The sequence below is a fragment of the Sceloporus occidentalis genome, unplaced genomic scaffold, assembly GCF_023333645.1.
Source record: "Sceloporus occidentalis isolate IW3139 unplaced genomic scaffold, rSceOcc1.0.p SCAF_6, whole genome shotgun sequence".
Lineage (NCBI taxonomy): Eukaryota > Metazoa > Chordata > Lepidosauria > Squamata > Phrynosomatidae > Sceloporus > Sceloporus occidentalis.
The window spans coordinates 34,892,043-35,036,221 of NW_028316986.1; the positions used below are offsets into that span (position 1 = coordinate 34,892,043).

The window sequence follows — 144,179 nt, forward strand, 5'->3', positions numbered from 1 at the left end:
ACTTTTTCTCCTTACAATTTCTTTCTCCCTACAAATCTTGGTGTCCACCTAGGCTGCATCTGCACTGCTGAAATAATGCAGTTTGACACACTTTAACTGCCATGGCTCAATGCAATGGAATCATGGGATTTCTAGCTTCTTCTGGTGTCAGAGCTAGAAGGCTAAATACCTCACAAAACTATAAACCCAGAATTCCATAGTACTCAGCTATGGCAAATAAGATGGTGTCAGGCTACATTATTTCTCCAGACCTAATCATGCTACCCCATCCCTCCGGTTTCTTAGCAGCCATTTTTACTACAATCCTGACACCCGAGTTTGCTATCGAGAACTGAAATTCTCAGTTGGAGTCTCATACAGGGGGAAAGCAACTGGGTAGCATTTTTGTAGAGCAAAAATATCTGGTGACGGAAAGCTTAAGCATCACTTATTTTCTTCATCCCTCAAAATTTTCCAATTCCAAGGAAACTAACTTTCTCATTTTAAAAAAAAGTGTCTCTTTTACAGGCACCTAGCTTTCATGTACACCTTGCCTCATATACAGTCCTGACTTAATTATTCATTGGGTGCCAGGACAAAATGGCTGCTACTAAAAATACCCTTCCTTCTGTTGAATTCTGCTTCAGCCAATGAAAATACACCCCCTGCTGGCTTTCGTCACTGATCTTAAAGAGAATACTCAGTTTATTACATCAGAAATGTGTTTAATTTTAAACACACAAATAAAACGCTATGTGATCTGGAAAACTGAATACAGTTCACTAACCATATATTGTTGCATGACTGATGATTGGCACCAGTCACTTGCCTTGCCCTGGTAATAAATCCCCAATATCCACTTTTGAAAACATACTGAAGATCAACTCAGGGCACATCTACACTAGAGAAATAATGCACTTTGACACCACTTTATGTGCTGTAGCTGCAGACTATGAAATCCTGAAATTTGTAGATGTCTTTAGCCTTCTCTGAAAAAGTGTCACAAAACTACCCAGGATTCTGTAGCATGGGGCCATGGCAGTTAAAGTAGTACCAAACTGCATTATTTATTTCTAAAGTGTAGACACACCCTTAGTAGTAAAGTAGGACTTCTTCCTCCTCCATGGACATGGTTAGTGGTTGATAACAACCTGATCAGAAAATGAAACAAATAAAAATAGATTGGAATCCTGGAATTTATAGTCTAGAGAGGGTGACACAGCATATTCTGCCAGATAGCTCTAGTGCCTCAAATCCCAGAGTTCAAAACGATGCAACCATGGCAGTTAAGTGCTATAATTGTGTAGGCAAGATACGGTATGGATTTACACTTAGGTCTTCCTGGTGACCTTTGTATAGTCAACCAACTGGCCACAATGTGGCCACTCTTCTTATGTTCTCAAGCCTTTAATCTCCACATTCCCAAATGTGGACTTTATTGGCCAGGACCCTGTTTGTCCACCATATTCACATAATGGTCCATTGTGATCATGGTTGTACCCAAGTGATAAGTAAGGTAGATTGCTCTCTAATTATGCTAGTGACAAATGGGATCCATCAGTTTTATGCCCAGTGTTCCTTCCTTCCGACTGCTGTGCTGTCCCTGTTTAAGCCAGTGTTATTACACTGGTAGAATTGCATAACAGGGCTGTGATTATTGTCTCCCTGATGGGCCACCAGTTAGGAGAGGTGGGGAGTGTTTGGCTTAGTAAAATGAAAGGGGAGTGCTGAAAGTGTGGGTTGCAACTTCTTAAGGATCAGGAGGGAATCACTAGAAATTGGGGCTCCTACCACATTACAAAATGAATGCAATTTGACACCACCAACTATCATGGCTCCATCCTATGGAATCTTGAGATTTGCAGTTTGTTGTAGCACCAAAGCTCTATGACAGAGAAGACTAAATAACCCACAAAGCCACAGATCCCAGACTTCCAAAGCATTGAGTCATGGCAGTTAAAGTATTGTCAAACTGCATTCATTCTGCAGTGTAGCTGTAGTCAGGGAGTGTCTATTCTACAACTCCCCCCTCCCCCCGTGGCTACATAGTTGATTCAGTGGGACTACAGAACCACATTGGATTGAATGTTAAGAATTTTCTGTGCTGTAAATTGCATTAGCTAGGTTCACATAAATTTTGTCCACCATTGTCATTGTATGAAAATTACTGTATACAGTGGAGCCTTGTTATACGCTGGGGTTTGGTTCCAAGATCCCCCGTGTATAACAAAATCCATGTATGCTCAAGTCCCATTAAATATAATGACATAGCAAAATGATGTCCCTAATAAAAAATGGAAAATCAAGGTAAATTTATACTTTTTGGAACATTTTCAAACCGTGTATGCTGGAATCTGTGTATAAAAAATCAGTGTATAAGAAGGTCCGACTGTATAATATTGACTATATTTCAAACCTGACTATGGGACAGAGACAGCTTTGGTCACCTTGATGGATATCTCCATAGGGAACGGGACAGGGGTGATATTTCAATGTTGGTCCTGCTAGACCTTTCAACGCCTTTTAATACCATCATCCATAGTATCCTTCTAAGCCGCCTTTCTGGGATGGGACTTGGGGGCACTGTTATACAGTGGTTCTGGTCTTTCTTGGAGTCTTGTCCAAGGCCACCCTGTGGGTTTCCATAGCCCAAGAGGGTATTTCAACCATGGTTTCCAGAGTCCAGCACTGAAACCACTATACCATACTGATCATTTAAAACAAGATTAAATGAAAAGCATATTTTATGAAAGTTAAAAAAAGGATTATTGTTTTTCAAAACATTGTTAAAAGCACAGTTAAAACATAATCTGGACAAAAAACAGAATAAAAACCGTGTGCAAAATCATATATCTTTAAAAAGCAGGAAATACTTAACTAGACAGCAACTATACCAGAAAGGAATGTTAACATAGATCACCCCAAAATCTTTTATTAAGAAAACCTACTTCAAACTTCTCTACTTTCTGTGTCCTTCTGGTTCTCCATCTGTGGACTATTGTATTGAGTCACCTCCTCACAGCTGTTCCCACATTCAGTGCTCCCTTTCAGTATAATTGAAAATCAAACTCAATGAGGCATTACCATAAGTGCAATTAGTTAGTCCCAACTGGAGTGTACCCATAGAATCAACTTCTGAATGGCAAGTAAACACATAGGTAAATCCCATGGATTTAGTGGGTCTACTCTAGTTGGGGCTCACAATAGTATTTAGGATATTAACTGTGTCAAAGCACTTTTTAAAAAAAATAGCAGCAAGAAAGAAGTTGTGCAGTATCAGAAACACAGGACTGAAGAATTTAATCCTTTCTCCCCCTGCTTAAAATGCCCCCTCTACTGGAGACTTCCCTTCTGACACAAATAGCAACTGTGGGGAGGAATTCATAGGGAGCATAACAGGAAAGAAGGATAAAATCCCCTTCCCTATAAGTCCCCCCATGTAATTTATGTTAGAGAACACCTTTATAAGACTGTACTTAATGCCACATGCACTCATTCCAGAAGGACATCACAAAGACTTATACAAGCACAGAAGAGGTCTAAATTATTCAAAGGTACTAGACCCCATCTGATCTTGGAAGCCTTGGTTATTACCTGGATGGGAGACTGCCAATGAATACCAGGTTCTGTATGCTATATTTCAGAGGAAGGAATGGCAAAACCACCTCTGAGTATTCCTTGTCTAAGAAAACTTTATGAAACGCATGGGGTCACAATATATCAACAGGCAATACCCCTGGACACCACTTCTTTGGCCCCTGGAACCTCCCATGTGTCCTCCATTGCAGGGGGTTGGACTGGATGGCCCTTGTGGTTTCTTCCAACTCTATGATGCTATGATTCTATGCTTCTACTCCAAAGCCTCTATTGCATTTTCTTTGCCCTTAGCATGATATTTGGACATATTTACCTGACAACCACACAGGCATTTAGGAATTTAGGGGACACAGGCCATGGGGAGAAAGGGAAAAAGAAATTGGTACCTGCCCTTCCATGACATTGTCCATCCCTAGTGCAGAAGATTAAATTGGTCTCTTTTTAAAAGATGTGAATCAATACTACCCATGGGGAAAAAAATGTCTTAGGAGTGAGGAATACATGGAACAGTGCATTGTATTTTGTGTGGCTTTGGAGTCCTTGTTTCTTTCATTTTGACATTTACCACCCTCTTTTAATTTTTTTTTGTTGAATATGCCTGCTTACCTATTTTTTTTCCCATCAAGTGCTGCAATTGGTTGCCTTTAAACTTATTTCTTTAAATGCAATGTGCTTTAGTATATTTTTCAAACAGATTCCTATCCTTGCCCTCCCAGGTTGCCAAAGTGAAAGAAAAGCACTTCCACTGTGACCATGCAAGGGTGAAATGAGAACAGTTGCCAAGTCGTGCTGAGAGCATGGAGGAACCGAATGGCCCATCTACTCATTCATTCTTTTCCCACGAAGAGTCTGAACCTTTAGGAAAAGAACTTGGATTGTTAAGGAACTATTAATTGGTGGACAGTTAATTATTGACAGATTTGAAGAACTTTATCTTTCAATCAAAAGCTGGCCCCTGACCAAACAGTAAGCAATTTAAAGCCAGAAAAGTCAATCTATACACGTGTCCTTTCAGTCTGTGTTGTACCTTTTTTAATACTTTGGATAACTGGCTCACACAATTACTGTCAATTTGCAGTTTCCAGCATATCCTTCTTGGTTTGAAGCAAACACAGAGGCAAACCTTCTGTTCTCATATAGGCCGTATCGGCTGTCTGACTAGCATTTGTGTGTAACCAGGCTCTACTGCCGGCAGTGAAAGGGGAAAAAATGACCAAGAAGGGAAATGAAAGCAAACAGTAAATTCTCTCCAAAGGAGTCTCTGATCTCCTGGCAAACTCCAGGCCAAGTCAAGGTGGCTACCCTGCTTAACCCCACTTGGCATTGAGCAGGAATTACCAAGGGGGGATCCATCTGGAGCTGGCTGAGATAAGAGGTGTCCAGTGTTAATAAACAGGCTTCCTCTACACCTCAGCAGGGCCTTCCTTTTCTAAACAGTCTTCCCTTTAATGTTGTAAAATGTTTTTTTCCATTTATTCAACTATTACGCCTTTGGTGGTAGAAGAGGGAGAATGGAGAAGAAGGAGGGGGAACATACAGGCAGAGGGAGGGCATGAAGGGGGGGAAAAGAGCTGTCTATATTTTCAAATAAGTTACTCACCTGCTTTTTTAAAAAAAATGAAGATCTCCTCCATGGCCTGTGTCTTTCTTCCTCAAACATATTCCAAGGGTCACCACTGCACCCTCTGAAGAACAAGAAAGAGTTCTGGTAAACATTATGGACTCCCTACTAGCATTAATTGGGGAAAGGAACATTTTTTAATCAAAGCATGGAAGTGATATATTAAAAATAACAGAGCTAAGGAGTAATTAGTCACTTTGGGGTATAACTAGAATGTGCCATGGTTACATTTCTGAAGTACTATGACAAGACCAAAGTTAGTCTTTGTTGTAATGAGTACTTGTCATTGATGTAGTGAGTAATTAATTGATGCAATGAATAACAGCTTGTAGTTTCATTTGAAAAGTTACTTTGAAAATGCACCTTTGGAAGCATTTTGGGGGGGGCATTGAAGTTTTATGCCATTCTCTTACCAAACCTATTCCCCCCCCCTCAAATTTTTTTTTACAAAGAAGCCTTAAAAACCACTGCAAATAATGCAGCAAGTTACTTTTTTTCAACATTGCAATGAAGAATAGCCACCAATTGCTCCTCAAACTCTGTGATGAGTAACAGGAACAAATTACTTGTAAAAAGTAGTTTTTCAAGCTCTGTTTATAACTCATCAATGCCACATAGAAAGGGATGCAGCATCCAGTATCATTCAGTTAATGAATGATTGAGATGCCCTTGAAGGTTAAATTTGCCCAAACAAAAGGTCAAGGGACATCTTCAAAACAAAATATTGATTAAAGCAAGTTAAATGTTTTGACTTGAAGGAGACACGAAGGATTTAAAAAACAAAACAAAAATGAAGTTGCCCAGATAAGAAAGGGACGGGAAAGATTGGGGGGTGGGCATCCACCCCAGACACAAAGGAAATAGTAGAAAACATATCTGAATCAGCTAGTCATCTACTAACAAGCTGTAAAGATTTCCAATGACAAGTTGTCACATTAGTTTAGTGAAACTGAAGCAGCACTTATCCCTTTTCCTGTGCTTAATCTCTCCCTGCGGTCCACAGAAACATGCTACTGCGTTTAATAGGATTAGGAGAGTTCACTTTCCCTTCTCGTGAGCTCTTCCCTCTCTCCCGCCCCCTTTTCTTTGGTGATTCTATTTGAACCAAGGCAAAAGTCTTGAATTAATCTGCTTCCTCTCAAGATATCCCTCTTCTAACCCACCTTTCTCAAGACGAATGCATCCAACCAGGAGGTTCTTGGAGGAACTTGTGAAAGACAACATGGAGGAAAACAAAAATACATTGAGCCCTAAAGATGGTGATGATGATGATGATGATGATGATGATATTTTATTTTTTTTTACCCACTTCTCCTCAAGGCAGGGTACAACATGTTAAAATACAAACACAATTTTATAAAAACACATAAAACCAACAGTTAAAACACAGTACTATAAAATCATTAAAATGCACTCATATAATACATTTAAAATATACCAATTAAAAAGTCATGATTTAAAATTGACTGCGTAGGCCTACTGGAAGAGATATGTTTTAATGCTGTTTTAAATGCCATCAGTCTTTTCAGCTGTCATTATCTCTTCCGGCAGGTCATTCCACAGTCTGGGGGCAACAGATGAAAAAGTCCCCTTAGAAACTGTTGCCAGTTGGAGTAAACATTTCCCATAGGACCTGAATGAATAAGGTGGATTGGTAACCTGGACCTAAGCCATGTACATCTTTAAAGATAGTAACCTTACTTTGCTCAGAAACTAATTGGCAGCATGTAATGATGAACTAGTTATATGAGGCAAACAACTTGAGTATCTATTCTTGTGATTTCTGTCAGAATTTCAGCTAACGATTTGTAAGTGACTCATCATTCACTTTTGATTTGACCATTATACCATTACATACATTTTAATTCATCTTCAAATTACCTAACTGTCAGTATTTTGGAGATATTGAAGAAGGGGAATGGAATGGGACCTGACTATGGTTTGGAACAAGGACTGCTTACTTCTATATGAAATGTTGTATGTGTACTTTCAAGTCACCTACCAATTTATGATGACCCCATGTATTTTATACGTTTTTCTTAGGCAAGGAATACTCAGATGCCACTTTGCCTATAGCTTCCTGTGAAATATAGCCTACAGAAAGTAGTATTCATAGGCACTGGCAGTCTCCCATCCAAGAGCTAACCAGAGCTGACCCTGCTTAGCTTTCAAAATGAGACAGGATTTCTCGATTTCTTACCTCTGTATGAATTGTCATTGAATGGTTTCTTTTAGGGGCTTTTCTGTATGTTGGATGACCAAGACAGTATTGGTTAGAAAGAACTGGAGGTGGAACAAATATTCAATTTTAAAAAAAATGGTTGAAAAACAGGTTGATCAAATGTCAGGAAATCCAAGAAGAAGAAGAATCATGGATGGGTGGGAGTCTTTGCAGTTTGAGGCTGATTCTGTGTGGAAAACACCTGGGGATTGTAACAAAGAAAATGCTTTTTTCCATGTAGGAAACTTGTTTTCTGTACAAAAAAAAATGTACGTATTTATTTTTTTCATAGAATAGGTCCTAAACTATTAATAGTCTTTGAAAACCACAGCTTTTGACAACTTTCTTGCAGGAAGGAGAAAAAAAACGTACAATACTTTGTTCTTGCCTATGAAAAGGAAATTTACAAAGAATTACACCACTAGTGAGACTATAGGACATGGATTTTTCTTTGGTGGTACCCCAGTTGTGAAACCTTCTACTTAAAGAGCTTATATGGACTCTTGCTTTTCCTACTTTAAGGTGGGCTGTTAATCCCCTTTCCAAAGAAACTGTAAGTGAATTTAAACATATTAGTGACACTTCTTGTCTTTGAAGATGGTTTCCTTTCATTTTTATGTTTCCTAATTGTTTTAATATTTAAAATTATGTCAGGGGTGGTCTTCTAAGTTGAAGTATGACTCAAAAATAGAGAAGTAAAGGAACAATTTAATAAACAAAAGACAACATTCACTTTTAAAATAAAATGCTATATTTAAGTGACTGAACTGAATGAGGTAGTTGGCCACTTAGTTTTTCATGCTGTCTATCTCTCTGTACCCATCAGAACATAATAAATAGTAATGAAATGAACTCCAAGCTGACTACTATTGGTTGGGGAACTAAACAGGAATGTCACTTTGCTATAGATCCACTGGTGAATTTGGTTAAGAAGGATCTATGGTCATCAATGTGCATTAGCAAAAAATATTAATAATTTGGCTGATGATATAGCAATAGCATCATACAAGTCTTCCATACAACTCCTTGTGTGCTTAATATTCTTTGAACAAGTATCTGAACTTAAAATTAATAGAAGCAGATTTAAGATTTTAAGAAGTTTCTTGTATATGATGGCAGATGAAAGAGACCTTTTGACAAAATGAACAGGTATTCCACTAAGTCCATCTCACTACAATATTTGAGTATTCATATCCCTAGCCAACTATCTAAACTGAGTCAATTTAGATGTGAAGAAGGCTTTCATGGCTGGCATCCATAGTTTTTTGTGGGTTTTTCGGACTATGTGGCCATGTTCTAGCAGAGTTTCTTCCTGATGTTTCGCCAGCAACTGTGGCTGGCATCTTCAGAGATGCCAGCCACAGTTGCTGGAGAAACGTCAGGAAGAAACTCTGCTAGAACATGGCCACATAGTCCGAAAAACCCACAAAAAACTATGAGTTTATAAGCCAGTGATCAGTCTTATTAGACAAAAGGTTTTGTAATGGTCTATAATAAGATCATATTGGCTAGTACTCTGTTAAAATGTTAGTTCCTCAAAAACCGTATACACCTTACATACATTGCCTGAAGGTAATTTTATACACAATATTCTTTCAAAATTTACCTTTAACATGTAAAGTATACCAATACAACCCAACATTAGATTGTTTTATCTTTTGTTGGAGGGAGTTTGCTCTCTCCAGGTTAGGATTTCCTTGGTCATTTGATAAGTGTCCCTCAGTTACTCAGAAATTTGAAAATCACAGAATCAGAGTTGGAAGGGACCACAAGGGCCATCCAGTCCAACCCCCTGCCATGCAGGAACCCTCCATGAAAGTATCCCCGACCGATGGCCATCCAGCCTCTGTTTAAAGACCTCCAAGGAAGGAGGCTCCACCACACTCCATTGTCTAACAGCTCTTACTGTTAGGAAGTTCCTTTTAATGTTTAGATGGAATTTCTTTTCCTGTAGCTTGGATCCATTGCTGTAGGTCCTATTCTCTGGAGCAGCAGAAAACAAGCAGGTATTATTAGCATATTAGCAGGCATTACAGAGCATGAAGTCTCGTTGCACTAAGGACAAATAAGTAGGATAGCACAGCCTCTCTGGCCTGTATAAAGCTTTAGAGGAAGGATGATATGCCCTCCAATCTTTCACAGATGAAATCCAGGACACATGTGGCCAAGCACCATCAGAGTGTGCTCAAAACAACAAAAGTTGTTAATGAGGAAGAACACAAAAGCTAGGTGATGCTGCAGCAGTTTGCTTTTGTCTAAACGTAAGAGGAAGGGCTAGATTCTGCACCTTGCTCTCCATTTCCCCCACTGAGTTAACTGATTGCAAACTCCTTTTGCAGTTTGAACTCAGTTTGCAGCAATGGAAATAAGTTGAAGACAACTTGAAGACAAAATGAGAGAAGGAAAAAGAAATGGGAACTCTAAAAGCAGCTGAAAAAATGGGGCAACAGAAAAGTGATCAGGATTCTTCCTGCCAGGACAGTTGGAGGTTTTGGGATGACAAGACTGTGCCTAATTGCATTACCCAAAAAACAATTAGCATTTCTTCCTATTCTTTGTTGTTTTGTTGGTTTGGTATTCTACCATTCCTCAAGTGAATTCCAAGTAGCATATGTGACTCTTCTCCTCCACACTTAATCCTCTCAACAACACTGTCAAGTATGTTAGCCAGGGAAAGAATGGCAAGCACAAGGTGACCAGATATGTCTCATGGCTTACTGAAGACTTGAATATGGATGGCCCAAATTTAGTGCTCCCAGGTGAAAACAACAGAGGGTACCTTCACATTCACATTCAGCCTCCAGCTGTTGAACTTCCCTCTTCCACACAACTTATAAAGATACACACATACCCGATTCCTAGTATAACACCCTAACTGGTACAGCACACTGTTTTTCCTTTGTACAGTTGTAAACAGATTGTAAACTTTTAAGTGGTCTTGCACTGAATACACACCTTTTTCCCCACCTCTGGCAGTTCATTTCACTCCAGCTCCTTGTTAACTGACACCAACCATGACAAATGAAACAGAAGTTTTATTCCTGTGTTCCCCTTTTGTCAGCTCCCTCTCCTTCCTCAGATGAAAAACAAGGCCAAAGGCAGGCGTATTCAATACAAGAGGCTTTCTAAGTGGAAGCCAAGTCTTTAATTATACCTCACCAACCTACTGTGATGGCCCTGTCCAGGCTTCCTCTGCTCTGATGTAGCAAGTATGGGAGAAGGCAGAGCTGGGGTGAGGTCACTCCCAGTCAATTGCAAAAGCACTGCTATTCAAAGCTTCGGCAAAGTGTCCTTGAAAGGCAGGGCAGGTGATCAGGGAAAATAGCCATGCAAGGAAGGAATTCAAGTGTCTCTCAGGCACCCCGTGTGATCCATGTGCTTCAGCTTCCATATACACTCCGGCATACTCACAACTTAGCCCATATAGCACTCCAAGTAATAAGAGGTGGGAAATATGTCACCTATGAGCACAGAATAGGTGTTTAAAAGGTGAAACTTTTTTCACCAGGTAATCTCTTTCCTTCAATTGCAGCACAAAGGCCTTTAACAGTACAACATTCTGTTTCTGGGCCTCAAAATCACATTGGAACGTTTGTATTAATGATAATGAATGACATGAGCCTGTGTGACATAATTATTCATTATATCATAATGATAGAGCATTTCCCACCTGTTTAACATGAGCATTAGGGAACAATGAATCTATGATTTAAAGGGGGAGCTTAGATTCCTCTGGCTTTGCCAAAATCACCTTCCCATTTCTATAGCCAAAACCTGAATCCAGTTCCACAAGCTTCAGATTTTTTGACTCTGAAGGAGCCTATTTTTCAGAAGTCCTCTGCATCTAAGCAGGCCATCAATTATGCTGTATGCCTGGTGGCAATTTTGTCCTTTTTTAGAACTACTTTATTTAGCAGCTATTTTAGCAAATGCCTTGGTCTCATGTCAAATGCCCCCTACAAGTGAACAGTTCAGAGCACTGGTAAGAATAATTTATCTATCTTCTGGCAGCCACATGTATGGGAAGGGATGGAACAGTGCAGGGAGAAAAGGGATGGAAGAAAGAGAGAAATGGAGACAGCCCACCCATTTTTGCCTTTGCCCTTTGCTGCTACCAGATTTGGCACCACCCACCATTGACATGTGATCCTTGATCTATATAATTCATTGAAGAAATTTGGCATCTCTAGTTATTATAGTATAGTCTAAATTGATTCACTGTTTTGGAAAGAGAGGGGGCATGATTTTCTGGAACCATTTCCATTTGCCTTCATGCGCAGTTTCAGAATTGAGACTGCTATGAAAAGAACCTTAGCAATTCTTGGGGAATAATATCCATGTAAAGCAGCATTGTATAAATGTACATTCAAGTCACCTGTTGACTTATGACAACCCCATGCATTTCAGAGGAGGTTTTCTTGGGTAAGGAATACTCAGATGTGGTGTTACCAGTTCCTTCCAAGTATTAACCTGGATTAATCCTACTTAGCTTCCAAAACCAGATGGGATCTGGTGCCTTTAGGGTATTTAAGCTAGCAACATTATACAATACTAAATCCCTTAAAAAAGCAGTGTCTGCTTTATGCAAAATTATTAAGGAATCAATCTATCTCCTTTGAGAGCTGCTTATGCTGGGGACCCAAGTGTCAGTGGGCAATGAATCTGCTCTGGATTTTAATTTGAACTTGAAATGATCTATCAACAAAGCTGACCCCATACTCCCAAACACGGAAATAGCTTCAGCACCTCAGGTGACTCCTTTGGACTAAAACCTAGAGCAGTTTCATCATCCTGCTGGCAATGAAGCCACCAATTTCCCTAGCTTGAGAAGAATTTCATCTACTCAAAAGGCCCTATCTAAACTGAGTATTCACCATTATAAATTTTTGGGGCCTCCACTGAAAATTGTAAGTTACAGGCACATTCACCTGAAAAAAAAGATCTTCATTCAGGTATGTATTCTTCAGACTAGTTGCCCTGAATTAATTTATTAATGCCAGTGGAACTACTCTGGAATGGGGCAATTTGATAATTGCATCCATATTCCATTCTGAATAAGCAATATAAGCCAGTTGAAGCATTTCACTAGGGCCTTTCTAAAATGTTATTAAAAAGAACTGGAACAGTCAGCAGTCCAAAGATGGTCTCCTGTATAGCTTGTTGCTTTGTGGCTGAATATTTTACAAAGATATTTTGAATCTGTTATTCAGTGAGTCTTGCTGTTGTGTTTCTATAAATGTTGTCTTTCTATAACATGTCATGAAGACCAAATGGTAGGGAAATTCTTTGACAGATAACTGTATAATTACTGTATCTGCACCTATTTTGAAGAATTAATGAGGGATTCAATGTGTCATATCCTTACTTTAATTAATGGATATAGTTGAATTAATTCCTATTTTTAGAAGGCAGTTTATCAATTGATTTATATATGTGAATTACTGCAGGGTGGGGGGAAGGCCCTGTTAAGCTGCTATGTAAAAGGGTTAACTAAACATGGAAGGTGTGTACTAGCCCCATTATCTTCTAGTATCACTTTGCTGATATAAAAAGTGGAGAGTCTGAGCTAAAAAGCCTCCTGTAAGCATGGAAATTCTCCATGATTTTCCAGGGCTCTGGTTGCTGTGGAGAACCTCCATAAACAGAAGAGGCTCTCCTCTTCCATCATCTCTTTTCACATGAACAAAGTAATGGCAGAGGGGACATGGGCCATGGCTGACCTGCTTCCCTCTGTTTAGATCACTCATTTTAAGACATTTAGCTAGGTACCGAGATATATAGTACATCTAACCACCAATCTTTGCTAAAAGAAATTTGAAGAATTGCTTAATGGGAAGAACATCTTGCACAGCAGAATGTCAGTAAGCTATTTGCCTTCAGTGGCTTCTACATAAAAAGGCCAATGGTTTTAGTCTGAGTTTTAGCTGGAATGGTAGAGAGTGAGCTATCCAAGGTGCTGAATCTACTTTGGTGGGGGAAAGCTTTAAGCATGAGAGCCAGTGTAGTGTAGTGGTTTGAGTGTTGGCCTACAACTTGAGTGTTGGACCAGGTTTCAATTCCCAGCTCAGCCATGAAATCCAGGTCACATTTTCTCAGCCCCAGGGGAAGGCAATGGTAAACCTCTTCTGAACAGATCTTGCCAAGAAAACACAGTGATAGGGTTACCATAAATTGGAAATAACTTCAAGGCACACACCACCACTACCAGAATTAAGCATCTTCAGAATTAAAGCAATTTGACACCACTTTAACAGCCATGACTTATCCTATAGAATCCTGGCATTTGTAGATATTCAGAGCTTTGCTGTCTCACCAAACTACAAATCCCAGGACTCTGTAGGATAGCACGATTTCAGTTAAAGTGGTACCAAACTGCTGTAATTCTGCAGTGTGGCTATACCCTTGGAGAATGTTTTTGAAGTCTGGATTAAAAAGCAAAGCAGATTGACTGTCCTATTGGCATCAGAGTCACCAGGTGCCACTATTCGCCTCTATCAAAATTTAATAGTTGGTGGAGACAGAATAGTTGGTGGGGATAGGGGGGAAACATGGAGTACCAGTCAGTATTCATAGGCATTAAAGAGCTTCCTGCTGGAGATTAAACTTTTTCTAAATAACATAACATGGGGGCTGTCCTTCAGAATGCTTTCTAGATCTACCTTGACACAAGAAACAAGGCAGTCCCCTTCTCCTTTAAATCTGATAGCAAATCAGGCCCCTCTTCCATCATTAGAAAACCAGAGTCCCTAGGCAAAAGAGAGAAGAAATTAAATTCAAACCACATGCTACATTCATAGAATCACAGAGTGATGGCAAGGACCATTCAGTCCAGCTTCTTACCATGCATGAATGAAGCACTCCCATAAGATGATCATCCAACGTCTGCTTAAAACTTCCAATGGAGTCTATTCCACTCTCAGACAGCTCTTAGAGCCAAGAGGTTCTTCCTAATGTTTAGGTGGAACATCTTTTCTTGTAATTTCAACTGATTCAAGCTTGGGTCTCTGAAGCAGCTGAAAACACGCTTGCTCCATCTTCTACATGACATCCCTTCAGCTATTTAGATATGGTTATCATACCACCTCTCACATTCCTCCTAAACACAGCCAGTTTCCTGGGCCGCCTCACTGTGCTACTTATGTTATTCATATGGTACAAATAACTCTATAAATACCTCCATGCAGACAACATTATTCTTGAATTAAGCAGTAAAGGGGAGGAATGAAAAGGAATGGGGGAAGTTGAATGATGTCTCAGATGTACCTTATGGTCATGTTCCTTGTTACATATTCTTATAAAGTGGATTGATGGAAGTTATCCTAAATTTACTTTATAATGACTAAAGTAAAAGATCTGGAGTCTAAAACCTGGTTCCTTTTCCTCTTCCTTGCCATACCTGTCATACAAGTTAAACTTTCATGATACAGGAAACAACCAGGAAATAGAACAGAATAGTACATTTTATGGGAAGGTTGATCTTGGAAATGTAAAGGAACTCTCCTGAGTTCCACTCAAGACTGAACTGTTTTTCCAAAGGTAGTAACACTTCACTTAAGGAGGACAAGCACGAGGAAGCCTCCAACAATATCAGCCCTGTTATGGCAAAGCATAACACACAACCAAATGGCCTTTCTGACAACTTGATTATTAAATTCTTCACAGCACTATTCCACAATTGATAGTCTTCTTTCTAAAGGGTAAAGCAGCTATTGGGATAAAGAGAGAATATCTGGGAGGAAGTAGTCACTAAGGCAGGACATCTCTGCTATGTTTCTTGTTTTATATTGGGCCTAAGAAATCCCTGTGAAATTCATGGGGTCACCATAAGTCAACAGGTGACTTGAACACACATACACACAACACTTCCAATGGTTCTAGTAAAACCTTTTGTGCCATTTGAACTAGCAGCAATCCACTAGATGGCTTAGTTTCATAACATCCTTATGTAGTTTGTATTTTAGAATTATCATCCTTCTGCTCAAAATTCCTCCTTCTGGAAGGGCTATTAGAAAGAACTCAATTGCTAGGAACTACCTTCATTTCCAAAATTCCTGTTCCAAAGGACAGGAACTTCCCATGGTGAGTGTTTTTATGCATGACTCTCCCATGATGGTTAACATCCATGTGTGAATGTAGTCAATATAGGCGAAGAAGTGGAAAAGAGACATTTCAAAAATATATGTGCATTTTAAAGAATGTAGATTTTCCAGAGGAGGAAATTAATACATAAAGTAGTTTCACAATAAAGTAGGAAAATATTCTTTAAATCAGAACCATTCTCATCTGTCTCACAAAGGTCATCCCCAGCTCATAGTGACCCGATGGGTGAAACATCTCCAAGCCTCTCTATCCTCTATCCTCCACTGCTCTGCTTAAGTCTTGTAGTTTCATACCTGTGGTCTCCCTAATTGAGTCTATCCATCTGGCATGCTATCTCCCTCTCTTTCTACTGTCCTCCACCTTTCCAAGCATTATTGTCTTTTCTAATGAGCTTTGCCTTCTCGTGATGTGGTCAAAGTACGACAGCCTCAGTTTGATCATCTTGGCTTCCAGGGAAATTCCAGGCTTTATCTGCTCAAGAACACACTTCTTTGTCTTCTTGGTGTACATGGTATCCTCAGCACTCTTCTCTAGCACCACATCTCAAAATAATTGATTTTCATTTTATTTGCTTTCTTCAATGTCCAGCTCTCTCATCTGTACATGGTAATGGGGAACACAATGGCTTGGACAATTCTACCTTTAATGTTCAGTTGTATATCTTTACACTTTAGCATCTTGTCTATTTCACAGCTGTCCTTCCCATTCCGAGTCTTCTGATTTCTTGACTGCAGTCTCTGTTCTGATCAATGTTTGATCCAAGTTATGGGATGTGGGCTAGACAAGGCAACTGTTACATGGATTTGTAATTGGTTGACCAACCGAACGCAAAGGGTGCTCAACAACGGCTCCTTTTCATCCTGGAGAGAAGTGACCAGTGGGGTCCCACAAGGCTCTGTCCTTGGGCCAGTTCTATTCAACATCTTTATCAATGACTTGGAGGACAAAATTGGGGGAATACTTATCAAATTTGCAGATGACACCAAAATAGGAGGAGTAGCTAATACTCCAGAGGACAGGATCAAGATTCAAAATGACCTGAACAGACTAGAAAACTGGGCCAAAGCTAACAAAATGAAATTCAACACGGAGAAATGTAAGGTACTGCACTTAGGGCGGAAAAATGAAAAGCACAGATATAGGATGGGGGACACCTGGCTGAATGAAACTACGTGTGAAAGGGATCTAGGAGTCCAAGTAGACCACAAGTTGAACATGAGTCAACAGTGTGATGTGGCAGCTAACAAGGCCAATGCGATTTTAGGCTGCATCAATAGAAGTATAGTGTCTAGATCAAGGGAAGTAATAGTGCCACTCTATTCTGCTTTGTTCAGGCCCTACCTTGAATACTGTGTCCAGTTCTGGGCACCACAATTCAAAAAGGACATTGAGAAACTGGAGCGTGTCCAAAGGAGAGCGACTAAAATGGTGAAAGGTCTGGAAACCATGCCCTATGAGGAATGACTTAGGGAGCTGGTGATGTTTAGCCTGGAGAAGAGAAGGCTAAGAGGTGATATGATAGCCCTGTTTAAATATTTGAAGGGATGTCATATTGAGGAGGGAGCAAATTGTTTTCTGCTGCTCCAGAGAACAGGACCCGGAGGAATGGATGCAAGCTGCAGAAAAAGAGATTCCACCTCAACATTAGGAGGAACTTCCTGACAGTAAGGGCTGTTTGACAGTGGAACACACTCCTTGGAGAGTGGTGGAATCTCCTTCTTTGGAGGTCTTTAAACAGAGGCTGGATGGCCATCTGTCAGGGATGCTTTGATTGAGATTTCCTGCATGGCAGGGGGTTTGACTGGATGGCCCTTGTGGTCTCTTCCAACTCTACGATTCTATGATTCTATGATTCTATCTTTTTAACTATTTTGATTTCTTCATTGTCTAGGTTCAGTTTGTGCAGTTCCTCTGTGGTCATTATTTTTGTCTTCTTTATGTTCAGGATTAAGCTTTAGCACTTTCTTCTTTTACCTGCCTCAGTAATTGTTCTAAATCTGAGATGTTTGCTGCTAGTAATATAGTGTTATTTGTGTATCTTAGATTGTTGATGTTCCTTCCTCCTACCTTCACACCTCCTTCTTCTGAGTTTAAATCTGCTCTTCTTACGATAGTCTCAGTGTACATGTTGAACAAATGAGGTGACAGAATGCAGCTGAGCCTGACCACTTTATCAACTGGGAACCATTGTGTTTCTCCACATTCTGTTTTAACAGTACCCTCTTGTCCTGAGTACAGATTTCTCCTCAGGACTATCAGATATTTTAGACTCCCATGTCTTTAAGTGCCATCCATAGTTGTTTGTGATCAATGAAGTTAAACATTTTGCTATAGGCTATAAAGCAAATACTGAGTTTCTTCTGGAATTCCTTGGTCTGCTCCATTAACTATCTATGTTTGCAACATGGTCCCTAGTGCTTCTTTCCTTTCCTAAATCTGACTCAGATTTCTGGGATTTTTCTATCCATATATTGTTGGAGTCTGTACTACAGAAGTTTGAGCATGACTTCGCTTGCATGAGAAATTAATGCTATGGTCCTATTGTTGCTGTAGTCTTTTGTGTCTCCCTCTTTGTAGATGTGCATGTATATTGATCATTTCCAGTTTGTTGGCCACCATTTTGTTTTCCATATTTGCTGGCATATTTTAATTAGCACTTGGGTTTATTCTGTCCCATTGCTTTTTGTAATATTCATCCAGATTCATTATATAGGATACCAAATAATATTTTCCACTGCACCTTATGTCAGTGCTAGAAATGTATAAATAAAGAATCCTTGGGAAATGACCATCTAGAATTCTCTTTATTTAGTACTTACTTACAGTCAGCCCTCCATATCCACAGATTCTTTATCAACAGATTCAAAAATCCACATCTTGAAAATATTCCAAAGATGTATGAATTTCAAAAGCTAAAGCTTGGTTTTGCTGTTTTATATAAGAGACTCCTTTTTATCATCCCATTGTATATAATGGTATTTCAGCATCCACGGATTTTGGTACCCATGGGGGTCCTGGAACCAAACCCCAGTGGATACCAAGGACCCACTGTATTTGATTTATATCTCACCTCACTTTCAAAACTGGTTCGCAGCAAAATTAAAAAGTTACAAATCAAAACATAAGAAGTTAAGATACTAAAACTTGATGAAGCAAGTCATAATATTAAAACTGATGCTAACTCATTTGAAAGCATATCAATAAAATGTACAGAGCTCCCTCCCAAACATCCTTTCCACCCCAGCCTGGCTGTTGTTAAAAGTCTGCTTGAATGGAACAATTTCTGTCTGCCAGCAGAAGGACAAAGTAGTTAGCCTAGCCTCCTTTGGCAAGGGCTTCTACATTCAGGGAGCAACCACCAAGAAAGCCCACTCCTGCATAATCACCAACCATTCCTATGAGCAGGGCAGGGCTGGGAAAAGGTCCTCCACCTACTTTGCAAGTCATGTTTGGTTTGTCAAAAAGCTCATATCACAAGGTAGTTGTTCTTCATATTCAGTCCCCGATACTGTGTATTAAAAGTATAGGGTTGGTGTAATGGGAATGACCTCTAGCAGAGACCATGGACAAAAAATACTAAGCTTGATGGACAAGTAGTGTGACCTAATCTAAGGTCCCTATGTTCCTCCACAATGTCCATAGAGAAGGCATCTCATTCAATAGGTTGTGGCGGAGTGCTTGCTGATACTCCAGTAAATGATCTAAATAATCAGAAAGTGAGGAAAAGAGATGCATCTAGACAACAAACCCTGATGACACTTCAGATGTACATCAGAACCTCCTGGTGTTTTATTCTGTGGTTTTGTTGTTGTTGTTCTTTTAGTTTTAGAGGCCGAGATCTCCACTAAACAGAAAAGAAAAGGCTGCTTATCAGTCATCAAGAAACAAAAGTTGTTTTCAAGTACAAATAACAACTGGTTGATTTATGTTATACCTGCACAACACAAATTATATTGATGCTACTAGTTTCAACACTGGTTTCACTATGTTCACACTGAAACTAGAAAAACTAGTTTCAGCAGCCATTCTCTCTATACCCCTGGAGATCCCTGCATACCATTGTCCTTTAAGAAGCATTAGAGTTCTAGCAGGCCTAATACAGAGCTTGAGAAAGTTACTTTGGAGGCTACAACTCCCACAATTCCCTTGGCCTTCTTGCCTTGGGATGCTGGGAATGGCATTCCCTTCCCAAGCTCTAAGCAGGTAAGATAACGCTTTCCCTTCCCGTCCAGCTACAATACTTCAGGGGATATATTGTGATGGCAAAATTGGATTACAACAATTGGTTTAAGTTTATAATACAGATATACTGAAATATCAATAGAGCTTACTGTCCTTCATATTCAGAAAGATTACGAGTTTGGGTTTGTTTTTTTTCATTCCCTTAGGCATCTTTCAAAGTTACTACACAGGTTTCCTCTTAGGAAGTCATTTTGATCCTTCCTCATTACAGGTGATAATGAGATACAGGAAATAATTCCAAAAGTGAAATCAAGCAGGGCTTTATTATTCTAATCTCAAAGCTTTCTGGATCTCAGTTCTTAGGGGTTTTAAAATATTATTATTAACTTCAAGGTTGCAACATACTTCCTCCTGTCAGTCAGGTGGAATAATGCATCAGACTTGCATAAGGTTCAACTAATTCAGCACATTACTTTGCACTGTGCAAATCCAAGTACACTTGTGATTCAGGAATGTTGTCTTCATTTTCTTTTCAAATCTAAGATTGCATCCCAGATCTCAGTTAATATTATTAGCCTTAGTATTCATTCATGGAATATCCCTTTCTGCATGTGTGTGTGTGTGTGTGTGTGTATATATGTATAGTAATTTTCATTTATCCATAGACAAACATTTTCTTAGCAGCACAAATAGAAATCACTGAGCATCCTGAATGCCATACAAACACTTGGCGGCCCACTGTCCCTTTCGGGAAGCATTTGTGGGTTTGGTTATTTTTTTATTATTAAAAAAAAGAATTTATATATAAAAAAAGAAAGCAATGAAGCTGATGAAACAGGGAGCAGAAGGGAGAGCGATAAGAACGGGCCAAGTGCAGAACTCTTCGGAATACATGGTGTCCTTCTGGGATTCACTCTTTCTCGGCTTGAGTGAAATGACTAGATTCTCTCTAAGCAACATCATCTCTCCATGTGGTTGCCACCATCTGTTAATGTCTTGATTTTTGGAAAGTTTGGTTGCCTGAGGCAAAGCCAGTACTGGCTATATCTCTGGTACCAGTCAATTGCAAGTTGCTGTTCCATTGCAATTTTCAAAAAACAAAATAAAACATTCTTCTCCTCCCATCTTGCAAAGAGCAGCAGGCACAGGCACAAGCTCTGGGTTCGAGTGTCTCTTCAAACATAGGTGCTATGTATAGCCAAGAGCAGCAGGCACAAGATATGGGTGCACACAAACACAAGCCCTGTCTTCTTCTCCTCCTCACCCAGCATGGCTTCTGTTCTGCGCCTTTAAAGTTCAAAAGCTGTGAGGCAGGCAGAAATTCAACACTCGCCCTGGATTCAGATTCAAAGGGAAACATTTCCTGGCACTTCTGGGGGGAAAAATGGCACCTGGTGAATTTTGAGTCATCATCCCCTGCCATGAGGGTGGGAAGCAGTCACTTGGACATGGCTGAGGGCAAAGGGCTCTTACTTGTCCCTCTGTAAAAGGGGGATGGCCCTTCTCCATCTGTAAAATGGAAACACCAGTAGACTGAGCTCCAATACACACTGCAGAAATAATCCACTGCCTTGGCTGGGTGCCAGGGAAACCTAGAGATTGTAGTTTATTGTGGCACCCGAAGTCTCTCTCTGGCCCAGAAGGCTAAATGTCTCATAAAAGTAGAGTTCCCAGACTTCCCTAGCATTGAGCCAGGGGCAGTTAAAGTGGTCTCAAACTGGATTATTTCTGCAGTGTGTTTGAATCCTGTTGATTTGATTCATCACTTCCTGGCACAAGGGTGGGATACCACTTAGGGCAAATAACTTTGTCCCTCTGTAAAAAGGGGAGATCTCTTCTCCATCTGTAAAAAGGGAACACCAGTAGAGTTAAGTTTGCACCTGGTGAATTTTGAGTCATCGTCCCCTGCCATGAGGGTGGGAAGCAGTCACTTGGACATGACTGAAGGCAAAGGGCTCTCTGCAAAGTGGGGATATCCCTTCTCCATTTGTAAAATGGGAAAGCCCAGTAGACTAAAGTTTGTGTGGTTGCATGCCCTTCGAGACGATCATGGGGTTTCCTTGGCAAGTTTATTCAGAGGGGGTTTGCCCTTGCCATCCCCTGAGGCTGAGAGAATGTGACCTGCCCAAAGTCATCCGGTGGGTTTCATAGCCGAGCCAGAAATCAAACCCTAGTTTCGTTTGCCCCTGATGAATTGTGATTCCTCACTTTGATTGATGGAGCCAGTGATTCTTTACCCTCCGTCTGTCCAATGGGGATATAGCCCTTCTCCATCCCTAAAAGTGGGATCATATGAACAGAAGACGCTTGAGAGGATGAGGCACGTCAGGGATCTCAGGCTGCATCCCCACTGCGGAACCAATCCACTTTGACACCGCTTTAACCGCCCTGGCTCCAGGCGATGGCATTTTGGGGACTGCCGTTTCGCGAGACGTTTAGCCTCCTCGGTCTGGTGCCACAGCAAACTACAAATCCCAGCATCCCCTATGGCCGCTCAAGCGGCGCCAATTGTTTCTGCAGTGCAGAGGCAGCCTTGGAGCTGGAGGTCACTGTGAGAAGGGAAACGCTCCCAAAAACGCCGTTATAAAGGAACTGAGCTGCCAAATACATTGCAGAAATAATCCAGTTTGAGACCGCTTTAACTGCTCTGGCTCGATGCTAGGGAATTCTGGGAACTGAACTTTTGTGAGACATTTTGCCTTCTCTGTCAGAGCCACCATAAACTACAGTCTCCAGGATTCCCTAGCACTGAGCCAGGGGAGTTAAAGCGGTCTCAAACTGGATTATTTCTGCAGTGTGGCTTGACCTTAATTACTATAAAAGCAGGGGGTGGTACTCTTTTACACCGCGAACCCGATGAAAAAGAGGACCTGGGGGGGGGGATGCAACAGAGGTGGGTCTGTTGAGAAGTAGCAGAGAACTCCTTGTCCCTTTCTAGAATGTTGAGATCGTATTCATGGTGTCAGTCTGGACAAGCAAGATGCCAAGGGATCTTGATGGCTCCTTGGGAGCATGCATCTGAGGAAATAGCAGGGCTCAAGTCTACGGAAGCCCCTGCTCCCAAGAGTGGGCTTTCTTTCTTTCCCTTAGTCTCCATGGTGCCACCTTGGCATACTGGGCATAGTAATATGCGGGTCGTCTATTGCAGTTTGATCCAGTGGGACATCATACAACTTGTTCTCAACTCCGATGAACTTTTTTCTTTTGGCGCGGACTTCGAGTCCCATTCGTCAGAATGGGGAAGCTCTAGGGTTTTTCCCCGTTTCGTTGCCAATTCAACCAATGCCACAGGCTTCCGATGGGTCAGAGAGAGAGAGAGAACGGTGGTGGTGGGTTCCCTGTGGGCATCCTTTTTCCCTCTCGTCCAGGGATGGAGTTGAGGGACGCTGGGGAGGTGCTCCTCCGACGTTTGGTTGGTTTTGTTTTAAGAGGGGAGGAAGAAAGGAAACATGACAGGCTTTGAGCCTTCACACCGGGCTCCGTTTTGGACACAAAAAGGCCATCAAGCAGCCACGGGAGTCGGCCCTGACTTTGATTCTTCTGTCGCTTTTACCAATAGGGTGCTTTTCCAAAAAGATAAAAGACGAGGGGTGGGGGGGACACACACAGAAAAGACACACACACACACACACACACACACCAGGAACCCGAAGCTTTTCACAAGTTATAAAGTCGGGCCAGGCAGACACCATTGGGCCAAAGAATCTGGAAGGGGCATTCAAGGAAGGCAGCCAAGGTAAGGGATTTGTAAAGGGGAGAAAGAAAGAACAAGGAAGAAAGGGGACTGGAAAGAAAAAAAGTGATGGCAGGAAAGGTAAGGGGTGTGGAAAAAGAAAAGATAGCAGCAAGGACAAGGGATCTGGAAAAAAAGAAAGGTAATGGCACGAAAGGTAATGGGGTTTTGAAAAGAGAAAAGATAGCAGCAAAGATAAGGGATTTGTCAAAAGGAAAGAGGGTGGCAGGAAAAGGAAAGGGTTTTGAAAGAAGAAAAGTCGTGGGAGGAAAGGTAAGGAAGGGGTTTGGAAAAAGAAAAGATGGCAGCAAAGGTGAGGGATTTGGAAATAGAGAAAAGTGGTGGCAGGAAAGGTAATGGGGTTTTGAAAGAAGGAATGATGGCAGCCAAGGTAAGGGATTTGGGGAGGGAAAAGAAAGAAAGGTGATGGCAGGAAAGGTAAAGGATTTGGAAAAGAAAAAAGATAAGCAGCAAAGGTAATGGGGCGGCGGGAGAAGGGAAGGGTCTGGAAAGAGGAAAAGTGGTGGCAGGAAAGGTGAAGGATTTGGGAAAAGAAAAGATGGAAGCAAAGGTGAGGGATTTGGGGGGGGGGGGAGAAAAGCTTTGAAAAATGAGAAAGTGGTGGCAACCAAGGTAAGGGATCCGGCAAAAAGAAAGGCGTTGGCAGCCAAGGCAGGGGGTTTTGCAAAAGAAAAAGCGTTGGCAACAAGGGCAAGGGGTTTTGAAAAAAAGAAAGAGAGAGGTGGTGAAACAGTGGGAAAGGAAAACAAAAAGGGGGAAAAGCAGAAGTTGCCCTGAGAAGGTACCAAGTTCAGAGGCTGTTTGTTTATTTTAAAATGGCAGCCTCCAAAAGGGGGGAGGGGGAGGCTAAACTTTGGTTCCTTCTTTGACACTAAAAGATAAGGAGAGGGACTGGGAGGGAGTTGTGGGCGGCGGCAGTGGCTCCCAGTGGGAAGCGCGGATGGCTCCCACTTTCCCCCACAAACGGAGATCTCCTCGCCTCCTGACTCTTCTGCCTCACCTCACAGATTAGAAGAAACAGATGGGAGAGTCGCATCAGATATTCAGGGAGGGTTTTTTTCCCTCCCGGGAGAAAGAAAACGGCGAAAGAAAAGAGAGAGGGGGAGAGGGAGAAAGACGCAAACCCTCCCTTCCCTGGCTGAAATCCATGAATCCCAATTTCGCGGAGTGAGTCTGAGAAATAGGGATGAACGGCCGCATATTCTTTCATCCCAAAGAATGGAAGCCCAGCCCCAAAGTCAGGAAGAAAGAAAGGGTCCGGGAGGGGAACATTTTTTCCTCTTTTCTCCCCCATTTTTCCACCTCACCGCCCCTAATTTCTCCTCCCCTCTGAAGTAACTGGAAAGTCTCCATAATGGTAGAAAAGGGGAGCCGGATTAGCCCCCCTCAACAAGTCTCCCTTTTCCCTCAAGACTGTTCCTCCCACGAAAAGTAACCCAAAGAGGGTTTCCCCCCCTCCTTTCCAGGGCTAGACAGAGCTGTGTCCACACTGGAGAAATAACCCGGTTTGGCACCGCTTTAACAGCCCTGGCTCAAGGCTATGGAATTCTGGGAGTTGGAGTTTGTTGTGGGCCCAGAGCGGTCGCCATTCCTTATCAGGGGCGGGCATTTTGTGGGGACAGCTGTTGTTTTAAGGTTGCCCCGAGAGTCTACTTTTTGACAAGGTGGCTTGTGAGGGGATTATTATTACAATTATTATTATTATTATTATTATTAAATTTTATATATTTTATTTTGGAAGGGGATAGTAAATTTAGGTCCCCCCCCCCCTCAGAGGCACCTTTTTGCCCCTTCTTAATAAAGCTGAGGGGAAAACGGCGCCGAAAACGGCGGGGAGCGGCACACTGTGCAGTCGTCGCTATGCAAAACTAGCAGCCCCTATGCAAAACTCAGCCTTTCCCTTGTACAACACACACTCACTCACACACACACACACACACAACAAGTGTTCATGTGAACGTTTGGACGTTTTGTTTGGAAAAGTAACTTCCAGGTTCCAGGTGGCTTGAAATGGCCACGGAGTTGTGAAGCCGCCGTGAGTCTCCTCCACTCACTCGGGCAAGACAAACAGCAACTACCTGTCGGCATCTTTGGCTTGTTTGTTTTCCATGAGGCCATGTGTAAATGGCACAAACCAGTTGGGTGTTTGTTGTTTTTATTTTAAGAGATGTATTTAAAACATATTTTACACACAGTTTGAAAGGAGGGGAGAAACCTTGCTGGAATTTGCGCGCGCAAAGGACAGAGGCGTCGACTGTCTTTACTTTTTCTCAACCTTTTCTTTTTTTGCTCTGATTTGCTCCTGGTCCAGAAAGTGGCTCTGGCGCTTTCCTTACTGTGCCTGACCCCCACTAAAATGCTCTTCTTTTCTGTTTTTAAACCCTATCTCTCATATACACACAACCAAACAAACACACTTTTAATCTCCTTTCCTACGAAGGAGAGGAACTGAAGAAGGAACGGCGCGCTGAGGAATTTTGGCGCGTCCTGAATAAACAAACAAACAAATATGAGTTAGGAGTTTAAAACAAAATAGAATCACTTTCTTCTGAGCTGATTACACTCCAGAGGATATGAGAAGGAGATACTGATTATGCCAGACGTAAAATCTACTTTAAAGCAGGATTGAAGGGTCTTTGTGGGGATGATTTGTGGAAAGCGGGCTGCTCTGAACTTGGAGGGAACATGTCTCTTTGTAAAAAGTCTTGTCTTAGGGACTGTGTAAGAAGCAGAAGAGAGTATATGCATATAGATACGCAAGAGGAGATTGATTCCCTTTGGACTCTGCTGTCTTTTGGGCTCTCTTCCTTACTGTATTTAGTTGGGTTTCTCTTAGAAGAGGCGGTGATGGAGAAAAGGAAGAGGCCGAGGGGAGCCGTCCCTGAACTTCTTCCATTTCGGACGAGGCCACTTTTGTAGCTGAAGGGCTAAGAAGTTGCACAAAGTGAACTAAGACATAATTTCTCTTTAAGTCACTCGCATAGGTTCCAGTCGGGTCTCCTAGCACTGGAGTTAATAGGGTCTAGGGTTACAGAAAGTAATGCATGGCTGCATCCACACTGGAGAAAGAACCCGGTTTGGCACCGCTTTAAACTCTTTTCTGGCTCAAGGCTATTGAATTCTGGGAGCTGGAGTTTGTTGTGGGGCCCAGAGCGGAGCTTGTGGATTAGCCCGACGACCCCCGAGGGATCAGATGCTTGGAAACTTTCTTTGTAACAATTTTGGAGACCTCTTTGGTCACGGCCACAAAATCAGCTTGATCTCTTCCCCGGTCCTTTAAGAAAGCGCTCCTCCGTCGTCCGCGGAATCCTAGAATCGTCGAGTTGGAAGGGAGACCCCAACCCCCTTCTGCCGTGCAGGAACTCTCCATCCAAGCATCCCCGTTGAGAGATGGCCAATCCAGCCTCTGTTTAAAGGCCTCCAAGTACTTCGAGGGAAGATGCGTTCAGAGACATGTTACTTTTCCGCCCTCCTAATCTCCCGTTTCTAATCTTGGGATGGCCAAGTAGAGTCTGAGAAGGGGATGGAGGGGAGTTAGCACGGGATAAGCGAAGCCAAGATGCCCTGCTTTCATTCAGGCTCCCTCGCCTGCAAATGGGCACCAAACGGGTCTCCGTCTAACGGAGAATCAGGGGCATTGGAAAAGTCAGTCTGGATCGCAGCGCATCTCTCTCTCTCTCTCTCTCTCTCTTACAGACACACACAGACTTCCATTACCTTTCTGTAACCCTAGGCCCTATTGACTCAAGTGCTAGGAGACCCTACTGGGACCTCGGGCGGACTTTCTCCATCTTTGGCATCCGCGATGCGTGAGGTCTCCCAAGATAAGAGCCACTCACCCACACCCGGCAAGTCGGGACAGAGGTGGCTGTGTGTGAGAGGGAGAGTGTGTGTTTGTGAGAGTGTGTGACCTCCCCCAAACTGAGTGCTCGAGTCTCCTTCCCCTGAGCGAAGAGGGGTGGGGAGGAAGGGAGCTGGGAAAGAGGGGGAGAGATCCCAAACCACCCCCTTCCCTTCTTCTTCTTCTTCTTCTTCTTCCTCCTCCTCCTCCTCCTCCTCCTCTCCCCCACCCTCTCTTGTCTTTCCTCTCTCTCTCTCTCTCTCTCTCTCTCTCTCTTTTCCTCCCAAGTTCTCCGCTGCCTGTCCCCCGTTTCCATCCGAAGGAGCCTCCCGATTGGGCGCTGAGCCTGGCGGACGTCACTCAGAGCGTGACGTCTAGTCTTCCTGTTTCCTTCAGCTGTGTCTTAAAGTAAATCTTGTGCTGGTGCGGAGCCCTCAGCTGAGCGTCGCGCTGCTCGGCTGCCTGCGAGGAAGGAAGGAAGGGAGAAAGAAAGGAAGAAAGAAAGAAGAGACCATTCCCGCCGGGGAAGGGAGAAGGAGAAGAGCGGCGCAGGAGAGCTGGGGCTTCCCTCCTCTGCTCTGTTCTCTTTCTCTCTCTCTCTCTCCTGCACACTCCTTCTCTCCCTCTGCCTCTTTCCCTCTCTCTTTCTCTCTCTCTCTCTGGCACGCTGACTTTCACCCTCCTTTGGCTAATTACTGGCTGTGTGCATCTGCGGGAGCGGTTGTGTTGGGCGAGCGTCTGCGCTCCCTCTTTCTCTCTCTCTCTCTCTGTTTCTCTTTCTTTCTCTCTCTCTCTTTCTATCTATTCAGAAGGGGAGGGGGCAGAGAGAGAGAGAGAGAGAGGGAGAGGGGGGCTCAGTTCCGTCGCCTTTGCCACAGAGTAAGTATCGCTCTCTTTTGCGCCTCTCTCCTTTTTCTTCTTTCTTTCTTTTCTTTTGTGTGTGTGGAGTGTTCTTTTAACCCTGAGATTCTTTGAAAATGCTGGATCAAGTTATTGTCAGGGAGGGGGGTTGCGCTTTTGATTCTTCTTTTATTCCCGACAAAGATTGTATTCTGGTTGATGCTGTTCGCCTTCCTCCCCCCCCCCCCCGCTTTCTAATAAGTTAGAAATAGCACTGTTTAGAGTCAAGAGAGAGTTGGGGGTTTTGGGGGGGAGGGGGGTTAAGAAAAAAAGTTGGGTGTTTTGGGGGTTTTTTTAAAAGAAATTTGGTTTTTAATACTCTTCGGCTTGAAGGGGACCATGGCAATAGTTTGTCCGGTTGGAAAGGACAAGATTGGCGTTGGGGATGTCTGGGGGATCCCTCCTCCCCCTCTCTTTCTTTCTTCTCCCTTCGTCTGCCTTTCTTCAGTTCCTCCTTCCCAGTCTCTTCTTTGCCGATCTTTTGTACTGTTCTTCTTCTTTTAAAAGAGATCTTGGATGCATGTCTTTCCCCTTTCTTCCCTTGCGCTCCCCGCAACCCTTTCCCTTTCCAAGCCCTGGACTCCTCTCTCTTCTTTGTCTCCTTCATTAACCGCTGCCTTCCCCCCCCCCCTCTCTTTTTTGTCTCCTTCGATTTGCTTATCATTTGCATGCCCCTGACTTCTTCTTCTTCCTCTTCCTCTCTCTTTCTTTCTCTCTGTCTCTCAATACAAGGAAAGAGAAGAACTACAACGCAAGAGTCAGAGAAATGGGCCGAGCGCTGGAAGGATGGAAGGGGTTTTGGAGGGAGTTTTGGGGGTTCAGGGTTCGCCTTACTCGCTTTTCCTTGGAAGCGAGTTGTTCCGGGAATCAGGGAAGCGTTCAGGTCCTAGTGGCTGCATCCCCACTGGAGAATTAACCCGCTTTGGCAGCGCTTTAACTCTTTCCTGGCTCAAGGCTATGGAATTCTGGGAGTTGGAGTTTGTTGTGGGCCCGGAGCGGAGCAGAGCTCCGCTCTGGGACCCACAACAAATTCCAACTCCCAGAATTCCATAGCAAAGAGTCAGACAAAGAGATAAAGCGCTGCCAAGGCGGGTCATTTCTCCCGTGTGGATGCAGCCAAGTAGTTTTGTGTGTGTGTGTGTGTGTGTGCGTGCGTGCGTGCGTGCAGGGATGACCCCTCAATTTTCTCCTTGCCACGAAGAGAAGGCTCTATCCGTAGCACTTGATCCACTTGGGCTCCGTCCACAGGGCGGCAATAGCCCGGTCGGATCCCGCTTTCATTGCCGGGGCTCAAGGGCTATGGAAGCGGTGTCCAATCCGGGGTTATTGCCGCCGTGCGGATGCAGCTTTGGCCCCAACTCAAGATGGGCAGAAGTGTCAAGGGCTTCTTCCTCGCCAGCTCTGCGCGGCTCTCCATAATGATCGACCCCAAAGTTGGGAGGAGGAGAGAGCCTCTGCGAACAGGCGACCTTCCATTCCCAAAAGTGTCAGGTGGGGAAGGGTGGGCTGCGAAGGGTGCTGGGAGAAAAGGCGAAGGGAGGGAGAGTGTGTAGCCAGTTGCAGAAGCAGCGACGGAGCAGCCGCTTGGGCTGTAAGGCAGTGGGGCCATGCCTCTTCTAAGAAAAGCGCCGGGGAGGGAAGCCAGGGCCCTCCTCGCCTGTGTCCCTCTGCCTTTCTTTGCCTCGGCTCTGGGCCTGGGACGAGGGAGGCTGGAGCTGGCGGTGGTGGCGACTGCGCATGGGCAGCAGGGGCCAGACAGGTGTGTGTTGTGTCAAGAGAGACAGGTGCAGGGTTCTCTCGCGGAAAAGGGCTGTTTATGCTTTTATGGCGCTTTGTTCGGAGAGATGGCTGGGCTAAAGGCTGGGCACGGGGGAAACCGAGGGCAATGCTGGAAGCTGGAGGCTTTTCTGCAAGCGATGGAGAGCAAGGTCAGGAGGACTGCTGCTGGAGCAAGTTGGCTTTCAGAGCAAGTTTCAGAGGGAAAGAAAGTTCAGATGCTGGCATACATATGCCTTTATCTGTGTGTGAGTGTGAGTGTGTTAAATAAACAGACAGGCCTCTTCTCTTGTCACCTTGGTCACTTCGTGGCTTTATAAAGTTGTTGTTGTTTGTTGTTGTTATTATTACCCCCCCCCCCCTTTTCAGGATCTAGGGACTCAAGGCAGCAAGCCAAAATTTCAAAACAGTCCGCACTTAAAAACAGTGCAAGCGATAACTCAATAAATATGCATATAGTGATGATAAGAGAAGGGTGTAAGGAAGGTAGAGCTGAGGAGCTGAAAGGAAGAGGGTCAGAGAATGAGAGAAGGATGGGTGAAAGATCAGAGACCTGGTTGGTCCTTGGAATGCAATGAGAGCTGGAAGCTTTACAAGAGAAGATACAGATTTTAAAGAAAGTGTAATAAAGAAGGATCGATAGACTTCTCCGGTCAAGATAAACAAATATGTATGATTATATTATATATACAGTGGACCCTTGTTATATGCTGGGGTTTGGTTCTAAGATCTCCCGTGTATAACAAAATCTGTGGATGTTCAAGTCCCATTAAATATAATGACATAGCAAAATGGTGTCCCTTATTAAAAAAAAATGGAAAATCAAGGTTTGATATTTGAAATTTATACTTTTTTTTGGAACATTTTCAAACCGTGGATGCTTGAATCCATGTATAAAAAAATCTGTGTATAAGAAGGGCTGTCTCTGTGTGTGTGTGTGTGTGTATGAAATGGTTGATTGCTAATACGTATTGGGATAATTGTATTCTAATTAAACCAATAACTTTTCAATAAAAAAATAAAAACAGTACACACAATAACTCAATAAATATGTGCAATAACTATGGTACATTCATTTTAATTTGAATGGACCTTGTAACACTGTGATGTGCTGACTATGAAACAGGTTTTTTGTCAGTGTAGTTTAGATGCTTTGTTTGTTACAGAGCCACCTGTGACTATAAATGTTTTCAAAGGTGGTAGTCATTTTTGTAAGATGGCAATTCAGTGGCCGTGACCTGTATGTGGTTGTCACAAATAAGACAGCACTGTACAAGCATTACAGGGTAGATACCACATTGATACCATGTGTTCATAAACCATTATGTATATATTTGAGGCATGCTGACCTGAAAATAAGTCCCACTTGGGACCTGCTCTCAAGATAGTATACAAAGGTGCATCTTTACAAGTGGCTACTCAGAAGAAAGCCCTGCCATTTTCAGTGGGACTTTTTCTGAGGAAAGCATGTACAGCTTTCAAGGTGAGGTCTTATTTGCAAATCTAAAAGTATACAGGGCTCATATGATTGAAATGCACGCTTTGAAATTGGCACCTCATGACTAAAGGTGGCTTACATAAAAATATGTGTGTATATGACATTGCCACCCAAAGCTGCAAAGGGATGCGCATTTATCAGAGAGGAAGTGTCACTGAGTTCCATGGGGGTGACTTTGGGTAAATATTAGTTGGATTGGGCCTTGTGTCTTGGAATCCGTGTTCCACCCATTTTGATCTTCATTAAAAGCAGATTTATGTATAGTGTGATTTGAGAACACTGGCTTGGCAGGTTTAAGGTACAGAGAGAATATGTGACAGGTGCCCAATAATAGAAAGAAAAAATGTGAACAAGCTAGGATGAAGTCCCCATATCTGTCTTTCATTAACCGACCCACCTACTTTCTCTTCAGAAAGCCTTCAAAGTTGCAGGTTTGTAGTCTCCATTTGAATATGCATGTGTGAGGGATGGATGGCTGTGTGCATACGTATGAGAACTTGTCATTTGTGAAGTTTAATGTCATCTAGTAGGTTAATGGAGGGTATGTATAACACAAAGGTTGAACTATCAGATTAAAAATAGAGAATGATGTTTAGTGCTTGCCTCCTTTGCACTCACTAGCCTGGTGAGTTTTAAAATTCATCTTGTTGCATTTAAATGGATTAGCATGTAGCCACATGCTTATTTTTTAGCATCTTTGCTTTGCGTTTGTCTTACAAAATCTACAGCCAAGTTATTTCACGGGTTACATCCTTCAAGGCCTCTTCCATCACATATTTTGCTTACTTTTTCCAGTGCTCACTTCTAACAGATAAAAAGTCCCTAGTTAGAACTCCAAAGCATTTGAGACCTAATATTTAAAGGATTTGAACACCCTTTAAGGATTCAAAAACAACATGTAATTCATATCTCTTGAAACACTTCATTAATCTGTGACTTACTGATTTCTAAATTAAAAGGTGGCCTCTTTTTTTAACCACTAGATTTTGCTTAAATCAGCTAAAAAATAAATGGGCAACTTTCATATTGCCAGTCTTAGATACTGGTTATTTCTGTTGCACTTTTTGACTTTTTGAAGATGGTTACCTTAACTGTGTTCCATTACAAGCTGCTAGGGCGATTTCTTAGAGGATCTTCTTAGGGGCCATTTGATTCCATATTCTCATTGGAGGTTCCATACCTTTTGTGGCAGTGAAAGAACTAAGAAAGTCTGGGATGAACTTACCTGTGAAATGACTTAATTTTGCAAGTATTGGATTTTGCTAGTATGCCACCACTCATGACAGCAAGTGTGGATAGGACACTAGGAGACAAGGGTTTGAATCCCTGCTCAGCCATGGAAACCCCCTGGGTGATCTTGAGCAAGTCACACTCTCTCAGCCTCAGAGGAAGGAAAGGGCAAACCCCCACTGAACAAATTCTGTCAAGAAAACCCAGTGACCTTAGGGGTCACCATAAGTTGGAAACAGCTTGAAGGAACCCTACTACAACAAGCCACCAATTACCAATTACCTTGGCACAATTGTACATTGGTAAGAAAAAATGTCCCTTTATGTATTGCCCATATATATTGTTTATTTAGACTGTATAATCTGTGGATACATTCATGTAGGAGAGGTATTCCTCCCCCCCCCAAAAAAAAAAAAAAAGATTCTAAAGCCAGCAATTCAGAGCGATACTAACTTGTTTTAGTCATCAAGACACTTTGTACCTTTTATGTTATATAGGAGTAGGAATGCTAAGTGCTTCACAGCAGCTTTTTAGTACCTTGCCAGATTGGTCCCCATGTGCCCATGATGCTAAAGAGTGGTCTCATTTCTTTCTTTAACTACAGAACTGGCATATATACTGTTCCTTGTATTTTTTAAAAAACTAATGACTTAGTTTGAATGAAGTTTTTAAAAAGTAGTAATCGATACTGGAACTAATAATTAATCACTTACACTTTTAAATGCCTTCACATCATTTAACTTCATTGAGTGTAGCATCATTCTGTTACTGAGACAGAATTTTACAAATTTCCATTTGTATTTCCAGGAAGTAGAATAAAGTCACTTCAACTTTCACATTGATCCATGCAGTGTATTGTTTCAAATGTGTGTGTGCCATTATCATTCTGTTATGCTCCCTAATCCATTCTGCCAGAGCTCTTGCCTGTTGGAACATTTTTATCTCACATATATTTCTTCAGTTAGACAGCTTAATTATATTTCTTTACTTGCTTAAAGAATACCAGCTTGAGGACAGTGAAAGAGAAAGAATAGTTCTGTAAAGGAGGAAAAACACAAGCAATTTTGGACTTCGTAGGATTTTTTTTTCTTTAAGTGATGCCTTGGCTTTTTATTTTATTTTATTTTTGTAATCAGCACCTTTGATTTAGAAATTGGACCAGATAATTCTTCACCTCTGGGTATGATGGATATCATCTTCTCAAGTAAAAGGAGTTCAAATTTAGTTATATCTGTTTTTTTAATAGTTACCTTTTCTTGAATCAAATCTACTTCAGGCATAAAGGAAAGCTGTTTAGCGAAAATTACCACAACCTTCATTATGCAAGATGACAGTTTTGCACAAAACCTTGAAAATGTGTCTTTCGGTGCCATTCTTAATAATCTTGAGTTCTATAGCTAAGCAAGCTAAGCAAGCTATGACTAAGGCTTGTCATATCCTCATATTCATGGTTTACAAAGAATTTACATTGCCTCTGTGGGCATTAAAGTCTCCCCTCAGATATTTTTGTATCTTTTATGTCATATTTCTTATACCACCCATAATCTCCTCAGTTTGACACATGTGAATGTATGGATGGCAGAGTAGACAGTCAAGGTATGAGCTACAACATGTGAACATTACTAGAGGAGAATAGATTACTTCATTATCTAGTGTAGTTAATGTGATCTGCAAAAAGGCATGATTTGGCTCATGTGCTGAATACCTTTAAAATGATCTCCCATTCAGTACTTCGTATCTTGAGGGCTCAAAATATTAAGACAGACGAGTCAGTAACTTGCAATGTATATTGAACTAAACCATTAGTAATCTACCAAATTTATGTCAGCTATGAGCAAACCTGGACTTCTGGATTTTCATTAACTTTTCTGTTTCAAAACAGAAATACTTTGAATTCAGAACAGATTTTATTTTCCTTTGCTTTAGAAAGCCGTGCACTTGATAATTCTATCATCGGTTCATCCTTCCTTCATTCCGCCCCCCCTCCCCCCCCCCATCCACTAGGAAAAACTTCATCATATCAAATGTGTGCACTCTTGCTGACTCAGAATCTCACATTCTGCTAGATACAGTATTCTGTTTCTCTCAGGATGTCGATTCATGTTTGCATTTTTCGAAACCTTGAGATTGAGCCAGTGGCATTGTTCGGCTGAAGATTTCTCACTATTTATGGTTTTTTAAAAATGTAAAAAAATTATGTGGAGTAAGGAGAGTTAGCATTTGGTTAGATGATATTTGGGTCAGTGCAAGCAAAGGGATTGAACCCCAGGGACCATGAGGTAAGTGAAGGGTGAATGTGTGCCATTCATGAGCGTAACCCCTCAGTGTGGCCCTTACCTCCTGGTGACAGAATCAAGCTGAAAAACAATGATTAGCTGGGATATAAGAGAGGAGAATGGATTCCTTGGACTGTGGATCCATGACACTGACCTTATGACCCATCTCCGTTCAACATTTCATTGGTCAGCACTTTGCAGATACACTAGGCCTCTCCCTGTCTTTGGGTGGACAGCAATGAAGGGAAGAAGAAGCTAGAAAAGACTAATTTTTAAAGACACATGTAGAGAATCCTATAGCAGGGTTCAAAGTTCAAGGGCAATTAGAATTTACATTGATTAAAATATACAAAGTAAAACAAAGGCTAAAAATTGCTTCCAAAAAGTTTAGTTTGTTTCACTGTTGAACACAATTGCCTGTTTTATAGACAAAAGAAGCTACTCATGCAAGCCCCTGCACACATAGCCTTTGTGCAAGTGCCACTGAACGCAGTGGGACTTATATCTTCTGAGTGATCATGCACAGGATTGTCCTGCTCTTCCCTCTTTGCTGCTACTTCTTCACTGTTTCTAGGCATATAGTCTTGTTTGTAAATGTTGAACTCCATTCTTAAAAGCCTCTCATGTAATAAAACTTCTAACTCTCCAGTGTAAATTGTACTGATGTGAAAATCAGAGAATAGAGCTAGCCATAAAAAGAGACATTTTCTTTGCCAATGTAAATTGTCTGCGAATCTAGTCCATTAAATTGACTTTCACTGCTAGTTATTTTTTGCCCTTTATTTATAGAAGTGGTCATTCAAGTTATAATTAATCCAGCAACAAACCAAGGTTTAGAAAACCTAAGCTGGGTTTCTGTTCTCATTAACATTAGTGAAACATAGAGTAACAGAAAATAGGACGATACCTATTTATTTCACAAGCGATTTGAATTGCTTCCACTTTTCACGAAGAGCAATAGCACATTGTCAACTATTAAGTGAAATCTGATTATATGAATTTCATTGTTATCCAGATTTCCTGGGAATCTCCAGCATGGGTCCATATAAAGAAGAGATCTCATTTTAAAAACTCCACTGCTGATTATTGAAAAGTCTTGTCCTCCTGGTCCATCAGATGAATTCAGTTCTGCCATACAATCTCATATAAATTAATTCTACCCCAGTTGGTACATGTAGTGAGAGTCAGATGCTCTTTTCATTTTTTATTTGGCTATGATGATTGTGGCCAACCCCTTCTTCTTCGTTTGAATTCAGTCAGGTATGTCTGATCGATAGTTCATTCCCCTCCTCCCCAAATTCTCTCTCTGTGTGTATCCTTGTGACTGATTATGGGTTCACAACCTATTTGGGAGAAATTCTATAATGTTATCTTTCTAGGGGTGCCAAACTAAAGAAACAAAAGAACATCTCATAGCTTGCATAAAAATAAATTTTTGTAAGTATTCGTTTAACACGTCCAAAATGGCTGGGTTGGGTGATTAAAATAATAGAGCAAGGTTTCCATCCTTTCAAAACACTTCATCACTGCTGCTACTGTGCTTATAAATATGGGCTACTCACTGGATTGTACAGATTATTTCATGCTGAAATTATGCTTATTTGCATGGGTAGTCATTCTTTAAAAACTAGCCACAGATGCAGTCCTAGGGAGCACGTAGATGTTTTTACAGGTGAACCGAAACAGATGGGAGCAACTCCAAAAAGTCTGAATGCTGCCTTTGGCAAGATAGCCTGTTATTGTGAAGACTGTGCTCTGTTAAGCAAATGTGAAGTTTAATATTAGATAAACACCATCTTGGGGAGGGGGAATATTAATTTTAACTCGGTATAGTTTACAGCATGAAGGCACCGGAAGGAGTCTGTAATGCCTCATGTGCAATGTGAGTTTAGCATCACTAGTTAATAAGTCACAAATGATGTCAAGAGCCTTTTATAAAATGCAAGGAAATGTGTTATCTGTCTTCTTTTTTTAAATTCTGCATTCCTGGGAAACAATTATGGTTCCTATGAAAGAAGAGATATCTTCCTTTCTCACGCTGTTGGTTCATGTTGATTTCTTTCATCTATCCGTATTTTTCTTTCAGTCTTGCTCTCTGTGTGTATGTGTGTGACAGGAAATAAGGGCCTGTGTACATAAAATGTTGTATGTAAGAATGATTTCACTAGGCACCTGAGATATTGTTTTTGGAAGCTGTTCTAAAGCAGAGTGTCAGAGGGCTGAAATGCCCTGTTTGTGATTATGCAAACAACTTGGTACCATATATCATAGTTTATGAAATGTGAAAATATTCCAGTTATCAAGAGTGACAGATTTTGTTCTCCCCCACTATCCAACCCCCTTCAGGATAACAGATTTAAATGTTCAAAATGACACAGGGATAGTAACTTGCATAGGCTTGTGGATAATGGATCTATCAAATAATCTTCTTTATAGCAACAACGACAATGCTTTTTTAAAAATATTGAATACTTAAGAGTAAAATGCATTTCTCTAACATATAAGTGATTTTCAGAGCTATTCCCAAATTTGGGACAACCTGATAATTCAGCATATTATATATGTTGAATACACTCTCTCACAGATCTTAAAGGCTACCAAAACCCATGTAAATCAAGAGAGGTTTTTCATTTTATTTCCAAAATTGCTTTTATTTATTTATTTTTGCAATGAAACTGATTTTTTTTTAAAAAAACTCAAATTTTATGTGGCTGTCTTGATGAACAATAAGACCTAGTTTCATTTTCTCTTGTAATGTGTATCTCAATACTTTAAATTTAATCAATGGGTTGTTAGAGCCTATGTTCTTCTAATCTACTGTTTCTTCTGAAGATAAACAGTATCATTTTAGGCATTTGTACAAGAGAATCATATATTACTGGTGCTTAAGCAGTTTTTCCTCTTATTTTTTTTAAAAAAATCTTAATCCATCTTAAACCAGTGGAGCAGAAATATTTAAAAATGTTTCATTTCAAGTAGAGTGCATAATAAATTGCAATAATTGTAATGTGCCATAAATCCCAGAGCCTATGCATTTTGCATTTGATTCAGGATTGAGGTCAGGAAATTTGGAGAAATTTAAAGAAAATGATTCATCAGTCCTTTTGTTCTGTTGGCCAGGGTCCCAGGATTCTTGAGCTGTGCCCAGCTGACAAGCTTTTGAAGATGGCACAATAACAGTTCAGTGATGCCTGACCATGACAGCACAGCCCTCTTAAGCAGGCAGACCAAGAGAAGAAGAGTTGACATTGGAGTGAAAAGGACGGTAGGGACAGCATCTGCATTTTTTGCAAAGGCGAGAGCGTCGTTTTTTAGTGCCATGAATTCCCAAGGTTCAGAGCAGGATGTTGAGTATTCAGTGGTGCAGCATGCAGATGGGGAGAAGTCAAATGTGCTCCGCAAGCTGCTGAAGAGGGCGAACTCGTATGAAGATGCCATGATGCCTTTTCCAGGAGCAACCATAATTTCCCAGCTGTTGAAAAATAACATGAACAAAAATGGTGGCACTGAGCCCAGTTTTCAAGCCAGTGGCCTCTCCAGCACAGGCTCAGAAGTACATCAGGAGGATGTGTGCAGCAACTCTTCAAGAGACAGCCCCCAAGAGTGTCTTTCCCCTTTTGGCAGGCCTACGATGAGCCAGTTTGATATGGATCGGTTATGTGATGAGCACCTGAGAGCTAAGCGTGCCCGGGTTGAAAATATCATTCGGGGGATGAGCCATTCCCCAAGCGTCGCATTAAGGGGCAATGAAAATGAAAGAGAGATGGCTCCACAGTCTGTGAGCCCCCGAGAAAGTTACCGAGAAAATAAACGCAAGCAAAAGCTGCCTCAACAGCAGCAGCAGAGTTTCCAGCAGCTGGTTTCAGCAAGGAAAGAACAGAAGCGAGAGGAGCGCAGACAGCTGAAACAGCAGCTGGAGGACATGCAGAAACAGCTGCGCCAGCTGCAGGAAAAGTTCTACCAAATCTATGACAGCACAGATTCTGAAAATGATGAAGATGCTGGTAACCTGTCTGAAGATAGCCTGCGTTCAGAAATGCTAGATGGCAGAGCAAGGGATTCCGTGGGCAGGTCAGATAATGAAATGTGTGAATTGGACCCGGGGCAATTCATTGACCGTGCACGTGCCCTGATCAGGGAACAAGAGATTGCTGAAAACAAACCCAGGAAGGAAGGCCCCAAAGAGAAAGACCATGGGCCACACTCTTTCCATCCAGAAGGCAAACACCTAGCTGAGACACTGAAGCAGGAACTGAACACTGCCATGACTCAAGTTGTGGACACTGTGGTCAAGATTTTCTCTTCTAAACCTGCCCGCCAACTTCCTCAGGTCTTCCCGCCACTTCAGATCCCCCAAGCAAGATTTGCTGTGAATGGGGAGAACCACAACTTCCACACAGCCAACCAGCGCCTCCAGTGCTTTGGTGATGTCATCATTCCAAACCCACTAGACACCTTTGGCAATGTGCCACTGCCTAATTCCACAGACCAAACAGAAGCACTGCCCCTAGTTGTCCGCAAAAATTCATCTGACCCGTCTGCCTCTGGCCCTCCTCCTGGCAGCCACCACCCTGCTCTCCACCAATCTCCACTATCTGCTACCACAGGTTTCACTTCATCTTCTTTCCGCCATCCTTTTCCACTACCCCTTATGGCATACCCATTTCAGAATCCACTAGGTGCTCCTTCAGCTGCCTTTCCAGGGAAAGACAGAGCTTCCCCAGAATCCTTAGATCTAACAAGGGAGACCACAAGTCTGAGGACCAAGATGTCATCACACCACATGAACCATCACCCTTGTTCACCAGCGCACCCACCCAACACAGCTGAAAGCCTCTCTATATCTCTCATCAAGTCTGAGTGTGGTGACCTACAAGATATTTCTGAAATCTCACCGTACTCGGGGAGTGCAATATCCTTTACTGTACAAAGCCCATATTTTGCATGATTCGTTTTCTTTTATCTGGTGATGGGTAACTGAAACGTGTTGGTGGAGAAGGGGAGGAATATGGCATGAACCTAATATCCCTAACTTCTAAATATGGCATGCCTCATTATGCTATAAAATCATGTACTGGTCAAATCTACATGTTTCCAAATTAGTATATTTTAAAGAGATAGTTCAAAAAGAGTATCTTATAGTACTTTTCTTTCTTAAAAACAAATATGGAGGTGGGTAGTGTTCTAATTACTAGAAGTGGAAAGCTGCATTATAAAATTTTTAGGGAAAACAGAAATACTTTACTGTCTTGAAACATCTATAAGCAAAGCCATAAGCTGTACCAGCCTTGGTGAGGAGAAGGGATTTAACCAATTACCATGGTGAAACTATGGTGAACAAGATTGGGAACAGGTGACCCAGCATTTGCATGTTCAGTTTTATTATCAAATGTGAACAGCTGATGGTCATATCAAAACCATGTTCTCTATTAATATATTCTTTTTTAATGAATCCACTTTTTGGCAGATTTTCAAATAGAGGACACCTTTAAAAAGAGGATTTCTGTTTGTAAGTTAAGACTCATGACTACCCTCCTTTTGAGACAGGTATATCTCCTGGTTAAATTCCTGGCTATTCACTGGTTACTGCAGTGATCTCAATCATTGTCGATGGATGGTTGATGACTCCAATTCACTATCAATGGAGTAGTGAATCCAGCCCAGGTTTTAGACTAAACCCTAAAGGGGTTATCCAGGTGTTATCCTCAAATAGGTTAAAAGTTATATCATAAAGCCAGAGGGGTCCCACCACTCTACTCACATGAGAGCTGCCAAACACCACTGACTGTAAGTAAAGGCTTCTTGTCATGGGAACTTAACCTTTGTCAAAATAAAGCATAATGTTGAGTGGAATGAGCTCAAACACTTGGTAGCATCTGCTGCCTGTGAAAATTATCCAGCAGTGTGGGGCTTTAATTTGTACTTAGTGCAGTAGATAAGTAAGTAGCCCTTTGGACCCCCCCATTGAGACCCCTTCCCCCTTTGCGGGCTAACTAGTTCAGTAGTCTGCAAACAAAGATGGGTCCATAGTGAATTTTACATAAAGTTTTTCAGGATGAGATTGTTCGTTTTGTACTGTCTTTTTACCCGCCACCACTTCCCCAGAGCTCTGGAGATTTTTTTCCCCCTGAATCTTTTTGCTGCCTCTGTGCTTCTGTCACTAGCACAATATACTAACCACTCTTACAGGAGTGCATTCAGAAAATTTTCCATGTTTTTGTAGCTTCAGGTGACAGATACTGTAGCCTTATTTATTCCATTGTGTTGGTTGGCATTAAATGTCTACATCTGCAGTCTCATACACACTTGCCTAGAAGTAAGCCCCATTGAATTCTATTAAGCTTACTTCTGAGCAAACTGCACCGTAAATCATGGAGAATTTAAGAACCTTTTAAAATTGCAGCAGAAACAAAATTTTCAGAATTCAGATTTTGATGCCAAACACTTTAAATTCTAACAATTTGGCTGGGACAGATCTACTCCATTTATGATGACGACAGCAATGATGGTTCTAAAACAATTCCAGTGAGTCTGAATTTTAACAGTACCTTGGCTGCATTTCTTTCCAAAGAAAAAGTAATTAATTTGGAACTCTCTGACTTATTTTCTCATATCAAATCAAGTTTATTTATTTGTTTCAGCTGTATGACTTTGAAACATATTTCTTAAGAGGGTAAGCAAATCATAATACAAAAGCAAGACAGAGATACAGGTACTGATGTATTTAAGCTTCATCATCCTTTTCACTGCATCCCCCTCCCCATCTGAGTCTTGTTTTCAGATCTTGTGCAGCTGCTGGGTATGCATGGCTAACCTCTGCTCAGCCATACACAGAAATCTTTTGTCCTAACATACAAAAAGCAAATCATTTGGCAAAGCCTGAGAGTACAATTAGATATAAGACTTCAGATTCAGCTGGATTAATCTTATAGGGCACGTCTTCTTTTCCTTCAACTCCCTTTAAACACAAACATACAGAGAGAGAGAGAGAGAGAGAGAGAGAGAGAGAGAGAGTTTTAATATTACTCTCTTTATTTTTATAATAGTTTTACATCATTGATGTCCCAAGTTTATATATGTTTACTTAGAAGTTATTTAGAGTTCAAAAGGACTTATTTACTCAGAAATATGTTAAAATTTTCTTTGGAAATATAGTGTTAGTCCCGCTGATGTTTAAAAGAGAAAATGCCCATTCACATGCGGACTCAATTCTCTTTCCATAAATTGCAATCAGTAAATCACAATGGGTAATTTTGCACAAATCTATATCAAATTCTTGGCAAAAGATTTGAAATAAAGGGTAAACTGATTCTTTGGATTTAGGGAGTCCATTTGGGATCTTGGCTGCATATGGAAGACCTAAATACAGCAGTTAGTTTTTCCATTCTGGAAAGGGAAGTAGTGATCACATCAGGATAACACTGTTCATCCTTGATGAATAAAAACAATACTGCTACAGATCTTGTTGCCACCCAACATGATGATGAATCCAATTGATGGGAATTTTATAGGGGATGGTAGAAGGTTTAAACTGATTTATTCTAAATTTAATGCTTTTTAAAATATATATGTTTTAAAAGTTTTATTCCAGGCAACTGAAAGGATGGGAAGAAATTCTGTCTTTCCAAATTTTTTATTTATTAAATATTAAATGTATTTATTTATTAAAGGTTCTCACAATGCTTATTAGCTTATGTCTGTTAAGTATTGGAAGATTTGGTCTATGGAAACTTTCGCCGTTAACATCTTGATTAAGACTTAAGTCTAGATAGCAAACAGTTTACCTTTTCAGTCCTATCATTCAGTGTCACATCTGCGGTCTATGAAGACTGAACTGAAGCTGTTTTGTACAACCACAAGTAGTTATTAGGTTAGCAGCCCTTAGTGATAATGGAGACATTTGAACATGAAGACTGAAACAGATTTTTATCTAGAAGTCTTCAGTTCTCAAAGACAGTGTTGAGATTCATGATACATGTGAAGACAAACATGATTTCTATTCTGTATTGCAACTTAGAGTATTTAGAACAAAGGGGAGGAGATAATCATGCCTATCAAAGCTATTTATTTTACTAGAAGCCAGGATCCTTTAATCAAGACCATAGAGCATTTGAGATCAGGATACTTCTGAGCATATTCTGAGTCTAAGAATTTGTTTTCAGAACTAAAGCTGAATCAGGCTCATCTTTTTCACACAGTCTGTACCTGGCTGCCTCAAGCTTTCTCCATTTCAGCAATCTAATTTGATTGGAAAGCTGTCATTTTGTTGTGGTAGTTGTTCACCAAATTGGACGACAGAAAAACATTGCTGATCTACTGAGAATCACCTTGATGTTTATCACACTATACTCTTAAAGTGCTACTATTCCACTTTGACTCCTCTAGCTGCCTCCTGTTGCATTCTGGGATTGGCAGTTTTAAGGAGGAGTATTTAGAATTCTCAGGCAGATAAGTTCTCTGCCTGAGAATTCTAAATACCCCTCCTTAAAACTGCCAATCCCAGAATGCAACAGGAGGCAGCTAGAGGAGTCAAAGTGGAATAGTAGCACTTTAAGAGTATAGTGTGATAAACATCCTAGAGATGTACCAATAGGTCATGTCCCACCTTCTAATCACTTCTGGTTTGGAATGCTTTGCCCAGCCTTCCCCTCCTTTACTCCCAGCCAGCTTTAGAACTATAGGGCCAGATCACACTGGATGGCTTCTCTATCAGTCACTCCCATGATAGACAGAAATGCATCATCTGGACTGTTTGTCCATCTGCTCCTTGATAATCCAGTGGATTGTAGGTTATGTGTATGAATTGTCCCCACAACACTACTCTTCCCCCAATTGCTTGTGGTAAGAATCTGTTCGTGGAAGTCATCCCATTTGAATAATGAAGCACACTAAGGGGGAAGATGTTGAAGGGCTTAGAGTGAATAGAACCTGAGTGGAAAGAGGGTTTAGCTGCTAAGAAATATGAGAACTGCAAGTGACGGATTCATTTCCAACCTCTTCCTGCTGTCTATTGTAGAATTTTGAGTGCAAATCCTCAAAACCTGGCAGTAAGTCCTTCCAGTTTGGTCCACAATATTTTTAAGAACAACCATACCAGGTAAGTCAATAAGTCAGTATTATTATCTCCCATATTGTAGATGGAAGGTCATAGGGACTGAGGCCGGGAGAGAATGGCTTGCCTAAAATTGGCAAGTGAGTTGATAGTGTAACTGAGTTTTGATTGAGGGACTGGACTATCTCATAGCTCAGTCTTTTAGCTACTGTGCTACATGACCTCTTACCATGTTCAATGTCTGTTTCACAATTGGCTATTAGCACAGTGTGACCCTTTGGAAGAATTGCGAGGTTCAGGTCTTTCCACTCTCTCCCTCACCATCACTGCTCCAGCCATAAATTAATCATTTAAGCAGGTTTTTAAGAGTTAAACAGGGAAGGTTTTTATTTATTTGTTTGTTTTATTTCTGTTTAACTTTTGTATGGCTTTTAATGTATTTTATGGTGTTTAGTGTCTAGATTTTGAATTGCTTTTTTTAAAAAAAATGTAAACATGCTTAATTTTTAATTAGTTGTTTTTGGAAGGTGCCTTGGGTCCCACTTTGGGGGGAAGGTGGCATTTAAATGAAGTAAATAAATAAATAAATATAATGTATGAAATTATAATGATGCTGCCGGTGATGATTACACTCCACCCATCTACTGCTTCTGTTCCAGACAGTACAACAGACCTGTTCATTGAACACATATGAATACATCATAGAAAGAATTGCCTTCCCTCTCTACCTAGGCTAGAACTTAGAACAAATTCTGAATGAATACAGAGCATGTGTATTCATACTTTGTTTATATCAGGGGTGCGAATCATGTGGCCCTCCAGGTGTTGTTGGAACACAAGTCCCGGCAGCCCTAATTGGCACAGCCAATAGTGAGGATTGCTGCAAGTTGTATGTCATGAACATCTGGAGGCCCATGTGATTCCCACCCCAGCCTTTATGATCTGCACCACATTCAGAGCCCTGTATCAACATATGTGTAAGATGCAGGATTAAGGGCACAAACCTCTCATACATGTTTTGATTCTATCCTCCTTTCTCAATACATTTCCACACATTCATATCTCCAGATAAACAATGTAGACAAGAATACAGATTTCTGACTGATCTGTGGGCATCCCAGTCATAAACACATTAGCTGTAATAAGAGACTAGATGCTTCCTAGTAAAATAGCCAGGCATTATGACAGTCACCTGCATAATAATATGGCCCACCAAGCTAACACACAGCACCCAGACATTATTAACCTTCTCTCTTCATTGTCTGCCTGTCAAACTCCTAGCAGGCTCCAATATACAACTAATGTGTTGCGGTTTATAATATATAGGAAATTATTATTTTTTATTCTGTAGCCCAAACCTGGTGGATGGATCAGTTCAGGACTTGGTGGATGGATCAGTTCGCATGGGAGTTTCAGTTATATCTCATCTGTTTACTGATCAGATACATCTTCTCCACTTCACCATGCTCATGGAAATTTGTACTCCCAAACCATTTAGTTGGGCCCATTTGTACAATACAGTTACATGCCCCAAATAAACAAACAAATATCATGGATGAAGCAGCCCCCTGGCTTATTCATCAGACCTTCTTGCAGAGTCTTGTTTTGGTTCTGGCTGAGAACATATTTTAAAAGCTATTGTATTTCCACTGGGGCCATCACTTCTTCTAGAATATTCAGCCACTTTATTTTTTTTAGCAGCTGCCCATTTGTCTGTGTTATTGGGAATTCATTGCAGGCAAAACCAAATGAGAGAGAGGCATGTGAAGGTCTGTTTGTTCTTGTCCAGGTTTTTGTTTTTGTTCCTCTCTATTTCACATGGCCGAATATTCATATATAAAGAATCTTTCTTAAGAGCAGCAGTTCTTCCATTTGGAACAGAAAGCAACATCTGTTTCCTTGGAGAATCCATCCAGGATAAGAACACAAGCCTAGCTGATAACAGCCAAGTTCAGGTTTTGCTAGCAAGAGCCCTTCCTGGTCTCCCCCCCATGTGTTTGTTTTTGCTTTGCTTTCCAAATACATCTTGCTTTTTTTCCTGTAAAAGACATCTAACCATTATTCTTCCTTGTTTGAGAGCAAAGGGAGAGAGCTAATATTCATATGCCACATTAAACAAGATGTGAAGATGCACCTGCATCACAGAGTTCCTGAAGGCATTGTATATCTTTGCAAACTAAATACGTTTAATCAAATATTTAAGTTTTTATTCAAATTGCAAAAGAAACAGACAGCCAATTGTTTTTCTGCATGATCTTCCTTGTCAGGCACCCTCTTTGCATCTCAAGAAAAATAGCCTTGTTCAGCCTCAGGGCATTTGCATAAAGAATATTGAAGCACAACAGTAGATTGTGGGTTTGGTTTGGTTTTCTTGTGAGGCATCAAGGTTGTCTTGTCAGGTGAAGATTACAAGATTTTTTTTCTGCTCTTTAGAAAAGTAGTCTTAGAAAATTAAAAATAAACTTTTAAAAGTCAGATGGACAATTCCTATTCTGGCTGAACACTCATTCAAGATGTAGCACTGAAAAACAAAACATCAAAATGAGAACATTTGGATCAGACGGGATTTTTCCCTCTCCCTCTTTGACCAAAATAAAATCACCGAAAGCTTGCTCAAGCATGGCTGTTTAAGAGAAGGTTGAATTCAGCATGGTAACATATGATCAGTCCAAATAAAATGATATAAAACAACAATTTCTAAAAAATTGGAGATACATTGATAAAAGCCAGGAACATATATATTGGAAGCACCTCTCCACCCTTAACATTCATACATATGTACACAGACATTGCCATTTCATTCTACAGGTAGCCAGGTGGGAGAAGGAGCCCTTAAGAGGATTTTAAAAATGAGGGGATAAAAATAAATAAAGACCTCTTCATATAATAATTTGGATAAGACAGCTTCTGGGCCAGATAAAATCCAGCTGCTTAACACTCCTATGCCCTATCATTTAATATCCCAAATCAGGACAGTCAGCATTGAATTGTATATTTATACAGGACAAGAATGTTACAAAAAACCATATCATATTTGTGTCTTCTTATTTTATCTCTTTCTCCCTACTTCCTGATCCTTAACATCTTTTTCCCCCCTCTCCTACTTCTGCTGTTGTTTTAAATACGGCTGCTTTATGCTTTGTAAACAGATAACACTCAGATTCTCAGGTTGTTTGAACACTGTTTTAGGTTCAGCTGCAGTGCAGTTTCTCTGATCTTTTATGTTCCCGAGCAGATGTCTTTCATTAATTTATGGATTTATCATCTTTTCTTTTCTTTTGCCCTCCCCCCACTTATTTTTTTTACACCTGGCAGCTGGCTCAAGTTTCAGCAGTTATTGTCTATTTTGCATTACACATAGAATTGAATGTCATCTGTCTTCACAAAGCTATGGTGAAGAGTACCGAGGCAAGCCACATCAGCTGCTGGAGCAGAGCCTGTTTGCTTTCTATTTGCCTTCTCATCCTCCATCCCCCTGACCCCCCACCCCCCTTTCTACCTCTTCCTCACTTACCCCTCCCCCCTTCTACCTCCTTAATATTTATTTGTGCTCTTTTTCTTTCCTGACCTTGAATGGAGCTTAGCTCGTGTTCAGTACAGCTGTATGTTTACTGAATCTATTCCATCATGAGTCATTGTGCGCGTGTAAGTATCCTGGAAACAGCCAGTGCTTTCTTGGAAGAACGGTTGCTTTTCAGCACAAGCACTTAAAAAGAAAATTAACCAATTGGTCAGCTCAGTCTTAGCAAGGGTGTTTTGTTATCGATTTTAAATAGTTGCTATTATGGATGCTTTTTAGCAATAATCTAATCTTTGAAATGAAACATTTGAGGAGGAATAGTCAATTAAGATTGCCTTGAGAATGGCAGGCAAGGTCTGGGGGTAGTTGTTTGTTTGTTTTTTAAAAGGTTTCTGGGAATTAAATTTGAAATGTTCAAGATAAATAGATAGAAGCACTGATAATTTCCTAGGGTTGTAAAAGCCAGGGCTTTAGTTGGTTTTTTAGGATAGTGTGTTGGATTTCTGAGTTGAGATACCCCAGGTGGGAATGAAGTAGAGTAGTGGGTCTTAGGTGAGTCATTGGTATCCCTCGGCCAGATCTGTCTTTCAGGGTTGTTATGAAGCTGAAACGGGGAAAATATCCACATTCTCTGAACTCTGTAGAGTTTGGGGAAGACCAAATATTTTTTAAAAAGTCTAGTGGATTCTGGTGCCTCTCCTGGAAAAACTTACTAAAACAAATAAGTGGTGCAAGAAAGCATCCAATTTCTTGTGTCTCCATTTGATTAGGTGGGACTACACAAGAGAGGCTCTCAAGAAATTGTGTCATTACTCTTAAGTTATCTGCTTCATAATTATCCATTATGAACACTTTGTACTTTCATATCAATTTTTTGGGGTGAGAGTGTATTACTCTAAACAGGCCCTCTCACCCTCCCTCTGTCTCTCCATGCAGTTACATAACAAAATAGAGTTCTGTCAAAGAAGTCTGGACTTGTCTAAAAATCTTTCTGCTCTGCAATAGGTGACAGCTTGCTACTATTCTTTCACTTATGCATTTTGACAGATGGCAGTGCGGGAGTGTAATGCTCTTTTAGATTTCTCTATCAGTCTAATGGAGGTAACTGGAGGTTCTTTCAACTCTTCTCTTGGCACAAGAAGTATGTCAGTCATAAATTATCTTCTTTGTAATCATTAAGCATCTAAAACAAAAATGCAAGTTCAGCTGAGCAGTTCACAGTGCGCTTACATAAATTAAGAGCTTTAAATCCATCGCATTTTTGGTATCCCCTTTTTTAAGAATTAAAACTAAACCATTTTTCTAGATCTTGTGTTTAAAAATAAAACATTCCCCCCCCCCTTCTATTATGAACAAATTTCAAAGGCTACAATTTGGTACATGAGCTGTATTAAAAAGAATATCATCCCAAACCAATATCACAGCAATAGTAAATATGTGGTCTTGTATTTATTACAGAATTTGACACATTGACATGTCACATTCTGCGACAGACAAATCACAGTTTAATTGTATATTTACACTCTCTGTCTCTCTCTCTCTCGTATATATATTATGAGTGTGTTACATTAATATAGTATATTCTTTTAAATGGATATACATTTTTCTGCCATGCTGTTAAGTGAAGATGCTTCAGTTTCTGGATCACTTTGAATGTGACGTTTTCCCACCATAATACATACTATTTAATAAGTGACATTTGTGTTTGTGCGTGTTGACTTTCTTTAAAAGAAACAGTCCTCTAAGAAGCCACTGTGAGTTCTCTTAATTGACCTTGTGGGGGCCACATTGATTTTTGTCACGTGCATCTTCATTTCTGATAAATTATAAAGCCATTAATTTACAGAGGAAATGGCAGGGCCAGCCTGCTGCACAGATGTGACCAAAACTGCCCTAGCAAACAGTACACAAAAGAGTGCCAAGAAACTAGGGAAAGGGATGAGAAGGGAGAAACAGTGGAATGCCTAGATTGTTATGGTTAGCTTCACATTCCCTTGGGAACACTTTTGGTTGTTTTTCTTTGCAGACCCAAAAGGTAATGATGTTTGCAGGAGAAATAGGTCCCCTTGTAGAGTAAGTGACCACATATAAAAGAGCATATCTTTTCTTGTTGGTAATTTATTTTTAGCCCCAATACATGTCTATCATTAAAGTGAAAACACCATGTAAAACAGTGGTTGTTGTCAATTAGTTTTAATCAGTGCTTATTCCTATACTTGAGTTTAGGGTAATTTTGCTGATTCCTTTTCAGTTATTGAAGAATAAGAAACAATTTATCATAAGCAGCAAAAATATTTTCTATTTGTACTGCTAACATAATTAGCTATGTGCATGATGCGATGCTCAGTGAAGAAAAATGCATAAAATTGATTTATTTTTTTTTAAAAGGAGAAGCACATCTCTTTGGATGCAGGTGCCACACACACACACACACGGTGTCCAGACTTGACACCTGAAAAATGCCACCAACTCAGAAGCACTGGCAGGCCCAGTTCAATGTGTATTTCCTTGAATGTACGTCTTGCTGTGTGCTGTGGGGATAGTTCCTAGGAAAATATGTACAGGATTGCAGTCTGAGTCTGCTAAGTGATATATTCTCGATTACTCTTTTTTCCTAAGTAATTACAACCCAAGGAGCTGTGAAATGAATGTGTATTTGTTCTTCAACTCTAAAGCCCTCTCCTTCCAGATTCTTAAATATTGAGAACCAGCTTTCAAGAAATGCATTTTTTTTTCCTTAATGAATTTCATCCTACATGCAGGAAGGTCTGTCGCCTAACCACTTGAAAAAGGCTAAACTCATGTTCTTTTATACCCGGTACCCAAGTTCCAATATGCTGAAAACATACTTCTCAGATGTAAAGGTAGGAAAAGAGCTTTTTATATTTTACATCTTCCCTTGTCTTAATTGCATGTTTGGACTTCCTGAATGCTTATTAATTTTAATTTGATTTCACTAATAATATATCTTGGCAAACTCTTATTAACTTTTTTGTGAGTCATGAAGCTGTCCTAATCTGATTGATTTAAAAACAAAACAAAACTCTGCCCTCTTTTTCATTCAGTTTATCTCCCCTCTCCTGGTTAGCTACAATGTGGACAATAACCTAAAAAAACAAACTAAACAAAAGACGGACAGCAATTTATTTATCATTTTTGGCACAATGGGATGGCACGGTTTTGCATCTGCAAAATTTATACTGGTGGCATTAGCGTGCTATCCAAGAGCATTTTGGAGAGCCGTTTTCAAAGTACTCCTTTAATTGTTCCATTGCAGGCATGTTCCTCATATTCCGCTTAAACTGGATCCCGCTGTAGAGACCCCCTTTTCCCCCTTCCGTCCAAAAAAAGAAAAAGAAATGCTACATTGAAATTCTCCATGCAGTAGCTGCTTAAAAACAAAAGTGATGATTGTCTCTTATTTACAACTTAATTTGTTGTTGATGCAGAGTACACTGAACATAAGGAGGATGAATAAAATGACAGATTCAGGCCACATTATTCAAATGAGGATATGAAAGCTGTCGACATACAGCTGCATCCTCCCCTCATTCTACAGAATATTAGGACCTCCTGATTCCCCCCCCCCAAAGTAATTGTTCCTTCACATCGACTTGATTTTTTTGTGTTAATCATGTAAGTTTCTTTTTTAAAAAGAAAGAAAACAAACCTAGTTTGGGTTCCAATTATTATAATGACACACATGGTATCATTTTGTAAGCCTTTTAAAATAAACATCACATTAGTTCAAATTTACTGTGTTAAAATTCTTTTTGTACACTACCATGCCCAAATTCTCTCAGAACTTTAAATGTATTCCCCTTTCCCATCCATCTCAGCAAATTTGGCTTTCCATCTTCTTTTTTTAAAGTCTCTTCTCCTACAATGAGTGCCTTGGTCACTTTCTACTCAATTTTCCTTTTCTTTTGTTTTGGAGGGGGGAGGAAAAAATCCTCCCTAGTCTTTTTTGTATTGTTTGATGAATTGCCTTTTTCTTCTCACTTGTTTTTAAAGTATTCCATATCCTATTGAGTTTTTATTTATTTATCAGTGTATCACCTTGCATTTAATGCTCACTTTGTATACTATCACCATCCCCTTGATTATAACACTTCAAGTAGAATTTTTTTAAAATCTAATTTCTTTTCATTTGCAGTTTGCATGGTATACATATTCAAGATTTTCTGTCCAAGTAACTAGAGTTTCTGGAGAAATGGGGTTTGCTGAATGTGTTAGTGTTTTCAAAATAAATTTGACCAGAAAGCCAAAGGGGGAAAGGGGTAAGAGTTAAATCCAATGTTAGTCCCAAGTAGAGTAGATCCATTAAAATCAATAGAACTTCTGTAAGTAGTGACTGACAAATCCCATTCACTTCAGCGGCTCTACTGTACTTTGGACTAACATTGGATTTACTCTAAAGTGTTTACTACTACCATTGATGCTCTATCAAAGGCTTGTTAAGTCTCTAATATATATATATATGTATATGTATATGTATACGTACACATTTATTAACCTATTCTCAGTTAACAGGTATAAAATGTAGTACTTTTGTGGCAGTCTTCCTTGCAGTGCAACAGTAGAAAATTATTGCTTTGGAGACTTTGGAGCCCTTGATATAAAGCTTGGCCAAAGTATGGCTTGAGAGAGTCACATGAGAGGGTTCTCTGTGGTTCTCTTTTTTAGTGGATGCTAATGTAAGCAGCTATACAGAAAAAAGTTTCACTAGCATTTAGTGCTTGTCATCTTTTTCAGCATGTGATGAACTGATCTTAGTCTTGTTGCAATGTTGCCAAGTTTATATTAAACATTTTGATGTTATGCCACCTTATGTTTATATAGCATCATTCATCCAGAAGAAGCCCAAAGTGCTTTTCAAACAGCCAATATAGGGACCATTCACCCACCACTGAAAGGCAGCCACTTCCGTGGTGGAAGGCAACAGCCATTCGGGGTCAGCAACATCACACACCAGTAGATGTAAATATTAGATACATTCCTCTTTTCTTGGGGGAGCAGGGTTGGGAGGGTGGGTTTCCACGCTGAATCTCGCTAATGTTTTGTTTCATGGGTATAGTCAGCTTCTGTTTTGACTTACTCTGCAGAGTTGATGAGACTGACAATGTGATTAGAGGTGGGTTAATATTTATGTTAGGTAAGCCTCAGAGTAGAGCCTTGTGAGGTTTGTGTACATCATTCTCTCTCTCTCTTTCTCTCTCTCTCTCTCTTTCTCTCTCTCCCCTCCCCATCACTTTGTACTTGGTTCCCTTTTAAAATTTAGTAGCTTAGAAAATATGAGATGGTCCCTTATTGCAAAAGATTAATGTGCTCATTCTCAGCTAACTGTAATGGAGAATGTAAATAACATACTATATGAAATGGCTAGCTTTTCTTGCCCAGTCATTAACCCTGATTGGCTTTGGTAGGGAATGTGTAGCCCTCTGGATAGGCAGGACTACAACTTTCATCATGGTAGAACTTACCGTTGAACATATTGGCTTGGGATGATGAAAACTAGAGTCCAGCAATGTCCGGAGGGCCACAGGTCCCCCAATCCTTCTGTAAGACCTAAGTTTAAGACCTTAGATGGTGTTCTTTCTGTGCCGTACTGCTTGATAGTCTTCAAGCTACCATACAGGGTGTCAGGCATGGGACCAAATAGAGTGGATGGGAGGAGAAAGGAGGGTTATGTTTGTACAAATGACACAATTTTTTTTAATTCACTGAAGTCCATTCACAGCCACAGAATCACTTCATAAGCTAGAAATCAACTCTATCCTCCATCTCAAAACAATTGTTTACATCATCACTCAAACCAATAATAACTATCACACTCAAAAGGGGAGGGGAACTTAAAAATAATCGCAATTCAACTATTTTTTTCCTTTTAAAAAAATTCTTACTAACTTTTCACCCAGTTTCTTGGGTGGTGTGACAGCAGAGAAAATAGGTTAATCACTGTGTCAGCAAAACTTTACTCTTTATAATATGCAAGGTTTCATCATGATTCTCTTCATAGTTTTGTACTACAACTTCTGTAAGCAACAGACAGCATGGCCAGTGGGTTATGGGAATTGCAGTACAGACAACTGAAGGGGAAACATCTGGTTTGCCTACTCCAATTCTAGGGCACATCTGCTAGAACAAGTGCATGGGACTAGTGTTTTAGCCCCACTAAATTCATCAGTACTAACCCAATGTAAGCGGCCCATAAATTGCTTCTTAAGTATTTGCCCTTTAAATTGATGTTTTGAAGACACAGGTGGCTGAAGGACATCTTTATTGTGTCATGGTACAAAGTGAAATCTTTCTGCCACATGAAGTATGGCTATGAAAGTTTTCTTTTAAAAAAAAGCCCATACATTTTAATGCAGTCAGTGGACAGAAGCCAAGATGTATGGATGGTGCTTCCTTCATATCCACACCTGTTTAGTCTTCAGACTAGAACAACTCATTGTGTCCCATTAGAAATCCATTCCAAAAAAAATCAAGGGGATTTTTCAGAGTGGCCTCTAAAGCAGCATGAGAAGCTGGAGTTGTAACATCATGCCTGGAAAACACAGGAGGACTCCTTGGATTCCAGCCCATGCATGCAATTTATCCTAATGTGTTGTACAATAAATAGACAAAGTCCAATTCAGTACTTTGTAGTGGTGCCGTGTTGGTCTTATCCTCAAGGCAATCCACTTTTATATAAAAGCCAAGTTAACAATCCTCTTTTTAAAAAAAATTCCAATACACAAATGAGCCTAAAATCATTTCTTTAGAAATACATTCCAAATTGGTTTCAGTGGATCAAATGCATTTAGTTAGACTTGCTTAAAATTGTCCTGCTGATTTTCTGTAGAGCTTACGCATGAATTGCATCCTTGAATTTTCTTCTTGTTATGATCTTCCTCGAATTAAGAAGCTGAAATTAATCAGACTGAATAAGATGCAACCATAATTTTTCTCTTTTAACTTGGAAGGGGAAAGTCTCCCAGTTTAGTGTGGGAACAAAAAAAGGAGTCTCCTTGTATCATCTTCTTTCACTTCACTTGATGCCGATTTCAACGTATAAACTAATAATTCTTAGACTACTAAATACAACAGATTCAGTGTCATTTTAGCTTTGAAGAACAGACCCTTCCAGGCTTTTCAACCCGGCAATGTTAAATGATGTATCTCATTCCCTCCACCCCTTGAGTCAACTGCTGCCTAGCCAGATTAAGGTGTCAGATTGATTTGTTTTATACATCTTTTGACCATGCTCATTGAATATTTAGGAAGTTTCTTCAGCCCATATTGAGGCTGAGGTATCCCGTGGGAAGCATTAATCAAAGTCACAGAGACTCTTACACTGTGGAAACACAGACTCTTTATTGTAGCGATTAGTTTGTGCAGTAACACATTAACACACTACAGAGCTTTTCTTTTATAGAACAATTGATCCTTTTCTTGTACTCCACTACAGAAGGAGGGGGGAATAATTAACTCTTTAAAGTTTGGCAATTTAGAAAACGTCTGATTTATCTACACTAGAATGTTGAGACAAGAGAAGCCGTGTGTGTGTGTGTGTGCGCGCGCACACACACACACACACACACAAAATAGCCCACTCTTTAAATGTTTATATACTATTCAGGCTGGACAGTTTTGTTCCGTAAGTGTTTACGTATGTCATTTCGGCATGCTCTATGTGCCTGTTGTGGCTTTTTGTTGTTCACATCTTTCTTTCTTTCTTTCTTTCTTTCTTTCTTTCTTTCTTTCTTTCCTTTCTCCCTGCTATTTCCATGCTGAAAGAATAAACATTAAATCTCTTTTTGTCCTGTTGCTAAATAATGACATGTGCAACTACTTTTTTGTTGTTGTTGTCGTTGTCCACATTAGGTCATTCATGGGCATTCTAGAAAAAAATTCCCCTTTCTGTTTCCCCCCCCTCTACAGTACTCTTGTCCATATGAGACAATGTCTTGTAACAATGCAGGAGCCTAATCTCCATGTCAAAGCAATTTTCATTCCCCAGTGCACACCCTGCTATCATTTTGTAATGTTTTGTTTCTTATTCTAAAAGAATTAAAAAGGAACAGTAAGCCGTCACGGGGGCCTGTAGTCCTTATCTCAGTGTCTGGAAATTTGGACAGTGTATTTTACTGCTGAGATAAAATGGAAAGAACTCCAAGTTCAGCAAATCGTAATGGGTTTAAGTTCTATTGAAATCGGTAACCAGAAGATCAGATAACGGGGGTCCTTCAGTTGTCTTTTTAATCAGGTTCCCCGCAAGGGCTGAATAGAGACAGAGCAGACACACAGAGTGAAAATATAATTCTTGGATAGGTTAAGTACATGTTTGAACTCTTGCAAGCAGAAGCGATTTGATGATGACTTAATCATTTTCTGGTCAATTATCTGTAAGGACCCTTGCAACTGCATGGCAATTATGATGCAAGTTGGCCTTTTGGGAGCAACACCAGTCTCCCTGCTTCTGTTTCCTTGTTACTTAGATTCCCTGCCATAAATTTTCATTCGTTTATTATCTTTGCTAGCATGGAAACAACTTTCTGTGTAGTAATTACAGCCCCAATGCACACTTTAGCTGTCATCTTGTTGGAGGCCTGGATGTTCTCATGGCCAGCATTTGATAAGTGTTCTTTGTTGATTTTTGATTAATGCACATCTCTTTCTGGGGGCCAGGAAAGTGAATGCCTGTGATGACAAAAGGCAGGGGGGTAGTATATCAGCTTCCTTGATATATAGCTATGGATTTATTGGTTTTAACTTGGCAAGTAGAGATACATCTGTCCTTTACACGTTGGGGGGGGGGGGCAGCTGTCAATAAGAGAGTATCAGCTGCATCATAGCCTAGATGAAATCCTTAGTTCAAAGGTCATAGGAAACAGTAAGAAAACTTCTCTTGAATGATATAGATACTTTTAACCTTGATCTCCTTATTCCTTGTAAAGGATGTGACATTTGTCACACCATTTTATAGAGGAGGTTGGAAAACCTCAGATTTGCCAAATGGAATGGCAGCAATTGTTTTTAATAGGGACTGAAGGTTTTCTGGATTACCCTAGTCAGAATAAGAAAAGCATCTAAACAGATATAGCATATATCTTAATTTCTTGAATCCAGAGTGCACAACTCCATAGAAAGGCCACAATGTAAACATATATACATATTATTAATATATAATTTATATGTGTGCATAGAAGAGCCTTATGCAATTCATGGGGCTGCCATAAATGAATAGGTGACTTGAAGGTGCACACGTTTATAGGGATATTATGCCTTTTTGACTTGACATACAATGGCAAAGAAATGTAGCATCACATCTACATCTTTAGCAATAAAATAATGAAACTTACATTTCCAGAGTCAGTTATACCATAAATATATTTTGAATGGGCAGAATTTCACATTTTTCTTCTTGAGGAACAGGTCTTACATGTTATGGAACACAATGCATTTCTCTTATTCTGTATGTGCTTCTATAATACCTGTTTACAATAGATAAAACTTAGTAAAATGTATCATTGATTGTGATGACTTTGGCTATTTACTTAGCTGAGAAATCCTGGGCTCTATTGAGTGTCTAGAAGTTTTATACTAGTACCTAGAAATATGGAAATGTTGCCCAATGTTGCATTTGGTTCAACCATACTGCAACTGCATAGCAACTTTAATAATAATAATAATAATAATAATGTTTATTTTTATACCGCTTTTCCAAATTAGATCAAAGCGGTGTACAACAGAAAGTACAATACAAAGTAAAAACAAACAAACAAACAAACATAACAGGCCTCTCTCCCCCTCAAGATGGTGGTCGGAAGAGGGCTCTTAGTCTTTCAGGCCAGGCCTCTCTCTCCCCAAGATGGTGGTCGGAAGGAGGGCTTTTCTTCTTCAGGCAGTCAGTTGGAGCTAGCCTGCCTCTCTCCCCTCAAGATGGTGGCTGAAGGGAGGGCTTTTCTTCTTACAGGCAGGAATGGGACCCTGACAAATGCCTTGCTATTTAAACATTTGGTGCATATTTTAATATAATCAGACTCAACCTCTTGTACCTCCTTATTCCTCCAGCTTAAAAGCTTTTGAAGATGAGCTCTATGAGGGTGGGAGAGAGGAAAGGGTATAAGGATGTTATGAAATGAGGGAGGAAAACAGGACATGTCCATGACCTAATCCTTTTGCTCTTTTATATTTTAACAGTTCAACAGATGCATTACCTCTCAACTCATCAAGTGGTTTAGCAATTTCCGTGAGTTCTACTACATTCAGATGGAGAAGTATGCACGCCAAGCCATCAACGATGGTGTAACAAGCACTGAAGAGCTGTCTATAACCAGAGACTGTGAGCTCTACAGGGCCCTCAACATGCACTATAATAAAGCAAATGACTTTGAGGTACGCACTCTTTCTGTTTATTTGCCCCCTTGGTTCATATGCACAACAGATTTTTTTTTAAAGTCTTCTTTCACTTGACTAAGCAAAGTATTTGATCTAAATGTAATTGCTAGTCCCAACAGAATGAATGGGGACTTGGTAAGTCAACTCTTAGGTAAGTTTCTCTGATCCAGTAGATTTCTCTAATTGGCACTAGCAATTGGCTTTAGGTTTCAGTTTGGTACCGCTCACCTTGCAATTGATACTAATGAACTTTGTTATATGACTGGTAAAAGCCAGTCTAGTTAGCATGCCTAGTCAGAAGGACTTGCCAGAAGATGTTCTTTGTTTATACCAAACATTCTGTTTAGATTGTTAATTTGTACTTTTCCTCCATTTTCCAACTTGAAAATCAGAGCTGCGCTAGCATTATTGTCCAGACGGCTACTCTATGTGAGCTTTGTCTGCTCTTTTTCTGAACTGTTATTTTGTAAACTGAGTTGAACACAGAACATTTATTTATTATTTATTTTTGTATTAAATAATAACATACAATCCATCTGCAAAATGAATAAAATAATGTCTTACTCTAGAGTAAGTCAGTTGTGTCCTTGTTCCATTGAAATCAATGGGCTTGTATCTCTGGATTACACCCCATGGATTAGCAGGTTTGGCTGAAATGGCTTCTTATGGGCCAACTGTCAGCTAGGGTAAGCCAACCACTGAAGCAGCAGCTCAGCAAACTATTGTTGCCAACCTGCTGACCTTCTGTTAGCCCACAATAGCAAATTCCTCAGTGCTGATTATAGCATTTTACATCGTTCAGCTAATCCAACGCAGAGGCAAGAGGGAGACTTCTGGGTGTTGCCAGTATTGGCTTTGTGGTCTTGTGGCACTATGTTCATATTGTCTCCTGAAAAGTTGAGCAAAGTTGTTAGTATATGTGTCACAATAGGATGATCAGAAGGATGAACAAGTGTCTATCTGCTTTCTTATGTGTTAGTTACAGAATTATTTGTTCCTTTCACCAACAGATGCATAATAATGCAATTGTTATTTGATAAGGAAGTGCTTTAATCAATTTGCTACATAACTGTAACTTTTAGCTATGTTTATAGTTACAGGGTACGGCCTTACTAAATATTGGAAGATGATTATCACATGGTTCATGTGCTGGTTTGTGTAGTACCTTGGGCTGCTAATTCATGCTCTGTTTGGATACTGAGGAGATGATAAGAAAGTGATTTTCTCCTGTATGCCAGTGGCTTGGAGTATCAGATATTTTAAGTGACTAAATGTAATTATTCTAGTTACTTGAGAAATAGGAGGGTAAATTTGTTTTAATAATTGCAGCTATAAGAGAAACTAAGAACTGGGTGGGAGACTGTAATTAAGTACTTTTAAAAGTAACTTTCCAAATTCTGATGAGATATGAAAACATTCATATCAAAAGGGGATGCTGAATGTGGTGATACAGATTTCATTTCCCATTAACATTACTTTAAACCAGCCATGGGCCATTGGGCCTGTTTGTTTTTAATAAATACTTTTAAATAAAATGTATATCCTGAGCATCCTCTTATTAGGACATTAATGAATGGGAACCATTCACCAGATTTTTTTTAAAAAATATATTATTATTTGTCATATCTTGCAGGGTGACTAACTAATTGTTTAAAACTAATACTAAAATGCAATAAAATTCAGAGACAGTAAGAGAGAGAGAGAGAGAGAGGAGAGAAAATTATGAAGCACAGACACTGGACAAAACCTGCTCACCCAAGAGAACAAATGGGTGCCATTGTAATGCAATGAGAGTGTCAAGTTGGCCTATTGGGGCAAAGAGCTCCATAATTCATTGCAGCCACAGAGAAGCATTTTTCTCTTGTCTTAAACTATCTTCCACCACAGTTGAGAGAGGCAGAAGGGCCTCACAGTCAGGTCTTAGAACTAATCTTAGACTTCTCTTGCTCTGTGTCCTCAGGCAAAGGGTCCTATTCAAAAAGAGAAAGTGTGGTTTAATAAAAAGTGGTGGGAGAGTAGGGGTATGAAAAATAGTCACTAAACTTTTCACCCTCATTGAGAGTGTCTGTCTTGTCACATTGAGACAGTCTGCTAAGAAATAATCATGTCTGTGGAGAGTTCTTCCTTCTATCACAAGACAAAAGGCTGCTTTCGATTTCATCCAAACTTTTGTAATTCAGACAAAAATGCCTTTGCGCATAATTGTCCCCCCCCCCTTTGTGGAGCAAAATATATGTACATACGATGGAAAAATGACTGTCCAGTTAATCAAAAGACATAACTTTTCCAATGAGTCCAATTTTAAATGTCCATACTACAAACCAACAACTATCATAGCAGTATGTCTAATTCATGCAGTGTGCACAAAAATAATTGTTAAAATGCTTGCATTTTCACATTCATGCACATGAGAACAAGATAAGTGAGCATTTACAACCCTAGAAAAGACATATGTCAACTTCCTAATAACAATTTTCTACAGAACTTGGGAATCTAGTCTTATCCTCTAGTGAATATCTGGGGACTTAGTAGGCAGGGCCTGAGTCAAAAGGGGGAAACCATCTGATTAGGTCATTGCTGGTCAAAAGTCTAGTTTGATCAATTGTAGAAGGCTTTTGAAAGATGTCAGAAAACCATGTACTGCATGATTTAGTGGAAGGTGGTATCCATACGTTGATGCTATGAGCATTGTCACACAAATCCCTTATATGTAATGAGAGTAATATAACTTCAATATTGGAAAGCTTTCATTTTTCATATTATGATGTTAGACATGGAAAATATTTTCTACATTCCTTACTTATTATATTGTTTAGTTCAGACATCGTTCCCTGGGCTAGCATAAAATTGTTTAGGTAAGTGTGATTTTTCTGGACCAAACACAGAAAACTGACTTGAACTAAAATCCAGGCTGAAAACTGGGTCCTGGCCTTGCCATTAAGGCATATCATTTAATCTGTAGATATGCATTCCTGCCTGATCAGCATCCAGCCCAGGTAACTAGTGCAGAAGGGAAGATGCCATGTACTGTGGTGCTGAAATTGGATCTGAACTTCTTGAGCAAATGGAGCATTTTCCATATTTAGCATCTTCCAAGTTCCTCCTCTTCACCATTTTTTGCTGATCTTTCAATATAATTGAAGTCTGATATACCCCTCATCATAAATAATTGAAATGGATTTTCCTATGCCATTTCTGCTTCCTTTGACAGAAATAACATTCACAATATATACTGAAAATAAAATATTGAGAAAGCAACAGTCACTGTAGGGGGACTCTCAAGAATATGTGCTGTATATGATTCCTGGAAACTGTTTTACTAAGATCTATCATGTGCACCTGCCAGTGAGCCTCATCTAACATTAAAGTGCAAGAGGAGTCCTTAGGCACTATGCCTTTGTTTCAGGCCCATGAAGGTCTTGGCTATAGCTTATGAAACGGGCCTTGCTGTTAACACACACAATTAAGGTACTTAAAAGCTTCTTACTTTCTCACTTTAACTTTGCCACTATAGCCTGAGCTCATTACCAGAGGTTGATAAAACACCTCAGAGAGGGATATCATGGCTTTATGGGTGATCTCTCTGTGTAAGGTGTGTTCCAGTGAGTTTCTATGCTGTTATTCATTTCCCCATGTAAGGTCAATTGGAATGATATACAGGTATAGATATTTAGGCAGAGTGATGCAACAGAAATTTTTTTAAAAAACTCAAATGCAAGCAAGAGTTATTCTTTCCTTTCTGGTCTAAGAAAGGTATATATGCGCTAGTGAGAAGGAATTACATTTATCCATTCTTGGATGCTATTCCTTCTTATTGGTGGCAAAGTGTAGCATCCTCTACCTGTTCTCACAAAGTGTGGCGCAAATAGAAAAGAAATAGGAAGAGAAAGAGAGGAAGAGAAAAAGAAGAAAAGGCACTCTTTGTGTAATCTACAATATATCTTAAATCTAAAGTTTTAAGCTTTGAAGTTCAAAGTTTTGAGACTCATTTGAGGGAGGAAAGTGGGACAGAAATAAAATGAAAGAAAATAAGGCTCTAATGATACAATTCTGTGCAGGCTTAGGTCCTGTGCATGCTGGTGCGAAAGGCTGGGTTGGGGACAGAGTCAGGGCATAGCATCCATATGATGGACACCCCAGTTATGCCCCCAGGGCAGTGTCATGCTGTGTGATGCACAACATGGCAGACAGTGTCACGGTGCTCCTCTGGCACTGTGTCCGCATGACGCACCACCAAAGGAGTGCCGTAAAGCCGTGGTTGTTGCACCCTTTACAAGGCGCAAAGGATGTGATTCCCTTTTGCATCCTGCAAAGCCCAGATTGGGGCCATGGTATGTGGTTGCGACGGCCCCAATCTGGCTGTAAAAGGGGTGGCCTGCACAGCCCCTTTCTTATTTTTTATCCTCCTGGTACTCAGCAAGATTTAATTCTGAGTAGATGTGGATAGGGTTGCATGGTAGATGAGGTAGAAACATACACTTATTCTCTATGAATCAAAATCAGTGGCCTAAATCCACTTACTCATCATGAAATAGACCCACAGAATCAGTACAACTTATGGAAGTGTTGATTTATCATTTTGCATTTGGTTCAATGGGTGCACTCTAGATGGAGCTAGCATTAGATTTAGGTCAATACATTTTAGAGGAAACTTTCTTTAAAAAAAAAAGTCCATAAAGAAATAATAGGTTCTACTTTTTGTGGGTCTTCTACATTTGTATTTTTCCATTTTTATTTCACCTTATCTGTGTTACAATTTAATTACAAGGTTGTACCCATCCAGCTTCTTCTTTTCCCACACTATTACTCAATAGTTTCCTGAAATGGAACCAGATCCGCTGTGCTTTTAACTTTCTTGCAAAACAGACTGGCACAATATGCTGGAATGGGGGTGGCGTGGGGGCATGGCATTTAGACCCTGATGCCACCCCAAGCCAGCATCATGCTGCCCTCCTAACCACACGGCAGGCAGCATTGCTTCACTCCAGTGGCGTTATGTTTGTACGCTGCATGCCACAGGAGCGCCCAAAAGCCGGCGCAACAGCACAAAAGCATTTTGCTTCTCCTTTTTGGCCCGGAAAAATGCTAGATCAGGGCCATGGCATGTTGTTGCCATGGCCTCAATCTAGCTATCAAAGAGGAGGTGTCAAGCCGCCCCTTTAGGGCTGTCTGTTCTGACCCTTTGTTTCTCTTATAGAGTTAAGAAGCCTTATAAATCAGCTGGGAAAGATGTGCACATGGGACTTTTCAATAAAAAACAACAACAATTACATGTGGTTTTCTGTGGGTTTTTCCGAACTCACAAAAAACCATGGATGGTGGCCATGAAAGCCTTCAACTTCACAATTACATGTGGGTTAGGTGAGAGAACTGCCTCATTATGGATAAAAATGGTAGCAGAAATGATAACAGATTACACTTTAATTGTAGTTTGTCACTGTTTTTCATACTTGAGTATAAATATCTGAGGATAAAACTGAAGAATTATAGAACTTGTGTAAAATGTTGCTGGACCTTCTAAAAACAACAACAACATAGAATTAGTACCTCAGAAACAAAGTAGCATCACATACACCATTGGTCAGAAGCCCACATAATGTGGATCAGAGTGAACTCCCTGAGAATTAATTAGATACAGTGCACAATTGGTATTTGCTGGGGTTCAGTTCCAGAACCCGCCATGGATTCCAAAATCTTTGGATACTCAAGTCCCATTAAATACAATGGAACAGTAAGATGATGCCCCAAAATCAAGGTTTGCTTTATATATATTTAAAATATTCTCAAACCATGGATTCTTGAATCTGTGGATAAAAAAAATCTGTGGATATGAAGGGCTGATTTTATTCTGTTATACATAGGGGAGGTACAAACAAGAAGAAAGAGTGGACAGAGGCCGCCCCTTTCTTCTCCTGATCATTGCTGTAGCAATCGCATGGCTGCAGCAATGATCTGGCTCAAAAAGGAGCTCCGAAACAGAGCTCCTTTTTGCTCCACCAGCCACAGCCCTTATGATGGCACTTCTAGCTAGAGCCATTTGGGCACTCTGGCACCCTTACGTCACGAGGCTGCACAACATGTGGATGGGGCCACAGCCTTATGACATAATGGTGCTGATATTAGGGTTCGGCGAATGTGGACGCTGAGCCACACCGAGCCCTTATATCCCTGCCCCCACGCCGCTTCATATGGGCATGTACTGACCCTTACTCATCTCCCAGGGATCTTGCAGCACCTTTGAGACTAACTGCTCCAGGACTGCACCGAGTGGACAGCCTGCTCCCAAAACAAGCCACCACCGTGGTCCCAAATGGGCTGCTGGCAGGAGTGGATTAAATCCATTCATTTTGCTGGCAGCTTTGGGTTGCCTTAGGCAAACTTGGCATGGCTTCCAGCCACAATGGGAACATGCATTGTCTAAACACCATGCCCCCCAAAGTGGCCAGAAGCCACTCTATTTGGCCTGTCTGTTTTGGGCCTGAATCTGCTTCATCATGTGGCATCAAGGTTGGTTCAAGATCCTTTGGTATACTGATACAGACTAATACAGCTATGTCTTTGAATAATACTCATACTTATATGTTTTCAACTCCACATATAGAAAGAAGCTTTTTTAGGGGAAGGAAATATTTTGAATTATGGGAAACAGGTGTGGAAAAGGTTAATGCTTCTCTGCTTTCATGCCTTGGCATCACTTGAGAGAAATCCAAAGACAAACATGGTTTCCAAACAAGCCAGGATTGTGAGTGAACAACAAATAATGGTCTAAAACTGACTTTTGATCCTGTCATGTTTGAGCACAATAACCCATAATCCCAGGTTAAAACTTAGTGCCATGCTATCCATGTCTGCTTTGTTTAACCGCTCGTGCAAGTGAGAAGAGCTAATCAAAAGTGAGTAGGCTGCATGTATCAACTTGTAATTCATGTAAATATTCTGATATTAATTTTGAAATCTGAATTACCTTTTTAAATACATACAAAACATATAATTTAGTTTTAACTAATAATGAAATACAAACTGCTACTCCTTTCTCCAATTATTTTACAAACAATTTTTATTTGAGAAGCCAAGATACAGTGTTTCACCTAGAAGAAGGAAGGCATTATAGAGTTGTTTTTTTGCTTGGTTGTCATAGGCAGGAACAGTTTACAATCTCATGTCTGAAACACAACCCTACAAAACATGAAAGCAACTTTTATCCTAATGAAATCAATGGAACAAAATTAGCTGCAGTTAGCTTAATTGGTTGTGGCTCTTGGTTCTAATATCCACAGCATGTGTGTCAGCAAAACTGTTCAGATAGTGCCACAAAATCTTCATATTGTTATGTGTTTAGCTGTTGGTGCAACCTGTCCTACATGTTTGTGCACACGATGTCTTAGCGTTCAGTTGAATATTTTAGGTGAGAATGTCTAATAGTAAGTTTCCATAACTGCTACTGATGTTAAAAGACTTGGCAGGTCAAAAACTGAGAAGCATAATTGTTTATTCAGCTATTTCTTTTGCATATCCATTAATTTAACTGAGCTTGATCCAAGGACATTAGGGTAATAATAGTCCTTTAATTTACACTTTGTAATCATGAATCCTTATTTGTGTCATATATGCTAAAATGACTTTTTACAGGCCTCAAGTGCTTTTAAGATATCTAGTAATCCTTTCCTCCCTATGCAACCTTAATGCTATTATTATTCATAACATTTAATTTCTGTGATTTTGTAACAAGGAAACATAAAACATATATACTGAAGTCTAAGAATAGGAAAATATTCTTGATGGATAGATTAATATTTGACAAACTAAGTGTATGGAAAAATTGGAGAATTTTTCTGTGGGTTTCCTTTCCCCATCATTTTCATTAAATTATATGCATGTTGTGAGATATGTCAGTTGTCTCATGGCATTTTAAGCATTTTGTAAGGGATGAAAAGTCGCTTCACTAAAATAATTATCTTCCCTTTGCCATTCATTTTATAAATTCAGCTGTGAAAGTTGTGTAAGTAAAAAGTGGTACTATAAAACACATTGCAAATGCCACTTTTAATGATTGTTTCTAATCAAGATCTCCCTCAGCTGAGCCAGACAGAGCAATTGAAGGCATTATGAAGTTTTGGACTGGAATACTATCTCGCTCTGATATTTATCTCCCTTGGATTCAAGGTGTTCATCAGTACAATGAGATAGCCCCAATATGATGTATAGTCTATTTGATTTAATGTCATTACATTTTATAGCTCCCTCTTCTTCCTTTTTGTCACAGCAAGATCAAGTTTTAAACCTCCTTACTCAACAGCTCTATTAGTTATAATGCACCATGACCTCTCTCAACATTCTTAAAGAAAAAGATACAGTGTAATGTCACTTTACTTTGCTTATTGTTCTTTGTTGAGGTGAACAAAGCATTTTCTACAGTGGTTATAGCACATAATTATACAGCTTTCAATAGTGGTGTCTTGGCACATATCAAAGTTCAGAAGAGCCTTTAGAGAAAAAAAAAGATGTTTTGTGGCAGCCTAGTGAGGGTCTCATCTTTCCTTCAGAAAATAGTTCAAGGCTCTTCTGTCAAGCTTCCCTACTTAGAGCTTTTTCTCCTCCTGCTTCATAAAGTTTAAAGGGGATTCAGTGGAGTTCTGTGATCTGTTTCCTTTGAAAGATTGTTCCTTTGCACAGAGAGGTCCTTTGACTTCAAGAGTTCACAGATTCATGTCTTTAGGTATCATATGTCTGACCTTATCAGTTACTCTATTTAATGTAGGAGAAAAAGTCTCAAACTCTTTTGTGTTTGCCTGTTTTTTTGCCTCTGTGAAGTGATTTGGTGAAGGGGGGGGGGGAGAGAAAGGGCCATCCTTTTTAACACACCACTGTGAGGCTGACTGTAACCTACTCTGTAGCTTCTCTGGGGTGGGGGAAATTGCCTGTACATTTTGTGTATGGGTAGTTTCATAATGATAATAGAAATTATATAAGAACGAGCACACATTAAAACACATTTTTTGTTCCCCACCCCATCAGGACCACAACCCCACCCCTCTATTGGCTATTTTGGTGGCCACATCTCTGGCTCCCCAATAGGCACAATCATTTAACAAACACAGAGAGAAAACGGCTAGAGCGCTGGGCCAGCAGTAGGCTTTCCCTTGCTTCGACCTACCCCAAAGGCTTTGATAATTAATTGTCTTTCAGAGATGAGGAAAGTTCAGAGACAGTGTATGTAGCAATGTCTATTGTCTGACCTTCAGTTCTCCTTCCTTCTGCTCTTTTTCTTCATACCACAAAGAGTTATCAATAGGGGTGGAGAGAAAGTGCTCCTTCTAACAACTGCAGGTGGTGGTGGTGGTGGTGGTTGTATTCTCTTGGAAACCTATCATTGTATTTCAGTGAACTGTGAATTAAATGGGCTCAGAAAGTTCTGACAAACCTTTTTAGAACTCCCTCTGTTAATTCCACATACACTCTAACAGATCCATTCTACTAATTCTTCAGAAGCTTTAATAGCACCTCTCTCTCTTGTTTGGCCTGTGGCCATGAAAACACTCGAAAAAGTTCAAACTATGTAAAACACTTGGTTTGCAACCCTGTAACTGCTTACCTGTGAATAAAGCTCACATATTCTTTAGTAAGCCTATGGAGGGTTGCATTGTTGGTCTCTTACTTTTCACTATTCCTTAATGGATTGGAAAAAGTAGACAGGTATGGCACAATATTTGAAGAAAGAGAATATTAATTAAGTAATTCAAGGTAAAGATTTCAGATACTACTCAAAGGCACATAACAATAACAACAACAAAAATCAGGGGGATCGGGAAGGAGAGAAATATTTAAGACACTGCACTGATAAAAACTAGGTTGGTTTTCCAGCTTTTAAATTCCTTTTTTTCATCTTATCTGTGAGCAGCACATGACGGAGAATATATTTTAGAAAATCACAAATGGAATATTACTGAAAATATTCACGATTTGAATATAATGGGCTTTAGTCCAAAGATATAAATGTGATTATGGTAGACTGAGCCTTAGTATATTCAGTTATATACAAATCAGTTGCTGTGGTTAAAGAAAGACATTTGTTTCTACCTGACATAAACTGATATTCTAAATATATTAAAATGCAAGGGGGAAGGGAAGTATATCCTTCCAAAACTTTGCTCCAAACTCTTCCCTTTACTATCAATTTTTTTTTTTTTTGCTTAGTTCAGCCAGGGCCTTTTAACACTAAATGTTTATAGTGGCATGATTTCACTTTAACTACCATGACTACATTCTAGGAAATCTTAGTTTACTAAGGCACTAGAGCTCCCTGGCAGAGAATTCTGAATATCCCTCCCTGAACTGCAAATCCCAGAATTCCTTAAGTTGTCATGGTAGCTAAAGTGTAACCTTAGTGCTATAATTGTGTAGGTCCCTCAAAGAGGAGTTCAGAGTTCATTTCAAATGTTCCTTTGGTGAATTTGTGGCAGCTCTAAACTGTTTGACCCTTGAGTATGCTGGCTAGTTGCGTTTATAAGTGTTGTGGTTGAAGCCAGTGATTTGAAGAAACATGATAAAATTGGAGTTAAGACACAGAACCATTTTGCACACCATGAATGGATAGATAAATATGGTAGAAGTGCCACTGACATTTGATTAAATAACTACGGCAATGTAAATACAAGCCAATTGAATGAATTAAGTAGTGTGTGTTTTTAAATGGGCGGTACTCAGAATGAAAAGACAGTTTCCTTTCATGATTGTTCATGGATAAAAACCATTTATGGTAAATGCTTTGTCATTTGAGTCTCCATGAGAAATGTGTGCCTAATTAAAATTGTAATAGCCTAATACTATCTATCAAAGAGCAAGGAAGCTAGAGTTTGCTGAACAGATTATTAATATTGCTTTATGTTCTGTGATTAATTTAGAATCCTCTGTGGCATAATTATTAGAGTGTAGAACAACATAACAAAATGATATACATATTTTGTTGTTTTCCCCAATGACATAGTAAGCAAAGATTCAATCAGAAGATGTAGGGAAAGTACTCTAAACTGGGAAGAAACTATTTTAGCAAAATAAGAATTAGAAGACTGATTAATACAAAAACAATTAAAGGCGAGATGAGATATAGATAATTAAATGTGTAACTGGACAAACTATTCATCAAATTGTTTTTTGTATGTGGTGTTTTAAAATATTTTGTTAAAGAACAGATAATAAATTTTATGGAAACAGCTCTGAAAAGTTGCACAGTGCCTATATATTAAAGCTACAATCACCTAACTTACCTGATGAGTCCTGATAAGATCATTGAGGCTTACCTCTAAGTAGATATGTGTAGAATTGTACTGTCAGTAAACCAACTGAACCACTGGGATCACTGCCGCGATGATTAACTTAATATGCAATATATTTTGCAACACATTTACTGTGTCTTTTTTAAAAAGGTTCAAATGAAGAAGGCACAACGAACAGAGTGATGTAGAGGGGGGTCATAAAAATGTAAAGTTATTCAGATGAAGTTTTTCATTAGATAAAGTTGAAAAGGGCCACTGGTGAAGCATCATGCATTCCATGGAATCTTTTTCTCTTAGAAGATGATGTCTCACAACATTTACATACATGAACAGATTGTTTGGATTTACAGCTGTATGGAAAGATAATGCTAATTGTTTAAAGAATAGGGATGGCATGCTACATCTCAAGCAAGCATCTAAAAAAATCTATTAGCATATTAATAAAGTTTTGAGAATTCTTTTCTTGGTATAAAGTCCTCCCCTGGGAATCATAGAATCATAGAGTTGGAAACAACCACAAGGGCCATCCAGTCCAACCCCCCTGCCATGCAGTAAATCACAATCAAAACATCCCCGACAAATGACCATCCAGCCTCTGTTTAAAGTCCTTCAAAGAAGGAGACTCCACCACACTCCAAGGGAGTGTGTTCCTTTGTCGAACAGCTCTTATTGTCAAGACGTTCCTCCTAATGTTTAAGTGGAATATCTTTTCCTGTAGCTTGCATTCATTGTTCCATGTTCTAGTCTCTGGAGCAGCAGGCAAAACCATTGACAAACTGTGTATAATAATAATACTTAGGAAATATCCTGTATATATAATGATTGCTTCAAATATGTTATTGCATCAACAATACCAGTATTATCCCTTTATAGTAAGTAGATAAGAGACTTGGGCTGAGATAGCAGCTTGCCTAAGGCCACCATTACATTACAAGCATCATTACATTGTTTACAATGTTACTTACTCCAGGTTAAATAATAAGGCTGCATTCCTATGAACATATTTAACCTAGAGTAAATAACACTGGATACAGTGGGGATTTCCTTCTGAGTAAGCATGCATACCAGAACTTGGAAAGTCTCATACTATAATTGCAGTAATGATGTTTCTGTAACATATTACCAGTGAGCAGAGTAACAGGAATATAATGAAGTTTAAAAAAAAAAATAAGCAGCTACTAGCCTCAAACTTTAAAAATATTTCTTTGTTATTCTCAAAACATTACCTTTGGGAGGGGAACTGAGGAAGATTTTGGCTATTCCTGTATGGCTTTTTATGTATTTTAAAATGTTATACATTTATTTTATTCTATTATTTTATTTTAATCCCATCTTTCCCCCAATATGAGGCCCAAGATGGCTTATGATATAAACTGAAACAAGTTACAGTAAAAACAAGGGACAATGCATAAAAATCATTAAATAAACAATCATACTAAAAGCACAAATAAGGACCACAAAGTAACAAATTACTTCCTTTTTACAATAAAATTCCAGGTTCTAGGTACGTGCAACTTGCAGTCCAAGGGCCCTAAACTGAAGGCAAGAGATACCAGAAGGATTGTTGAAAGGAATATAAATGGAAGGGGAAGGTGAAACGGAAACAGGGATGGGAGCAAGGGGAAAAGGCCACACAGGCGACACAATAATCCTCACCTCTTACAAAAAAGAACTTGAGGCTTTACTCACATTTCTCTTTGCATGCAATATGGGGCAAGAGAAATTCAGAAAGGAAGATGGCACTTCACATTGTGTTGGCTTTGCCTACTGGAAGATTTCTTTTGCTAACCTTTTGCATTATGTTTCCAACCCAGCCCCCTCAAAACTATCTTACAGTGGCAGTATGGATGAGAAGGACTGGGTATTTTTTCCTGTGTGTGTACCAGATGTCCCTAAAGACATCTTATTTATTCCCTCCCATGTCACCTTGTGTACAGTCTGGCCTGTGACACTGATGGTGATTATGTCATTATTTTGCTCTAGGGGCTTTGGCACATCTGCAGAGTTGATGCACATCTTCTTTGTTACGCTGGCATAAGTCCCATATTGCAAATGCTTCATTAGCCTTACTGCCTGCTTGCTTTGCCAGACAAGAATGCCCAAACCCAGGCTTCTTGTCCTTGTGTTCTTTTGTGTACTGTGATGAGCTTTTATTCATCTTCCCAGTTCTTCCCTCTTTTTCTGAACTCCAGATGTTCTGAGCCCACAAGTCTCCCTTAAAAGATTGTGAGGGAAAGTGGAGAAGACACTGTAGCTGTTAACCTCTTCTAACGCACACTGAATTCTCTGGATTTCTCCCAGCCACTCAGTATACCACTTTTCTCTTTTGCTTTCAGAAAGAAAGGATGTCTTCATTCATACATAAGCATGAGCACAATGTGCAAATGTTTACATATCTCAGCTCCAATATTTTCAGTGTCTTGTTACTTTTTCGCACTCCTGAGTTTTCACCTAAAGATAGACAAATTTCTGGTTCTTAGGAATCTGGCAGTGAACTCAGTAGGAGCACTTTCTGTTAAGTGTTTTTTAAAGTGAATAAGGTTTGTTAAGATTTACAGTAAGCAATGGAGAGGACTTTTCTCATGGCTTGCTATAGTACTGATGTGAACCTGATGTATTTGGTACTGTAGAAATTAGCAAAGAGCTACAAACATTAATAATATGACAATACAGGGAGTGTGGCTCACTTGTGCTTCATCATGTGGACAGCACTCTCCAAAGATGACCCAAGGCTTGCTACTTAAAAAGTGGACAAAGCAGTCCTACCTAGTGGTAGAGTCATAAAGAAGAAGGAATGCACATTGCTTCCAAGGCCCTGCCCATTCAGAAAGAGAGAAGAGAGGTTAGAACAGGAAGTGAGGGCACAATTTTTACCCATTTTCGAGATAATTTTTAGATTATTTTTTAACACCCCTTCCAATGAGGAGGAATAACGAATGCCAGTTGCACAGCTGGTATAGTTTAAATCCTGGGGATTTAGTTTGAATCTAAGGCCTGCCTTGATCCTTTCTGACTCCAACACACACACACAGCCCATCCCTTTCCAAGCAATGATAGAATAGAAGCAGTGGACTTTTGCTACAAAAACACTATGAACTACAATTAATAAATTTCTTATCACAGAATTTTTTTTAATTACAAAATTGTATCTGATTCCCATTTTGTTGACACATTTGCACTCTGTTTAAGTATCCCTTGCAAGCACTCCTCTTGGTTGATATAATATGATACCGTATAATAGGAGCTACATGGATTACAACTTTGGAAACCAGGGTCTGAATGGAAACCCACTGGGTGACCTTGCGCAAACCACACACTCTTAGACTAACAGAATCCCATGATAGGGTTGCCTTAGGGTTGCCATAAGTCAGAAATGACTTGAAGGCACACAACAACAACACAATATAATATACTGTAAAACAAAATCATATATACATGCATATACACGTACACAGAGAGAGAGAGAGAGAGAGAGAGAGAGAGTGAAGAAATGAGGGAGTCATGTTTTGCTGAGAATGTTTTATAAAGCAATGCTTAATTGTTAGCAGGAAAGATGCCATTCATGCAATTGCTGATTTGTAAAACTACAATGTGCTTCTACTTCATTTAAGATTCTAGACAGTTGCAATATTCTACAGTGTATGAAAATTCTATTCTCATCTTGTTTATATAAATGTTCTGAGGAATGTGCTCTTCTGCATGCTCACTTATTTAGTTTCAGAGAGCTCCTTGTGCCATTTTTTACATTTTAGATCAAAAATGGGGAAAGTACAGCCAATAGCCAGCATCTGGCCCCCAGGGTCGATTTTGAGACACCCAGCAATGCTTCAATTTTCAAAATGTGAATTAATTAACAGGCACACGAGGAAATTTTGCCATGGCCCTCCACTGGTCTATTTTAGGCTCGAGACACATCTTTTCAAATGGAAATAAACCAGAAATCGATACCTGCATACCCTCCAATTGTTCTGATTTGGCAGAGATAGTCGTGATTAATTCGCTGTTGCACCACTTTTCGAATTGTTTTTAAAATGGCATGGTTTTTCTCTCATCCTCCCACTTCTCTTCAGTTTGTTCTCAGTGTATTTCATATGCAGCAAACAGAGTTCAAATTGCAAAGTTAGGCCCTAAATAGCAATAGCAAGTACATTTCTGTACCACTTATCAGTGCACTTAAGCACTCCCTAAGTGGTTTACAAAGTGTAAGTTCATTGCCCCCATCAATCTGGGTACTCATTTTAGCAGCCTCGGAAGAATGCAAGCCTGAGTCGAGCTTGAGCCCTTCACTAGTATTGAACTCGCAACTTTATGGTTTGTGATTGAGTGGCTGTAGTACAGGCATTAAACCACTGCGCCACCAGGGCACTTTGTCCCAGCTTGGGGCCAAAGGTAGGGCTTGGTAGGGCTGGGTGTCCACATGTTCCCAGCCCTACTTTTGCCGCTTGTGTGCCATGTTGATGCACACCTATCCACACGATTGCCATGATGATGCACGGGCATCCCTTCCAAGAAGCTGCTTTCGGTAGCTTCTTTTTGCTCCCGAGAGGGAGTGGATTGTTGCCGTGGCGTCTGGTCGCCACATCAATGATCTGGGGCAAAAAGGGACGGCTACAGTCTGCCCATTTGTCAAGCCCCTTAGTTTGCACTCAGTTGATTCAATTGAGCAGGGAAAAGGGGAAGAGGGAATAGAATTTTGCCCTTCTAAGTAGACTTAAGTAAAATCAAATTGCTACAGCATCTTCTAGTTTGTTCTCCCTCATTAATAACATTGCCACACTCTGAGATAGCTTGGCCACAAGTGTCCCATTTTCCAACTGTGAAATTTTGGAGGTTATGCTTTTATTTATACTTCCAGGTTGAAAAAACTGTCTCTTCTGGTCCTAAAATAGCACAAAGGCCCCAGAACACTGCAAAATTAATTCTCTTGTCCCCTGTTGGGTATGGAGGACTTTATAGTCATTTTTTTAAAAGGAAAAAAATGGCCATGGCAGGTGGTCATCCTCCAAGCTTTCATGGGAGATAAATGCACTGCCCCGACCATGGGCAGTTGCATACCCCTGCTTTAGAGATACTGGTCATCACATTGCTTTAGAAATCTGCTTCACAGATACTGGGCATCAGCATAGTTAAGCCCCTCAGCATATGTTACCCAGAAAAGTACTCTGATAATTGTTTGGTTCTAGTAACATTGTAGATTCTCTTCTATCTCGCACAGTCTGTTGCTTTGGTCTTCTTTCCTTCTTTACACTTGAAGCAATTGATGAATAGCACAAATATAGTGTACAGTTACAGCCTAAACAGTAGTGTTCCCTCCCTCGTTTGTGTTTTGTAAGGCTATAACCTGATTAAAACAATCAGAGTATATATTCTACAGTTTGCATATGTACTTCCAAAGAAATTGAGTAGTTGGAAAGGCCTTCCTTATTTGTTAAGAGAGGTTTTAAGAAATTCTCCAAACCAATCAGTTAAAGGTTGCAGCCCTGCTATCTTAATACAACCCGGCTTTCAAACATCAGTGTATATTTGTACAGCGATTTTTGACATTTTAAAAAAGTTACCAGTCCTTAAAACTGAAACTGATTTAAAATGAGTTATATGTAACCCAGATAAAATGAAGTTTTTGGATTTATGATTATGGAGCTTATCCCATGGTTTAATAAATCGATTTACCTCTACTCGGCTTAAATCTTAATTTGGGAGGCATCCTGATATTATCGCAAGGTTTTTGCCACTTAATTTGCCACCTAAATACAGCCCGGGTCCATCCCTGTTTCCAGGAGCACTCTGGTGGCCATTTCTTAATTCAGAAAACTCCTGATCTTGAAAAGAGCCATGAGAAGCACCCCTGGAAGTGGTGATGGACCTGAGCTGTATTCGGGCAGCAAATTAGGCAGCAAAAACATTGTGATAATATCAGGATGCCATCCAAATTAAGATTTAAGTTGGGTAGAGATAAACTGATTTATTAAGCCATGGGATAAGCTATACCCACACAAAAAGGAAAAGAGCCAGCATGTGTAGTGGTTTGATCATTGGACTATGACACTTGAGATCAGCGTTTGATTCCCTGCTCAGCCATGGAAACCCACTGGGAGAGCTTAGGTGAATCACATGCTCTCAGCCCCCAAAAATCCCATGATAGGTTCACTTTAGGATTGCCATAAGTCAGAAACAACTTGAAGGCATATAACAACAAAGGTGGAGATGAACCCCTCAAGCAGATGGATGAGAAGCACAAAGGAGCCCAGAAAATATAAGTAAGAAGCAGACCTGACTGAAGCCCCTTGCGACCAGGGGGAGTTACCTGATGTTTTGGTTCTCCTATGGTTTCCACAAACCCACAAAAAATCACATTGGCTTGTGAGCAGGAGATGCTGCTGCTACTGCTGCTGCTGCTGATTTATGCTTTACCCGCCTCTCCCCATGGAGACATAAGAGCTGGTTGAAAAAAAATTGTACCATCCGCATTCTCACCTGCCACCATGAGCAACCCATACTGCTATAGGTAAGTTGGAGGTGCTATTCTATGAATGTTTCCATTATTTGCAGTCAGGAGCCAGGTGCAGTTTGAAAAATAATTTGAATCACTACACTTTGGAACTTGTTGTGGGCTTAAATCCAGTGGCCACATATTCATTGACAAATCCTATATAAATATTTTTCCTTTTTATAAAAAACAGAATTTAAAAAATTAATACATTTGATAATAATGTCAAAAATTCCATTGCAGAATCAAGATGCAGTGTGTTTGGGATACATCACTGTGTTCATTCAAATCATTTTTTACTTATGGCAATCCAAGTGATTTCTTGGCCAGATTTGTTCTGAGAGGGATTTGCCTTTGCCTTCATCTGACACATAGGGTATATGATTTCCCCAATGCCCAGTGGGTTTTGCTGGCTGAGAGAGAATTCAAATCCTGGTCTCCCAGGGTCCTAGTCCAACACTCAAACCACTATACCCTGGCTCTTGAGAGGCATACTTCTAAGTAACTTATTCTAGTTAAGAATAAATATTGTTACTATAGCTGTCTAGTGTAGCCATGAAACTCTAATATTTCAATTATATCTTAACTACTTCCACATTTTAAAAAGCCCATATTTACAGTGCACCCTTGCCTTATGCAGGGGATCTGTTCTGGACCCCTTCACATAAGGCAAATAGCATGTATGCTTGAGCCCCATAGAAAATAATGGGTCTTGTGCATGATGCGTGGTGCGCGCACCATTCTAACTTCCATCGCATGGCTTTCAGCATAAGCTGAAAGCTGTGTAAAAGGCACCCACGTATAATGTAGGCACGCTGTATTTTTTCCGTTGGGTTAATACGACAAGTATATTGGCAATTTAAATAAAAAATTTGAACACTTTTATTGGGGGTAGGGAAATAAATATAGACTTGTGGTAAGGGGTGAATGCAGTTAGATGTTCATTTATTTTAATATTTGTGCAATTGCATTTTTAAATATATCTCTATAAATCCCTGAGAAACCCTTTTAAATGATCTTATCTTCACTAATAGTTATTTATTAAAATTTCCTAGAACACAAAGCAAGGCCTCACTTGAAAGAAATATAAAATTTAACTGAATTGTCCTGGCCAGTGCAGGGCCCATTTATTTCTTCTAGTTTTTGCCCCAGACTGAGAATCAGGACCTTCTTGGTTTGTTTCTTAAAGGGTTATGCACAACAGTGGAAACTGGAGAAACTGTTTGGTAAGAGAGCATGAGATATGGGCTGCTAGAGTTCAGTTCAACTCTATGCTGTATACAAACTGGATGGCTTTAGGCTGGCAATGCTCTTCAGAAGCCAGCCACCATATGTGTAATATGCCATACCTTCCAACTTCAGGAGCCACCCACCATACATATAATAAACCATATCTTCCAATTTAGCAATTCCAATTCCAATTAACTTTTCAACTACTTGTTAAATGTACTAGTTTCTTTCTCCTCCTCCCACTTTCTTCCTTCGTCCTTGGCTTATTGCAACTGCTGCAAACTGAGTTCAAAGTGAAAAAGTACTTTGCATTCCATCAGTTCGGGAGGGAGTGGGGGAGAGGAGAGAGCAGAGTCTTCTCCTTCCCTGCAAACTCAGGCAAAGCAAACTACTGCAGCTTCTCCTATTGTGTGTGTGTGTGTTCTTCCTCATTTATAACATTTGCATATGTCAACCTCACAAGGAAGACATGAAGCCAATATCATAGGTTAGGTAATTCAGAATCCATTGGCTTCCAATCTTATAGCAATAGCATTTACATTTCTATATCACTTCGTGAATGCAGCACTGTCTAAACAGTTTACAGTCTGTAAGCAAACTGCCCCCAACAAGCTGGGTACGTAGTTTACCAACCCACGAAAGGATGGAAGGTTGAGTCAACCTTGGAGCCCTGGGATGGAACTCACAACCTTATGGCTGCAGTACCACCATTTAACCAGCATTTAACCACTGTGCCACCAGGGCTCTTTATTATAGAAGCCACATAACTAAAAGCTTATCAATTAAAAAAAAAGCACATTCACACTTCAAAACCACTGTGCTTGGGAAAAGCTAAGTCACCAGTTTTTCTTCTTGACATGTAGCTTCCTGTATGGACAGAAGTTTATGTACAGAAGAGTGTTTAATCTTCATGTGATTTCCTCATCCACAGTCTGAAGTGGTATAGCCCAGAAATGTTAGTGAGAAGTGGGCTTAAATACACAATGTTTTCTGAATTATAAGGAAAGCCTACATTTTCCTGCTTTAGTCCCGTTCTCTAGCACACTTGCATTAGGAGCTTTGTAGGTAGTTTCTGATGATGATATATGTAATTTGTTTGTTTGCTATTACCCTTGACACTGAAAGGGGAAAGAAGACTGTAGGTGACTGAGAGCATACATTTTTGAAAAAATATTATTTTAATTACAATTGGTGGAATGTGAAGGACTAACATCCTTGATAAAATGCACACTAAATAATGGATATGGAGAAAGGATACACTTTTTCTGTCTCCCCAGCATGTTTTGTAAAATGTGACCAAGACCAGTGGGGAATAAGTGTTGCTGCTATGGAAATAGTATAACATCTATTGCATTTTTTATTTAATAACTAACTGTAGCATGCCATATTACCACGTTGGGCATGTAAAGAATCTTCTGCTCTGAAATGCTTTAGTAAAAGTCATAGTACATGCTGTCTATGGTAATGCACCATATCCACTCTCATTGTGTTACTTAGTTTATCTTTTCTGATATTATTTAAGGGTTTCACTCCAGACACTTCATTTCTCTGAGAGCGAAGGTGCTTTTCTGTAGTGATAGAGGAGACAGGTCTCGTAAAAAGCAGGATTATTGGGGATGGGGGTGACAGCCTCAGCTCAGACAAGGATAGAAGAGCTTTGTGCATGAGTCTTGTCTCTCTCTTTCATCTATGGCAATCTCCTTTGGTTTTACCCTGGTTCACTGTGGGTTATCTGAGGACTAATCAATACAACCCTGCTCATTTTGGATCTGGAAACAAACCCCTATACCCACACAAAAAGGAAAATATTAAAGGCCAACCAGCCAGGGACATGTATCTGCTACACATAGAAATCCCAGGCAAAACTGCAGCCACTGGCCCACATGAACATTTGTACGAACAATTAGGAATAATCTTCAGATTTCTTTCTTTTCATTATGCTACTTTAGGCAAAGGGAGAAAAGCACCAAAAAGACAGACATGGGGGATATGAAAGGGATTAGAAGAAGCAGAAACTGAAAACTGCATCACCAAGCCTTCTGAAGAGTTGTTAAGAGAATAACAGGGAGTTGCTGTATATTTTCAATGCCATTCTCCCATCACCCAAATATTGTCTTGGGAGAGCTGAGCTTGTGACTAATGGTCCCATCCCCATATTGCAAATGGTTGAGAAATAATGGATTGCCTTAGGCCACCCATTGAGTTACTAGCAGTGATGAGATTTTAACTTGAGACTTCCAGCTCATATTGTGTGCGATTAATTGCTATGTTCCACCATCTACTATCTAAATTTCTGTGATTTGCTAGACTCACAGTGTTCTCCCATTGCTATGGCTTCATCCCTCTTTCTTCTTCAGCTTTACTGAAATAGTACCAGGTTGATCATGTCAGACATTTAGACAGTTGAAGAAAATACTTTGAAGAAATGTTGAGTTGGCTTTGCAGTCCTGTGGGAGGAGCTATCTTTGGATAGAAAGCAGTGGAGGGCAAAGTAAATCCTTCCAGATGTTGTTATCGTCAGCTTTAAGTTCTTAGTTCTTACATTTTAAGGCCATCCATCCTTGAAAGAATACCTTTTTATTTCCTCATCTCTCCTTTATAACAATTTGCTGTCCAGTGTGACCTTCCAGGTGTTGCTAAAGAACTGTTCCCACCATTCGTTGCCATTAGCTGTTTCAGATACAACTGATGTGAACTGCAGTTTGGCAACATCTGGAGGGATTTACTTTGCCCTCCACTACTTTATATCCTAAGATAGCTCCTCACACAGGATTGCAAAACCAATCCAACATTTCTGCAAAGTATTTTCTTGAATTCTGTAAATGTTTGATCTGACCAACCTGGTGCTATTTCATTCTGGAATTCTAGGAGTTCTAGTCTAAAGCATGTGGGAAGAATGATATTTTTGTCACTTTGTTGTTGTTAATTGCCATCAAGTCAACTTTGACATATGGTAATCCTATGAATGAGAGACCTCCAAGTCACCCTATCATCAACAGCCCTCTTCAGGACTTGCAGATTCAAGGCCTTGGTGTCCATGGTTGAGTGTGGTCTTCTTTTCCTACTGCCTTCTACTTTGTCAAGCATTATTGTCTTTTTTAGTGAATTCTGTCTTCTCATGACATGGACAAAGTACAACATGTTCAGTTAAGTTATCTTGGCTTCAAGGGAAAGTTCAGGCCTGATTTGCTCCAAATCAGTACCACATCCAAATCCAATCCACATTTAACTTTCCCCTTCAAATCAAGCTTCCCCCCACTTCCCATCTTAATTGAATTGTAACAATTCCTGGGCAGGTAATATTTCTATGTTATGTCCATCTTTTAGTATATTGTTAAATATTCCTTAGTAGTAGTGGGTCTCTCTCTTTTTAATTTTCAAAATAAACCTTAAGGAGCCATTGCAGGGATATCCAGATAACATAAATACAAACAAGATGAAGACTTTAAGCTGAGTTGGTAGCAAAATTTCCCTTGTACTTTGTAACAGTTGTGATAACCTAATAGTGCTTTGTTCTAGATGGGGCCTTCTTTTTGGCTGAGGCCTTATAAGGGAATTATACAATATTCAGCCAAGATGTCAAGGATTTTAGTAACATCAGTATGCCAAAGAAAGTTGTGTAGAGAGCTCTGATTAAAGAAAGTCTTTTCTATGTAGAATAGAACTTCAAAAATGAGTTCAAAAAGGATTCCCCCCCCCTATGCTCCAAGACAGGACCTTTTTAGATATTATTTTCTTTTAAAGCTTACTAGTAACAAAAGAGGATGCAGTCATTACACTCATCTAAAGATGCAAGGTCCCCAGTGTTGCCCAAGAAGAAGAGCCCTCCCTCCAGTCCATCTGCCTTGGTCCAAGCCTCAGAGGGAGAGAAGAATGCTGGACCTGATCTCCCCCCCCCCCCCACCATTCCCTTCTCCTTTTGTGTCATGTCTTTTTAGATTGTAAGCCTGAGGGCGGGGAACCGTTTATTATCCCCTCTGTCATAAGCCGCCTGGATTCCCAGTGATTGGGCGGCATATAAATAAATCCTATTATTATTATTATGTTGCAAAGGAGAGTCAATCTAGGAACTAGTTGAGAGATGCAGGGCAGAAGGTTCAGCCGATGTGTAACAGAACTCCTGTGTCTTCTGGCAGCTTTCAGACATTTTTGTTTGCCTTTATACATTTGTATACCGTCCTTTGGCCAGATGGTTCCCAGAGTGGTCCACAATAAAATGAATACAATAAAATCAAATCACAGTGAAAAACAGCAATTAAAAACAGCCGATAAAACAGTTAAAAAGCTCGTGTCAGTATATGATGAGAAGAATTATGGGAGAAGTGGCCCTTGGGGACTGAAGCTAAGATCAGAACTGTCATCCAGCTAGCTTGATAATTCGAGGAATGTTCTGTCTCCCAACGTGACCAATCTAATGTTGTTGCTTGGAACTGTACAAACAAGGCATGCTAGATGATCATCTCCTTTCTTTGCCCATGGATTCAGTGATACAGCTACTGAAGGAGGAAGTTCTCTTTTTAGCTATTAATAACCATGTATTAATAACCATGCATAGATTTAAATATTTTTGTAGCTAGGGCAGCTAACTCAGGTGTCTTGGATAGAGGCAGTTTTCAAAGAGGAAATCACCAGAAGGGATATTTCCTGCTACTCCAACAGTGAAATGTACAGGTTTGGAAGCAGACTGTGTTTGGGGTTTTTTTTTAATTTATTTATTTAAAGCAGGGAAGATGCTTTATTCAGCCTGGTGCCTCTAGATGTATTGGTTGCCAGGTCTTAGATCATTTGGGAATTGGAATCCAGCACATCAGGTAGACAACAAACTGGTGGATCCTGGTCATACATATACTTTGGAATATATAAAATGGATTACTGCATGCAATACATCCCTACAGAATCCTGACTTTATTTTTAATATATAATATTTGTAATATTGGCCTTTTCACATCCCTCTTCTAATTACAGTGCCCACACAGTTTACAATAACAATCCTGGCATGTTATTTTGGAACTTTTTCAGATAAATATATAGATTTATATTCAGGTCTAGTGACAGATATTGTGATATCTAGTTAAGTCTTCCAACTAATGAAATTGCTTTAACAGAGTTCTCCTTTCCCCTGTATATCCCAATAAACTTACAAAGTATTCCCTGAAGAGTTGCTACCAAGAGTAGAATAGGCCACTCACTATTTCTGAATATGACAGTTATCAAATCATTTATGTCTCAATCTTGTCATTATTGAACCTTTTCTTTTCTTTTCTTTGCCTCATCCAGCATGTTACTGAATTTAGACACTGGATAGTATTTGGACAGTCTCACCAGATTTGGTTGACAAAGAAAAAATAAAGTTTTATATTGTGACCATATTGATGACAGATTTCTTTTAACAATCTCCACCAGTAGCTTGCTTGCTTTATTTATTTATTTATTTATTTATTTATTTTAAAACATTTATGCCATGAGAACTCAGCGTGGCCTACAAGTAAAATCAATTTATTCTGTTCAGAACCACTCAGTGTTGAAAACAATCAAAAGATAATTTAAATAGACTATGGCCCGTTACAAACGGGCCTTAAAGTACACGACAAGTGTGTAAAGGGGCATCCTTTCCGGACGCCCCTAACCCTAGTACGCACTCTGCGTGTAGAAAATGGTGGCGGCCATTCCACACGGCTGCCGCCATCACTATGTCACGACCGTGCCACCTCCAAACGAGGCGGCGCGGTTGTCACATATTGGGGCTGCCCCAGGGCGCCTAGTGCACCCTTTCCAAGGCCCCGGAAGGAGCTCCGTTTCAGAGCTCCTTCCTGGCTTTGCGTCGCTGGGCGCAGCCTTCAGACGGCTGTGCCCAGCGACGCAGAGGAGAAAGGGGTCAAGCAGCCCCTTTCTCCTCCTCCCTGCTGTAGCGGGGCGTCCTTGGGGCTTGGAGCCCCAAGGACACCCCTTTCCAGGCAGCAGGGAAGCGCCGTTTTGCTGCTTGCCCGCGGCCTGGAAAGCAGTGGATTGGGGCCTCAGTGGCTGCCGCTCTGGCTGCTGAGGCCCCAATCCGGCGGGGAAACAGGAGGGTGCAGGCCGCCGCTTTTTGGCGGTCTGTAACCTGCCTCAGTCATAATGAACAATTTAATAAATTAAAATAGGTTAAAGCCATTTGAAACTATGTACACATGCATTTTGGAAGAAATAATTTAGGCCCCTAATGCTTTAATAAAAGGCAGTACAGTGGACTCTTGTTATACGCTGGGGTTTGTTTCCAAGATCCCCCGTGTATAACAAAATTCGTGTATGCTCAAGTCCCATGAAATATAATGACATAGCAAAATGGTTTCCCTTATAAAAAATGGAAGGTCAAGGTAAATTTATCCTTTTTTGAAACATTTTCAAACCGTGTATGCTTGAATCCGTGTATAAAAAATCTGTGTATAAGAAGGGCCGACTGTATTTAATTTGCCAAATGAATCCAGCATTAGCACCATGCAGGGTCCAAGGGGAAGGCATTCTACAGCTGGGGTCCTACAGCAAAGAAGACTCTCTCCTATGCCCCTCCTACAGTTTATTACTACAGTTGGTGGTAATTGGAGGATCCCCCAATGTGGCCTCAGTCCTTAGCAGGTGTATATACTGTAGGGGCAGGTGTTCCTTCAAGTAGTGAGATCCCAAGCCACTTAGGGCTTTTTATACCATTGCTACATTATTTACTTTATTCATTGTTACTAAATTTATGTTTCTGCATATATGAACTCTACATATATTTAAATTGACTCTAATTGATATATTGAATATTGCTACTGAAGTAAAAGGAATGAAATTGACTATAATATTGGCTGCATCTGCACTGCAGAAATAATCCAGTTTAACTCTACTTTAACTTCCATGGCTCACTGCTATGGAATTCTGGAATTCGTAGTTTGTGGTGACACCAGAGCTCTTACAGAGAAAGATAAACATCTCACAAAACTATAATTCCCAGAATTCCATAGCACTGGGCCATGGCCATTAAAGTGGTGTCAGATTGCATTATTTCTGCAGTGCGGATTCAGCCATTGACTGCATCACTTTCTATAGTACATATGGAAGTTTGCCACTGAATTTCATTAGCAAATGGCAATATCATTTTATTTATATGAAAAAATAGAGGGCATAACAATGGGCTTGGGTCTACATACAATATAAGGCTTCATGTGACCCATGGGCCTCCATTTGCTTACCTATGATCTAGATACTGTGTGTGTTGTGTACCTTGAAGTCATTTCCGACTTATGACAACCCTCACGCGATCCTGTCACAGGGTTATCTTGATTCAGATTTGTTCAGAGGTGGTGTGCCATTACCTTCCTCTAAGGCTATGAGAGTGTGACTTGCCCAAGGTCACCCAGTGGGTTTCATGTCTGAGTGAGAATCAAACCCTGGTCTCCAGTGTTGTAGTCCACAATACTCAAATCACTATGCCACGCTGGCTCTTGATCTAGATATTACTTCTTCCAAAAGCATTTGGATCTGAGTAACCACTACCTACTCCTAGACCTTGGGATAAAATACATTAGCATCTGGGCACTCGTTGTTAAAATCCCCAAGAAGTTTTCTTAAGGAGTAGTTGCACAGTACTAGTCATGTTAATCAAAAATTTCCAAAGAGTATTCAGGAATCCCTTAGGAGCTCTCTCCTCAGACATCTCAATCAGTCGATTGCTCAATCAATATAAATGTCTATTATTAATCTAAACATCACCAGGAAGTGGTCTGAGCTTTGTCATGTTCGCCAAAAAGCCCTGTTTCAATCTGCTTACGGTATCTCCCATACAAATACTGGATTCCCCAATGTCCCAAGATTCCACAAACCACCTCAGCCAGCTTGTGCTTGGTATACTCATAAAATGCTAATCCCTCTTTTTCCTGGCCTAGTACCAAGTACAGACACTCAGATCCATCTCCTGACTAAAATGAATGCCTTCTAGATATCAGCAACCACACATACACACACATGCCCTTTTGGTTTCCTGCTGCACTATAGGCCCTGGTAAACAAATTTTTTACAGACCCATTCCATTCTTGTTTCAGTGACACATATAAGTTGTATCTATTGATTGGAGAAATGACCGGAAGAGAGGATAGCTTTGGCAGACTAGTATAGGATCTGTGAGAACCAGCGCAATGTAATTGTTTGGTGTTGGACTAGGACATTGGGAGACTGGAGTTTGAATCTCCACTCAGCCATGGAAACACACCGAACAAGTCACACTATCTCAGCCTCAAAGGAAGGCAAGGGCAAACCCCATCAACAAATTCTGCACCATGATAGGTTCACCTTAGGATCACCATAAGTCAGAAATACTTGAATACACAACAGCAACAACCTCTGTGGCATATTTGTACCCCTCAGAATATCACCTGCATGGACAAGTTTTTTTTCCCGTTTTACACTTCTATGTCAGCTGCCCTAATGCACCATTTTTTGTTTTAAGACAAATTCCTATTGTAACATCCAAGGAGAAGACTGCCAGTCTCCCTCCCCCAACCTGTTTACCTCCCATTGACATGACCTTGCACAGTTTCAGTCCGCAACGTGAGCAGCTTTCACCAACCAGAGACCTCTGATCTCAAACCCACAAGAGATCTGAGCCTTTCTGTTTGGCAAGACAACATGTTGCCCACCGGGTCAACATGAATAAAGATGGCTTGAATCTGTAAACTCTTTGCTACTAAAAAAAAATATTAAAAAGAGCTTATCATTAAAATTGTAACATCTCAAGGCAGAAGGACAGCCTGAGTTCTTGAATTTATTTACTGCTAGCTATAATTTGACAGGAAGTGTGAGAAACCTCCCCCTCTAACAGTTCTACTTTTATATAAAACTGCTAAGCAAACCAATTCTGGCCCGGTCTTATCATATTTAAAGTATGTTTGTCCAGCTTTGTAGTAAGAACAAGCAGACTGTTTGAAGGCCACATAGCTTTCAAACCTTGGTTGCGACACGTTAGCCCCATTTTGAAACCATCTTTATCTGGCCGAGAAAACTAAAATCTGTTTGACCAACTAGCTCTCTGGCCAGTTTATCTTGTAATATGCCTTTAGCTCAAAGGGCTTATTGATTTCCTTAAATTAATGTTTACAGAATGCTACTGAATTTTACTCAATGGGACATTGTTCTTTTGAAGCTTGGTAAAATGTGAGACAGAATGTTATTGCTCTTCGTTCTTGTGCTAAGACTGATGAAACATTCAGGACTTTTTTTTATTTTAAAAAAAGCTATCCTTGAACTATAGTTGTTTCCTACAAGTTTATTTGTTCTGGGTACATTAGTAATGCGGCACACTATTAGATACCAGCATTATACTTAGAAAAATTCTAGACAGGTAGAACTTCCACAGCTATAAAAATCTAAACCAGGTGTGGAAATCATATGGCATTCCAGATGTTGGACTGCAGTTCCCAGCAACTCTAACCAGTTTAGCCAGTGGTAGAATACTGGGAGTTGTAGATAAACAGCATCTGGAGAGCTGCAAGACTACTACTCTTGGTCTAAACATTAAACATCTCCATGTTTAATGTTCAGAATAAGCCATTGTCTGTGCATTAAACCTAGAATGTGTGTATTAAATATTAAGTATTAAGAAGAAGTAGTAGTATTAAGAAGAACATTTTGTTAAACTGTCTCTCTGAAATCAGTAAGACTTAAAACATCTTAACAGTCAGGTTAATTTAGGAAAGGAACAAGTTGCCTCAGGAGGTGGTAGAGTTTCCTTCCTAGGAGGTTGTCACAATAAAACTTGACATGTAGCTCTGCAGGCTGCTTTAAGTCAAGCGTGTTCTGCCTAAGGGTAAGAGGTTAAATAAGATAATCCATTGGTTTCTTTCCAACTCTGTGATTATATGGGGAAAAACAAATTCTTTTAACAGATTTCTCAGACTGTCAGTAATCACAATTTTGACATGGTTGAGAACCAGGTTTTTTGCTTTTATTGTAAGAATCAAAACTATGTTTTTTGACATCTGCTGAGTTTGCCATAACTAAATCAGTGGAGTTTAAGGTGAGGAAGTGATTAAACAATTCCTTGAATTTACACCCACCTTTTGTTTTGTTTTATTTTTTCCTTTCCAAAAGAAAAAGTTCAGACAATTTGTGTGGAATCTATCCTTTGCTGTTCTGAATCCTACTGATAATCCCAACTGGAGTAGACCCATTGAATCCATTGTTGACAGATGAGTCAACATTGAGGAAAATCCCATTGACTGATCAGTAGGATACAGGTTACCATCTTCACATCACATCTTTACAAGGCAGGGTAATTAAAAGTCTAATCATTCACACATGGATAATCAGGTGTAGAATTTGGAACCTAGGTTTCCTAAATCCCAAGTCCACAGTGCCTGGATCTCACAAATCACTGAAATGTAAGAATGTCAGAGTTGTAGCTCAAAAACTCCGTCTTTCAATAGATTAAGTAACAGGTTGTTACCTCCAATATATTGTTTAGGACTAAGCAAATTGTTGTGGTTTTTTTCCCCCTCAAAAGAAGCTCTTCTGGCAGAAGGGGTAGAATGTTTGCCCACATCAGCTCTTTATTTGGTTTTTTTAAATGGAACTGATTCTGCAACTATTCATACCCTCTCTACCCAAAAATCATGTACATATGTCATTTACTAACTGTAAGGGTGAGAGTGCAATGAAAGGCCAGGGCTATACAAGAATAACCAGTGGCAGTCCAGATAGCTATGGAGGGAACTGTGTTACACCAGGGGTGTATCCATTCTATGCAATTACAACACTTCAGTATCATTTTAACTACCATGACTCCATCCTTTGAAATTCTGAGGAATTCTAGTTTCATTAGAGTACTTAGATAGAGAACTCTAAAGCTGTAGCACGGAAGAATCTACAAATCCCAGAATTTCATAGGATGGGACCATGGTATCAGAATTCAATGATATAGCCATGTTAGTCTCGAAAATCAGTATGCAAAGAGATCTTGTAGCACCTTTGAGACAATGTGGTATTAGACTGCTATAAGCATGTGGTGTGGATGCCCCCAACTCTACTTTTTTGTCTGTTCCAGCGGTTGGAAGTATGTGACCCACAGGCTGCAGGTAGCCCTTTGAGGGCCCAGTGCAGCCTTTGGGACTCTCACTGATCACCCAAGGCCACAGCATCCCCCAAAAAGTTCAGTTGAAACAAACATCATTTTCATTTTTTTAAAAAAAACACTTTTAAAGCGTAAATGTATTTTAACACATTTTAGCAAACAGCCCAAAACAGAAAGGAGGGATAAAGAAGCACCAAAACCCCACAAACCACAACCACCCTTAAATGCCCCCCCCCCCAGTGAATGCAAGTCATTTGACATCACTTTTGTTCACACAAAATGGAGGTTGTGATGAAGAGGGTCTAGTCTACTGGGCTACAGAGCATGTACATCCCTGATCTAGCCCATATTCTTTATTTTGACTGGCAATGACTGTCCCAAAATTTTTAGAAAAATCTCTTTTTCTTTACCTGCTAATTTGTCCTTGTAATGGGAAGTGACTGGACTTCAATCTGGGAGATTCTGCAGGCAAAGCGTGTTCTCCTCCATTGAAGCTCCTCCTCCTTTCTCATTCTTCTTTGCCTGTGGCAAATCCTGTTCACTGAAGCAGTTACATTATGGAACAGTGTATGGTTTTGTACATTTTCCCATTCTTTGGAAAATGATAGTAGCTACACATCAGTGCCTCAAGGAATGATGTTGCATCATGATATCTGAATATGACAGCAAGACATCACTAAACGATGCAATGAAACACAACTGATGGAAATTAAATAATTCTAAATATTTATTATTTATTTATTTACGTATACCCCACCCTTCAGCCTTAGAGACTCTCAGAGCGGCTTACAATTATTATTATTTTTAATTAGACAGTTCCCTGCCCTCAGGCTTAATAGTATGCGAATGGATCTTGTAGCACCTTTGAGACTAACTGTGTGAAAGAAATTGCAGCATAAGCATTTGTAGACTGGGGTTACTTCCTCAGATGTATACTGATATTCTAGACTAAGAGTCGGACCAGATAGAGATAAAAATCTGGCTCCCATCCAACTTGGGCATGTGGTGTATGCATGACGCATGCCCCTAAGACACCTGGACATGGGCTGATTTCTGGGCATTACAGTGGCATGACATTTGCATAATACATGCCACAGGAGCACCATAAAGCCACGGTAGGGCAGGAAATGCCAGTTTTTTGCCAGTGCAAAAAGGCATATTGGGGCCACAGCATGCAGTTGCCATGGCGCAGCAGCACACAGCTCCACCGCAGCCCAAGCTTCCGTTTTTGGGTGGTCTGTTTCACCCCTATGGTAGCTATGCTCCTTATTTCGAAATAGGTAAACCAAAACCAGGAACCATTCTGCTTTGGTCAGGTAGGGCTTCACCTAGAATGCTGTGTCCAGTTCTGAGCACCAAGATTCAAGAGGGACTTTTACAAACTGTCCCAAAGATTTCAGAAGAGGGCAACCAAAATGACAAAAGGTCTGGAAACCATGCCCTATAAAAAGTGGCTTAGGGAGCTGGGTATGTTAGGCCTGGAAAATACAGCGGGCCCTGGGTATCTGCTGGGATTTGGTTCCAAGACCCCTGTGGATATCAAATCCATGGATGCCCATTGAACACAGTGGTGTAGTAAAATGGTGTCCCTTATATAAAATGGCAAAATCAGGGCTTGCTCTTAGGAATTTATTTATTTTAAAAATATTTTCAATCCATGGATATTTGAATCCATGGATAAAAAAATTGTGGGTATGAAGGACTTGCTGTATTTGAAGAGATGTCATATTGAGAATGGAGTAAGGTTGCTTTCTCCTGCTCCGGAAACTAGGACATAGAGCAATGGATGCAAACTACAGGAAAAGAGATTTCACAAAAACATTAGGAGGAGCTTTCTGACAGTAAAAGCTGTTTGACAATCGAATGCGCTTCCTCGTAGTGTAACAGAGTTTCCTTTTTGGAGATTTCAAACAGAGGATGGGTGACCATCTGTCAGGAGTGCTTTGACTGCATCTTCCTGCATGGCAGGGTGTTGGATGGATGGCCCTTGTGGTCTCTTCCAACTCTGTAATTCTATGATTGAAGGTCAGCCTTCAAACACAGATATGTGTTTAGATAATTACTATCTCCAGTGTCTTGAATGTCAGCTATATGGTGGAATTATGATGATGCTGAGCTTATCCAAATGGGGTCTGCTTTGGGAATACTGAGGCCACACTTTGGGCCGGAATGGACAGGATCCTTGATGCTACAATAAATGGAGGTTTCTGTATTGTGGCCTTCTGGGAGTCACACAAAATGCCCCAAATGGGGAAAAATCCAGATGTGGCCAGAAGTGCAGTTCTGGTTTTGAAAATTGTTGTTTTCTACATGTTGAACAGTGCAGAGGGCACCAAAATATATTTAGAAGCCAAACTACTGGCTTTGAATCATTCTAGGGTGGGAAATTCCTCTTTCTCTGCCAGAAAATGGGGATTCCAAATATGTTAGGGTTGCAGAAACAAACTCGGGGTGGGGTCACATGTCTCCATGGGGTCATACTCGCTCACTTCACATTTTTGCAGAGTCCATAAGTTTTAATTATTTTTTCCAGCATAACTTCTAGAATCCCATGGCTAGCATGGCTCTTCACTGGCTGGAGGATTCTGGGAGATATAGTCCAAAATCATAATTTTTCCATACTCAGCATGGATGTATCATTCTCAATATCACACAGTTTGGTTGGGCAAAAAAGTGACTAATAATTAGATATTGAATTTCAAGGATTTTAATAAATTTCTTCTTGCTGTCCAATGACTATAAAGACTCACACATACTCATTCTAGAGACAGTGTCCATGTTATTTTTCCATAAAGGAATTCGTAATCACTGGTGAGAAGGAAAAGCAAGAGAAGCCACTTTCAAGCTGATCCACAAACTGATTAAGCTGGCAAACTTGATCTTAAGCTTCTTAATCCTTTGTGGGCCTGAAATCAGCTTAAATCAGAACACTTTGATTTAGCATGTTTGTGAATCAAGGCTGTTAGGAGGATAGCAGTATTGCCTGCACTGTGATGCTGTTCCCAAGATGTTTTTGAGCAGAGAAAGTATTCTTTCTTTTTCTTCTGACAAAAATGTTTGTGAAAAAGGACAGGGCATTTATGACACCTTGAAAAGGGAAATGTGGTTTCATCTTGTCCTTTTACCTAATCCTTGGTATGAGGATTGCTAAAGCTGCCAAGTTTGTCTGTTTTAAGTCCAGTCTGTCTGTAGTACAAGTCCCCCAGCTTGTGTCACTGCTGTCAGGAGATAGATCTCTCCTTGATCAATATTTACTTAACAAACAGCTCGGATAGGAGAGTTTGTTTAGAAGAATCATGTGCACACAAGGGTGAATGAATGCTCGGTAAAGTACTTCAGCTGTTTGCCTCTTTCCCTTGGTCTCTTTTCTGCATACATTCTGTTTTTCTTACTTACTGCTCTGTGACCATGTTAAGTCAGTCTGTTCTGAAAAAATTTAATAACCCTCACCAGGAAAGAACCTGTGCATTACAGCTTGTGTTAGCATAGTGGCTGAGAAGCTGAGCTGTTGATCAGAAAATCCATCATTCAAATCTTCCACTTATGAACTCTGCTGGCAGTTCACTCTCAACCTTAGCCCTCCTACTCCACCCCCCCCCCCCCCATGTGCACTACAGGGAACAATAGTACCAATTTACTTTAGAGTGTTGCTTTAAGAATTAGAATTAGATAGTGTATATGAAGTTCTTTGAATGTTTGGAAAACACTATTACGCTACTGTCTTCGTCTTCAGAGTTATAATTATTTATTTTGAGCTGTAAGGCAGCAAACAACAATGAATCTTAATTCAACCAGTTCTCTCTCAGGTCTACCCTTTAATCCACAATGTAGGTATAATAATATTGATCTACCTTACAGTGTTGTTGTTGTTATTTATTTGTATCCTGCTTTTTTTCCAGAACTGGGACTCAGAGTGGCTTCACAATGTTAAAAAACAATACAATTAAATTGTTACAATATTAAAATAGATTCCTTGTTAAAAGAATAAAAATACAGTTAAAAAGATAAAAATTTAAAAACACTAGAAATGATACAACACCCTAGCCTAGCTGTTCCTTTAAGAACATTCTGTTTTAAAAAGCCTGCCTGCATAAGAAGGTTTTAACCTGCCGACGGAAGGCTAATAAGGAGGGAGGCATTCTGGTCTCCCTGGGCAGGGAGTTCCAAAGTGTAGGGGCAGCCACCAAGAAGGCCCTCTCTCATGTCTCTACCAACTGTGCTTGTAATGGTGGTGGGACAGAGAGAAGGGCCTTTCCAGAGGATCTCAGGGCTCATACTGTTTCATGCAGGGTTCATGTGAGCCATACAGGGCTTTATAGGTCATAACCAGCACTTTGTATTGTGCCTGGAAACAAACTGGCAGCCAGTGGAACTGTTTCAACAGAGGCATTTTGTGATCTCTATAACCTGCCCTAGTTAATGGCCTGGCTGCAGCTCTTTGGACCAGCTGAAGTTTCTGTACACTCTTCAGAGGCAGCTCCACATAGAGCCCATTATAGTAGTCCAAATGGGATGTAACCAAGGCATGTATCACCAAGGCCAGATTCGGTGTCTCAAGGTACAGGCACAGATGTTGCACAAGTTTTAAATATGCAAAAGCACTCCTGATCACTGCAAAGACCTGGGCCTCCAGGTTCAAAGCTGAGTCCAAGAGTACCCCCAAACTTTGTACCTGTGTCTTCAGGGGAGTATAACCCTATCTAACACAGGCTGGATCCCTATTCTCTGATCTGCCTTCTGACTGTCTTGTCTGGATTAAGTTTCAGCTTGTTTGCCCTCATCCAATCTGATGACAGATACTGGTTTAGGACCAAGACAGCCTCCTTGGATTGAGGTAGAAAGGAGTAGGAGAGTAGAGTGTCATCTGCATATTGATGATACCACACCTCAAAACTCCGAAAAATGTCTCCCAGCAGTTTCATGTATATGTTAAATAACATAGGGGACAACACAGAACCCTGAGGAACCCCACAGGCATTGGCAACACCTTCTGGGTTTGCCCCTCCAGGAAGGAATGGAGCCACTATAAAACAGTACCTCCAAGTCCCATCCCAGAGAGGTGGCCCAGAAGGATACCATGGTTGTTGGTATCAAAAGCTGCTGAGAGGTCCAGTAGAATCAACAGGGAACCCATCCAATTCCCTGTGTAGGTTATCCACCAAGACGACCAAGACTGTCTCTGTTCCATAGCCAGGTCTGAAACCAGATTGAAATAGATGTAGATTACCCGTTTCATTCAGAAACCCCTTGAGTTGTGGAGCCGCCACACGTTCCAGTACCTTGCCCAAAAATGGTAGGTCGATAATTATCTGTTATAGTGGGATTCAGGGATGACTTCTTAAAGGTTTCACAACTGCCTCTTTTAGACACATTGGGACTTTGCCTTGGTGTAGGAGGCATTGACTGCCTCCTTCACCCACTCTAAAGATTAGTGAAGTGATATCTTGACCAATCTAAAAATTCTCTATACAAATTAAAAGATATATTTATAAAGCTGTATTTCATATGGGGGTGGGGGTGTTTGCATGTCCCTTCTTAGGTGTTATGTTTTCTATTAGACAGACTGCACAGCCCTCATAAATCTTAAGAAATGTGCCTGAAGAAACATTTATACTGATGTGGTTCTCTGTTTCAAAGTGTTCAGATTGCTGTGACTGGAAACATGCAACTTGTATCCTGCAAAAAAGAGATGAATTTATAATTTTAAGTGAGGACAGTATTTTTTATGTATGGAAGGGGAATGAATATAGATGAAATAATGGTTGAAGGTTCATTTGAATGCCTTTGCAAGTATGTACATTCTGGATTTTTAATAAATAATAAATAAAATTTTTATTTATATACCGCCCTTCCACAGATCAGGGCGGTTTACAGCATTTTAAAAACAATACATTAAAACATCAATAACATTACAACATTACAATTTCTCCTTAAAGAAAAGTTCTGGAAGGAATAGCATACCCTAGCTTCTTCTAAAATTGTTCATGCTTGGTTATAGTATCATGGGAATTTTGGGGTAGGTTTACCTTGCAGACCTGCAAGGAATCCTGGCAGACCTAATGTGGCATCTGGCCTCATGTGTCTTTAAATGAAAACTTTTTATTGCACATGACAAGCGTGTTTAAAATGACAATGCAGCCCTCCTAAATCCAGTCAACTTTAATTTTGCTTCACTTTTGCATTCTTACAAATAAATAAATAAATAAATAAATAAAGGGAGATACACCAGTGTAACACTGCAGGATCCAAAGAGAACAGAGGGACCAAAAAAGTATGAAGAGGAGGGCAGAAATGTGCCTGCACATCTTCCTAGTGTTGTGCAGACTACAGTGCAACCTGGGGAAGTCCTTGCTCAATGATGCCTTGGAAGCCTTGTTATATAAACTAGTGAAAATTCAAATTAGTCAGCTGTAATTCCACAATTTTTTCCATAACCTCCATCACATTCATATTTAAAACTAGGAAACTCAATTACTTTATGCAGAAACCTTGGCTACAATCCTAAAACCTTTTCTTCCTTGGGAGTAAGTCTTACTGAGCACAAAAAAGCATACATTTGAGGATATATGTATTGGATTGTGCTATAAAACTTTTCTCTTGATCACCCTGAGCTTCTCATTTCATTTTAAAATCCAGATAACTATATTTAAAAGTAAAGAGAGTAAAAACGTGCTCTTTATTTTCAGTTTCAAAACAACAGAAGTGGCCATACGCAATTAGCTTTAAGGCATCTGAGCCTAGTTGGGTGTTTGCGTATGTGTGTGTGTGCTTTTTTATTTTGTGAATCAGAGTTGTAAAAGCCATCTAAAATATTCATGCAGAATTGTCTGAGAAGCAGTTTCTGTTTTATTTACTGCACACTAGAACAGCCACAGTGGATTAGTTTGACAATACCCGTAACAAAAGCACAACAGCTGATGCGTGTGATGTTAGGAGGTGACAAAACAGTTAAAGTATGCTGCTGGCTACAGGCAAGCAGTCAGCAGATGCAGACAAAAGGGTTTGTGACAAGAATAACTCTCTCTCCAAGGCGAGCAGTCAAGAGTATCCAAAATACCAATACCCTTTTCTCCTTGACATTGTCTTCTTACAGTCAGCATTTTATTGCCCTTTTATAGTCAAAAAAACAAAATGCAATTCCCCAGGAGATCAGTTTTGACGGGACTACGATCTTCATATCACCCTGACTTTTCCTATCCTCTAGATTTAATACAATTGAGTCTGGGGAAGACATGGATTGTGGTTCTGGTGGGGCCAGGGAGTCCTACAGAGGTGGAAGCAGAGGAAAATGCTCCTGCGCAAGCCCCAGTAAATAGAATGGGGAATGGAAGGCTAGTTGCACATCAGTGCTTACTACTAGATTTTATCCATAGAAAATTGGTATATGTTACTCGGGGTGTATGTGTGTTTTAGGGCCTTCTAATTAAGGCTTAATGAGGCAAATTACACTGTCTAAAAACTGATGCCTATGACAAAAAAATTAAGTGCTTTCACCTTAAAACTATACAATCGTCTTAAGCCACCAATAAAGAGAAGACAATGATAAAAGATGGGATCTAAAAATAGCAATAATATCCCATACTCAGCACATACATCTTAACAACAAAAGAGCATTTTGGTAATGAAAAAGTTTTAAAAGGACCAATCAACAATTTTCTGTAGAAGCTGATGTCTATTTCAGGAGCGTGTATATGCAGAGAGAGAGAGAGAGAGAGAAAGAAAGAAAGAAAGAAAGAAAGAAAGAAAGAGAAGGCGAGGCTGTCTTCTCTCTAACCTTTGTAATTCCCCTTCTATTCTCTATGACATTCATTCAGCTGCCAAGCGTGTTTGGCAAAAGCTCTAGCCATCCAGCACACTTCCAGTGACCGCTAACCTTGGTATGTCCTGACACTTATGATGAGTATCTGCAGGACACAGAAGGCAGGCAGGCTGCTATGTCAGGCTTTTATTATGTACTGCAGAGGCTGGGGACAGTCAGTTTAATAAAACAAATCATCCTTGAAGGTAAAGCAACTGGGAAGAGGAGGAAGGGGGGCAGGGGGGAAGGGGAGAGAGGGAAAGTCTTTGCTGCACTGATAAAAATAAAATTGAAATAAAGAAATAAGAAGAAAACAATCTGGCAATAGTGAACCATTGTTGATGCACTCCAAACTGTATCCTGTAAAGTGTTAACCTTTACAAGTGTTCAATGTCCTGTTCTTATTGCTGTAGACAAGTATATAAGCCCAGTCGTATGCCTATTCAGAAGTTCTTTTGAGATGCTTACTCTTGGGTAACCATCTACAGAGTCCTAATTACAAAAAAGCCTCACTGAGTTGTGAGTCCTCTGCCAGGACTGCAATCTCAGTGAGCTTCTGAGTAGATCTTTACTCCTTTCCCCACCAACCTTGTTAGTTCATATGTTTAGGTATTCCTTCTCCCTACCTCAGAATGACATAAAATATAAATTCTGTTTCATTTGTCTGAATTTAGCAAAATGCTCACTGGAGAATCTTCTGAACTCAATAGGTCACTGGGCTTTTAAATAAAACATTCTTCTCCTTACACCCAAAAGCAGTTCAACAAATAACTGAACTGATCTGTCTGACAGTTCCCAGATCCCATGTGCTTTTCAGTGAACCTTGGCTTTAAAAGTTCAATTTTGGTTAAGCAGGGGAAGAAAAGGATGAAGTAACTTTTACCTGTTTCGCACAGTCAAATGTATGAACAATAACAATAACAATGAGTTTTATTGATTAGTCAACTGACCATATCAACAATAACAGACAATATATCAAGATACATACAAAGATAAAAATTTGGAAAATCATGGGAAAATCAAGTTGGTATTTTCACAGCCAAATTTATGAGAATACCAACTTGATTTTCCCATGATTTTCCATATCTATATATTCAGTGGCCTTTCCTCACACAGTAAATTTCATGCTCCCAAAATAAAAGATAATGCAAAACAATTAAACAATTCCATATAAAATTATAAAAATAAAATACCAGTACCCAAACAAGTTAAAGTGTGTATGTAAAATATTATAATGATGTGATGAATTTGTGTTGTAAAAGTTCTCCAATAAAATACTCATGGCTCCATGCAAAATGTGCAAAAGTTTTTAAAAGTAGATTGAATTTGACACAGAATGTAGTGAGTTGTTCTTTGAACAGATTATCATACGGTTAAGAGCAGGCAATATAGCAAAATCCAGTGGAAAACATCTCATTCTGGTTTACTCTACCTCAATTAATAACATGTGTCTTAGCTCACATGTGTGCCATACCTAGCTCATTTCTCCACAGTTCTCTTTATGTTCTTTGATTGTGGTTCACAATAACTAGGATACATTATGCAGGATGAATCGGGGGCAAAGAAGCATGGAAGTGTTACAGTGGGCCTTTCTTTATAGTAAAAGGTAGAAGACTGTGCAAGCAAGGGGGTGGAGCAGATGAACGCGAAGGCCCATGTCTGCTCCAGCCAAAAGTGAGTCGAAAACCCACTGTCCATATGGCCCACTCCCAAGGCGGGTTGCAGATATGGGGCCCAACCAGCACCAGCCAGGAGTCAGGTTTTTCCAGCTCCTTTTTGCTCTGGTTCTAAGGACCGCCATGTGGGTTTGGCATGGCTTTTGGCCACTTTGGAGGCGTGTGTCATGTAAATGGTATTTCTCCAAAGTCTTCATTTGGCCTGTCTGTTCCACCTCTAGGGCTTCGGTAAATCTGTGCAAAACCTGCAATATCATATAGGTAGTTATTCAGCTGTACTTGCAGGGAACTAATCACAATTAATTAGAAATTGAGACCTTCGTTACAGGAGAAGACGAAACCAGGAGGTTTAACAGAGTGATTGCCATAGTGTAACAACAGTGCGATAGAAGAAAAAGCTCCTTTTTAAAAAAAAAAAATGAACTTTTGCATATTCAAAATAGTGCATTGTCTTTTAACTCTTGTAATTACTTCTGAAGGATGAGATGGGCAACAGGTCAATTTGCATCTGATGGTAGCACTTGGGGCGTTTTACAGTTTCCCATTCCCAGATATCTGGGTACATCTGGCTCCCAGTTGTGCAACAATGGAAAGGACTAAAACACACACACAAATAGCAAAACCAGGTTGATTTTTCTGGGTGTGTTTTTAAATCACAATTGTATGTGACCTTTTGAGGGATGTTTGTAAAATTTACTAAATTTAAAAAAGAAGAAGAAGAAAAGGGGAGAAATAAAATAAAAATTAAAGTGAGAGGAACCCGGAGTGGATTTTTGAATGAAAGGACTTGGGAACTTGGGTTTGGAACTGATCACAAATTCCTAAACTGAACAAATGCCCTGAAGAACCCTGTTACTTTATTGTTACAGTACTGTACATCTGCTGACTGAGCCACTGTTCTTCACCTGGGTCCAGCTGGTAGATCTTGGGTTCTAATAAAAAGACTGAACAGATCTTGCAAGTTTTGAAGTCTGCTAACCCTATTTATAAGTTGGGTTAGTATCTTATGGGGGAGCACAGTGGCCTGAGACACTGAGCCTAAAATCAGCTATTACATTCAATCCAGAGACCTTCTGGTCTGTGTTCTGATTTGTACTTGGCCACAAAACAGCACTACCTCTCAGTGTATTTCAGCATCTGTTGATTGATTACATACATGGAAGGCTGCTTATTTGTATGGATGTCCCATACTGGATCAGATCCATTAACTTCAGCCTGAGTCCTTTTGGTTAGTCCCAAGTAGTGATGGCCCATTGAGTCAACAAACAGGCAACTCCTATTGATTCAACAGGTCTACTCAGTTGAGATTAACAATAGGATTCTTATTTCTATTTCCACTGCAACTTCATATTTCCATCAAAATTGTGCAGGGATTTGGAACAGAACTACTCAGCATTTAAGCAGCACTTTAAAGCAGTGCTACCCAAAGTGGTGGTTCTTGGACTGGTGCCAGTTCACAAGCCATCAGCTGGTCATCCCTGAAAAGTTTCCATGAAAGAAAGAAACAATTATAGCCACGGGCACAAATATGGTGCTGATTTCTGACATGTTGCGGGGGACAGAGGAGGGGGAATGTTGGTCCTCCACATCAAATGGCTTAAGAAGCAGTACTTCAAATTATACAGAGCAGTTCATACTGCACCATATTGTTCAACAGTGTTTTTACACAAAACAACAAAAAGCAGAGTCATGTGAGACTTGCCACCCAGTCTACATTCTCCCTCTTGACACATGAAGGCAGCGTATATAACTTGTAAGGGCATTTTGGTACTTCACGTGAGGTAGCAAATCTTGTCGTTCCTTCCCCTGCTCAACTTGAATAGTTCCTTTTGAGGACTACAACACCTAGAACACCACCACAACTGCATATTCTGGCTGCAGAACTTTTCAAAGCTCTTCCATAGGTTAAGTGTGGTATCCTGGGGCAGTCAAGGTATTTTATCACCGGGTATAGAAAATCTCACCAGTGCCTTCTTCCTAACTCTTCTTAGCTCTTTCAAACTCCACATCAGCTGTTTGAGGTAGCCACCTCAGCTCTGCCTAGTTGTAGGTCAACTCCAGGGCTTTGAATAGTTTAAGAGAGTAAGTATTAAGGCCACTGCTGAAACTATAGATGTATGTACACTGTATCATACACACTAGTTTAACTGCCAGAACCTCATTAATCCTGGGATTTGCAGTTTGGAAAAGTACTTAGAAGTTGCTGTTAGAGAGCACTAATGCTGCAGAGAGTGGTGTAGAACTCCCCAGAAGAAAAGTCTAAGTGTCTCGCCATTCAAAAATCCTATAGGATGGAGCTGTGTCACTTAAATTGGAATGAAACTTCTATAACTATAGGGTGTGGATATGATCTCTGACTGTCACAAGGAACATATAATAGTTAGCAGAGGACTGTGGACAATTTGATCTTCTTTCTTTCTTTCTTTCTTTCGCTTTATACCAATACTCAAAATAATAAGTCATTTCCACCAACAGTTTCACATTCACTATTGGTCTCTGCTGTTTCTATCTAGATGTCTAGATAGCTGTTTATCCCCAGAATATACTGATTATGTGCAGCAGCATATTGCCTGCTTCTTAGACAAGGGTGTGTAAGTCTGAAGTCCAGTAGCTGATTCCCCCTCTCAGCATTGTCTTTCCTCCTGGTGAATGTCAAGTATTATTTGATTGACTGCAGCCACCTGATGCTAGGAAAATGTTCTGGGTTCATAGTAGGGATTGTTGTTGAGTCTATAAAAAGAAATCTGGATGAGGGTCTTATTTGTCACTGAGGCATTGTTTCTGCAGATGTTTCTACAAGTGAGTTGTTCAGTCAGTTAGGTGTAAAGATGTACTTAGTAGGTCATCATCACTTAGGGTCAGGGAAAAGTTACCCCCAGACACACACGATTAGCACAGCTGACTGGCTAATTGCCCACTGGAAAAAAAATCCATCTAGCCACTCATCCATTTAAACAATTAGATGCATTGCCTCAGAATGTGCATTCTCTTAAGAAAATATTTTGCGCTTAGTCAAATGGGGGCAGGAATTAGCTAGTCTTGAGCTGCACAGAGTATTTGATTTCTAAAATGGAGGCTTTTGTACTCAAGCAAGTTTGCAACTTACATCTTTTGGACAGAGCTTGGAAAAAGCTATGTTTTTGATGTACAGCACCCAAAATCCTCCCGTTAACATGGCCATTTTCTCAAGCTTTACTTCTTCCCCTTCTTATTTTTTTTACCTATTAGGTGCTGTTTGTGGTTAGTCAATCATGAGGAAGAAAGTTGTTATGTACTTTAAAAAATCTTATTCAGGAAGGTTCTGTGGTTTGAAAGGTCCCATGGCTAATTCTGGCTCAGATGAACCCTGGTGAGCCCTAGTTATTAGGATAAAATGCAGCACAAAAGAATAAGCAAGGCCTCCTGGTATAAGAAAACAAGTTGGATGGACAATAAAAATAGACCGAGATAGGACTAGCAGAGATCTTTTGCAAACCATTAGAAACACAGTGTCCAGAGGAGGGTGATCAAAATGTTGAAAGATCTGAAAACTATGCCCTATGAGGAGTGACTCGGGGAACTGAGTGTTTTTACCCTGAAAAAGAGAATATTAAGAGGTGATATGATAGCTCTGTTTAAACATTTGAAAGAATGTCATATTGAGTATGGAGCAAGCTTATTCTCTGGAGCTCCACAGAATAGGACCTGAAGCAATTAATATAAACTACAGGAAACACGATTCCACCTCAACATTAAGAAGAACTTCCTGACAGTAAGAGTTGCTCAACAGTGGGACACACTCCCTTGGAGTGTGGTGGAGTCTCCTCCTTTGGAGATTTTTAAATAGAGGCTTGATTGCCAACTGTTGAGGGTGCTTTAACTCTGTCTTCCTGTGTGGCAGGGTTTGGATTGGGTGGCCCTTGAGGTCTCTTACAGCTCTATGATTCTATGATTTTATGATTGTATGCATAACCACTCATTTTGAAAGTGTTGCTTTAGAAGCTGGAAATGTTCAGTAGGTAAAGGCAATTTCAGATTTTAAGTAAACTTATTCAGTAAATTATCTGTAAAGGCTGGTTTCTGCACATGATCGCAATCAAAAGTGCTTCTTACATTTGTTCTCTTTCCATAAGAATCCCAAGACACTCATTTATCATACACAGGCAAACATGCAAGCCACAGCCACAAATCAATCTTACGAGGAAACGTATTCATGAAACCTACACTTAATGGATCCAAGAGCTTTTCACAAATAACAGGTTTTGAAAATATATGTTATAAACAAATATACATTATATTTCTGCTAAGAAAATAATGTCTGAATAAGATATATTTTCTCTAAACACTCAGTTTTGTGTGTAGATGTATTAGTGTGAGATGAAAGGTGTTGTGACCACGTTTAACCCACAAAAAGGATATCTGTGGTGCTCCAGATGTTGCTGAACTCTAGTTCTCGCCATCCTTTACCACAGGCTATGTTGCCTAGCACAAATGAGAATTCTAGTCCAACAACCTGAGCAGGACCACATGTTCCACAGACCTGAATTTACTAGAGGTTGATTGTTTAGATCTTAATCCAAATACTTAACGTTAGAGAAGCTTCCCAAAATTTTGCCAGACACATCTAAGTTGGTAACAGAAGGATTTTCTTTCTTCTCAACAGAAGGTCCCTCTCACAGCTAATGTTAGATTCAAGGTTTTTTACTTCTAGTTAGGTCAGTGCTATCGCACCTATAAACATTTTAGCTTTTGCTACTACTGCACCAGTGTTTACCAACATGTAGAAAGTTCTCAGAGAAGGCTTCAGCTTTCTGCCTAATGCAGTATTAGTATGCATTAGTGATAAGTTATATATATATTCTTCAACCATCATCCAGTTCAAACTGAGTTTAAAATTCTGGGGTATGTGCTTTTCAGTCCTGGGAACTAGTTACTTCAGTCAGTTGTCATTTCTCTTTGACCTAGTTCTTAGGCTGCTTTGCCACCCAAAACCATGGCTGTGGTATGTGTGTTCCTCCAGTATCTGGGGGAGAATTTTTTTTCCAGCCTTTCTGTTCTTTTCTTGCCTTCCTTCAGAGTTTGTTCTTATATATCTGCTCACTCAAATGGTTTCCTTCTCCTGAAAGGGTTTGATAATATTACTGTACTGTTTCCCAGCCACAGGAACCCAAAGAAATAAATAGCTTGTTCAAAGGACGTCACCACTACACAGTTTTGTCAGTTAAGGGAATAGACAACATTGGCCAGGATAGACATATGTATTGGTCCCATCTAAAGCCATGATATACCCCCAGACTGTCCTCCTACACCTTTTAACATCCTTGATTCATAGATAGATTAATACTGACAGTAGTCTGTGGTACATTCTGAAGGCAAAAATGTCTGTTGTTTTCAAATACTTAATCAAACCTCCAGAGAAATATTTGGCTGAATTTATCAAATATTTGTTAACTTTCCATAACATTTAGCAAATACCTCCCACCATCCCCAAGCCTCAACACCCCATCAGTTTTATACAGCATGCATGAGATAGATTCCTGCAACCATGTTAAAAGCAGCAGTATCATCATTAGAGCATTCTGTGTTTATATGACCAATAAATCAAACATAAAGGTATTTTTCCCTCTATGAGCAATAATGATTGTTTTCATCTTTGGTACTGAATGCCTCACCTCCGCCTCTTTGTATGTTACTCCTTCAGCATTATGAGTCAACATCCCATTTGCAAAGGACATTCAGTGTTTGGGTCCAAATTCCACCCTCTAGTGCATGCAAGCAACTCCCACTGCCTTGAGCAGCCACTGATCACATGTCCACCTCATGGCAAAATCTGGCTCACAGATTACTTAGTGTATCATCTGCTCCAAGGGGTGACAGAACTTCCAGTGCTTTGTTACAAGAGGAGAAGTAGAACACTCAGGTTTTCAATGTAATGAACAAAGAAGGTGGAGTACAAGTTAGAATTAAAGTTTCATTAACCAGATTTGAAATTGCAAATAGTATCCAGAGTCAATGGACAAAAAGGTCTTCTGTGATATTTCCTGAAAATCAGTTGAGGTTTTCAAGTGAAAGATGGCTTCTGAGGCTAGAATCTGATCAAGGCCAGCCATAGCATTTGACCAGTGGTCACCCCAGGTAACAGAAAGTGAATGTAGCTGCCAGGTGTTGTAGGAAAAGGTGTGTGTCTTCTAAAGTAGCCTATTACCTTTGGGCATGGTGGAGAATGATCTTTGGTTGTCATTGTCACACAGAGTCAACTGCCAGTCCAGCAATTGTACAAGGAATAAGACACCATCTTGTTCTTCCTCTTAAGCTATAAAATGTCTTGTTCTGAGGCTGATCATAGCAATATAGAATCAGAGTTGAAAGGGAAGCACTTCTGAGAGATGATCATCCAACCTATGTTTAAAGAACTTCAAAGAAGGAGATCTACAAATTACTATCCTCCAAGGCAGTCTATTCCACTCTAAAACAACTCTGACATTACTTAATATTAATCCTAATATTTAGGTGAATCTCTTTTCTTGTAATTTGAATTCATTGAGTCATTCTAATCTCTGGAGCAGCAGAAAACAATCTGATTTTAAGGTAAATTTTAGGGCCTTTTCTCTGAAGGCCAGATTGCCTCTTTGACATTGACTAGTGAACTACTTACAAGGATGCATATACCTATGCTAAATTTGAACTCAATCCTTGATCAAAACATATAAAACTGGCTGTGCCAGATAGTTGATCCATTGAGTCAAACCCTGTCTACTCTAACTGGCAGCAGATCTCTGGGATCTTAAAAATACATTTTTCCTGGCACCTGCTAGCTGACCACTCATGTTCTAAGGATGGCAGACATTTAATATGTGATCCACTTTGTACAAAGCATTGCTATTGCAATGAAACCCAGTGTCTTCTCTTGCCATACAATGGCTTTCTCCAACTTGGCACCCCCCAGATTTTCTGGACTAGAACTCCCATAATTCCAGCTAGCAGATGATCTTTGTACTTCAATGCCCTTCAGATGCATACGGTTGGATAGGTCTGTCCTATATCAACAAGTTATGCCAAGAGTGGGGAACCTCAGGCCTTCCTGCAGTCTCAATGCAGCCCCCTGGGCTTCCCCCAAAGATGATGCCCTGTTGACCGATTTTCTTGGCAAGATGTGTTCAGGGAGGCATTAGCCTTTGCCTCCCTCTGAGACTGAGAAGATGTAACTTCCCTAAGGTCACACAGTGGGTTTCTGTGGCTGAGTAGGGATTTGAACCCTGCCCTCCAGGCTTGTAGCCTGATGTGCAACTACTACACCACACTGGCTGTGTCTATCAAATTACAAACTGACATTTGCTGATACTATATTAATTTTCCTAATTAGCTGGGACCAAAGCTTGGCCAAAAAAAGTGATTTTGGTTTTTGTTGTTGTTGTTATTTCTGCACATCATAAATGATCACATAAATAAAGAAGAGAGCTTCAAGACAACAGATTTCTCTTCTCTCCAAACTCCTCATTCCCTTCCTCTGCTAATTATATCTTATGAATCCAGCGCCCTCTAAACCCAGATGTTCATATCTTAATACCTACATTCTGTGGTTCAACTTTACAAAGCTAGTTAACACATGTTTTAAAAGTTATTGTACTATATATAACATCCTTGCCTAAGAGAATAGAAGTCTGCCACATTTAGAAAATGCAGGTGCTATGTAAGCCCCCTTTTGAAAGCAAGAACTTAGCTCAGTTTCCTTTGAAGACCCAGAGACTTGAAACTGAAAACTTTTATTAATGCCATTGTCTCCTTGTATCAGCAGGTTCCAGAGAGATTCCTGGAAGTGGCTCAGATCACATTACGAGAGTTTTTCAATGCCATTATCGCAGGCAAAGATGTTGATCCTTCCTGGAAGAAGGCCATATACAAGGTCATCTGTAAGCTGGACAGTGAAGTTCCTGAGATTTTCAAATCCCCAAACTGCCTCCAAGAGCTTCTCCATGAGTAGACATTTCAACCACTATTTATGAATGTATAAAAAAGTAGCAGACCCCCTTTTTTGATGCCCAAGTTTTGTGTGTGTGTGTGTGTGTATTCTTTTCATATACATATGTAATATATGTATATGAAATCAGATCATAACCCCTTGTGATTTTTTTCTTACTTAGATCAGTAAACAATGGATAATTATTTAACTCCTTTGATTTACTTTTGTCCTTGACTTTGAACTTTTCAAAAGGAAAAAATGGGTTATTTCACCCCAACCCCATCCCTACATCTCTGGGAGAAGAATTGTTTTTAGTGTGTACAAGCCTATTTTAGCTAGTTTAGGACCTTTTTGTTCTAGCATTACCATTCTACAGACCATGACTTCCAAACTCTTCTTTCAAGCACAGATGCCCCTTCTAGTTAGTTGAAGAAAATCATAATCCACACTTGTCTTCAAGCTTTTTTGTTTAGTTTTTTTTTACCTTTTCAAGACCACATGTATGATTGGAATAATTTCTATTCCTTTCCAGTGTCTAGTATGCTCCTGCAATGCTATGAGCTATATGCTCTATCTCAGTGGATCCTAGGAACCACTGTCTCCCCATTTTGGAAAGGTTGGGAAAGAAGTAGAGGGATCTCCTAGGAACCACTGCAGGCTTGAAATGGATCCAGACTAGGAGAATTCTGGAGAAGTCTTGATCCATTCCAAAACAGATCAAGGAAGTAAAGTTAGAAGCCCAAGATCTAGTGCTGGGATGCCCTTTTTGAGTTCACCACACCACTGTTTACCTTCCTCCTGCCCTGTACTTTCAAGCAAAGAATATTACATGAAATAATATTAATTCATTTAGGCTGTTTTTGTGGGACATGACTTAATCTCTTTCTGCAGACTGCCTGTTTTCTTAGGGGGGGGGGGAGAATGGATAGGTGAATTGATTCTCTTTGAAGACTTAAGGAGTAGCAGTCTGCACTTTTAATTCATTGCAGGACTTCACTGTAATTTTTAATAGCAACAAAAATATCAGTTTTCCCAAACCAGAACTGGATATCCAGCAACTTCCAGTTTGGGGGGGGGGGGGAGGTATTTTGGCAGCCTTTGCAGCCCTTGGAGCATGCCAGGACTAGAAAACTAGCCCCTGTGACAGCCACAGCCCTCTTTCTTTATAAATGTAATCATCCATTTTTAAGTCCCAATAATTTACTGGTAAATCATTTGGTAAATCTCTCCATAGAAATCAATGGAACCTTAAGTCTGTAGTCCGATGTACACATTTGTGGGTTTATTCCCATTGAATTCAATAGTAGCTGACCATTGAACTCATCTGCTTAATGCTGAAATTTGGCAGGATTGTGTCCTTACAATTGATCACCTTGAATGGTCAAATTTGGAGCCATGTTCCAAATGGCATTTTTATCAAAATATATTCTTCTCTCTCCCAGACCCCCACCCACAAGTACTTAAGTGGTGTATATATTTATATATTTCATATTTTTACCTGGGGAAAAAAAGTGTTTTGAATTTATCTTTACATTTGAGTAACACTGTAAGATACCTTTGATTTATTTTTAAATTACTGAGGCAAAAAAATAAAAAATAAAATAAAAAATAGCATCATCTCAACGTACAAGAAAACCTTATGGATAATAGAAACTGAATAGACATTTTATTAAAAAAAACATTGTTTAAAAGACTGAATTAGGCACAATATAAAAAGAGAGCACAACTGTGGAGAAAACTGGGCATACCGGGTTCATTGCATCCAATGGAATGCAAGTGGTTAACTGTGTTTGCTATCTTACTGGGACTTAAGCATGCTTAACTAGCTCTGGATTATGCCTATAAATCATGCAGAAACTTCATCCCTGTCCCACTGGCTAGGAAAGCAGAAGCTAGCCATTTTTATTATTTCCTCAAATATGAGTGATTCATTAACAATGAATGAAACTGATTAAGCAACTTTTCTTCTAAAACAAGGGTTAGCAGCAAACAAAATATGAGAGTAATACATAAAAGAATGGGGTTTATCCATTTTTTAAAAAAACTCATCTCAAGATAGCTTTCATAATTACTTTGTGAATAAAACCACCGAAATTAACCGAGTCCTGATCAAAACATGATTTTTAAAGGTCTCTGGGTCAAAATTAGTATAATGCTGGGCATTCAGATGCCTCTGAAAGGGGCAGCGATGGAAATAGTTCTGTGCCACACCATAAAGTCTGCTAGAACTAAGCATTGCGAACCTGGTGAACAGTGTTTCCTTACCAGTGGTCAATGGCATGGGTCCAGAAAGTGCAAATTGTCACACAATTGAAATATTGGGGGGGGGGGGGGTGTGATGGTTACATGAGTAATATGCATGACTGCCATTTTCAGCAGTGAGTGGGCATTTAGCACATAGAGACATTTCTAATTTTTGACATTTACAGAAATAGAATGCATGTTAATGCAGTCCAAGATGAAATCTCTCCTCAAGCTGACCAAAATCAAGTTTACTTTACAGTGCAAAATAGTAATAAGACTTGTATGAATACATCTGAAGTGAGTTGACACAATAATCTACCAGACTGGGCACTTGTTGCTAGTTTGTATGCTTTTTTCCCCAGTGGTTTCCTTTTTCTTTTCTTTTTCTTTTTGCAAAAGTGTAGTGTCTAATAGTGTTTTCTGATATGCTATGGCACTATGTATTAGTTTTCTCTGTTGTCTTTTGTACAGATGCAGTAAGAATTTATTGTTAACTGGGCTAGCATTTTACATTATTTGACCCTTTCCTTTGGCAATTTAATACAGGGATGATACTAATTAGACAATGCATTTGCTTTACAATTTAGCAGGGTTGTTGTGGGTTTTTTTTAAGGCTATTCCCTCCTTTTTTCTCTTCTTGGAACTTGATTTTTTTAATATAAAAAAGACAAAATGTATTTTGACTTTAGAGAGTGAAAGTTTACCCCAGATGGCATTTCTATAAAACTAAAAGCTAACCTAGAAATTGCAGTTATGCTTTGTGTACAAATACCGCATGAGAGATGGTTGAAGGTAGTTATTTTCATGAAAAGCCTTAACATCTGATGATTTCTTTTAAAAAAAATACACTAGGGCAGCCAGAGTACAATTCAGTGACCCTTTTCCACATGCTGAAATAAGTTTTCTACAGGCCTGGTAGGAATTTTCTTGTTGCAAGACTTTTGCTCAAGAAAGTAAGCAAGACACATCTAGAAAATATACACTGTATACAAAAACCAATGGGTATTTTCATACTGTAGTTTAAAACACATTGTTGATCAACCACATTTTCTTAACCCAGGAACAAGTATCAGGCCTGCATCCTCTCACCTTGTCCTGCATCCTCAACACCTTGTGTGTTGAGTCTTCACACTTCATTTTGAGGCTATTCAAGCTACTACTCCCTGTTATACCTGAAACAGAGAGCTGTGGTTTAATGGCTGTTTACTATGTTAAAACTCAGTTTGATCTTACTTTCAAGTTCTTATTTACTAAATCAACATTACATCAGGGTTTCATCTTTCAGAGGTAAATTATAGTTTAAACAGACCATGATCAAAGCTCCATAGCTAGTACACAAAAAAAGAAAGGTATCAGGAAAATGTGCAGTTCCAAAATTCATTCCCAGATTGGTAAAACAAGGTTTATTAACTTTATTGTGCATAAGCTTTTTTTAAAAAAATCTCTTGCTTATAGCTCTTTGGGTTGTAGTCCATCATTTTTTTATTATCGTTATTTTTACATAGGCTGTGTCTGTGCAGCATAGACAGTAGCATGGGATAAAAGGTCACCTTCTTTCCTTCCTTCCTTTTTCTTTTTTGCAGCAGACATTGTACTCAAAGCAAGCCATATTAATGAATTTCTTCTGAAGTACCTTAGTACAGTTTTTGCATCCATTCAGTTTGTATTTGATGTCCATAACATTTCCCAATGTAGGGTTTTGCTGAGGATCTGTGCTCTTTAATCACTCACATTCCCTTGATTAAATTGCTTCTCCCTGTTCCTTTCACTGTTACTCTAAATCCACAACTAGGATATAAAACAGAGGTACTGTTGTGCCAAAATAACGACAATATTTCCAAACTACTATACTAGCAAGTACTTCATCAAGGAAGTACTTCTTTTTCTGTTCTATCATGACTGCATGGAATTTCTCAAAATAGCCTTTCCTTGTGTAGCAGTTCCAGTTTGAAAACAGGATTAAAAATTTGGTTTAGGTCTTCGTTTCTTCTTATTACAGGAGAACATTTCAGTCCTCATTTAAAATGAAGTATTCAGGATATGGGCAGGAAATATTCAAGAACTATACTTTCCCAATATATAGGTATCTTCCATTAAGTAACAGCAGATAGTAAACAATTTTCAAAATGAGATACACTTCTATGGCATTTGCTTATGTACAAAGGCTACTATTTCATTATTGTCACCTTGGACATTAAAAAACAAACGTAACAAACAAAAGCCATACTGCACCTGCAATTTGCTGGCCATGCTTGTTACAAGTGCATAGACTCTTACCAAGGAAGACATAGTCCTGAGTTCTTTGCCATGAAATGTTTTGTATAGATTGGACACATTTTGGTGGTCAAGATTGTACCACTGTGTCACCTGACCTTTATCATCACATTATGAATTGCGAGGATACCATTTATTGGAAATATGAGGCTGTATGTGACATAGCTGGCTCTGTCATACACCCACTAATGGTAGGTTACTGTGTATGTGAGCTGTACCTATCCTGGCTGTTTCAGGAAAATTATACACTATAAATGGAAACTAGTTGTAAAACCAAAATTGTAATAGGGCTAATTTTTCCTCTCCAAATTACAGTTACATGCCTCTTAAAAGCCTGCTCTGGAGGTTTTCTTATTCCTCTGGAGCAGAGATGGGGTATGCATGGGGATGGGCCTCCTTGATTGATGGAAGTTCTATAAGGAGAACAGCGCTGTTGGGATTGGGACATTTTCAGGCTACAGAATTATAGTACTGTGATTCCACTTTAACTGCCATGGTTCTGCCCTTTGGATTCCTGGGATTTGCAATTTAGGGAGGGCATTTAGAATTCTCAACCAGAATTCTCTAGGGTGTCACCAAAATACAGAACCCAGGATTTCATTGAATGAAACTGTGGGACTTACAATGGAATAATAGCTCTATTGCTGTGGGGTGTAAATGGACCCTGGCTGTGGTAATGTCCTCTCTTCCAGAAATATTGGACATTATATAGTCAGGCCTTCATATCCATTGGGGATCTGTTCCAGACCACCCTGCAAATATGAAAAAATACTGGACCTCAAGTCCTGTTGCCCCTCATGGCAGTGCAAAGTACATACAGCTGTTAGCATAGTTGCATGCACAGGCTGCCATTTGGAACAACAAGGGGCTTGCCATCCACGGATGCTCAAATCCACAAATGGCAAGCCTGTGGATGGTGAGGCCCCACTGTAATTAATATGAGGAAGATCTCTAAAAATGGTTTTCTAACTCCATTTTCCACAAATACTTTGTGGGGAAATGTGATGGTCAAACCAGTAACACCTTGCAATACCGAAGTGTCCCCTTCCACTAAGTTCAGCACAGCAACCACTTAGTTGATGCTGTATCCAACAGTGTCGTCATGCTGAAGCAAGCAGAACACTGAGCAGCCCCAGAAATAAGAATACTCACTCACCCCTCCAAGCATTTGTTCTCTCTCAGCAAAACTGTACATAGGATTGGGTCATTAAAGACAGGCGGCTACTTTAATTGTACTAAGAAAAGTTTATATAAGGAAGTAGGGGTTTTTTTAAAGTTAAAATCACATATGCACATTTACATCCTCCTAATTCATATACACTTTTCCTGCATAGAAACTGGAGGTTAGTGTGTGTGCCTAGACCTCAAATGCACCAGCGGAAGGATTAAGTAAAACGAATCCTTCAAATTCCCAGTTTTTCCCCCTTAATAAGTACAGTTGTTCGTGTGCCTTCTGTGGCTTACAATTTTTGTCTTTTTGAATCTTTCTGCAACTCCCAGTTACTACAGCTGCAATAAACACTAAATTATTTTTTCTTCCTTGACCCCCTTTTCCACAGCTGTTTGACATAATGTTGATAGCTATGCATATTTTTGTGTCTTTTTGAAGAAAAAAAATATTTAAAAAAATCAAACAAACAAAAGCAGGAGAATAAGTTTTTGAAGAAAAGAATTTTTAGAACAGTTTGATAATGCAAATTATTTTTTTCTCAGTCGTTTGAGCAGCATTCAATTTTGAAAATTTCTTGTAGAAGCCAAGTTTTTGTAACAGTGGTGCAGATCTTGTGTTTTCTTAGCCTAATGAAAAGTAGTATAGAAGCAATATTTCATACGTATTATACATATGTGTATACATATACATACATATATACCCACATATACACATGATAATATATAGATATATATATGTATATATACTGATACACACACAATATGCGTGTGAAGTGAAAAGCTTACAATTTTCCAATGTAGATTAAGAACCTATTTTAAACATTTGTTATGTTTTGTGAGATGAATGTTCTATTTGAAACTATGAAACATTTAATTCTTACTGTATCTCTGGTTGTGTAATGGGAACGCTTCACATTTAATGGTTTTTAAAAAGTGGAAGATATTAGAATGTAGTAATTATTTAAGGAAGTGTTCGCCCATATATTCCTGAGGTTTGCTTTTGTGCCTCTGAGTATTATTTAATTTAAAGTGTTTTAAGTTTGCAGAATCATTGTTACTGTACCAGGCATGTGGGTGAACATCTATAGCGAGGGGAACTTTTATAAAGCAATGTATATATTCAGCTTGATGGCTCTTCTTGAATAAAAGGCATATGATTTTAATAACCAGATTCAGCAAACATCTGCTAAATTTATAAGAAACGCTGCAGTTAACTGTGTAGATAGTTGAAAGCATTCTTTAAAACCCAGCTCAGTACTTTTAAAAGAGAGATCTCATCATGTGTCCAGGACATGAACAATCTAGTTTCTGTAAAGTTATAGAATTTTTTTCCCCTGTATGCACAAAGTAATTTATTGGCAAAGGGTTTTTTCCTGCCCACAGGTTAATATTAATTAAGAAATAAAAGTGAAGATTTTTTTGTGGCTTTAAATATAGGACTTTCACCAGCAAAACTGAAAGATATAAATAAATATATATATATCTATAAATATATATATATATATATAAATATAAATATATATAAAAGAAGTGGTTTGCTAACCCCCTCAAATGAGCATTGTACATGAGAAGTAATCAAAAATGGGGGGAAATCCTCTATTTGTCACGTGTATTATATGGTAATTATTGGTGTTTTAGTGCAAAGACTTCTTTTGGGTATCTATTCTGTGTTTGGAAGTTTTAATAAGCATTGTTTTCAAAAAGCTCCCCTTAAAGAATGTAACTGATTTATATGAGTAAGCAGTTACTGTATTGCACTTAAATGTTCTGTTGAAGGAAATGCAATTTTGTTTTCTGTAGAACTGTTGGTCGTAAACCATTGAAAATTGCGCATATATTGAGCTGGGATAAGAACTGGTTTTAACCTTTGCATCTTCTTAGGGATAGCTCTAATGCAAAATGGCAGCTTTAGCCATCCCTGTGATTCGAGAATGTCATTTATTTTCTGTGTTCAGCTAGTCGCCATCAGAAATACTAAAATATACAAGAAATCTGTGGTTGGATCCAGACAAGACCTCCAGCTTAAATTCTACCCCAAACTATTGAAGGCAGATTTACTTAAGAAATCAATTTTATACTGCAGGATTTTTTAAAAAGCCACACACATGCATATTCTTTTAGGGAAAATATATTCTAACCATATAAATCTCAGTTCAAAAGTTAGAGAAATAAACTTATTTAACAGTTACATTTTAACCAGAAGAGTCAAAGGATAAGGTATAAAACTGCTATTGTCCCAGCTGCTTCTCATATGTATATAGTTACAAAAGTGACAAAACACTGCCTTTATATTATTTAGCAATATGTTGTAAATAGCATTATTAAACTTTTTTGTAATAAAACCCTTTAATTTGAAGTTAGTACAATAACAGAATTAATAAAGTCAATTTTTGATTTTTTTTTAATTTTATTTTTTAGTTAGAGGCAATTTCAACTGTGGATTTTTGTTGTTGTCTATTGTTCTGAAGACTTTGCATAATTTATTGGTTTAATTTATCCTAATTTATTTGATGGTGTACAATTTTGTATTGCCAAGGATGTACTGTAATATTAATTGATGATGTGATAAAACATGAAGACTCCCCTGTCTGTATGGAGGGAAAAAAGGTGCAGTAGACAATTGATTGGGAAAACAAGTTACAATTCTAGCTTGGCAGCTACTAAATTGAAAAAGAAATCAGGAAAAATGGTTTTGGGGAGGGTGGGGTGGGAAGGGAGGGAGGGAGGGAATCTTATTTTGTGTGTTTTAAACTTTTGTATACTCTCCAGACCTTTACCTTTTTGCTTTGTACCACTTAAAGGATACAGTAGTTCAATTGCCTTGTGTGCCTTCCATCTTCTCTAAACTGAATGTATGTGCAGTATATATGCAAGCTTGTGCAAAATAAAATATAAATTACAAGCTCATTGCTCATGGTTTATATTTATTTCTAAACACCTTAGGAGTCACACACCAAAAGTGAGTGTATGCTGCCCTAAACCCCAGTCCACTACTCATATAAACCCTCAGTTATTTCATTCTTGCACACAGAAACATTTTAAGTTTTCTCTCTTCAAAACAAAATTGTGAAAGTTATTTTGCATTTCTAAATCATTTTTTTTTTATCTTGGGATTTTTTTCGCACAATTGTTTTTACAAAGCATGTTCTACACAAAACTGTGTTTTGCGGGAGTTTTGCATTAAAATGTAGTATTTCTGCAAAATGTAGTGTTTTTGTGCAAATTTTCATCAAAAGAGTCTTGAAATACATTTTTTAAAAGCCTTTTACTTTGTTGAAACATGCTGAGGAAGCCCATACTGTCAAAAACAAGAAATTCTGTTAATTTTTTTTTAACATATCAACTATTCACATAACAAACTGTTCCTATTTGTGGAATTTCTGCATGATGTTGCTCTGCTCCATCTAGGACTTTGTTGACCGACTTGCGCATTCCCAATTTATGACTTATCAAGGCAAGTAGAGAATACCAGTAATGTAAAGTAATCCACCCCTACCTTAGTAAACATTTTCCCCCTACAGTTTTCCTTTCCTTTCCTTTCTTCTCTTCTCTTTCTTTCTTTCTTTCTTTCTTTCTTTTTCTTTTTTATCTTTTTTTTTTGGCTAATGCTGAAGATTTAATCTTGGTGTTACAAAAGCAAACTTTTAATGCACAGGTAAGAAGATCACAGCTTTCCAGGTGTTGGACAACAACTCTCATCAGCCTTATTATTAGTGTTTATTTATTTCTCAACTTTCTCCCAAAATTCGGAATGAAGCAGCTAACAGTTTTAAACAGCAATACAATTACTGTACATTACAATACAAAAAAGAACGGTAAAACAGAATTAAACTGTTCGTACTATTCAAACAATTAAAACTGCCTGTTAAAAGAATAACATGCAATTTAAAAGCTTTTCAGTTTGAATTAAAACAATACAGCAACCTTTAGCCCATTCTTTAAGAACTTTCTGTTTTAAAAGCCTGTCAGATTAAAAAGGTTTTAGCTTGTTGATCAGAGGACAACAAGGAGGGGGCCCTTCTGGCCTCTATGGGAAGGGAGTTCCAGAATATAGCAGCAGCTACCAAGAAGAATCTTTCTCACATCCCCACCAACTGGGCTTCTCCTGATTATCTCAGGGCCTAGGCAGGCTCATACAGGGAGATGTAGGAGTTTATCACACGGGAGGAATTTCTCTTAATTTGAATGAAAAGAAAGTGGGGCCAGAACACATTTCATGTGAATTCGCTAGTTCAGCAAATTTACGTGAATTTGAATTGCGTTCGAACTGACTTCCCATTGCCCAAAAATAGCTTTCCATTGCCTGGAATTGCGTGTGGTAGTCTATCACACAATAACGTGAAACCCCATGATTGTGTTCGGACTGACTTCCCATTGTCCGAAATTGCGTGTGGTAGTCTATCACACAATAACGTTAAACCCCATGATTGCTTTCAGATTGCCATTGGATTATACTTCCGATTTCCCTTGTCTGATAAACTTCGTAGTTTGCCAAATAGCCTAGACCTGAGTCATATAGCCTGGATCTAAACCTAGCTAGTACAGCCAACAGGAAAGGGTGTTGGGAGCTGCTTTTCAATATTTGGAGGACCACATTTTGTTCACCTAATTTTTGATCCAACCTCCCTTGTTTTAAACAGGAGATCTGATTCACCCTGCACACACACAGACACACACACACACAAAACTGGATTGACACTGGCATTAAGTGAAGTTCTACTGGCACTGGGAGAAAGAGGGCTGGGTGGTTCTCCCATCCTCAGCAGTTTCCATACTGTTCATCACGGTTAGCGAAAATTGCAGGAAATGGCTGTTCAGCCTTCTCCTTATGGAAATCCAAGCCTCTTCTGGGTTTCACTCTCTCTTCAAACTGAAGGATCTCTTTTGTTCATGCAGCAGAAAGTCTGTATCTCCCAAGAGTACTACTCTCCCCCCCCCCCCATTTTTCTATTCCTATATTTAGATGGAAACAACATACTTAATCCAAAATGTACAAATATAGCCACAGATGTAACAGTATGTGAAAGTTACAAATCCTGTTCCTTCTCCATATGATTAAGTTCAATTTTTGCCTTGTCAATTACTCAAATAGACCATTTATCATCATCATCATCATCATCATCATCATCATTTGTTTCTTTGATCCCTTGGGTTTTCAAACATAAACATTAAACAGGTTGATAGGTGATACCTTTCTCATGGGCATCTTTACTGGTATACCCAAGTTGTCTATGGACACAATACCTGCTGTTGTTGTGTGTAAATGCCAATCTTGGTAGGTCTCAAGTAAAAGAATTTGCTAAGCTATTTTTAGTTACTTGAATCTTATGTTCCAGGTCTCCATTTACAGACTCCACTGTATATCAGAAAGAGATTGGCACACGTGCAGCACGATTGCTTGGCAGCTTTGGTATGCATTGGCCTTAACCAATGGAAATGCACCATGGATCTATATTGATTAAAAATGCTAATTAAGGCAACAGTGAATGTAATGGCTGCTCACTGCTGATAGACAGAATGCTGAGTTAGAAGGGTCACAGATAAGACTCAGCATGGCAATGCGTGTCTTGTCTACAGCTGAAGATCAGAGGTGCCAGTTGACTTCTAGAGAATCAATATACAGTAGTTGCAAGGTTTGGGGGTTGGGTCATTTGTGCACTACAATTATAGTCAAAAATATTTTTTCTACCTCTCTAAGGACATAGTGGCAATTTAAATCACAAGTGGATTAATCCAGATGGTACCTTCACATCAGCCCACCATTTAGCAGCAAAAGCAGGAAACGCTGAACTATTACCTGAATGAATTCAAACATACTTTCTAGCAGATGTCCAACACATTTTGTTTGCAATGAGATGGTTCCTTCACACTGTATAACCAAGATGCTACAGAATTGAATACAGCATAACAGTTCTGCTGTTACACTATGTTCTCATTCTGGAACAATGAGAGATGGCTGGTTTATTTTAAAGTATTCTGGCTATGGCTCACCTGTTATCATATCCAGGATTCATCATTGTGGTATCATATCCCTGCCCTTCCATCCAATTGCTGGTAGAAAACAGATGGAACTGGAGAATCATCTGACTATGTCTCTATAGTCAGATGCAAACCAAGGACATTTCCCACTCAGATCCATTGGGGTCCTCTGGTGGTCTCAGGCCAAATGCTTTTCTGATCCCCTCTGCTCTCCACTAGCAATGTAATGGCCATAAGGGAGGTGGGGGACTCTCACAACTAGTGAATCCTGAGGTCATTTTGGATGTTGCAGAGGAAAATAATACCAAGCTCCATAACATCCACATAAATACATATGCAAATATATGGTGGACTTACACTTGCGTATATCACTAACAGGATGTTGGTCTATCTTGTTACCGTGTAAATCCACAATGTTTGAATTAACCCTCAAAAATAGCATTCCAAACCTGCAGAGAAAGAACCACACTTTCATGGCACCCAGGGAAGGAGACCAGAAGCTCTCGTGGCTGGTGCAAAGCACCAGGACATTGGAGGGGGGAGAACCATAGGCTATATAAAGTAAACTCACCCCTCCACATGCCTTCTTCCAATAATTTTTTCTCGGTTTGCCTTCCCGTAGACAACCAGCCAAAGAGCAGCTCTGTTGTTAGATTGTCCCTGGGGTCAAGTGTTTTGTCCAAGGAAAAGCTGGGGAGGTAGACTCGAGGTACATGGCTTCAGCTGAACTCACATCAAGTTTCTTACCTCTGTTGCTTCTTCCTGGATCAGATATAAACAGATTCTAGATATATAAAATGGACCTCATTTAACCCAACTTTCTGTGTCTGGTCTTATCACTCCATGGTAGGTCATCAAAATATGATGATCAAAATCATACACTGTATAAATGGTTGCACTTTTCCCAGGGTCTTGCAACAGTGGTGATGGAAGGCAAAGACAATTTGTTGGCTCTCAGCAATGTATTTCTCCCATACCTTACTGCCCCCACAGCCACACCACCAGCAGACTTTTTTCCTCCCACCACCACACAGTGGGGCTGGGTAATGCACTAATAAAATATTTTGCCAAAGATTTGATTCATAGGGTCACTGTAAGTGGCAAACTACTGGATAGTACACACACACATGCACACAGAGTTCACCCTCAGAATTCCAGCCAGTGTGTTGGATATTGTCTTGTGTTCATTCTGGAACAATGAGAGAAGATTGATTAATTTTAAATTATTCATTTACTACTCTTCTTGAAATGTATATAAAAGTGTAGTCTTTAAAATGTACATAGACAAAAGAAATAATTTTAAACAACCACTTCATGAAAACAAAAGAAGGATAAATGTGGCAAAAGCAGATCCAACAGCAGACAACCTGTTTTCAGAAACCAAGGGTGCTGCCACACTGTAGAACTGATGCTCTTTTACACCACTTTAACTGCCATGGCTCCATCATTTGGAATCCAGGGATTTGTAGTATGTTGTGGCACCAGAGCTCTCAGAGAAGGATAAATGTCTCACAATACTATAATTCCCAGAATTCCCTAGCACTGAGTGGTGTCATAGCAGTAGAGAGAGAGAAAGCCAGTGAGTTGTACTGTAAGTGATGAGAAATATGCAGTCCTCAAAATATTTTTTCATTGCAAGATCCATCTCTCAGTTAGCATAGCTAATAGTAAGGAATGCTAAGAGTGGTAATCCAACATTTGGAGGACTGCAAGATTATCACACAGAGCTAGGGTGGTGTAGTGGTTTGAATGTTGGATTAGAACTCCAGGCAACCAGGATGTGGATTCCCCCTCAGCCATGGAAAACCACTGGCTGAACTTGAGCAAGTCACACTCTCTCAGCATGTGAGAGTATGACTTGCCCAAGTTCAGCCAGTGGTTTTCCATGGCTGAGGGGGGAATTAAATAAGTTTCTCACCCCAATATAGTGATTAGAGTGTTGGGCTGGTACTTTGAATTTTCCATGTTCAAGTCACTACACTGAACCACAAACGTCACTGGGTGACCATGAGGCAGGCTTCATTTCTCATCCTGGCCTACCTCACAGGGCAGTTGTTGCAGGGATAAAATAGGAAAGCTGGAGACTCCTGGATGGCTCTTGGAGTTCACTAGAGAAACAGATGTATATAAATGCAAAGAAATAATAATAAATAATAAACTGGAGCAGAAAAGGAAGAAGACTTGTTTGTGATAGAGACTAATCTAGAAACTTGTAGTACAGAATTTGGAGTAGAGCCTCAGCAGAAAATCTTAAGTGCAGGAAGCACTTTTCCTAACACTTTAGGGAGTGTTCAAAGCATTTCCCACCCCCATCTGCCATGCAGATTCCCATTTGAATGGCAAGGCTGTTGTGTGATGTGTATATGTGTGTGTGCATTGCGGTGTGCTCAATTAGAGCATTAAAAGGAAGTACAGGGAGGAAATGATGTGCCCATGTTCCTAGTCAAATAACATACTTTAGAATTTATTTGAGATAGACATCAATCCAGCTAGCTTTCAGTGCTATTCAAGGATTGTTCCATTTGTGATGAGTGTTAATTTTGAAAAATCCAAGCTTGCTCTTGGAAAACATTTACACTGAAAAAGAGAAGCCTTAATAAAAAGAAGCTGCTCCATCCAATGCAAATATCCTGTTTTCCTTTGTAATAGGCACAGCAGACAGGCAGCTGGGGGAGGCGACAAGGGAGAACACTTGATGGGGAAAATCTTGTGGCAACAGTGGCCAGTTTCATTATGTCCACTGCCAGACTATGAAACAACTCTGGGGGCCTGAAATCCTATTGCCTATTAAAACTGGGCATGACAGCTCTTTTTTATGCTTCACCAACCAGAGATGGACCCGTGTCCTAGGGGAAATAAAGAAAAATATTTATTACAAGTGTTTAACACCTTTTAGTACAAAACAGCTCTGGTTGTCAGCAATTTGTGCCAGCGCAATATCAAACCAAAGGGAACCTTTCATGAATCTAATAATTGTCTGGAGAAAGAGAGACGAGTCTTATCCCAGAAACCTAAATCCAATCAGTCGTGCATCATTGGACCTGAGGTTCATGGGTTCTTCCTTCTCTTTTCCATTCTCTCAAGATTAATTTAGAACTGTGATGCCCTCTAGAAAGCATGCTGCCTTCAAGGCTCTGAATAGGAACACTTGAATATGTCAGATCCCTCTTTCTGAACAGGTAAAACTGTGATCATTCTGGGTTTATACCAAAAACAAAAAACAAAAAACCAACCCAAAATTGTCATCTGTGAGGCTGTTTCTCTCTCCACACCAGTATCACTCCTGACTACTCAACCCCTCCCTCCCTCCCTCCCTCCCTCCCTCCCTTCCTTCCTTCCTTCCTTCCTTCCTTCCAGAAGGGGCTGCTTTTTCTGTTCTTTTCTCCGGCTAATGCCTCTATACTTGAAGACTTGATGAGCAAGCAGCAACATTCATTCATAAAATGGTGGAGCAAAGGGGTTGTTACATTGTTTACCATGTGTGTGTGATTTATTTCATTTTGTTTTATGTGTTTTAAATTGCCCAATGTGCAAAGGTTTCTGGACCATGTACAAACTGTAAGAAATATACAATATTGTATATTGTGTACAATATATTGTGTACAATAAATAGTGTGCAAACTGCAAGGAATATACAATATTTCGATGCAACAATGATACAATGAAACAATAACTGAAGAAGCAGGAGAGAAAAACAAGATAAAAGCAGCAGCAGAGAACAAAACAGTTCAGGACATGAAAACAAAATGTAAACAAGCAGCAGTATAAAAATGCTAATACTCTGAAAGAGTTCTCAATATGCTTGCAAGAACAAAAAAGGTCTCCAGTTCATGTGAAAAAGATTATAATGTCAATGGCCAGGCAAGCCTCTCTGGAGAAGGCATTACACAAATGGGGTGCCACTTCTGAAAAGAGCCTATCTCTTGTGGCCACCCACCTCATTCCTGTTAGAAATTATTATAATTTAGACAAAGAACCTGTATAGAGGCCCAAGTCTTCCAAATGTGTAAATATGCTTTATATCTGAACATTTATTATCACTCTGTACTGCATCCAAAGAAATGGGCTGGCAGCTGAGCAGGGCAAGAGAAGTGATTGGTGGCTGTTGGCAGCACGCCTGTACACATGTGCACATCTGTTTGGGGTGGAAGAGAAAAAAATAGTGGCATGGTACAGCTTGTACCCGAGAATGCCCCATTTTGACAGATCTCTCCTTGCAGGTGAAGGGGGGCAGTGAGGACCACCACTGGTCCTCACTGGGAACTGACAGGGCAGTCAGCAGGTTCTCCCTGCAAATCAGGAAACCCAAGAGGTAAAACAGCTTTTTCCCTCCATCTGCTCAGCCCCCAGTGCTGAGAGTTTTGCACCATTTTCACATGCTATTTACACATCCTGAAGTGTTTCAGAAAATTATTCAGTGCACAAATACCCATGGCTTCTTTGTACAAAAATTGAAGGGTTTTTACATGAGACACTTCTTTTTCTACCAAACAACAACAATATTGCAGTTTCCAGATATCCACATTTTTTTTCTGCTCAGAATTGATAGTTTTCATGTATAAATAGAAAATTTGCCCCAGACTATGTAGCTATTTGGCAGTGAGCGGTGGAATACTGTATGACCCTTAAGTATTGCACAACACCATACATATAGTATTTTATAGTGGATTCTGATCATACACCCCACCAAATCCCATATGCCCTGCCAGTGGGATTGACAGGGGTCTGTTCTCCTGTCAATCAAGAAACTGCTGCCTGATGTTCCCACCTCCTCCCATCAGTGATGTCTGATGCAACAGGCCTGTTCCAAACCTCCCTCATGCCAGAGAACATTGACAGAAAATGGAGTGGAAAGATCAGACAGCACCTTCCTGATCAATAGGGTAATGGACCTCTGTTGATCTCAGTGGCTGCTTGCCAGGATTTAGGGGAACTTTCACATCTCCTATATAAGGGCTATATAGCGATCATGAACACATAGTAGTTATGAGTCCATAACTATAGGTTATACATTCAAACTGCCAAACAGGATTCCTGCCAGCATTTTTTTTTAGCCAAAAAAATTGTTTTTCATCATCCCCCACATTTTTCATGCAACTCCCTTCCAAAAAAACTCCCAACAACAATCAACATGTTTTTCTGCACAGAATATTTCCCCCAAATATTTCAGGATATGTGAATACAAGTCAAGAACTGTACAGAAATACTGGTTTTCTCTAAAGCATGGGGAAAGCCATGGCAATGATTCACCATCTCTTAAGAGGACAAAAAAGTTTGATATTTACATCCCTGGTGGAAACAGAAATGTATTGACCATTTGTATGACCTATAAAATTGTATCTTACATCACATTCCTTTACCTTTATAGTTTAAAGAGCAAACATTTTAAAATATCAAGGCTAGTCCAGGGTTTTTTATTATTATTTTGTTTTGTTTTGTTTTGTTCTGTTTGGCTGCCTGAGGAAAATTTCCACACACACCCCTCCAATTTCAGTTTCTCCAAAAACTGGCAGCTAAATGGGACACCCTGAGGCAGCTGTCTCACCCTGCCTAATGATAGGCCTATCCAGTTATAATGGGTTCCTGGGTATGGACAGGACCTGATCTGTATTTCTGTAGAGTCTGTGACAAAGTAGACAAAATGAGTTTATGTGATATAACAGCTTTAGTCAATATGAGTTCAGTTCCTGACAAACCTAATGAACAAATCTTGATGTGCAACCCTGCATGAGTGCCCAAAATACACCTGATTTGATATCCTGTACAGTCGGCCCTTCTTATACACGGATTTTTTATACACGGATTTAAGCATACACGGTTTGAAAATGTTCCAAAAAAGTATAAATTTACCTTGATGTTCCATTTTTTATTAGGGACACCATTTTGCTATGTCATTATACTTAATGGGACTTGAGCATACACGGATTTTGTTATACACGGGGGATCTTGGAACCAAACCCCAGCGTATAACAAGGATCCACTGTATATGATTTACTAATGCACCAGGCCTGCATAACTCACATTTTTGGTCATTGTGAAGATTGGAATTCTCTGCTGACTGTGCAGCAACCAATCTAACCCCCAAGCCCACCATTTAAGCTGCTACAGTTCTGTTCAACATGGCCATTTAATGGCTGATGGAGAACAGGGGTGTGGGGAGTGGACCAGTGTCTGGCTATGTTCCTATAGTTAGATGCACCATCCTCCGTCATCTCAGGAGAACCTCTGGAAGGTCCCACAGGATGAATGTCATTGAGCACCCAGGTGTAGGAACATAGTTGGATGCTGCTCTGCTGCCACTCCTTACTCTCCACTGGTCAGTTAATGGCCATCTTGGGAAGGAGGGTTGCAGCAAATAAAAAGGTTTGTTGGGATGAGGAAGGGGCATGCCATAGTTCTATATGGGCAGTACTCCTTATCCAGAATCTTGGCCTTGATCTCATCCAATTTCAGAAGCAAAGTAAGGCCAGGGCTAGTGTATACTTGGAGAAGAGGTCACCAGGAAATAGCAGGGATGTCCAAGTAGGGATGAGAAAGAATTAAGGAAAACCACTTCCAGTTTACAATAATGAGCTAGATGACTAATGATCTGCATCAGTATAAGGTGGCTACCCATGTTCCCACTGGTGCATAAAGTTCCATAGCTGAGTATGAAACAACTTTGTCACTTTATTTATCCAACCAACCAACCAATGTCAAATTTGGAAGCCTCATTATGACACTAATTCTCTGGATGTCCTGTTATAGAAAGGGTCAGGCATTCCTGTTATCTAGGGACAGGACACAGTGCTCACTGAATACCTTTTTTTTTTCCAAATGAAGCTACAAAGTAGCAACAGTTTTGACATTATAACAAGCACAAAACAGCAGATGAACTGATTTCCAAGTGCAGCACAAGCGAACACCGTAAACAGAGGTTGTTCAAACTGCAGACCCGGTGCTTCACTGACACCCTCTCCTGCCAGTTCACGTACTTGGATTTGGGGCAGTGAGAGCATGATACAGCATTTCCAAGAATTTCATTAATATCTGAGTGAGTGAGGCAAACAAACAGCTTTTCCAGAACCACTGCTTCACAGTAGCATGACTTGAAACAGAGTGATGTGGAAGAGTAGATTAGTAAGAATCAATTAGTAGCATTATTCCATAATGGTTATATGGTAACTTAGAACAGTAAGTACCAGAGAGAACATTCCCCCCCCCCCCCCATAAAGCCTCCCAGAAAGCATTGCTAAATCATAAACCATTTTGGAATCCCTATATTTAACTTTATGCACATCTCACTAATTTAAGTAGAATTTAAATTGCCAAAGACGACCATGAAAGACACCATCACACATTATACAGAGTAAACCCAAGTTTGGCATGGAGAATGTACTTGACAAAGAGCTTCAGCCATTCTTGGCCCTGTGACAGGTATGATCTATGGAGTGGTAACTGGTTATGTTATCTTTAAAGTATATACTTAAAAGATCATAAATGTGTGTCTAGAAATGTAATATTTGAAGGGGATTTTTAATCATCATTCAGTTAAACAGGCAAGAGATGAGCTGATAAGACAGTTTAAAAGACAATGATAACATGTTAATAAGAAAGAGAACAAAAAACGAATGTAGGAACATCAATAGGTATTTCTATACATATTGAAATCTAGGGGAAATGTTTGTTTCAAATTTTCAGATGAGCATGGTGTGATGTAGTTCAGACTTCAGAAGAGGCAAGATGCCAGTATAAGTGGAAAAAAAGGAATAATGAGGGAAGTGGCAGGAGGGGGAGGAGGTTGAGGGCATTAATACAATAAGAAGAAAATTATAGGGATTTCTAACACTGCTGGTAAAAAAAATGTTAAAAGTTATTGCCACACAAAGAACCTCTTGAACTGCTCCGGCTTCCAAAATTTCTACTGCACTCTCTGCAGTTACTTGTGTATGGCAGAAGCAGCATCTTTGTATTATATGAACAGTCTGCTTCATAATCAAATACCATCTGTCGCTACATCTGAACTTGTTTTCAACATCTGTGCGTTCTGGTCTTAACAAAGCTTTAAAAACTAATTCAAAAACTTTCACAGATCACTGGCTAAATATGTACATTTACCATCTTTCACATTGCTTTAAAATATTTCTTCGGTTTCCACAACCCCTTGGCTGGGAATAGTGAAGACGCCTGCACTTAGAGGCTTTATTAAGCTTATTTTCTAATGGCCTTGGGTAGCCAAGTGCAAAAGAGGGACACTCGCTCAAGCACCGAAAGGACCCATCATATCCTTTCTTGGTGCCAATACAGTCCCTTTCTGCCAATGAGAAACCTGAAAGTTGATCAGCTACCATACCCCAATTACTCAAAATGACACTACAGATAAAACGGCAACCAAGGGGAGAATCAACTGTATGGCTTATATGCTGCTAAAGTGTGTCTGAACAAATGGCGAAGTAAAATCATGAGAGCTCTCCAGAGAATTAGAACGTTGTTACTTTGCACATGCTTCAGAAATGTGAAGTACATCTTTACCGAACTTTGGGCCAACCCACTAGCAGATGTTGACCAGTTTTGCTTATGTATACATCAGTTGCAGAACACTAAAACAGAGATTAGAAATTTTAATTTAGTCAAGGCAGTTGGGTTAAAATGATGGCTTTTGTTGAAACCATTAAATAGAGCTGCCTAATGAAGTACAGTACAGAGCTGGCAGAAGGATTCCTGATGGGAACAGGACTGCCGATTCCAAACGACAGCCTTGAAAAGGGGGGAAGGAGGAAGTGTTGGAGTCTTTTGCTAAACTGGAACAGAGCGACAGTCCTTGACAAAACTGCATCCAATTCCATGTTGGAGGGCAAGATGGCATTTGCATGCTATTGCCCTGGCTTTTTAACCATTAACTGGAAATGTATTATTACAAAATATGTTTCCTTCCCAGTGATCACCCTATGTTTCTTATTTCTATTTGTTAGGAAAAGGGGCTGATACAGAGTGTGATGGAACAGTTATAAATTCACCTTTCAGGGGTCATTTGGGTTCAGAGCCTAAAGATTGAATATGGCAAATTCTTTAGGCATAAGGAAAAGAAATGGGAGCAGGGAAGAGGTCATTCTCATTGATGGGTTCAATGACTGATTTCACTACACAATGGTGTTTGCCATTTCACTAGGAATAGCTATTACCAGCCCCCGGTCCATTACTCCTCGGCTTCTTAGGGTCAGTGACTGGTACTGAGAAAAATATCACCTTGGCAGCAATAAAAAAAAAACCAAGCTGGGTGTTCAGCAACTGGAAGGTGTCTTCTTTATTAAGGATATATATGTTTAATATCTATATTAATGTATTTGTGAAAGCCCTTTTGACACATTTTCTGTTAATCTTGCGGTGCTCTGCTGAAGGAGACCCCCATGGTTTCATTGTTGCTCATGCTGTCACTGCATTTCCAGAGTTGGTCTTTTATTGGCCTTTTGGACCCTTTAATAATGTGTGTGCTTCCAATGCCTATAAAATATCACATGGATGGGTCTAATAATCCATGTGTCTAATAATCCATGTTATATGTTTCTGTTGTGTTATTATTCTGCTGGGGGCTTGCCCTAGACTAAATGGCACCTGAGGCAAGAAAGATTCTTGAAGTCTCCTCATTTCACCCATTCAACTTTTTAATACCTTATTTTTATTACATTTGTAGCTCATTTCCCAAATCTGATGCATTACTTGGGTATACAATTTATCTCTTGTGCATATGACTCAACTCAGTTCAGAAAATGAATCTGGCAGGGTCATACTGAGTGCCTCGGTGCCTAACAAGTGGGTTGCCAGAGTGAAAACTTGAGAGGATCCCTGTATTTTTAATGATCATATAAAAGAGGGAATTTCAGCAGGTATTGTTAGTTATCTTCTTGCATGACAAGAAACATCTGCTGAAATTCTGTCTTGTACACCACCCTAAAAGTACAGGAGACATCCCAGGTTTTCACTCTGGCACCCCTAAGTATGACTCTTGAGCCATCTGCACTAGCTAGAAATAAAAGACTTTGCTCCCCCCAATCCTACTGTATCTCTGACCCACAGAGCCAGAGTTTGTTACTGGGGCCATTATATGAACCCTATCCTGAAATGTGAGTTCTGAGATACTTTTATTGACAGTAAAATAAGAGAGAAGTGGATGGAATTAGATCTTGGGAGCAAGCTGAGATGGAGTTACAAATCATTTCCCCTCTCCAAGGTACAGTAAGAGACTTTTTAAAAATAGTTTGGAACAAGGCTAACTCTGTGCCTATGGGGAAAGGCCAGGAGCAGGAAGACCTAACATATGATTGTAGCTATATGAGCTTTCTCTTCATCTGATGACAATATGAAAGTTTGAATTGTTACAATTTCCACTCACTGATCTTCTTTACTCCTGAATGGGTTGGATCACTATTTCCCTCTTTGCTGATGTTAATTGCCCTTGAGTTGACCTCGAATCATGATGACCCTGTGGATGAGACATCTCCAAGACCCTCTGTTCTCCATTGCTCTGCTCAGGTCCTCTAAATTCATGTCCATGACCTGTGATTGAGTCCATCCATCTAGTGTACAGCCTCTCTCTCTTTCTTCTGCCCTCTACCTTTCCCAGCATTATTGTCTTTTTTAATAAGTCATACTTTCTCACAATGTGGCAAAAGTAAATAACCTCAATTTAGTCATCTTATCTTCCAGGGATAGTTCAGGTTTGATCTGTTCGAGGATCCATTTATTTGTCTTTTTGGCTGTCCACAGTATCCTCAGCACTCTTCTCCAGCACCACATCTCAAATGAGTTGATTTTGTTCTTATCTGCTTTCCTCACTGTCCAGCTCTCACATCTCTACATGGTGATGGAGGATACCATGGCTAACACAATTCTAACTTTAGTGGTTATAAAGTTGCTTCAGTCTTTTGTGTCTCTTTTACCTAACACATAAAATGGCCCATTCTTTGTAAACAACATGTCACTATGGTCACCAGAACCCACCATGGCTAGGACAGAAGAAAGTGCTTTCAGCATTTGGCAGCAGTCCTGATTACAAAAACATCTACTGTTTTATCTGTTCATTACAGAACAATGCTGTACATGTTATTATTATTAATATTATTATGCTTAATCACAGAGAATCCAAGCGGATTACAGCATTAAAATAAATACAGTTAAAAAGGTATACATTAAAAATACAGAAATCTCTATCTCTCACCCAGTTATAAAAACTTAAATAATGCTTAAAAAAAAGATTAAACCAAAGGGAAATTAAAAGCAATAATATAAAATAACAATTAAAATAAATAAGAGATTTTGTAGCAAGGTCTGAATAGGATAGACATGAGGATGGGAAAAAAGAGGAGAAAAAGGTAGGGAGGGGTAGGGGGGAGGGCAGGTAAGCAGGGGTGGTATAGTCTGGAAAGGCCTGCCGGTAGAGATCCATCTCAATAGCTTTCTTAAAGGTTTCCAAGGTTGTAATCTGACAGATTTCATCCGGCAAGCCATTCCAGAGTTGGGGAGCAGCAGCTGAGAATAAACGCTGGGTCACTGCAGACAGTCTAGTCTTTTTCGGTTGAAGCAGATTCTTCCCAGCAGAGCAAAGAGTGCAGGGAGGACAATATGGGAGAAAGTATTCCCTCAAGAAGTCAGGACCCGAGCCATGTAGGGCTTTAAATGTTAAAACCAACACTTTGTATCTTGCCCAGAAGTTAATAGGTAGCCAGTGAAGCAATTTTAAAACTGGTGAAATATGGGCAGATCTGGGTGTGCCGGTTACCAGCCTGGCTGCCATATTCTGTACCAATTGAAGTTTCTGAACTAGACACAAAAGTAGTCCTATGTAGAGCGTGTTACAAAAATCGAGCCGAGAGGTTACCAGCACATCTGCCAATGTTTCAAGGTCTTCTCGCTACAGGAAGGGGCGCAGTTGGCGTATCAGCCAAAGCTGATAACAAGCACTCCTGACTGTTGTATCCACCTGAGCCATCAGATGGAGAGACAAGTACAGGAGCACCCCCAAACTGTGAACTGTGAGTCCTTCAGGAGAAGTGTGACCCTGTCAAGAACTGGCTGGCATAACTCCATTCCTGGACTGGGAGTCCCCATTGCTAGTACCTCCGTCTTACCTGGATTCAACCTGAGTTTGTTTCCCCTCATCCAGTCCATTACCACATTAAGACAGGCATTCAGAGGAGAGATGCCATCCTTAGTCACTGCAGTAGTCTGAGACATAGAGAAATATATTTGGGTGTCATCAGCATACTGATAACACCCCACCCCATGTCTCCAGATGATCTCACCCAGCGGCTTCATGTAAATGTTGAACAGCATTGGGGCCAGAATCGTGCCTTGAGGGACGCCCAACCTGAGCTCCCTCTTGGCCGAGTAGCTGTCCCCAAGTGACACCATCTGGAAGCTACCAGAGAGAGGTAGGATTGGAACCACTGCAAAGCAGAGCTTCCAATTCCCAACTCTCTCAGGCATTCCAGCAGGATACCATGGTCAATGTTATTGAAGGCCACTGAGAGGTCTAAGAGCACCAGCAGGGTCACACTTCCCCTGTCAATGCCCAGACGGAGATCATTGACTAAGGCGACCAAGGCCATCTCAACTCCGTAGCCCGCCCTAAATCCGGTTTGAAATGGATACTTGAAATTCCGTTTCTTCCAAGACTGCTTAGAGTTGAATGGCGACTGCCCTCTCAATTACCTTGCCTAAAAATGATAACAATGAAACAGACCTATAGTTGTTTCTGTCCAGGGGGTCAAGGGAAGGCTTCTTTAAGAGTGGTTTAACCACTGCCTCCTTGAGGCAAGGAGGGAGGTAGCCTTCCCTAAAGGATGCATTGATTATATTCTTCAATAAAAAAACCCTGGACAGCCAGCCAAGACTGGCAAGGATCGAGAGAGCAAGTTGTCTTTTTCACACAACCAAGAAGCTTGTCCACATCCTTTGTACTGATGAACTCAAATTGATCCAGAATAACAGTATAGGCGGAGACGCTGGATACTTCTCCTAACAACTCTGTTTTAAGGCTGGCATCCAAGTCGGCTCTTATTTATCCTTATCTATCCTTAGCTATCCTTCCTGTCACACTTGAAAGTGGGTAACATGGCCTCCATCAGGTAACATACATACATACATAAAATTACATGGCCTCCAACCCACGAAGGGGAAGGGCGCAATGGGCAGAGTACATTGAAACTTACTGACAGCCCTTCCCAGTTATCCATGAGGTCCCTGAAATATACATCTTCCCCTGATATATTCTACATACCAATGGATTCAAATTAAAAGAAGGTTCTGGCAAATCATTAGGAAGAACCTCTTGATCGTAAGTTGTTTGACAGTGGAACAGAGTACCTTGGAAGATGATGGGCTCTTTTGCATTTGAAATTTTTAATCAGACTAGACTATTGAGATTATCACATTCTATTTAAACTGATTTATCTCTGCTAGGATAAAGTCATGTTTAAATTTAAAAGTGAGTGTTATCACATTCAGCTGTGGCTGGGTGAATGCAACTCGTCTGCAGCCCAGACCCCAGCTGTGCTTATCCAGCAGCTTTTCAAAAATGGTAAGCTCCTATTTTTGAAACCTCTGGAAAAACGCAGGGTCCAGGCTGCAGACAGGTTGCATTCGCATGGCCACAGCTGAGTGAAATAACCTCTTGGTTATCCCTGTGGAGAGTGATGTGAACTGGTTTCACAGAGATCATCAACCAACACAACTGATGAGCCCAATAGGCTGAGGTGTTGATGAAGAAGATGTGGAAACTGAGGGGCAATACCTGCACCATATTTGATTGCTACCCAATGTGAAGAAAATGATTTTCACAGGCCATTTCATTTTCTTCCATAACAGCAAAGAATGAATTTATACTGTTGCAAAATATAGCAGTTACCACCCAAGATCATCCCTAGACATCCAAGTCGCTTAAACCCACACACATACCCAATACTATCAGCCAATAATTGGATGAAAACAAAACAAATTGATGTCATGTCACTTCTGACTGCCTCAGAACCAGCAGTGAAGCCTCTGTGGAGAGCAAGTTGCATAAAAAATAACCTCCTTCCTTCAGCAGACGTCAACCCCTGCTGTAGACTTAACTTCGATGCAACCATTTGGAAGCCCTAAGGCACCTGCATGCACTGTAGCTTGAAGCCCCATTGCAATAATGCAATGTTTTGTTTGCATGTTTGCTTAAGAGAGAGACTTAAAAGCTGAATTGTGAAGGAAGAAAGTTCCAGTCCCCAATATATAGATATAGATATAGATAAAATATGCCACCTTTTTTCCAGAACGAGACCCAAGATGGCTTCCAGAACAAATCAAAAACAAACAGTTCTAAGAATTCCTGACCATTCTGAAATACTGCAAGCAGGCACACCTTCAGTTGAGTTTTTCCTAGGAGACTATTGACAGACCAGGAGCCATCAAGTGCCCCATTTATAGTCCCCCCTCATCTCATAGGGGGCCAGGAACTAGGTTCATAATGGTAGAAATCTATTGGCCCTCACTGTTCTCCCAGTTGCTTTCTCTTCTGATGTTTGGACTAAAGTTGCCATCCTTCACAACTAGCATGAACAGTTGTCGCTGGTGATGCAGGAGTTTTTTAGTCCAAAACATCTAGATCAGGGGTAGGCAACCCTTTTGAGCCAGGGGCCAGGTTGCTGTCCCTCAGACAACTGGGGGGGCGAAGCAAATAAATAAATAAACCGGGACAAATGTAGGACAAAATTTTCAAATGGAGGGCACTTTTTAAATAAAAAGTGGAGGACACATGAAAAAATTTGCTGATTTTTTAAAAAATGTTAAGATAATGCATGTTTCTGAGGCTTCTATAGACAATTGCCCCACCATGTCCCTCGTGCGAGACACCAAAGGCCCCGGCGGCAATCGGCAGCAGGACCAGGCTGGGGCCGGTCCCAAGGCCTCGCGGAGCTGCATCCAGCCCACAGGCCACAGGTTGCCTACCGCTGATCTAGTTGGAGCCAGGAAGTGAAAGGGTCCTTGTCCTGGACTGCAGCCAGCACACACAGACACACGCCGATAAGAACGGCTTAGCCCAGCAAGTGGAAACAGGACACAGACCTTGCAAGGAGTAAGCATGAAAGCAGTCCAAGAAGCCAAGCCGAAGTCAGGATACCAGAAGTCAGAGCAGTCCAAGAAGCCAAGCCGAAGTCAGGATACCAGAAGTCAGAGCAGTCCAAAAGCCAAGCCGAAGTCAGGATACCAGGAGTCAGAGTAGTCAAATCAGTCCAAGATCAAAGCAGCCAGAAGATAACAAGGGTCCAGTCCAAGGTCAAAGCAACAAGAAGTCAAGATACAAGGAGCCAGGGCCAGCAGCAATCACACCAAAGGATCATGCAATAAACACTGGCACTGAGTGGAGGCCTCTCTACAGCTTAAGTAAGGGAAACTCTCCCCTGTGCCACCTGAGGCTGGTTGGCTAATTGCCTCTCTGCAATCCTCTTGGATCTGCGCCTGCAAGCACTCTCAGCCCTTCTCTCTTTGTAAGTAGGCACATCCAGACAAGCTTCCTCCCCAGAGTCACCACTAGGATGTTGCACCACAGGAGGCATCTCACTAGCACTAGGACCTGATTGGGCCTCCTCCTCTGGGGCTGGGAGAGCACAGCTGGGACCTGGCAGAGCAGGATTACCACCTGGTGTAGCCTCAATTAGCTCTTGCTCTGGAGGAGGCTCATCCTCCTCCTCCTCCTCCTCGAGTCTCAGAGTGTGGACCAGAATCCTGGACAATCAATCAGTCAGCTTGTTTATTGAAACAACAGAACTTTATTGAAGGTTCCAAGATCAGTGATGTCGCATCACCCAGCTTCTAAGCTGAGACTGACCCCTCCCAGCCAAAGCAATGCATAAGTTCCCCCCGAAGCCAAAGCACTCCACCCCTAGCAAAAGCCCGCGCAACAGGACCCCTCCTTCCCAGCACTAGTTCCCATCCTCCATTCCTATCCCCTGAGAAACGAAACTGCATTCCAAGTCTTTGCAGGCCAGCCTCTCAAGGACACTAGATAACTCACACCTGGTTCAGCCTAACACTACATATCACCATCTCTACAAGCTATGCGAAGCGCAACCCATCCCCCCATCATCCACAGTTAGAATACATCTGGTAGAATACTTCAGGATTCTAACAGAGAGCTGCTCTTGGCTGGCCATGACAGTCCTATACATTTGAATTCTACTTTTACCACATCAAATGTAGTCTACTACAGGGGTGCTTTTTTCAGAGGAAAAAAAAGGAATCAGCAGCAGATGTGTTCAGGCATACCTTTCACCTCTGATGACTTTCAAACTAGCCACTGCACCCCCAATATATTTAGATATCAATGATTGCTTATAAGATTAAGTAAGAAATCTTTCAGAGCAGATCTTGTAGTAGCTTTTATTTGATTTTAATCCACTGAATCCTGGATTTAACTTGTAACCTGCCTACTGTAAAGCCTCCCACAGCAAAATATCAAATTTGGCACAGCATTATTGCTAGGTATGTCCCCATATTCATTTATTTATAATACTACAAAAATATGAGAGTGAAATCCTATAACTATCCACTCAGATGATAAGTAAAATTATATCAAATGATACTAAAGCTTCCTGTTAGGAAGGCCAGGATTCATTTTCCTAATTTATTAAATTTAAATGCTTACTTAAGGGTAAAGAAAATCCATATATTCTGCTTGGTCTGCTAATATTTGTTTCATTGAAGGCACATTCCTCAGTTCAACTTGTCATATACCAAAGATGCATAAATGGGAGAGGGGAAAATAGAGATGGGTGCTTGAAAAGATGGAGGATTAATTGGTTCACTGCAGGTAATATTTTCTAAACTTGTAGCCTTACGCTCTAATTTTTCTAAAGGGGATAATTTAATGCAGTCAGATAAGATGCATAGATAGAACTGCGGTTCTCTTAGCTAGAGTAAAGAGACTCTTACACTCAAACAGCACATTTTGCTTTAAAGCATTAGTGTTGTTGAGGGACTGTTGGCATTGGCCTTGATCCAGCTCTAGTTGGTTGTGTTGCACATGATGAGGATATTCATCCACATTAACAGACTCATCCATCAAGTTCAATAGGACCCTGATGGGTGCTCAGTTATATCTCCCTTGCTGGACTGAGGTATATATTTAAGAATAAACACTGCACATTTTGTAGGATTGGGAAAGTGCTAAATTGTCTTGTACAGGGCAATCACCCTAAAATTGGATAGTAATTTCAATTAATTAATTAATTAGAATAGTTTATCACATTCTTCCTCAGAGTAGCATATGTAGTTTCCCTGCAGGGGTTTTATTTTCACAAGAACCCTGTGAGGTAGGATAGACTGAGACACAGTATATGGTCCAAAATCACCCAGAGGCCTCATGGACTTATTATTTATTCATTTAAAGCGTTTTTTCCTCACTTTTTAGCTGATCAGTCTCTCTGTACAATCAATAAAACAAGGAGGATGTGAATTTAGACACTTTATGACTGTCATCCATTTGATATGCAGGCATAAGTTGTACTACACAGAGAGAATGAATTTTTGGTGGGGACATTGCATATTGGTTTTATCCTGCTGATAGTAGCATAAGCAGAGTTATGCATATGGGACCATTGGGCATGTGGCAGCACATTAAAGTACACAGAGTAGGCTGTGAGTGCACATAGCCTCTATGTATTGCCTTTGTGCATTTTGCACAACACAGTGGGTTGTCAGCTATGTGCATTGGCCATTGTTTGACACATGTTGCTATGCAATGATATTCAGTAAAGATATTGTGCAACGTAACTCTGCCTATGCATATTTATGCTATTCTAAGACAATGTAGGGTACTTGGCTTATGGTTGTCAGCCGCTTTATTCAGTGTAACTGGGCTACAAATACATAAAAGAAGGAAATAAACTCATAGGTATTTCAAATGCACAGTGCCCAAAATGTATTCTTCCATTTGCAGCTTCTTGTGGACACAGAGGCTTCCTTGAACACATGGAGCTTTGTTGCTGACAAGGATAATGGGGGTGTTCCCATTCGCCTATAAAGCGGATCATGATGCGAATTTAGGGGGTATCGTTTCCACTCAAGCCCGAATTTGACCTGCATTGCCCCTGAATCGTTCCCATAGAGATTCGAATCTGAATCAGATTATCTCGAATAATTCTAATTATATGCCTGTAAAGAGGTTTAAAAAAATAGTAGGTTATAACGCGAGTTATTTTTGAAAGTGCGGTACGATTCGCTGTATCCAAATGAGAACGAAAGGGTGTCTGATTTGGGAACCTGGAGATGGGAGGAGCAGCGGTCAAGGGGCTGGCCTGGGGATGTCACCCTCTTTGTTCTCTTTCTGCATCGCCAGCACCATTTTCTTCAATTCGCATAGACTTTCCCCCAGTGGATTGCAACCTCCCCTCTGCTCCTCATTCATAGACCGATGTGTGAGGAGAGACATTGAACACCATTTTAAACTATTCTTTTTTCTTTTTTCGCCTCTGCCTGAGTGCCTGAGCAGCAGATGGGCTTTGCAGGACATCCCTGCTTGATCGCCTCACAGACAGCCCAGGGAGCAATGGGGGAGGCAAAGGGATTTGGGGAATGGAGGCTCATTCCAGAGGAACTATGGGAAGACACAGGAGAGCCTGGACGCCTGGACGCCCAGGGATCTGAGGGGGGATCAAGCTTTCTCTTCTCTCTTCCCCAAAGCGTCTCTCCGCACTGAAGCCCGCTGCCTTCTCCTCCTTGATCCGATTTGGCAAATACACACGCACGCACACTCTCTCTCTCTCTCTCTCTCTATATATATATATATATATATATACACACACACACACACACACACATATACACACACACACAAACATAGGTATATACACACATACATATTTGTGTGTCAGTGTGTGAACGCACATATATATACACATATGAATGTATATTTGTGTGTGTGTGTGTATCTAAAGTAAATTATAAAGTAACAACTTTTTTAATTTATAAAAAAAATCTCATCTGTAGTTCAAAACCCACTGTAGAAATAATACAGTTTGAGACCCCTTAACCTTCCCTGGCTCAGTACTAAGGAATTATGGGAACTGTTGTGTTTGTGAGACATTTATCCTCCTCTGCCAGAGAGTGCTGGTGCCATAATAAACTACCATTCCCAGGATTCCCTAGTACTGAGTTATGGCAGTTAATATGGGGAGACACAGAAGAGGACGAATAGAGGCTCCTTCTAGTCTGGGGAGACACAACAGAAGAGCCTCAGATGCAGCCGATTTTCATTGGCTGCCCCCAAAAATATAACAACCCCAAGACTTGTGACGTCTGAAGTCTAGGCACTTGATTGACAGCTTGTGGACACAAATGGGAATGGGGAACAAGTTAATCTGCTTTAAAATAAAGCGATTTAAAATAAATGGGAACGAAAACAGGGTCTAAATGAATCAAGGTAATTTGCCCCTTTTCATAATGGAAACGATGGAAACAATTCGAATTATTCCCAGAACATAATCTGAATCAGAATCGCGCCAATATAATCCGTTTTATCTGCCAAGTGGGAACGCCCCCTCAGATAGGGGAGGGGGAAGGAAGGAAGGAAGGAAGGAAGGAAGGAAGGAAGGAAGGAAGATAGATATAGGTAGATGATGATGATGATGATGATGATGATGATGATGATGGATAGACAGACAGAGTGAGTAATGTGGACATTGGGGATGTCATTTACAGAGCTGCTTTAAACACACACACACAGACACACAACCCCACAGATTTATCAGACAGTGGGCCCTGAACCCCAAGAGTGTAACTGGACAGTTACTGCTGAACTCTCACAAAAGACTGGCAGCATCCCTGTGTCTTCTATTCTTTCCTAGTTGAGCTCTTTCATTTTTCTACACCACCAATTCCCTTCTTTTTAGCCCTTCCTTCCAAAGTCCTCAGTTTCTCCATCTGCACAATAGAACAATGACAGTTTTCTTCCTTTGAAAAGGCTGTCCAGGCCCTCATATTTAAATAAAAGCTGCTTGTGTGATTGCTAAATATCCTCATCCAAAAATACCCCCTTGGCTTCAATCCTGGGCACACACAACCCCACCCACCAGGCTTCTGACTGTCACAATAACTGTACTGCTATCACAGTAATTTGAGAACCACTTGCCTTCAATTCCCCAGTATTTAATTTTTCATAGCATTCTCAGAACCTTTCACATATTTGTTTTGATTTATTCAATATTGATCCCTTCTCTGACTTTCGACGAGCTATCACCTTCCCCGCCTGTTCTCAAATAAACTGCCAAGCCAGCAGTTTGCAATTTTGTCATAATACATGTGTTTAGATCTCTGAGTGGCTGTCACAAGCTTCTGGATCTCACAAATGTCACTCTCTCTCTCCCTCTCTCTCGTTTTATTCACACATTTTAGTCAAGTGATAAGGCCTTCTCTCATGAAAAAAAATGTAATCCTTCCTTACAACCATTCAGTATCAGTGCTAACTGGAGCATCTTATTATTGTCTTATTGTCTTAATATTAGGAGGGATTTCCTGATAGTAAGAACTGTTCGACAGTGGAACACACTGCCTTGGAGAGTGGTGGAATCTCCTTCTTTGGAGGTCTTTAAACAGAGGCTGAATGGCTCTTTCACTGGTGCTTTGATTGGGAGTTCCTGCATGGCAGGGGTTGGACTGGATGGTCTTTGTGGTCTCTTCCAACTGTATGATTCTATGTTTTGCCTACATTTTGGCTTGTCATTCAACTCAGGATTCAATTATGTACTTTATCTGGGATTCCACCCACTGGTTGTACTGAAGTCAGTATTCAAATATTCTTTCCCTACATAAATAAGGAAGAATATCAGAGATGGAGATGGTCCACCAGAAGGACAGGGAATATTTATACTATCCTTCATATGTTGGATTAGACTAGTGGGAACCCAACTGTCAGGGTCCCAATCTAGATTGCAGAGTTAAGAGGAGGAGGAGGAAAATCCAGGGTAGCTGTACCATCACATGATGATCTGGACCAGGTTCCTGATCATGAAGATTAATTTACTGATACAGAGTTTGTAGAATCTATGCTAGAGCTCTGATGGACACCTTCCCCCAAGCTTCAGTCAGGTATCACCCACTGCATCCCATTTGCTGAGCAATACAATGAGACAGCCAGATGGGAGAGCACAAAAAGGAGACATTCTTATCTTCAAGCCAAGTGGCTGGTTTTTCTTCATGCGTGATAGGATTTTCTTTCTTCTCTCAGGAAGTGGAGCTATTTATCTTTTGTGGCACTATAAACCTATTTAGCATCTTCACAGCATTGAATATCTTGTGTACATCAAGTGGTAACAATTACAGTTTGATCCATTTGAATTCCAAGTTGCAACACAACAAAATGTGGACAAATCAAAGCATAGCACCATATTTGACACTGTGAGCTAACGGTACTGACAAATGTGTGAAAATAAGTTTGGGATATAAAAACTAGTAAATAAGCACTGCGCAGATAATGGCAACAAGTGCACAAAATAAAAACCACTGTTATTATTCAGTTAAAATCAGCAGTTTAGAAGACTGAAAAAACATAAATTATGATGATACAAGCAGTTCATTCTTGATTTGCAATTAACAGAATTTGCCCTTTGCCTGGCATTCCATCTTAATTATTTGCTTCAAAAAGAGGTCCAACTATTAAAAGGATTGGCAGTACAACCCCAGGCACACCTACATAGACATAAGCCCCACTGAGATGAAAAGATTTTATTTCTAGGTAAATTCTTAAGATTCCACTCTAAAGAACAGCCTCTGACCCATATGGTAATAAGAGTTGCTGATTGGTTTGGAATGATTTTATAAATATTCAGATGCACTGCCATTTCTGCTGCTCTGGGTCCAGTAGGATTGCTGGAGAACTGCACAGCATAAACACCTCCTGAGGAATCGTTCCAGAGGGAAATGCCAACCTGGGACAGCTGCTGATTATGAACAACATTGTCAAGTGCCTGCTGTCCCTTCCTGCCACTCCCCCTTCTTCAACACCCGTGAAAGAACTCTACAAAGACTAAGAGCTTCTGGGGGACAGCCAACAAGAACTAGAGATCTTGCAGCTGGTGGTACCACCTGGGCCTTGTGGCATTCCAGCCAAAACAACTTCCTCTCCCGCTTTCAAGACTACCTCCCTTTCTCAACACGTGTGTAAGAGGAAAGCAGAAAAGATGGATAATTTTATAGTCAGGCATGCAAAGTGAAACTGGTGAGTCCAAATCAAACACTTTTGCTTTCTCCCAAAGGAGAGGTAGCTTAATGCAGAAAACTAGCCATGGCACTCAGAAGTGAGTGGATGAAGCATACCAGTCTTCATCACTACCCAACTCTATGCCACTCAGCTAGGTATTTTTTTTATTAAAAAAAGATGAAGATCCAAAACAAAATTAGTTTTTGTAGACAAAATTGTAGCCAAAATTAGTTTTTGGCTAATTCACAAAGGTTTGAACCATCCTCTCTTGGGTATTAAGGAACCACTGTTTTCCATTATGTTTATGAAATCTCTTTAAAGATTCCAAGATTCCAAGTGTGAAATATCATGAGTAAAAATGGTTCTCCATTCTGTGTTCCATTCTGCCTAATTTTATTCATTATTTGTGAGCCCCTAAAAGTACAGCAACTGATAAAAAAAATCTGGATGAGATTAATCTAATAATTTACTGAATGCAAGTTATTATGTATTTATATTTAGAGTGTACTACTCAATTTTAAATGTGTCATTTCCATGAAAGAGGGGTTTTTTTCCTCTCCTAATTTGAAAGTGTTTTAATCCTTGGTGTCAGCTGTTCTTGGTGGTTGATTACATTTGTAATGTAAGTAAAACATGCTTATGATATATAGACTATAGGAATCAAATGTCATAAGCGTAAATATTTAAGCAATAAGGCATGACAGGTAGACATTTCTTGGCTATTAGAGCTCACTTTGGCTGCTGTTACGATGCGGCATTCATCCAATGGCCAACTTACTTTAGCCATCTTCACAATATAATTGCCTGGAAGATTCACTTTATGAACTGTCTGATTACCATACATCTTCCCCACTGACAAATATTCCACCCAGCAGCTACTGGCCTGAAGTTTCACTGTTTTCCTTCCAAATTTGCATTATGCTTTCCCAGTTTTTTCATCTGATTTTATCATTTGAACTTTCCTTGTTTGCATGGTATTGGTTTTAGAAAAGTAGCCCTTTGCAGCTTTAGAGCAAAGAGTCTCAAATATTGTTATGCTGAATCACCTGAATCCATGTTTCAAACCTCCCTAAGTGCAAACCGTGAGGAGAGAAATAAAATTGTTGTTGTTGTTGTTGAAATATGAAGAATATATATATATATATATATATATATATATATATATATATATATATATATAATGAAAAGCTGTATTTAGTGTGCTTAGATTCCAACTTTCTTCCAGAAATTTCAGGGCAGCAAACAGGGTTCTCCCCAAACACATACAGACATAATGTTAATCTCAAAACAACCTTGTAACATGGACTTTAGGCTAAGAAACAATGACTGTCTCTCATTGAGTTTGTTATCTAAATGGGGATCTGAACCTAAATCTTCTCACCTGGAATCTAAAAGCAATGGTCTTTGGTACCATACCAGCAGTTGCCACCAGCCACTCTGGTCACTGGCCATGCTGACTATAGAGTTCAGGAATATATAGTCCAAAAGGGTACCTTTGACCAGCTTGTATATGTGGTAAGGAAGCATTAAGGGTACTTACACACACACTTTTGCTCTTAGACTTATTAAATGCTGCTTGTAGCCCACCACCTATGAATGAAGAAGACTTTCTTCCTGTGCTGAACTGAACATCCTTTTTGAGTTTGTTTCAACCCCACCCTCCACTCTTTCCCTGTTCCCTGTTTATAGACCCTGGCATCACTTCAGCAATTTCTGAATTAAGTGGATACAGAGAACATGGTGATGAGAAGCTGGTAAATTTCTCCAGCTGGACCCAGCACGTGAACAGGATTCAAGTTATAATAAAAGCAGCCACTTATCTTCATATAGAATTGCCCTCTGCTACTTATCGCCCTTTTCAATAGCTCTGCTTTTACTGTGAAGCTGCATGAAACCAGGAAGCTTCATATAGCATCTCAGCAATCTAGGTCAAGCGAGCGCAACGCATGCTGATTATTGGGAGATGTACATCAAGGACTAGCGTAGCACTTTGGTCAAATGCCTCTAAATCTTGGTAAGGTGGACCTGGATAAAGAAAATTCCAACCAGGGTAATTCCCCCTATGGTCCAGACAATACCAACATTGTGCTGATGACTTGTCTAGGCTGGGCTCCAGTTTCCTCAGCCTGCCCAAAACATATAGCAATAGCAATAGCAAGTACATTTCTATACCGCTTATCAGTGCACTTAAGCACTCCCTAAGCGGTTTACAAAGTGTAAGGTAAATGCTCCCAACAATCTGGGTATTCATGTTAGTGACCTTGGAAGGATGCAAGCCTGAGTCGAGCTTGAGCCCTTTTGCTGGTATTGAACTTGCAAACTTATGGTTTGTGAGTGAGTGGCTGCAATACAGGCATTTAATCACTGTACCACCAGGGCTCCTGGCACAACTTCCACATCAAGGTATTCCCAAGAGTGTCATATGCAGGGCAGTTGTTCAGAAAAAGTTCCTACAGCACCTGATGATCCATCTCATGTAAGCAGTGTTATAGAAAGAAAACGATAATGCCTGGTAAAGCTGAAGGGAGTAGGATAAATGGGAAGACCACATTATTATTATTTATTATGATATTTATTTATATCCTGCCCTTCTCCCAAGACTGGGACTCAGGGTGGCTTACAAGATTTAAAACAGTACAATTTAAAGCATACAAAAATAGCACATTAAAACAGAATTAAATAACTGCTATAATTCAAACAAATTACATGTTAAAATATCAAATACATTAAAAAGATAAAAATGTTTGAAACACATTTTTAAAAATATAACACCCCAGCCCATTCTTTAAAAGCTTTCTGTTTTGAATGACTGTCTGAAGAGGAAGGTCTTCACCTGTCAGCAGAAGCCAACAAGGAAGGGGCCATTCTGGTCTTCCTGGCAAGGGAGTTCCACAGTCCAGGAGCAGCCACAGAAAAGACCCTCTCTCATGTTCCCACCAACTGTACTTGTGATGTTGGTGAGATGGAAAGAAGAGCCTCCCCTGGGTCGGCTCATATAGAGAGACACTGTCTGCCAAACAGCCTGGTCTTGAGCCATATTACATATTACTTTACAGGTGCAAAGACTCAGTCAAGGAAGCCACAGTCTTGAGATCCCCTGGACATCCTTCATTCATTGGACTGCTGTATTTTGAAGCTGACTTGATGGTGATGCAGATTTGGTACAGACTGGAATAAAGCATGAAAAATGTTTTATAGCCATTTCATTGGAACTTGGAAGCAACATGTTACTTCTAAAAATTACTTTTTTGCAAGAATAATGGTATGTCAATGTTTTATTGTAACTCCAATTTGAGGGATACATAACATCCCTTTTTAATATAAGTGTAACTTCTAGACATTCAGAACAAGTGATGGATCAATTTAGCAGAAAAGACACAACATTGTGCAGATCTGAGTGATTCCAGAGGATTTTATGAATCTCTTAAAGCAGTGTTTGGACCTACATATCAGATCCAAAGCTGCCTATACAATACAAATGGTCAAACACTAATCACAGATAAAGCTTCCATTCTGAACCGATGGGCTGAACATTTCCAAAGCCTCTTTAGTGCCAACCGAGTAGTCCAAGACTCAGCTATTCAACATATGACACAACAACCAACGAAGAAGGAATTGGATATAGCTCCCACGTTGGAAGAAACTGTTAAGGCCACACAGCAGATGAAAAATGGCAAGGCTGCCAGGATTGATGGAATTCCACCTGAAGCTTGGAAACATGGAGGTCATGTACTCCATGCTAAATTCCACGAGCTCCTTGTGAGTTGCTGGGGAAAAGGCGAACTGCCATCAGATCTCTGAGATGCAGTCATCATCACCCTGTACTCTATGTAACATTTGTCGACCTCACCAAAGCCTTTGACACTGTGAGTAGAAAAAGCCTGTGGCAGATCCTGGAACAACTGGGATGCCCCCCCCCCCAAATTCCTCAAAATGATCATCCTGCTACATGAAGGCCTGCAAGGTCAAGTCAGATATGGTGATGCTCTCTTGGAGCCCTTTTTAATAACTAATGGTGTGAAACAAGGTTGTGTTCTCGCTCCAACTCTATTTACAGTCTTCTTCAGCATGATGCGCCAAAGGGCTACGGCAGATCTCAAAGAAGAAGACGGCATTTATATATGCTATCGTACTGATGGTAGCCTGTTTAACTTAAGCCGCCTGAGGGCCCGCACTAAGACTCTAAACTCTCTAGTCCGTGAGCTGCTTTTTGCTGACGATGCTGCCCTCATTGCCCATACGGAAGCAGCTCTGCAGCGCCTAACATCTTGTTTTGCAACAGCTGCAGAGCTCTTTGGACTGGAAGTCAGTCTGAAGAAAACAGAAGTTCTCTACCAGCCAGCACCTCGGGAAGAACACTACCATCCCCACATCACTGTAGGCACATCTGTGCTTAAGTCCATCCAGCAGTTCACCTACCTGGGAAGCATCATCTCCTCAGATGCCAAGATTGATAAAGAGATCAATCACAGACTGGCAAAGGCATACAGTGCATTCGGAAGGCTTCACAAAAGAGTCTGGAGTAACAAACATTTGAGGCGAAGCACAAAAATCAGTGTGTATAGAGCCATTGTACTGTCTATTCTCCTCTATGGGTCTGAAACATGGGTCACCTATCGCCAACACCTACGACTCCTTGAACGCTTTCATCAGCGCTGTTTATGCACAATTCTAAATATACACTGGACTGACTTTGTGACAAGTGTTGCTGTCCTCGAGCAAGCAGGGATCACCAGCATTGAGGCCATGCTATTGAGGACACAGCTGCGCTGGGCAGGACACGTTTCTAGGATGAAGGACCATCGCCTCCCAAAAATAGTATTCTATGGTGAACTCACCACGGGTCAGCGTAAGAGAGGCGCCCCAAAGAAGAGATACAAGGACTCCCTGAA

At 40.1% G+C, this 144,179-nt stretch overlaps 1 protein-coding gene across 4 annotated transcripts; it reads left to right on the forward strand.

Annotated features, from left to right (window-relative positions):
- The first annotated feature begins 23,384 nt into the window (after positions 1–23,384).
- Positions 23,385–113,795, forward strand: PROX1 (prospero homeobox 1). Of its 4 annotated transcripts, none has more exons than XM_089529293.1 (6): positions 23,385–23,436; positions 38,096–39,887; positions 50,304–50,411; positions 52,390–52,527; positions 57,736–57,930; positions 105,252–113,795. In XM_089529293.1, exons 2-6 carry the CDS (start codon positions 38,163–38,165, stop codon positions 105,435–105,437), a joined length of 2,352 nt encoding a protein of 783 aa, XP_089385419.1. In that variant the 5' UTR covers positions 23,385–23,436; positions 38,096–38,162; the 3' UTR covers positions 105,438–113,795. The 4 variants fall into 4 exon arrangements, with proteins under 4 accessions (XP_089385419.1, XP_089385418.1, XP_089385421.1 ...); XM_089529292.1 differs by lacking the exon at positions 23,385–23,436 and adding an exon at positions 27,626–28,174; XM_089529294.1 differs by lacking the exon at positions 23,385–23,436 and adding an exon at positions 29,436–29,954.
- The last annotated feature ends 30,384 nt before the right edge of the window (positions 113,796–144,179 follow it).

Coding starts and splice junctions, on each gene's coding strand:
- PROX1 (XM_089529293.1), top strand. CDS start 38,163: ATGCCTGACCATGACAGCACAGCCCTCTTAAGCAGGCAGACCAAGAGA. Junction 39,888..50,303: donor CACCGTACTCGGGGAGTGCA/ATATCCTTTACT, acceptor ATTTCATCCTAC/ATGCAGGAAGGTCTGTCGCC. Junction 50,412..52,389: donor CATACTTCTCAGATGTAAAG/GTAGGAAAAGAG, acceptor ATGTTTATATAG/CATCATTCATCCAGAAGAAG.